The 144,179-nt window shown below is 43.0% G+C and overlaps 1 protein-coding gene across 2 annotated transcripts; it reads left to right on the top strand.

Moving 5' to 3' along the window:
* Nucleotides 1-8,669: 8,669 nt before the first annotated feature.
* Nucleotides 8,670-112,197, top strand: Rerg (RAS like estrogen regulated growth inhibitor). Of its 2 annotated transcripts, XM_085687271.2 has the most exons (6): nucleotides 8,670-8,928; nucleotides 13,959-14,132; nucleotides 78,352-78,453; nucleotides 99,284-99,340; nucleotides 108,991-109,064; nucleotides 110,487-112,197. In XM_085687271.2, the coding sequence occupies exons 2-6, from the start codon at nucleotides 14,072-14,074 to the stop codon at nucleotides 110,892-110,894; spliced, it is 702 nt and encodes a 233-aa protein (XP_085543397.1). In that variant the 5' UTR covers nucleotides 8,670-8,928; nucleotides 13,959-14,071; the 3' UTR covers nucleotides 110,895-112,197. The 2 variants fall into 2 exon arrangements, with proteins under 2 accessions (XP_085543397.1, XP_048288422.1); XM_048432465.3 differs by lacking the exon at nucleotides 78,352-78,453 and having other exon boundaries at nucleotides 8,677-8,928.
* The last annotated feature ends 31,982 nt before the right edge of the window (nucleotides 112,198-144,179 follow it).

A 144,179-nucleotide genomic window follows, 5' to 3' on the forward strand; every position in this document is an offset into this window, starting at 1 on the left:
AAGCTAACTCTTACATTTTCAATTAACGCATATTTCTTTTTTATGCTTCGCCATGTGACTTGGTACCTTTTCTCAGTATTGCATGCCCATCTTGCATCTCTCTGTGTCTATTCATGACTTCTGACTCTGCTCTTTTTCCCAGAATTCTCCTAGTCTGGCTCTTCTGCCCAGTCTTTCCTACCCAGCTATAGACCAGATAGGTTTTCATTAGACAATGAGAGTAATACATATTTACAGTGTACAAAGATTGTTCCACAGCATTTAATAATAAATAAGCTTTATTTATTATTAGAGAAAGAGAGAACATGCCATCTTGGGAATGAGTCAGTTCTCCTATTCCACTGTGGGAAACTAGTAAAGGTCACTGTGATGATGATAATCCTGCCTACAGTGTGATGAGGCCCAGGAAGGATTCAAAGTGAAATTCTAAGTCAGACAGACATAGAATATTGACCACAGGTTTGGTTTCTCTAAACATGCTTGTTCCTGTATTTTTGAGCTTCAGAGAAAGGACAAGGAAGATATCAACCTTGTCAAAGGTGAAAATAATCTTAAGGGAGAGGAACTTAAAAATAAAAGTCATGACTATAATGGTCAAGATCACAAGGTTATGTGTCCAGCCAAAAGTTAGACATATACACCCCCTTCCTGCCAAGGCTAAGGGAACATCTTGCAAGTATGTGGGAAGACTGTTAAAAGCCAGAGGGTGAGGAAGACCAGAGAAAAACATTGTCATCTGAACATGTGAGAATGGCTCCCTTCATAGACTCCCAACAGCTACCTGCCCAACACCCCCACAAGGCCAAGCCAGCCAACATTTTAGAGTAGTGTGTGGAAGTGGATTCCTATGAAGTACCTTCATTTCCTGATGAGCTACTGACAGTTGATGGCTTCTGATGTGGGGAGATACAGGTTTTTTTTTAAGGGTGGGGTGCCTGGTAGTTTAACCATGTTGATAGTCCCACACCTAGGAGTGCATGGTCAACAAAATTTGGACTCAGTGAGTTGTTTTAAAAATATAAGGGAATGGGAAGTTGAGAACTGATGGGGAAAGAGGGGTTGTATCTGGGAGGAATTAGTGGGAGGCATGGGGATGAGTTTGGCCAAAATACATCATGTGAAATTCTTAAGCCATAAAATTATGGCATTTTAAAAAGAACACATTTGTGGAGGTAACATATACAATAATGTAGAATAATTTTTTTAAAAAGTGGTTTTATCCTTGTGCTTAGTTTTTTGTATGGCACAGCCTTTTCTATTATTTTTCACCTTCATTTTGCCTGTGTCTTTATATTCAATGTGTTTCTTATAGAGAGCATATGGTTATATTATCTTAACCCAATCTGAAAAGTTTGATTTCTTAATTGGAGTTTTTAGTACATTTACAATTAATATAATTACTGAGATAATTGAATATAAGCAGATCTTGCTATTTCTGTCAAGTTGCTTCCATTGTTTCTTTACCCCCCATTTATTTACTTATTTGTTTATCTATATAGCTATCTATTTGTTTATGTAATGTGTATGTTTGTGAACACACATGTGTCTTGTCCTTACAGAGGCCAGAAGACGATATTAGATCCCTTAGAACTGGAGTTATAGACTGCCGTGAACTGCCATATGGGTGTTGGGAATAAGTGCTCTTAACCTCTGAATCTTTACTTTCATCCCCATTCCTCATTTTTCCTTTCTTGCTTTGCTTTATATTAATGAAATATTTTATTTTATCTGCCTTATTTGTTTTTGTTTTTCAAGGCTGGGGCTTGAACCATGTCCATAGGCATGACAGGCCAATGCTCTATCATTGAGATACATCCCGTGTCTATTGTTCTACTTAATGCTTGGATTTTCTAGTATTTTCCTAGAAATAATAAAAATGTATTCTTAAATTATTTGTCTATTTACATTAATAATCTTTCCACGTCTCAGAATTTACATCAGTATTACTTTGTGCTTCTTACTAATGTCATAGGTTTTTGCTTACAGGTGTTTTTTCATACCCACAAGACATCTTAGCACTGTGGCTTTAGTTAATTAATATTCATTTATTTTGACCTATGTATTAACAACAATTGAAATTCATGATTATTGCTTAATTCTTTTTCTTCTATATGGAGTCATAAACTTGGGGGAAAATGTTCTGCAAACAATCTGTAAATGTAGACTGCACTTTCATTTCTTGTCCACCCACACCCAAATAATCACACAAAAATTATATTAATTACAACACTGTTTGACCAATGGCTCAGGCATATTCCTCGATAGCTATTACATCTTAAATTAACCCATTTCTGTTAATCTGTGTATTGCCATGATGTTGATGTTGTGGCTTACTAGTAAGGTTCTGGTTTCCTTCTCCTTTTGCAGCTGCATGACATCTTCTCAACTCTGCCTAGTCTCTCTCTATATATCTCTGTTCAGATTTCCCACATGGCTTCACTGTGGTAAGTCATTGACCAAAACAGCTTTATTCACCAACCAATAAAATCAACACATATACAAAAGGACACCCCACATCTCAACGAACTCTCCCAAATTGTGTTTGAGCGAGTGACTTATTTCAGTCAATGTAGAATCCTGGTACGGAACTTTAATGATGTCACTCTGTCCTCTTATATCTTCCATACATTAGGCAGAGACTGTGTCATCCATTCTGATGAGTTTGAGGTGAGTTTTCCCTGGTGGCTTTGAATACTGTCCCCATCTTTATTTCTGCAAGTTGGTCAGCCTGTTCAGTGATGCTCTTCTGTTAGTGGCCTGTTTGGTGCTGATGGGTTTCTTTTTTCGGAGCATTCCCAGTTCTCAGTAGACTTGCAAGCATTTGCAAAAATGCCTTCCAGTCATTATTTCCCAAGCTCCCTCCTTTTCTCTCTTTGTCCCTTCTTTTCTGGGTGGGGTGATGCTTGTGTTAGCCCCTAGCATCGTGGTCCACTTCTCATGACGCTCATGTTTTCCCATTCATCATTTGTCCTTATTGTTCCTTACAGATATTTTTCTAATATTACTTCTTTGAATTTACTAATTCTTTCTTTTCTAAAAATTTTAATTCTTCTGGTAGTTTTATATATGAGTATTGTGTTTATTTTATTTCACTAATGCTTTCTTTTAATCCTGTATTCCATAGTTGAACTCATCAGAGACGCTCTTAATGTACAGTATTATATTTATAAGGTTTGCACTGAGCCAACTGCATTATTTCTATTCTGTATCTGTCACTTTCCTCCTGCTATGATAAAAAAACCCCACGACTAAGGCAGCACACAGGAGGGAGGGTTTATTTGAACATACAGTTCCAAAAGGGTTAGGAGTCCATCACCGTCATGGTGGGGGCGTGGCAGCAAACAGTCATGGTGGCTCGAACAGGGAGCCAAGAGCTCTCGTGGTCAACACAAGCAGGAAGCAGAGAGCCGTCTCAGAGCTCTCGAAAGAGTTTACCCTCTATGACACACTAAGCCTGCCCCAGTGTCATACTTCCTGCAACAAGGTCACATCGAATGAGCTACCCAGTTTCAGCAATTGGGGATTAAGTATTTAAATTCCTGAGACTGTGGGAGAGCATTTCATTCAAAGCAGCACAGTTTCTTTGTTGAGACAGCCACATACATGAAAACGTTTAGTTTTACTGATTTTTGTTCATTATTTCTCCCATTATCTTTAGCATACTGAGACAACCCAGAAACCCTGAAGCCGTAACGAAACTCTAGCTCCAGATAACCTGTCAAGCAGCTTCTGTTGGTGTTAGCTCCTCATTCTTGCTGTTTTGTCTTTTGGATTTGTTATTAGTAAATTTTACTCGATGTCTTAGGGGTGAATATTTGTGTGCCTACAAACATCATAGGTTGATGCCATCTTTCCCAATGTGAGTGTATTTGGAGAAGGACAAACACTCTCTCAACTGGGTCAATATTGTAGTAGGAGTCAATATCGTAGTAGGAGGCCACTTGTTCGTTTTCCAGCTGCCCAGATTCCTGAAATAACCACACAGAAACTGTATTAATTAAACCACTGCTGGCCTATTAGCTCTAACTTCTTATTGGCTAGCTTTAACATCTTTATTTAACCCATTTCCATTATTTTATATTTTACCATGAGGCTCGTTGCCTACAGGCAAGGTTCCTACATGTCTGTCTCCAGCGTGTCGTCTCTGGTGGCTCCATGGCTTCTCCCTGACTCCACCTTCCTTCTTTCAGCATTCAGTTTATTTTTTCCCACCTAGCTCCACTCTACTCTATCACAGGCCTAAGATAGTTTTCTTATTAACCAATGGTATTCACAGCCCATATCACAATATGATATCTGATAAAAAGAAAAAGCCATATAATAAATATGAAATGTACTATTGTTTCAGTCAGGGTTCTATATATGACCAGAATGAATATATGTGTGTGTATACATACACATATGTGTGTATGTGTGTGGGGGGGTGGTATGTGTCTGTGTGTATGTAAGTAGACCTTTACGGATATGCATATAGACTTTTAGAATGACTTACAGGTTGTGGTCCAGCTAGTCCAACAATGGCTGTCCATCAACGGAAGGTCCAAGAATCCAGTAGTTCATTCCATAAGGCTGGATGTCTCAGCTGGTCTTCAGTCTACATCAGAATCCTAACGAAGTAGGCTCTAATGCCCGTGAAGAAATGAACTTGCCAGCAAGAGCAAGCAGGCAAAGAGATCAAGCTTCTCCTTTCCTTGTCCTTTATTTAGGCCACTGATAGAAGGTGTGGCCCTGATTAAGAGATTATCCGACTGTAGGCAGATCTTTTGTGGGGACCATCAGCTCTCCAATAGTGATATGGAGGCTTATTATTAATTATGAAAACTTGACCAATAGTTTAGGCTTGTTTCTTATAGCTCTTATAACTTAAATTAACCCATTTCTATTAATTTGCTTTCTGCCTCATGGCTTTATGGTCTCATCTCCACATTGCCCATCCTGCTTGCTCTGCGCCTCCCGGCATCTCCACCTTTTTCTTCCCAGCATCCTCTCTGCCCCCCACAAATCCTGCCTACTTATTGGCCATTCAGCTTTTTATTAAGTAAATCAGAGTGACGCATCTTCATAGTGCACAAAAGGATTATTCCACAACATCCCACCTTCAAAAGAGTCTTCCTATTTCAAATGATTTTGAAAAGGAAAAAATGTCTTTCACAGCTGCATCCAGTCACGCAGGTTTTAGTTAATTCCAGATGTAGTCACAGTGACGACCAAGAACAGCCATCACAACTGTACAGGAAAGATGATGATGGTAGGATCACTGTCAGCAAGAATAACTAGCAAAATACGGACAAAAGAGAGGCAGCCATTGTCAGATGGCTGTGCGGAGGCTTGTTGTAGGGCCTTCTGGGAAGCACTTATTAATGACTCATCATCGTAAAGAGCCGATAATAGAAAAAATCCAGATAATAGAGTTACTAAATGAATTTGTTCCGTTTAAATATAGAACCACATTTAAATGGCTTTGAACGTGAGAGTTTGTAAGAGAAGTGCAAACGAGCTGCTTCTTGACAATGTGTCAATAACCCCAGCAGCAAGGAGAGGAGGCTGGGAGAGGCCAGGGCGCGGAAGAAGGCTAGTCTCTCCCTTCTTAAACATGACAGAGATCCAAACTGACACCGCCTTAGGCACCATGATGTCAGCCAAGCCACGTAAGAATTGTAAGGATGAGGAAGCTTATAACGGAAATCAGCACCTAACATCCACTTCTCTTTGTGTCCACTTTGATTATCCCCTGCCTAGTTGAGGGTAGGTTTTTTTTTTTTTAATGGAAAATGTCATTTTCAGTGGGAGGCTACTTAACAGATTTTCCAATGAGACTCTGTTTTATGGTACCTGCCCTGATGGTGAGCATCTCTCTTGTGCCAGTGATAACTGGCCATTTCTGGATGCTATCATCTTGGGGCCGCGTTTCTACTTGTTTGTACGTTTCTGTATGCCTTGATTATTTGTAATGAATATATTTCACAGTTTCATGCACAGTATCAGCTGGAATTGTACTCTGTGCTTTTATTTTCTCTTTATCTGCTAATCATCGAGTTAGATGTTTAGCTGAAGTCTGGAAGCCAGGGAGTATGTAGGACAAAGGCTATCCCCCAGGGATTGAATACATAGGAGACAGGTCTCATGAAACCCTATCTGTGCCGGGGACTGATCCATGAGGCAGGTGGCATAAGGGAGAGTGGGCATTTTTGTGACTTTTGATAAAGGATTCATTTCATAAAACAGAGGCCACATGGTCGGCACCGTACAGCAGATGCGATGCTCCAGTGGAGCTAGGTCATCTTTTCCGACCCAGCGTGTCCAGAACTGCAGGCACGACCTTTGTACACCCATGTCCACAGCTGTTCTATTCGCGGTAACAAGGGCAAGGACATGGAGCCTGCCTTCACGCCCGTCAACAGAAGAATGGATCTTGCAAATGTGAGGACACACACAGCGGAACTTTAATCATCTGTCAAGAAAAATGAAATTATGAAACTTGCAGGAAAGTGGGTGGAACTGCAAAGGAAGCTGTTAGGGGAGCTGGCTCAGTCTCAAAAAGATGAAAGCCATGTGCTGTCTCTTCCATGTGGGCCCTAACTCCTCACGTTCACATGGATGTAAATAAGGGGTTGCAAGAGTGGGTATAGAACCATGAAACTAGGTAGGGGGTCATGAAAAGGGAGTAGAGGGGGTTGGAGGTCACAAAGGTCACACGTGACGGGAAAGTGGAAAGGGATTGGAGAGCACAAAGGGGGAGGGAGGTTGAGGAAGGGGGAAGGAGCAACAGAAATTTTGTTTGAAAAAATGCCACCTAATTTCTTGTAGACTGATACAATTTTTTTCTTTTGAGAAGTTGCAGGAGTGTACATTAATGCCTCCTTATTGGGTGATGAGCTCTCTTATAAGGGCTACGCACGAGCACAGAGAGAAACAGCTTCTGGGCCAGGGTGGTAAAGGATCACTCGCATGAAGCCCTGCTTGTGGACTGTGTCCTCTGCAATAGTGTCTCCTGGATAGGAGAGGTAAGCTGGGAACTCAAGCTTAAATCACTGTAAGATACTACACATTTAATCTAAATTATCCATCATGTTTCAAGCATATGTCATATATAAAAGAAAACATTTTTATTAAGTACTGTTCTGCAAAACATGGGAAACGAAGGAAGACTGGAACTTCATCATATTAATGCTACAAAAATGCACACAGTTTGAATTACATCGTATTATGTATAATATACATGATTATCTTCTTACTGTAGGCTTTAAGATACTTTGTATTCTGAGATGCCGAAATCTCTGTGTCTTGAATATGGGACCCATTCCTTCAATCTCACACTAGCCAGCTCTTCCCAAACCAGCACATAAACAATTTATATGTGTCTCGTCTCAAGTTGTCTTCTGGCTGCATTTGTTTGATCATTGTGTGGCAGGCCTTATGATAGAGGAAGACCACACAGACACACACACACACACGCACACACACATACACGCACACACATGCACACACATGCACACACACACGCACACACACACACACACACACACACATACACACACACACACACACACACATCGTATATTCCCCAGTCTTCTGACCTCTGGAATTTCGAGGTTTAGCAGAAGACTGAGAAACCAGAGTGGAAAACGAACATGATGCTAGGAGGGGGATGTGAGATATGGAAGGGAGTGTCAGATCAGGGGTCCAGGGGAAGCTGGGGTGACTGGGAAATTCCTGGTGGGTGAGATGGGCTAACCTTTCTCAGTGAGTTATCAAGACACATCCTCCTGAAGGAGACATAGCCCATGACTGTCACAGGTCTAACGGTTTTACCCAGGCTGCCTAGCAAGTCCTGCCTCCCTAGTGACCTTTCTTTCATCAGGTTTGACCTTCTGATTGTTCCCATCACCCTGCCCCCCCACTCTCCACCCCCCTGCCTGCTCTTGTTGCCTTGCTTTCAGTAAGTTACCAGACACCCTGATAAGAAAGCCCAGAATTTCCTGGAAGGAGGAAAAGAGACTCACATAGTTGTTTTGTTCGTGCACATCGCTGACTGGGAATCCTTTAGCGTCTCTGAAGTTCCCCTTCCCCTCTGAAAGACAGCAATTACAATAGCCATGTCTGCCTCAGGGGAGGTGAAAATCAAAGGAGAGGAGGGATGGATGCAGGCTTTGCATAGCTTAACATAGCATGAATGTTAATTATCTTTGTTGGGGTTTGAAGACGGTGGGGTAGGACGCCAAGGCAAATCTTATAAATGCTGGTATTGCAGAGAGAACCGAGCACACTGGGGATTTTACCATATATACAAACATGAATTGCAGCTGAACTTGGTGTTTATATTTTTCGAAGCATATTTGGTTCTGATCCGGTCCGGATTTCTCCCAGCTATTTACTAGCTTTGAACCAGTTCTCTCTCTCTTTCTCTCTCTCTCTTTCTCTCTCTCTTAATCCTCTGCTTCCTCTTGAATATCATGAGAATAACTGAACACATTCCCAAGGCGTATTGGCAAGATCCTTTGAAACAAGGCATAGAGAACACTGCTTAAGTGATGCTTTTTAGTCAAGACAGGACTTAGCTGGAGTCTGCAGGCCTGGCGCTGAGCAAGGTTGGGGTTGTGGGGCGCTAGGCTGGCAAGCTGGTCCAGCAGGGGGCGCCCGAGCGCCTCACTGCAGCATCCCGGCGGCGGAGCGCAGCGGCGGCCGGCAGGAACCCGCGTCCTGCCGCAGTCTCTCGGCAGCTGGTCTGAGTGAGTGCAAGGGAGCAGACCCCCGCGCGGCCACCACACTTGCAGCCCCGGTGACTCCCACCCGCGATCGCGGCCCCCGGCTCTCAAACGCCTCCCGCAGCCAGGGTGGGTCAGCGTGGGAGGGCTTCCCGGTCTTCGGAGCCGGATTGCGAACTTGGAAAGGACCGCGGCTCCTTTTCCCGGCCTGGAGAGTGAACAGGTGAGTGACACACACGTGTCCAGGTGACTCCCTGCGGGCCGAGTGCAAGTCCCCGAGAGCTCGACCCCTGGGTGCATCCTCCTGGTCGCGGGGTCCTCCGCCAAAGGCGACTTTGTGGTTTTCTGAGAGGGATGTGGACGCCAGCACCAGGCTTGACAGCGCGTCCTGAGCTGACGGCGTCCTTCTGATGAAGGGGACATCTGCTCCCTGCTGTGCAGCCTGTAGTACGCAGGAGCTGAAGTCCACTGCGGGGCTTGCTCCTGGTTGCAGACCTGTTGATTTCAGGGTAAGGAGATAGCCCGGGGGCTTGCACAGTTACAGCCTCTTTGCTCTGGGTGTTGCATTGTGATAAGACAAGGAAAATTCCTAGCGGAGAAACTGAGAAATCTTGATTTCAGGAGAGGTCCGGCCCAGAGGGAAGCGACCTCACTCCCACCATCAGACGGTCTCATTCCTGCCCTGCACAGCTGCACTTTTTTTTGTTTGTTTATTTTGTTTTTTAGGAGATCATAAAAACATTAAAATATAGTTATAAAGATGCACCCAACCCCCTCAGAGGAAGTGGAAGACGCTGACCTTGATAAACACAGGCTGGGAAATGATTTATTGGGAGCAAAACCTTTTGATAAACAAACAAGCGCATGAATGAAGCTTTAAAAATTCAAATGTCATCGGTCTAACAATCCCCACAAGTAGCCTCTTTGGTGTGTATGGACTTGTGTGGAGCGTGGCAACGAATGAATGCTTCAGCAGGACCAAACAAAACAGCTATTTTCTCTCCTTTACCCTAATATTTGCTCTAGCAACTCTATGTACAGGGAAAAAAGAAACTCTGTCTTTTATCTCCTAAATGTTTAGGTGTGACTTTATGATTGGAAATGACAGGAACTTGAAAGTCGTTTGTTTGTTTGTTTGTTGTTTTGCCCCACTAAAGCTCCCTGCTCTTAGAGTGAACTTCTGACCATGGTAGGAACAGTCCCATGTGTTAGAACCAATGAGTTTTCTCAGATCTGAGCGATAGAAGGTCTCCGGTTACTAACTCAACAGAAACTTGCCTGTAGGTTACTATGACAACAGTTTGACACATTGATGGTTTCTGTCAAAATTTCATGTGGAAATAACATGTGAAGGCAACTCTGGGGGTCAGTTTTGCATCTTCCCTTTGATTTTTCTAAACATATCATGAGCTGACAGTAGCCAGCTGGATCTTTATCATGTTACAAAGAGGGAAAAATTAACCCACATAATTTCTCTTTCACATGTAAAATCCATGAGCTTCACAGACCAATAGGAGTTGCTGACTTGGTTTGAACGTTTTTTTTTTTAAAATACATTTGATGGTTACTTTTTTTTTCATTTTTTTCTTTTTTTTTTATTAAATTATAAAAGTTTCCATTTCAGCCCCTCCTCCCAACACCCTCCCACTCCCCCCACTCCCTCTCCTCCTCCCTCTCTATCCCCTAGAGCAGTCAGGGTTTCCTGCCCTGTGGGAAGTTCAAGTTCCTCCCCCCTCCCTCCAGGTCCAGGAAAGGTGAGAGTCCAAACAGACTGGAGCGCCAAAATCCAGCATATGCAGAGGAAGCAAGTCCCAGTGTCATTGTCAATGGCTTTTCAAAAAGGCTCCTTGATGGTTACTTTTATGCAATATTTTATGTAGCATTAACCAAGAATAGAATCACATTTAGATACAAAGGAATGACACATGAAAGAGAAAATTATTATTTATGAACACTCCTGATATAAATATGTTCTATGTTTCAAAGAAATGCAAGTCAGTAGCAATTCATAAGTTAAAATACAGCTAACAAATTTAATATGCAAATCTTAAATATAAGGCCTTTTCTTAGTGGATGCATCTAAAATGAAGGATAAGGAATATTGTTTTGTTTTGGCACACTGTCTGCTTAGTGACCTGGAATAGCCAGCCTGAAAGTCATGACGTAGCTCAAGATGGTCTTGAATTCAAGATCCTCCCACTCCAGTCTCCCGAATGGAATGCTGGGGCCAGCACCTAAGGAAATACATCTTTAGCCAAAAGGATGGGGTCAGATTTGTAAGATCTTTGGGAACCACAGTGATGTTCTTGTTCTCATTTCCTGTTTGGAGCTAGAAGAGCAAACATCCACCCCTTCTTCCCTCGGAAGCACCCACACATAAGAAACTTGGTCATCAAAATGTGTTAGGTCCACATTAATGGCTCAAATACATAAGAGGGAAAATAGGAACTACCTCCTTTTGTAGAATATGTATTCAGGAGAAGAGCTGTTTTCTATTTCCCTTTCTTCGACTGTTTTTGTTTTTTTAAAAAAATCTGTTTATCCAGTGTTTTGGATATACAGGATCAGTTAACATATTTAGGAAACAGATTCTGAGATCGTGGTTGAGAAGGGCTCTTTAGCTCAGGCTGGTCTCAGGTAGACTGTTCAGCTGAGAGTGACCTTGAACTTCTGAACTTCTTCCTCAATTCTGGGATTACAGGTGCGTGCCACCTGCCACCGTGCCTAGCACAGACAGAACTTTACAAACTAGAACTGTGAATGAATTCTGAGCACCAGCGCCTCCACGTTTGACATATATAAAAGTGGGGTTTTTGAGTTGGTGACCCAAGCCTTGATGGAGAAGATCAGATAGGAGTCCTTAGCCCATGGGAAAGATGGAAGGCCTCCTGCAATTGGCCGTGTTGGGGGCAACCACAGCGAATTTATCAGAACTTTTGTTGTGACAGTTGGTCAGGTTATATGTCAGATTGTGAAGAAGGGAGCTCCATGTTTTTAGTGTCATTAACACTGAGAGTGCCTGGGGACAAGTGTGCCTATGGTGAGAGGGGGAGGGGAGAGTCAAGAACGGAAGCAAGTATTGTTCACTTGCCGTGTGTCCCCTGAAGAACGCCTGAACAGCTGGCCCTCACTTTCCTAGAAAATGGAAGCCTAGGATGGAGCCGTGTCCTAAGGGTTGTCGGGCTACATAAGCAGATCTGACTGAAAGAAACGGCTTGTTGTCATAGAGAAGAACCAGGACATCACAGGCAGAGGTGACAAGGGGACACATCCTAGCCCAATAACAGTGGGTAAGGAAGTTCTCCTAATTGGAAAAGGCTGCCTACACACGACACTACTTACAAAGGAAGTAAACTGATCTTGAATCCCTGGAACTGACCAATCGGACACAGAACAGTTAGGTAACGGAGGAAAATCTTTCTGCAATAGCTGGGAGAGTCCCTTGACTGGTCCCCTACGCAAGGCCTTTCCCAAGTTTATGTTTTCGAGATACTAAGAACCCAGATGTTGAGCTGAGAGTCTAAGCTGTGACAGAGATGCTTGCCGGCCAGCATGAGTGAGGCCTTCCATCCAAATCCCAGCACAGCATAAAGTTTGGTCAGTAAGAACCGCAGGTGTCATGACTAAGCAGGGGCCCATATACAATTAGCAGAGGCACACAATGCCGTGGGTGCTGTTAGTGCTGGGGACGCGTTATAAATCGACTTGCCTGCAATCCTCTTTAAAGAGGACTCTGAATGTGGAACATACACCATACCTTTTGTGTACTACAGTATAACACCCAGAAAAGCACAGAAGTATAGTTTGGATATTGTGTATTTGCTGGCTTTTGAACCATATGTATCTGGGACATAATTCACCCTGTGATCTAGTGTGAACCGAGATGAAGTGGCAGTTGAGTTGACTGATGCGAATGTGTTTTTTTCATTAAAGAAATCCCAGAGCGCCTCTCCCCATCCTGTGTGTGCTGGCTGGTTTTGTGTGTCAAGTTGACACAGACTAGGGTCATCAGATAGGAAGGAGCCTCAGTTGAGAAAATGCCTCCCTGAGATCCAGCTGTAAGGCATTTTCTCAATTAGTGATCAATGGGGAAGGGCCCAGCCCATGGTGGGTGGTGCCATCCCTGGGCTAGTGGTCCTGGGTTCTATAACAAAGCAGGCTGAGTAGGCCATGGGAAACAAGCCAGTAAGCAGCGTCCCTCCATGGCCTATGCATCAGCTCCTGCCTCCAGAATCCTGCCCTGCTTGAGCTCCTGTCTTGACTTCCTTCAGTGATCAACAGCAATGCTGAAGTGTAGTCTGAAGAAACCCTTTCCTCCCTGACCAGCTTTATAGTCATGGTGTTTTGTCAAGAAAATAAAAACCCTAACTAACACAGTGTGTGTTTATATGTTGAAGATTTATAAGCAGGTGCTAAATGTGTTTTATTCACATAGCATTTATTAGCACTTGTGCCAAGAAACAATCTAGTCATAGAAAACATAGTAGAGGAAGAATTTTGAAAGGTGATACTATGTGTACACATTTTAAAACCAACAAGCTCTAAATTATTCGTTTAAAGAGTTGTTATGTTTTTAATTATGCATATGTGTGTTTGGAGGTGTGTGCACAAGACTGATGTACTCACGGAGGCCTGAAGAGGACTTTGGATCCCCTGAAGTTACAGACAGTTGTGAGCCACCCAATGTGGGTTTAGGAACCAAACTCAGGTCTCCTGAAAGATCAATATTGGCTCCTAAGCAGTAACCTATCCCTCCAGCCCCAGCTCTAAATTCTTAAGTCCTCACTGTATTGCTAAGCAGTTTAGAGTGAGCTACTGTGGCCCTCTCTCAGGGCAGTGGTGAAAACCGCACTAGGAGATGCACCACTTGTGTGGGTTGATGGTCAGCGGTTAACAGAATTCTGGGAATCACCTGTGAGATGACTACTGGGCGTGTCTATGGGAGGTTATCTTGATAGCATTGGGATGGAAGGTCCCTCCCACTGTGAGGTGAGCAGCAGCCATTCCTTGGTACCCAGTGTCTTCCAGTTGTAGGTGGGTTGTGACCAACCGCTTCACACTCCCACAGTCTGAACTCCCCCCCCCCCGCCATGATGGATACCTTGAACTGTGTGTAACAATAAACCCTTTGTTCCTCAGATTGCCTTTGCCTTGGTATTTTATGACAGCTAAGACAGGGTGACCAGTGTGCACCTGACGTTCTACAGATATGGGTCCATGGCTCACTTAGAATTGCTACTCTCTTCTTTTAAGGATTGTGGATCCTTTCGTGATTGGCGATGACACAGTGAAGCAAAGGCTGTCTGCCACCAAAGCCCTCTGCTCACATCCGGAGTTTGAACAAGAAATCCTGTCCCCCACCAGTCATGGCTAAGAGCGCAGAGGTCAAACTGGCCATATTCGGGAGAGCAGGCGTGGGCAAGTCAGGTGAGGGCCTTCTTGTGATGTTTATAGGATCTGTGAGTTTATCACAGCTTTGGGGATGGGGCAGGTAAGTGGTCCTGTCGTCCTTCCTCAGTCTCGAGGTTTTATTTTTCATAAGCAACTCATGAGTTCTGCTTATTTATGACAAAGTAAATACAAGGAACTGGATGGGTCATAAACAGCCTCCAAAGAAATCGAATTGTGGAAATTTCGTGAAATATCTCTTCTTTCCTCGCTGTGGAAGATCTCAAGGGGTCGGTTATACGTCTCATCTGTTTGTGTAGTCTTAACAAAACGGGCCAAGGTCAAGCAGATGTTGGGGCCCCAGTAAGTGCTTGCTAAATGAATCTATCTCTGTCAGTGACAGAAATGTTTCCTTGCCCAGGGCTTCTCTAGCAGGAGGAGGACACTGGGAAAGCAGGCCTGCAAATTTGCAAGCAAGAGGGTTCTTGCCAGGCCTCTGGAGTGAATTTAAATTCGCAATTCTGATGAGTAGCAATAATTTAGAGCCCTCTTTTCTTTGCTGGTGCTAAGGGGCTGAAAGCCAGGACCCTGCACATGCTGGGCCATCGCTCTATTCCTGAGCCCCAGTCCCTGTCCTGGGGCCCTTGAGACAGAGTTTCACAAACAGGGTCAGAAATCACCTCTTCCTCCCTGTGCTTAGAATTAAGCGTGTGCTAAAGGCAATGTCCCCCACATGGCTTTAGCAGTGACTGTGACAAGGGCTTGCTTGGTGTCTCGTGGGAAGGGACTAAAACCACACAAAGCGTTTGGCTGTCAGCAAGGACACAAATGTCTTGGTGCTTGTGAGTGGGTAGACAGAAACCTGATTGGGGAAAAAAAAAACCGACTAATCCCCACACAGGAAATCTATATGCTCTTAAAAAAAAATGCGGGCTTGCGTGCGAGCGCTGCGTGCGAGCGCCGCCCCTCCCACCACATGCCTTCTAGTTCTGTGGCCAGCCCCTTTCTAACCGTCCTCCTGGCTGTTCCCGCAGTGATCTGCTCTGCTCTAAGTCTTCTCTCTGTTGGGTTTTCTCGGCTTTTTCTGTCACCTTGCTTCTCCTCCTCTGTTCTTGCCTCTGGCAGAATCCAAACAAGGAAAACAGCAAGCCAGGACTCAAGATGCTCAAGCCCCTCCCCTTTAATCTCCTTTGGTTTCCCAATGGCGTGAGAACCTCGGGTCTGTAGCTGGTAGACGGATCTGGAGAATGAGGAAAGTGCCCCAGGGTGTGTCTCGGGTGGAAGGAATGGCATATGTGGGATGGACAGAAAGAGAAAGGTGCGGTGCGCGGGGTGGGGAGGCGGGGAGGGCTTGTGGGAAGACCATGTTGCTGCCAACATCCGCTCTATTTGTGTGACTGAGGGGTTTGGCCGACCTTCATTCTCTCTCCCTCTTTCTCTCTCTCTCCCTCTTTCTCTCTCTCTCTCTCTCTTTCTTTTTTCTTCCTTCCTTCCTTCCTCTTCCTTCTTTCTTCTCTCTCTCTCTCTCTCTCTCTCTCTCCATTCTTCCTTCTCTCCCTCCCTCCTCCCCTCTCTCCCTCCTTTCTTTCTCTTCCTACCTCCAACAAGAGGAATAAGAGGAAGCGCTCCCCTAAGGCTTTCTGCATGGTTTGGAGAGCTGAACACAGGACTGGCAAGGTGGCTGTGAGGGTGGAAGGGCTTGCTGCTCAAGCCTGAGGCATCAGAGCTGACTCTCCTGCCCTGGTGTAAAAAGCTAAGTATGCTAGTACTAGCGCATCCCCAGCCTTCGCTGTAGCTGATGGAGGAGGATTACAGGGCCTTGCTGACAGCGCGCAGATCCAGGTGCCATGAGGCTTTCTCAAGGAAATTCGATAGTAAGAAACAGAAAACCTAGAGCCATGCTGGAGCCCCTGAACATCCCACACACCACACATCCCAACAAATAAATACACATTCTAACTTTAAAAGTAATGTAAGCAGAAGATGTAGCCTCAGGGAAGAAGCGCTCGGTTCGTGAATGGCCATCCAAGCTCCATCTTCAGCACCTCAGAGTGTGTTGGACGCTCCTATTCAGGCTGACCCACCACCTCAGCAGAGCCCTCAGTTTCCTTTGTGAACCTCCATTATTCTAGCACCGGTTCCCATCACTCCCTCCTGAGCGGGCTTTCCCTAAGACACCCACCTGTGTCCAGTCACCTTGGTCTTTTCTCAAGTTTAATGGATATGGGCACCGTGTTTCCCATCTTAACTTTTTTGCTCATTCATTGTTTAAACATTTTGACCTGCCGCTGTAGCCGTTCCCACAGAAACTGCCTCTGCTGAGGTCACTCCCATAATTCCCGAGAAAGCAAGTCAGTAAACCTATCTATCATCCCGAGATCCTCTACTATGGAGTCTTTTAATGACTCCATGCAATCCCTCATCTGCAGGGTTCCTTCCCAGCAGGTTGGGGGCATTACCCACCCTCCTGCCTTTCTGAATTCTTCGATTGACTCTAGCCAGTTGTCCTCAACCTGCCTCTGACCTTGGGTCTTCTGGGGGTCCATGTGATGTTAAGACTCCCAGATTGCTCCCATTTCCCGTGGGTGATTCTCCACATCCAGGGTAAAGATGGTACCTGCTCTAGGGCGACAGACAACTTTGGATGAATGGAACTTTCTTATTTTTCACATTGAAAGCAGAGGTCAAAACTGCTCAGGAAGGTCCCTGCCAACTCTTCACCTTGATTGTGAATAAATAAGTCTTCTTTGGAACCAATTTCTCCATCCTCCCTGCATATGTTCCTCCCACAGTTCACACATGAAATTACAGTGTGTGTGTGTGTGTGTGTGTGTGTGTGTGTGTGAGTGAGCGCATGTGCACATGTGCGTATGTATATGTGAGAGATCCCATTTGTGGATGACAGAGTATTTGTGGGATGTCGTTCTCCCCTAAAGGAGAGGTTGGAGAAGGGAGTTGAACTCAAGATGTCAAGCTTGGTGGCAAACGCTTTTACCCAGCGCGTTGTCTGCTGGCCCAGGTTCGACCGCTTGCCTTTCTTTCCCTGGCAGTGAAATGACAATGACAGATAGTCTGTCCTTAGCATAACTTGTTAGTCTCTATAGGCCTACTGGTTTCCTATTTCAGCATTTGAGTGCTTCTTGAGACCGGAACCACACCCCTCATTGATAAGGTCTCGACACAGGCCTGGGAGACAATTCTGAACTTTTCCACATCTCAGTGGAAATAACCGCAGGCTGATCTATCAGTTTGGAAAACACAGTGGAGCAATGCTGAACTCATGTTTGTTCTAGTTTCTTAAACTGTCCCTACCTTCTTTCTGCCTGGTCAGGATACTTACTACATAACCACCCCTGACCTTAAAGACTGCGTTTGTCTTATAAGTTACCTTTGCTCTTCTGCCTGCCCCCTCCCCCGTGGTGTGTGTGTGTGTGTGTGTGTGTGTGTGTGTGTGTGTGTGCGCGCGCGCGCGCATGTGTCTCTGTGTGTGTCTGTGTGTGTATGCGTGCAACAGTGTGCCCATGCAGGCTCATGCACACATGTGTGCATGCATGTGGAAGTCAGAGGTCAACCTCAGACATCTTCAGTTGGTACCCATCTTGTTTCGTGAGACAGTTTTCTCTTGTTGACCGGGAGTTTGCCATTTGTCTAGGTGGCTAGCCAGTGAGCCCCAGGGATCTGACTTTTTCTACCTGCCCCAATTCTGGGATTACACCACCAAGTCAGAGTTCTGAGTCTGGAATCCAAGGTCTTCTTCCTTTACACACAGTCTTCATCAGCTGAGCCATTTCCCCAGGCCGACTGTTCCTTTCTTAAGTCTGTAGGAAACCCTTCATCCTGGAGTGTACTGCAGTCATGACTTACTCAGGGGCCTCCAGAGCCTAGCTGTGATCCTCCCTTGGGCCCACACAATCCTGCAAGGTCACTGGAGTACCTTGCAGGGAGCCATTGGGGTCTGTAGAGTCTGAGCAGCTCTGACTTGACTTGGTCTGAATTCCTCGAGGGGCTTCAATCTCACTTCAACCCTCTGCTTTCTCACCCACTCACTGATGGATTGGTACCTGGGGTATGTAAACCACATTCTCCGGATACTAATAGGCATTTATATCATTTTGAGTCTTGAACTCTGGGCATGTGTTGTGATGTTCAACTTCCAGGTCCTCCCTGTATTTGCTCTGTGAATTTGGCAGTGTGAGGCAAGTCACTCCTCCATTCTTTAAGTTATGGGAAACACAGTAGTGTCCACCTCGGTTATCAATAGACAGAGTCATTACATGCAAGTCTCTGAGTGCAGATCATGGCACATAGCAGGTGTGCGTGTATTATCAGGATGCTTCATGAATGCTTTTGATTTCTAATTTCCACAATAAATAAATTAAATCAAAAGTGAAAATCTATTCTGCTGGGTATTTTATCCCTGAAAATTGGAAAGCTAAAGTAAGATAAAACTATATCCTTACTCAGCAGTACCAACATATGTATACACACAGAGAAGGTTGAGGGAGAGAGAGAGAGAGAGAGAGAGAGAGAGAGAGAGAGAGAGAGAGAATTCTCTTTTATAAGTCCAAGGTTGGGTTCATGTTAATTACAGCTAGGCCACTGATGGTTTTAATTCTACTAAATGGTTTTATATAAATCATGGCAAAATAATCAGAAATAAGTTAGTTTCACCAATATATTGACACTCTTTCATTTGAAAGCACCTCTGGTATACGGTAGAAGATTTTCCAATCCCAAGTAATAGATTGGTCTTCTGGGTTGAAAAAAAAAAATGAACAGAACTTTCTAGTTGAGGGGTTAGCCATGGAAGTATCAGCAAGGGGACAAGTTAAGACCCTGCTAATTACTAGGGTATACCAATAACATACAGAGGGGCATACGTGCGACACATATGTGACAGCGTGCATGTGGCCTGGGGGTTGACACAGCCTCTTCAGCGGGCCTAGTTTCACCATGCAGGCAGGCTTGTCTTTACATGAGCTTGCTGGCTGAGGGACAGCATGCCAAGCACGTGTGTGTGCGTGCGCGCGTGTGTGTGTGTGTGTGTGTGTGTGTGTGTGTGTGTGTGAGAGAGAGAGAGAGAGAGAGAGAGAGAGAGAGAGAGAGAGAGAGAGAGAGTAGACTATGCTTCCCCAGCTTCCCCAGACTTCTGCCCCAGCAGGGTAAACCTTTTCCTTCCCCAGCCAATGGTAGACCATTAGCAATGTGGCATCGACACTTCCCTTCCAGGTGTCCCAGTCGATATTTTGACAGGCTCCCAGTAATGGAATGAAAAGATCTGCCAAAGCCTGAGAGACACCAGACACACACTTTATTAAATGCTTCCTAGAGTCACACTATTCAGGTTGGAGCAAGTGTGGGAAGGGTTGGTAGAAAAAGAAAAAAAAAAACTGAATATTTAAAGTTGGTTTCACAGTTGACACCATCCTTTTCAGAACTGAAGCACTCTGCGCCACCACAACGTGTATTTCCTGAAAGGGGGCCAGTCTACTTGATTGAGTAATGTCTCCTCTGATTCAAAGCCCAACTGATGCGTTCATCCGTGCAAGCCTAAATTCGTACACTCGGATTTCTGGGCTATGGACTGGCTGCCAAATGGAAACCGCTTGTGATATTTTCATCCCTTGGTACAAGGGCATTTTTCTCCCTCTTGTTCTTGTCTGCCTCTTTTTATTATAATGAAACAGCAGTAATTTTTGTTGTATTTTACTTTTTGGATATGGGGGTCTCATTAGACAGCTAAGGATGACCTTGAACTCCGGATCCTCCTGCCTCTGCCTCGCAAGGACTGGAATAGAAAGTGTGTGCCACGTGCCACCATGCCCAGTTCTATGGGCAGCGCTAGGAACGAAACCCAGTACTTGATGTGCGCTAAGCACGGACTCTGCCAAATGAGTCACATCCCCATCTTAGTGATTCTGATTTCAGATGGGTTTTTTTGCGGTACACACTAAACTATCCTAAAATATGTGTGCCCACCATAACCAGAATTTACTTGAGAGTTCTGCATGCGATCAGGTCAGTCTCAAAAACTGGCTAGAGTGTTGACCAGTGAAGTGCCCTGGATTCCCCTGTTTCTACCTTTGACCCTCAGAGTGGGGATTACAGGGGTCTGCCACCACACTTAATTTTTAATATGAATGCTAAGGATTCTAACTGGTCCTCACGCTTAATGGAGCAAGCATTGTACCCATGGAGCCATCTCCACAACCCTTAGCTCCTCAAATATTCACCAGTTCTTTGTGACGAGAATATGTAAAATTGTCCTTCAGACATTTTGAGTCATACACAATTAGCTTATTAATAAGTTAGTAATAAAGTCACCCTGTTATAAATAAAATATTAAAGTCACCATGGCGGGCAATATGCTACCAGAACACTTGTGTCCTGAATAAATCAAACTTGGTACCTTTTGATCAGCCCCTCCTCTTTCTCTAGCCACACCCCTGACCTGGCCTCTGGTAACTAACAGTTCTTCTGTTTCTGAGGATGGGTTTGACTCTTACGTTTTCCATGAAGATCAGCTGGTGTGGTCTTTGTCCTTCCATGACTGGCTGTTCTTCCTATGTATAAAGTCCTCGGGCCGGCAAGGTTGTCAGGAGGACAGGATTCCCTGATGCTTGTCGGGCTGCAAAGTATTCTGATGTGTAAATAAACCATCTTCTCTTTAATTGGCCATTGGTGGTTAGCCTGTTTGATTATTTAATATCCTAGTTGAATTCGGAAGTGCATGCACAGATTATATAATCTTAGTGAAAATTTTTTTAAAAACATTACTCAGGGTAAAGTAAAGGGTGGGTTATGTTTCCTTTTTCCTCTTTAAAAACTTGCAAGGTGTGTATGTGTGTGTGTGAGTATATGAGTGTATATTTCTTTTTTCTGTTTGCTTTTTGTTTTTTGTTTGTTTGTTTTTGTTTTGAGACCAGATCCCTGTACACAGCCCTGGCTGTCCTGGAACTCACTCTGCAGATCAGGCTGGTCTGAGACTCACAGAGATCCTCCTGCCTCTGCCTCAGGAGTGCTGGGATCTAAGGTGCGCACCTGCACAACTTGCTTCCTTCAGAGTATTGCAAGAAGTGAGGTTCATTGATGGCTCCTGTAGTTAGTGGTCAGAAGAACAGCTTCAAAAGGCTTGGGCCAAAGGGAGGGAAGCCGCCTGCAGACATCTGAGTGGGACTAGGAAAAGCTAACTTCTGAGCTGTCAGAGAAGCTTCTGTCTTCCTGCATCTATACAGACAAAAAAGCAAGAGAATACAAACGGATCTGTGTGTTATCCATCCGAATGGCACAGGAATGATAACCTCCAGCTACAGGACTCACTTATGGATGTACATAAAGCCGGAGTTCTGTATAAGTTAAGGCCTGCGTGGCCGTTCTTGCCTGCCCAAGCAAGGACAGAGTATTAGTTTCTTTTCTCTTTGCTGTGACTGCAAACATCACCAGAAGCAACTTAAGGGAGGAACAACTTATTTTAGCATCCAGCAGCCATTCATTATGGCCCGGAAGCATGGCAGCCGGAACCTGAGTTAGCGGGCCACTGCATCCGCAGAGCTCCGACTGGAATCAGGGCTGGACTGGAAGACCTTGGGTCCTGCCCCCTCTGACCTCACCGGTCCTCCGCTCTCCAGTGTGACTCCCCTAGTGGCTCCACACCTTTCAAATCAGTGCCACGTGCTGGTGACCAACTGTTCCCACACACATGCCTGTGGGGGCAACAGAAAGGTACTCAGCCTGCAACCGGAAGAGGAGGAATTGTGCCTTAAGAGCCCCAGGGAAAGAAAAGCAGCAGGAGTTAAGTGGTGAGCAGCAGCTAGGGCTTCCTCAGCCGCAGGGATCAATTCCTAGCTAAGCATTCCTCTTGGAAGAACTGTTACAGCGTCGAGTGCAAATAGCTTTCTTTCTTTCTTTTTTAAATGGAGTTAAGAACAAGAAAGAGGCAGAAGGATACACTTTGGAAGAAACTATATAGGGAAACAAACCGAATTAAATCATGAACTCCTTTTGAAAGTCAAAGGGACGTCTCTCTGTCTCTATGTATTCTATTGTAATATACATTGCATTCAATCATTCTTTACTTTTAGTTACCTGCTACTTAACTCATTGGATTGCCCTCTCTGTAGCTTTGTGTCAGACTTTCCTTGCTTCCGATTGAACTTGACATTTTTTTCTTTGCCACCGATGAGGACTAACTTTAAGACGAGTGAAGAACATTTTGAATCATCCCTTTTATTCTCTTGTTATTCTTGGTATCTCTCCAACTTATGGGTTTGGGGAAATAAGCCAACTTTTCAAGGTGGTACTGGCCTTGAAGCCAAAATTCCAGTGCAAACGCATCTCTGCAGTTCCAGCTGCCTTTGAAAATTGATGTGGTTTCTGAAAAAAGAGAGAGAGCGCGCCATAATGTCTTCCATCCCATTAAAAATAGGAGCGCAATATTGCAGAAGCCAGGCAATCTGAAGTAGGTAATTGCAGCATACGTAAACAGATATGCAAAGCTGATATACATATACATGAGATGCAAATGGAGAGCCTGGTGGTCACGCAGCTCACTGGTGCCAGAGCTGAGACTAGAACCCCGGTGTAGAACTTTACAAGCTCTTGGGACTGTTTTCATTTTGCCGCATACAACTCTTCTTCGTGTCCGCTCAAACATTTTCTCTTACAAAATGGAATGACCATGGGAATTTCACAATACGACCTTCGCAAAAGCCAACGTTTAGTTTTACGAGAAATTTCCAGTGAACATCGGGTGTGTGGCAACCTTTCCTGGGAATGCCAGGTGTGTTGTCAATCACTTGGAGTACAGCCCTTCCAGTAATTGGAGGAAGACCACCCACACTAGCAAGGTCACCTCCTTTCCTTCAAGGGCCTGAGTGGGTGTCGAGTATCTATCTGTTCGGCTCCCGTGTAGCCTGTCCGGGGTCCACACAGTTTTTTGCTGCAGCGCCTCCCCTGCTGCGTGATGTTTGCCCCTTCGGAATCAGAGATGTTTCAGCCTCTGCTCGAATGCCCTCTTCCCTCAGTCCTTTCTTTCCTGGTCTAGTGACAGTCACTTCGTTCACTCCCCAGAGAGCATGGCTTTGGGTCACAACCTGCTGACCTGCTCAGCCTGGTTACTCTGAAGCCCCCAGGCCTGGGATGGGTTGCAGCCCTTGGAGAAGTGGTTGGCCCGAAACAGACCAAAGAGAGACAGTTTTGGCTTCTAGGTATACACTCTGCTAAGTGTCACCAAAGGTCACCGCTGCTCTCGAGGTGGCAGGAGATGCGATGGTGGCTCATGGGGACTTTGCTGCAAATGAAGGCCTTGGGGTTTGCTGTGTGTGGTTTTGGTTTTTAATGTATACTCTTGCTGAGCTAAATATTCCCTAAGCAGGGTGTGTGCGTTTAACCCAGGAGGAGAAGTTTATTTTCACCCTTCTAAGTACTGTTTTGTCAGATTTAATGGGTTCTTCTGTCTGTTGGGGGCCTTTTTGGTCTGAATATGTACTGTCCTTCCTCGATTTTCCACCATCTTTATGTTTGTTTGGAAAGATTACAGGCGTGTGTGTGTGTGTGTGTGTGTGTGTGTGTGTGTGCGTGTGTGTGTGTGTGTGTGTGTGAAGGCCAGAGGACAATCTCAGGTATCACACCTCTGGTACCACCCACCTTTCTTTTAAAACAGCCCCTAACCGGTCTGCCCACAAAGCAGGGTCCACTAACTGGCCTGGCAGCCCCAGGGTTCTGCCTGCCTCCTCTGTAATCCCAGTGGTGAGGTGGCAAGCTCATACCACCAGGCCTGGGTTCTGGGTGCTGAGCCCCGATCTTTTTTAGTTGACTGAGCTGTCTCCCCAGCAGTTGTAGAATTTCCCACTTTGATATTACTCGACTTAATGAGATGATAAGAATTCCTAGTAATATTAGGGCATTGCACATAGACACAGTTTGTTTATTTATTTATTTATTTGATTGTAAAAAGAAAGTTATACTAAGTTGACTCTTAGTGGGGTGATGTTAGCACCATGTCACATAATTTCCATGTCTTTTAAATAATTTTGGATGGGGATTTAGAGCATGAAAGTGAGCCGGGTGGGGACCTTACATTACTAAGTTCTCATTTATTATGGTCCTCAGCCTCTCTTGTTTCTCAAGCACATGCTTTACTTAGGACTCAAGGTCCACTGCTATATAAAGTGCACACATGATCCAATGTGATTAGTCCCCACAGCTCTTCTAGTTAAAAAGACATTTTCCAGGAAGCCATCCTGAGATATGTATGTGTGGGCCTGCATAAAAACAACCAAACTTGGGTGAGTGAATGAACTTGATACTGTAAGTCAGAGCTGAGTATGGGCTAGAGCATCCTTTTCTAAGTTTACAACCACCATTAGGAAGTCTACCCACAACTCAGACTCACCTGAGGGATTAAAAAGAGCATGTTTCCAGACACCTCTGCCAGAACTTTGATTGACTGCGTGGTGGGCTCAGAGAATTCAAATTACTAGCAGTTTGTTATGAAGGCTGATTTTCTCAGTTCCTCACTTTGGTTTGGGAAACACTGTGCTGCTTGCTCACTGCTTAATCTCTATTTAGAGAAAAAAATACAATTTAAAACTAAAATAGCAAGCATGTTGCATTAGCCAGCTGCACGTGCTGAATCCGACAGTCAGTAGCAGACAGGCAGCCTCATATGACACACGACAGCATTGTAGAGAGGGCAGTCCAAACAAGTCAAAAAGAACCCTGCACATTCGGGTGATGGTGACGCACACCTTTAATCCCAGCACTCGGGATGCAGAGGCAGGTGGAACTCTGTGAGTTCGAGGCTAGCCAGGTCTACAGAGCGAGTTCCAGGACAGGCTCCAAAGCTACAGAGAAACCTTGTCTCAAAAAAAAGGGGGGGGGATATAAATGTAGCACTTTTCTTCTGTTCCCCCAAAGCAGGACTTCCCCTCATATCGTAGGAGGGCAAGGTTGGTTTTCTAAGAAGCACACACCTCAGTAACTCCGAGATAAGGAATTTTGATTTTGAGATAGAGGATTACTGGTCAGGAATGGGGACAGATGACTCTAACCTGAGGTGTGTCTAGAAGTTAACCAGGTAGGCCAACTATGCCGCAGGTTAAACATCCAAAAATCCAAAGCTGGAAGTGCTCTGAAATTTGAAATTTCTGAGAGCCGACATAGGGTTCAAACAGTTCCCAGTGTCGAGGATAAAAGGTTCTCATCTGGTAGTGTAAACTTTCCAATATCAAAAACCCACCACTAAAATCCGAACCACTTCTAGGAGAAGCATTGCAGATAAGGGATGGTCAGCTTGTCCCAGGTTTTCCACATGGAAGTTCATGCAGGAATCGAATCCAGAACCTGGATCTTAACACCACATTGCACAGTCAAGTCTCATAAAGAACCAGACTAGCATATGACAGCTAAATAGGATTATATGGTGATCTTGGATAAATGGCATTTATAATTTTTTTTATTTTTCATTTTAATACAATCTTTTCTCATTCCACACAACCATTCCTGCTCCCACTTCCACCCCCTCACTCCACGCCCCCCCCACATTCATTCCCCAGAAAAGGCAAGGTCCCCAATGGGGAGTCAACAAAACCTGACAAATCACTTTGAGGCAGGACCGAGCCCTCTTCCCCCCAGTCCCCAAATCTAGACTGAGCAAGGTATCCCTCCAAAGAGAATGGGCTCCAAGATGTCAGATCAAGCAGTAGGGATAAATCCTGGTTCCAATGCCAGTGACCCCACAGAACACCCAAGCCTCACAACTGCCCCCCACAATCAGTGGACCTAGCTTGATCCCCCGCTGTCAGTCCGGAGTCAGTGAGTTCTCACTAGGTCAGGTCAGCCATTTCTGTGGGTTTCCCATCATGGTCTTGACCCCCCTGCACATATCACTGCTACTCCTTCTCCTGGACTGGCCCTCCGAAGCTCAGCCCAGTGCGCCACAGTGGATCTCTGCATCTGCTTCCATCAGATGCTGGTTGAAAGTTCTATGATAGCAATTAAGGTAGTCATCAACCTGATTACAGGGGAAGGCCAGTTTAAGCAACCTCTCTGCTGTTGCTTAGAGTCTTAACTGGGCATCTTTATAGATTCCTTGAAATTTTCCTAGGGTCTTGCTAGTTCCTTAACGGCTCCCTCAGTCAAGATATCTCTTTCCTTTTTCTCCTGATTTATTAAAGGTGGTATCGAAGGAACTGCCATGCTGAGAAAGGTTTACACATCTCTCCACTTGAAAAGCATGAGTAACACATTTTCTTCAATGAGGCATGTCCTGTCTCCTTAGAAAATATTTCTGAATGCTTCCTTCTATTTTCTATCATGGGGTTGTAATTTAAGAGGGAGAGACAAAAATAAAAATAGAAAAGGAAAGAATTTTCAAAAACTGTGACTATTTGTCTGAAAAGTAATTGATTTCCTTTTGCATCAAAAACTCCATAAACTCTAACTGAGCCAAATGATGGGCTGGCTCTTTACTCACTTGGCTGCACATAGTGAGATGTCGTGAAGGGTGGGTGGCTCAACTGCACAGGGTGACAGAACACAGATTGTCTGCTACAGCGCCCGGAAATCTTTCCATTAGAATATTTTATGTCGTATCTTTTCTTTAAACTTCGTTTGTTTCGTTTTTGAGACATATCTCACTACACAGACCCAGCCAGCCCGGAACTTGCCATACAGACTAAAATGTGCACCAAACCTCCTGCCTTTGCCACTTGCTGAGATTACGTACAGGTTAAGATATTTTGTAACTTGTCCATATATATATGAGACCAGGTCTCATTTAGTTCAGACTGGCTTTGAACTTGCTCTTCAGTCTAGGCTGACCTTGAACTCTTGTGTCCACCTTCAGAGTTTCTGAATCACTCCTGCAGGGACCATTGTCTCCAGTTATATGCAGTGAACCCACCGACTGAACTACATCTCTAGCCCAATGATAGACTATCTCTTTCTTTTTTTCTTTCATTAACCACAACACATTATTGACGTGGGTCTAGCATCGATTGTATGACATGTTACACAGCAAGGCTAATCTTGAAATGTTTTTTCTTCATGCAGTTCACTCTCAGGTCCTATTTGAAGAGAGAATTTGGGAGGAAAAGAGAGTACCTTCAAATATGGATAGAGCTTGTGAATTTTTGAAACATGAACTCCAACAGATAGGTTGCTAACAACAATAACAATTAAAAAAATGTGCTGGCCAGCAAGATGGCTGAGTGGGTAAGGGTGGCTGCCGCCAAGTCTGATAATCTAAGTTCTGCCCCAGAACTTGTGTGGTAGAAGGAGAAGGCTGACGGCTGCACCTGCACGTTGTTCTCTGACCGTGACGCGGACACGTAACGAGTAGATTAGTCAACTTTCTTTAAGGAATTTGACCTTGAGGAATGGATGTGCACACTCACCATTTGGGCCCTTCAGCTCATGAATGCTAAGGATGAATAGGAGGGGAGAGCCTTGGGAAGTTCTGGTCAAAGGCTGAATCCAAAATCCTCTCATCTCTTCAGCTGAGCTGACTGGGGTTCAGGTGCGTGGGTAAGGCTTCTTCTTACAAAAGCATGTGCTAAAGTACTTGAGTCTGTGAGAACATTTCGCATTCAAACACAGCCCCGAGAAGGCTGATTCAGGCTCAAACAGTGTCTATGAAAATGTGTTTTTACTTTGTTTGAAAATTGCTCGAGGAAATGGGAATCCAGAACAAAGGAAGCTACAATTAAACTGAGAGATCTTAGAGCCTTATTTTTTTAACATTCAGCTCTGTTTTAAACATAGTTTTTTGTGTTTCAAATTCCACCTATGATTTCATGCTAAAACCTCTTATTTGGCTTTGGGGGCTGAACAGTAAGTGAGTGGCTGGGAAGGAAGGTGGAAATTATCAGAAAGATGGAAAAGTGGAACTTCAGTGTGCAAAAAATATGGAGCTTGTTAAATATCTTCACGGGAAAAGTAAGAAAGGGTCTGTGAAAATTTGACTCTAAAGAGCCCACAGAAGCAAAAATCGGGAGCTTTTCAAAAACATCAGAATACATCCTTTCAATATTAAGGAAAATAGGTAGTCAAGTCAAAGATTTTAAAATAGTTGTTCGACACAATAGAAGGGGATTTCATTCCTTCACTGGAGTACAAGTTGGTCTCGGAACCAGAGCTGGCCGAAGCAAGCCTCGCCTGGGGCTAGGGCCCTGGGGCTTCCAACAGCTGAGGATCGGGACTGGTTAGGCTTGGATCCCATCAGATAGTAGAGATCTTTCATCTGCCATGATTAATTCATGATTAATTATTGCTGGAGCTTTCCAGGTCAATATGTACTTTTAAAAATTATGATGCTTCTTATAAATGCCTGGGATCATCGCTTTTATTGTTATTAATATTTTGATTCTATAATATCCAAAGTTATAATATGTGGACATTTAATGAAAATTTGGCATGTGGATCCTTAATGGCGATGTGGAAACTCTTCTAGATGCTTCTTTTGGGACCCTTTCTCCCCACTGCCCGAATAAAATAGGACATTTTCTCCAGTGCAAATCAAGAAATTCTTCAAAGCAACCATCACTGAGACCAGAGAAGCTATTGTGAATGGATTTTTTTTTCTAAAAAAAAAAAAGTTTCAGGTCTCATGAAACAAGAATTTTAAAATTATATCTTTAAAAAGATTTATTTTATTTTTATTTGTGTGTCTATATATATGGCGTGTGCATGTATGTGTGTGTGTGTGTGTATCCTTCCAAGCCAGAACTGTTCATCAGTTCCCCTGGAACGAGAGCTACAGCTGGCTATGAGCTGCCCAATACGAGAGGTGGGTACTGAACTCCAGTCCTCTGCAAGAGACTGAGAAATCTTTTCAACCCTCTAAAAACTATCGTTGTGTAATCTGGTATTCCCTTGCTGTTAGTATGTAAGTAAACAGTTTCTATCTTATTTGATCATCTGTAAGATATTCATCATTTTCGTTGGCAGATCTGTGAACCTTGCTTGAAGTTAAAACATCATTCCTAAAAGTAGTAATTTGAATGGTCCCATTGTGTGTGTGTGTGTGTGTGTGTGTGTGTGTGTGTGTGTGTGTGTGTGTGATAAGATTTTCTTTTTTACTAAAGAAGAGGAATTGTTAAGAAACGGCAAGTTCATTTTCACCCTGGGATGCTTTGCTGCAGAGGTACACTGAGGCAGGCAGCTGGAATTCAAGTACAACTCCTCAGACACCGTTTCAGCTCGCTAAGTTAAATTCCCTATGTGCTTTTCAGCACTCAGGGTTTGGAGGCCGTGGCATGGCCCAGAAATAGGCCATGCACACACTTGATGGTCAACCTGACCAGCTGAATTCAATCCCCAGGACCCACATGGTAGAAGGAGACAACCAGCTTCTGCAAGTTGTACCCTGTCTTACACACACACACACACACACACACACACACACACACACACGAATGCTTTTTTTTTAATTCCCACGGTTTGTGATGAATGAGTATAACTAGTTTGCGTCTCTGAGGTGGTTAAAGCTAAAATTTCAGGTAGTCAGAACCAAGTGATCTGTGAATTATCATGCTTTCTAGTTTGTAAATAAATGGAAGGTTTTGAGATGTAAGGAAAGTCGATGCTTAGTTTCACGTTTAGTTTTGTTTCTCCATGCAGGGCAGATCCTGGTCTAGAATATGAGGATGTGAGAAAAATGTGAAACTGTCCCTATCCTGGACGCTGAGACTGTACTAGATATGAAAGCCTGATACAAGGGAAACCAAGAACAAGAACAAAAATTACTCATGAGCATTCAATAAAAATGCCTGGGAATGTAATTGCACAATAGAAAAATCTCACAAAATGTATGCACTATAGAGGTCAGAGTAACTCAGTTATCTCTGAAGAGCCACACTGGGCAAAGACACATGGTGCTGCCATCCGGGGCCCACACGTGTCTGATTTACATGAGGTAGGTGTTGAGATTCTGGACATTTGAGCTAGCGATGTATTGGCTAGACTTGTGAATATGTCGCCTTCCGTGGCAAAGGGGACTTTACAGATGGGATGGAGGTTATTGATGCCGAGATGGAGTTTTCCTGGACATGTCCAAGGGAACCAAATCTAAAAGCTGAAAAGTGAAGGATCTTTCCAGGCTGGGGTCAGAGACTGGGGTCAGGGCAAGATGGGGCTAAGATGTAACAAAGCTGGAGACATAACAGTTTCAAAAGACTTTTTCGAATCTTGAAAGGGCCTATGACAGTCCAATGTTTTCAGCAACTGCCCCAGCGTACGAATCTAGCAGATGGCAAAGTGGGAACCTGGGTGAGGTAAGGAGCTCACACGTCAGATCTTGGCAGTTTTAGGTCCATCTCCCACTACCTTATGGTAACAAAGCTCAACTCAGACACTCAGCACCGCAAGTCGAAGAGCACAGACATCTCCCAGACATCTCTCCTTAAGCTCCTTATTATTCGCCAGGTTCTACTGTGTTCCCAAAGAGCTGGGTCCTATGATACCTAGTTGTTGTGGTGAGGTTATAGCCCAAGAGCCAGACTCGTGGATGCAAACCCTGGCTTCAGGGCTGCCAGGAGAATGTGAGTGATAGAAGGCAGATGTGTGTGCACGAGCTGACCTGATTTCTGATTGGCTTGTTGGAGGTGCACAATAAATACGTAGGGAAGAAAAGGCAGCATGGATGGATACTGTAGAATGACCTGTAGAATAGCTCGTGGAAGTAGCTTAGAAAAGTGCAGCGTCAGCTGTTCTCATGCATGATAGCGAGTCCTTCGCATCCATGATTGGCGGGACCTGTGGTCCTTGGGCTGCTGGCCATCAGGAGTTATGGTTACTTTATGACTGGAGCCTTCTCTTGTTTCTGGCCTTTCTCATCTCTCATTCCCACCAGGACTGTTTTGTTTCAGTGGCAACATTTAAGTAGGATCAAACAGTGTTTATCAAATAAATACAATATAAGCTCAGCTACAAACGCTTAAGAATAACTTCCCCCTTCCTCTATAATTATGTATAAAAATGAATTGCCAATAGTAACTTAGTAGAATTCATCCCTTTTAAAGATGTTTGCAAATGAATTCTCTGCTCAGGGAGGTGGGTGATGTGGTTTGGTTTTTTTGTATTAACTCCGTGCTTTCTGTGTTGATTGCTCTTCCCTGTCTGCCTGACTAGAAACAGAATCGCAATGCAAAGACAATTCTGGGTGTCAGTAAGGATTTCCCAACATAGTTTAACTAAGGTGGATAGTCCCACCCTAATATGGGTGGCACCGTCCCACGGGTTGGAGTCCTAGACTGAAAGAAGAAAGCAAGCTGAGTGCCATTGTCCACTTCTGCCTGCTCCCTGACTGTGGCTACGGTGTCACCGCTCGCTGTATGCTCCTCCCCGGCTATGATAGACTCTACCCTCAAGCCACGACCCAACATAAACCTGCTCTTCCTCAGGTTGCTTTTGTGAAGTATTTTACCACAACAATGAGAAAAACAGCTAAATACCCACAGGGCAGCAAATGCTTCTCAGTGCTGTAGTGTTTGGGGTGACCCTCAGCACATTTTTGGTGCGAGATCTACAGTTTTTCCAGTGACGACCTAATTGACCACCTAATTGACCGTCCCATCAGCCCTTGGGACTTGAGCGCAGGTGAGGAATGGAGCCCAAGCTTGAGGCTGCATGTTATTTGAGAGGTGCCTTCTTCAGGACAAAGTGTGACTGAGATAGGGTTTTGTTTGTTTGTTTGTTTGTTTGTTTTAGCACGTTTATGCCAACTTTGTAATAGGCTAACAATGTCAATTATATCTTTTCAGGAAGTGAGGGCCCTCTCTTCAGTCAGCAAAGCATTGCCTGAACAGAACAAAATGTTCCTTCTTCCTGTTTTCATGAGTAAAAATGCCATATCTATACTGTTCCACAAGATCGCACACTCTCTTCACCCCTACATGCTTGTTTCTGCTGCATCTTAGGAGCTCAGGACTAACCATGCATTCTAGTAAGAGATCGCTGCTCAGTGAGGCCTCACTCAAGCTGATTCATGTGGCAACACGGTCTTGTTCTCCTGTTACAAATGAATGGGGAAGGAAGGTCATTGGGTCCACAGTCTTCAAGCAACTGAAGAGCACATATTTGGCTTTGGAGTGCTTACAGAATAGGACCCCCCCCCCCCCCCCATGGATTCTCTCTCCTCTTCCACACGCTTCTCCATCTAGGTTGTGTACCACTGAAGGACATAAAACATGAACCATTGATTGAGCTGCTGCTGATTTTCAGTTCGCGCCTCTGAGGCATGAACTGAGAACAGGCTGGATATTGAGGCTGTCTGTTTCCTGGGGAGGACAAAAGGGCTTCAGCAATGTGTTTGCTGCTGCTGTGAGCGATACAACTTCCATGTCGCCTCTGCCTGTGCTGCTTTCCACCCACTTTTCCTGAAGAGGTTTTCATTTGACCTCTGCTCAGTTCTAAACAAATAGATGCTAATGGGTTTGGGTCATTAATGAAACAAACAAGGAGAAACCAAACCAGTTTAGCTTGCTATGCCTCCAGGAGACAAGCGGAAAATTTCCATAGGTTACAGAAGTGGGATATATCATCACTCACAGAGCTGGGTGAAGGCCACCTACTTAGCAGGAAGAAAAATGAGTGGGCAGGAAAGAAAAATTCGTGGTGACCTTTCTCTTCGCTCCCACTCTGCTTCCTAGGCAAGCTGAGAAGTTGCCCTTGAGGGAGAGAGGAGGAAGCCTAAGCCTGTTACAACATTTGAGTGGTGTTGGACTTGACCCAAATCACCACCCCTTAAAGGTGGTTGTGGAAATCTCAACACCCCCTACCCCATCTCTCCAAGGCTAATTAGACTCGTCTCAAGTCAATGGTGATTTATTCATTAGTCATGATGTGAGTGGTACTCACGGAGGATCCTCTTCTCCAGGCTTTGCCAGCGTTAATTTGACAAGCTCTTCAACTGCGGGCATAGCGGGTCAAAGCATTTTAAAGATTTGTCTTATTTTTATTTATAAATATGCATGGAGTATGTCCTTGTGAATGCAGGAGCTGACAAAGAGGAGAAGAGGGTGTCGGATCCCCTGGAGTTGGGGTTACAGATGTGTGCAAACAGCCCTGTGTGTGCTAGGGAAGGGCCTGGGCTCTTCTGATAGAGCAGAACGCGCTCTTAAGCACTGAGCTTTCTCTTCGGCCCTACAGGTTCAGTCTTCCTACAGATTACACACTGGGTAATGATTGATGTAGGTATTAGCAACACGAAATACTCCACTTCTGGGGAACTAATGGTTGAATCCCTAGAGTAAACTACTTTGTGACACCAGGCAAGCTGAAAAATCGGTTTGGCAGACCCTGTAGACACTGGGAAGGTAGTGAGAATGATGCCCATTGGTCAAGAGGCAGGCGCAGCCTGGTCTACTTACAGAGTTCCAAGAGGTCTTTGAGATAGAAAGAGAGAAGGGGACATGTAAAAAGACTTTCTCTGTCCTGCCAGCCAGTTCCACAAAAAATGACATGGAGACTTACTATTAATTATAAAAACTTGGCCTTAGCTTAGGCTTGTTTCTAACTAGCTCCTACGACTTAAATTAACCCATTTCTGTTAATCTACATTCTGTCATGGAATTGCTCCCAAACAGTAAAGCAAAGAGAACCGATTTCTCGGTGGATGTTGAGAATTTGGGGGGAAGATGGGCTCCAGTCTTTTAAACAACACCAAGGCTGTATACACAGTGCATGAATCCGAGATAAGGGCCTGCTGGCAAAATGCATAGCCCTCCTTTGTGACAGAAACGTCCCTGCGTTAGGGAGGCTGTGATCAGTTAAATGAAGCTGATATTTCAAAGCCCATGGTCAGAGGGACGATATACCTATCTTTTAAGTGCAAATGGATTTTTCTTCATATAATATATTCTGATCTCCATCGCCCCCCCAACTCCTCCCCTTCCATCCGAGTCCACAGCCCTTCTCTCCCTCATTAGCAAACAAATATCTAAAGAATAATCAAAGGAAACAAAAGCACACAGATCAGAATAGGACAAAAAAAGCAAACAGAAGAAGAAGCCAAAGAGGACAAGAGACATACACACACAGAGATACACAGAGAGAGAGACACACACACACACACACACACATTGGCACACACAGGAATCTATTTTTAAAACCTCAGAAGCTGCAGGGGAAAGTGAATGAGTGGATAGGAGGAAAGCTGCTGCAGTTAGGCCAGCTTTAGCAACTTTAGCTTGAGCCTACTGAAAGGCCTCCGCCTCCCCTCCCGCTCCCCTCCCGCTCCCCACCCCCAGCAGCCAGGCCTGGAATGTGCTGCAAAAGGAAGTCTGTGTTTGTCAGAGTTCAGCCAGCACCCTGTGAAAGTGTGCCAGGCAAGCCATGACGTCCCCCACAAGCCAGTGGACTCCTCTCTACCCTCCTCTGTGCGATTTTGCATAATCCCCTGCAGGTTCCTCCCTAGGGGGAAATAATCTTGAAGCTGTGACTCACTGTTTTGATTGTGCTAAAGGGAGGGCTTTTTACTTCTTTCCCTCCTCTCCGCAGCCAAGTCTCAGACTCAAACCCTTTGGGGGAGGGGTGGGAAACCAGAGATGAAGGAGAACCCACCCCTCCTTTCCACTGGCCCGATTGCCTCAAGGTGACAATGACCAGAAACATTGCTAGCACCAAGACGTAGGGACGGGAGGAGACTGTCTGTGAAACAGTAGCCGAGGGGTTGGGAAAGTTTCTCCGGTTTACAATTATACCCATGTGTTTTTTTTCTTATTGACAGAATAGTTGTTTAATCAAAACCAGACAGAGTCAAAACACCAAATGATCAGGAATATCTCCTAGCTTAGTGTTCAGCACACACCCGGCTGTATTATGTGGTCGTTGTTTGGTCAGGGACCCATATATGTTTATAAAGCTTGGTTTTCTGGCTTGTTTCTCTTTGCCGGGAGCATAGGAATGAGGACGGAGTTGAGATAAATTCCCACAGTCTTCAGAGGCAGGTATAAATCCTCCTGCAGTCTTCCCAAGGGAAGAGTACAGCAACCGGTTCTCCAATACCAAATGGTCAGCTCTGAAAACATACTTATTTACAGGTAACATTGCACAGACTGAACAATACACACAAATGTATGTGACAATAAGTTATGCAAAAAGAGTCTCTGGATTTGAAAGAGAAAGGAGGGGACTGTGGGAGGTTTGGAGGGAGAAAAGGGAAGGGAGAAATGATGTAATCATACTATAATTGAAAATTTTCTGTACCCCGATAAGCCTCTCCACCAAAGCCACAATCCAAATCAGACCTAGTCAAACCAAATTAGACAAATCCAAGTTTAATGGATACAATGCTCCTGGATGAGTTTCCAGCCCTCCAGACAGGAGACGGGAAAGGGAGTCAGGAAAACCACGCTTCTGTTTTCTGGGGGGCAGTTTAAGTACCTTGTGGGAGTGGTCTTGAGCATCTCTGGAGGAGGGGTCATCATTTGGAGGGCTTTTTGAGATGCAGAGGGGTTTAGAGAGAGATGACAGAAAGGGCTTGGGATGGAGCTTCCACCTGAACAATAATCTCAAAAAATAAAAAGAATAATTAAAAAAAATTTTTAAGTTGAAGAACCAGGGTTCCACGGAGAATTGAATGCTTGCAAGGTTGCTGCATGGAGATGAAAGCTTAATGTGGAACATCATGTGATAACAAGAGGAAGTGCAGGGGAGGCGTTATTACGAAAGAAAGCTGTTGTTTAGTTGACAGTAGACTACCAGTATTAATTTCTTTGTTTTGCTAAAGGATGGTTACCTGACATGTTGACATTCATGAATCCCGCTGAAAGGCAGATGGGACTCTTACACTGTTCCTACAAACCTTTTCTAAGTCTAGAATGGTCCCAAATGAATTACTGTAGGTTGATACTTTGTTACCTTTCAACACTAGGAAATCAGTGACTACACAACACCCAGGTCAGCATTGAGGCAGCTGCAGCCAATGCAACCTGTCGTCCATTGGTCATCAACAGCCACTGGGCAGTCAGTAGATCAATCGCTCTGTCCATCTTCTGGATCGAGTAGGTCACAAGTTAGGCAGACCCTGGCAAAGCTGTAGGGACCACGACAAGGGAGCTGCATGGACCTATGGGAAAACACAGGAGAAGCTAACTAAGGCTCAGAGGACCAGGTACCACATAGCTGCAAGTGGGTATGATTAGCCAAGACGACCCTGACTGAAGACAGGGAGGAGGGGGTGGAAGAATGTGTCTGGTGCAGGAGAAACAGCCCAGCAGCGATGAGACTTAAAGATGTGTGTGGACTTGGGGTAAAGTGGAGCAAAAAACGTCTAGATTGTGGAGTTCAGTGGCAGGACAGATGAAGCCAGAGATAAGCAGAGTCCGGAGAACACCAAGGACTTTAGTGGTTTGCTTGAGTGTGATGGCAATGTAATGAAGAGCTTGAATTAGGACCTGGGGAGATGGCTCTGGAGGAGGGTGCTGCTACACAAGCTGACACTACACTCACAGGCAGAGCTGAGCAAGGCAGGGAACACTTACTCCCAAAGCTGAGCAAGGCAGGGAGCACTCATTTACAAAGCTGAGCAAGGCAGGGAACACTCACATACAGTGCTGAGCAAGGCAGGGAGCACTCACTCAAAAGCTGAGCAAGGCACGGAGCACTCACTCCCAAAGCTAAGCAAAGCAGAGTGCACTCACATACAGTACTGAGCAAGGCAGGGAGCACTCACATACAGTGCTGAGCAAGTCAGGGAGCACTTGTTGTTTTAATGTTCCCTGGCAGGCTCGCAGAGCAGCTGCTAGTCCGACAAGGATGGCTGTGGGTCCCTGCAAGATCTCCAGGGTGGCAGGCTGGTCCCGCCATGCGGTTCAGAGAGCAGGTGGGTGGGTTCGGTGGACGGCGGAGTAAATGGACATAAGGCTATACATAAAGCTAAACATTTATTACTTAAAGAAGAGGCAGAGAGACAGAGAGACAGAGATAGAGAGACATAGAGACATAAAAACATAGAGACAGAGAGAGGAGACACGTGTGCACAGAGACGTGCACAGAGAGACGGGGACAGAAGAGGAAGAGTTAAGATGGTGATGAGGGAGGCCAGAAGTGGCTGGGAGTGGGCGTGGCTTGCCCTTAAAGGGACCAGAGCAGAAGAATAACATTCCTGGATCCTTTTTATAATAAAAAGTAGAAGGTTAGACATTACAGTTTGAAGGAATTGGGGCGGCGAATTCTCAAGACTGCTTTTGTGGGCGTTGTCTTTGGGGGGTGGGGGAGATCTGAGAGAAGACTGGGTGCTGGTCACATTCTGGCATAGTTGGTCTCTGCTCCCGACAGGTGTCTGTAGCATGGAAATGTCTGGTGTTTCTTGTACCTGGTTAGGGTATTAGCAGAACAGAGGACAAAGTTAAATTAAGAAAAAAAAATTTAGTACCAGGGAATTGAGGGGTATGTATCTGACCTGTTTATGGTGGGTTCTTTAATTCGGCTCCCTGGAACTCACAAGAACTCCTTGGGTTTGTAAAAACAGAACTTTTAGACATATGTATTGTATAATGGCTATGACATATTTTTGTACAATGAAAGGTATTTTTTTTTCTTTTGGTGAGGCAACCTGGCAAAACCTCTCAGCTGTCAAACTGTCAGAGATCTTTGAGAAGGATAAGATTTTACTTGAGTTACTAATTAAAAAATGACAGAGAACTTACTTGGTTGGCACCCAGAGCTACTCTTTTGGGTCCTCCCTGGTCGCTGAAGGTTGCAATTGACCTTTGCTGGTTAGCGCAGAGCCTGTCAGGCTTTAGAAGACCCTGTGGACTAAGAAATCTGTAGGAAGACAGGCCTACCTTACCCGGGCAGCTAGGCTGTCGATTCCAGTGATTCTGTCCACGTTTGGAGGTCTTCAGTTTAGGTGAAAGGCAGTTTTTGCCCAATGGTCAGCATTTAGCAGTCGATGCGAACAGCAGATGGACGTTGTTCTGTGACCGTTTGTCTTCTGTTTTCTTGGAGGAAACAGAGTGCTTGCTAGGAGCCAACCGGTCTCTTTTTGTTATGAAAAGTTTTTTAAATAATTAAATACTTAAATATCACATTCCCCAGATCTCTGAGCAGTTGAGGCTGTTTATTAGGTATAGCTGCAGTATAGAATCTGTCTGGAAGGTTGGGTTTGAGTTTGACTGTACTGACTCTTAACCGGTAAGATCCACATTTGTAAAAAGACAGACAGAAAGAAAAAAAACTATTTGTAACATTAAGATTAGTGGCAGAACTGGCAATGGTAGAGAACAGCTTAATATTAAATATAAGAGAGTTAAAAGTACATACCAGTTTAAAAGCACTCACATACAGTGCTGAGCAAGGCAGGGAGCACTCACACTGCTGAAGAGGTGGAAATCTCTAGCAAATTGGTGCACCCCAGGTTCAGTGGGAGACCCTGTCTTAAAATAGTAAGAGAAGCAAGTGAGCATGTTGACCTCTGGCCTGCACACACACACACACACACACACACACACACACACACACACACACACACAAATACGCATGTGCACACACAGAAACATACACATACACAAGAGCTTGAGTCAGAAGTGTAATAAAAAAAATTTCCATTTGGGGCCAAACCAAAAGCTCTTGCGTACCTAGGAGAAAAATCTATTTCTTGGGGAAGAAGAGGAGGAGGCCAGTGAGATAGTCGTTGCAACCGTCTTAGTAAACAATGCCATAGCCTTGGCACCCTGATAAAGGATTGGAACTAATGGGGACAGATTCACGAAGACTCGAGAAAGCGCAGTCAGTGGAGGCCAATGTTTGACAGGATAAGAGCTGAGGAAAGGGAAGTTTACCGTTTAGAAAACTCACCTCCATATCGAGGATCTGTAAGTTATTTACTCTACACATAAATTCAAGTGTTACTTGTGGCAGTGGCCTGTGACTGATATGTGGCTCTCTGGAGATCTATGTGATCTTATGTAGGTATGTCAGACATGCCCCAACATGGCCCCTCATCAGTCATGTCCTCCATCCTTGAGTCCACGCAGAATCTATAATTTCCTTCTAACCAGTAGGTAATAATAACGAGGATGGTAGAATGGCACTTTTGTGATTAAATTGCATCATATAAAACATACTAGTTAATTGCGTAGGAAAGCTCTTTCTGAAGTTTCTGCTGTATGAGAAGGCAACTGCATGGCAAGGGATTATGGATAAAAAGTCTTAGCTCTGCAAGTGACCATGGGTGACTGGCATCACGTAACCTTAAACATACAAAAATCACCTTGAGGCACTGAGTTCTGCCAACCACCTGAAGAAGTTTGGAAGCAGCTCTTTCCCAAGCCAAGTCCCCAGGGTGATAACGCTTCCAACAGATGCTTTGGTTGCCCGGAGCCAAGGACCTCTGACCTAAAGAACCTGCAATGCTGAGCCTGGTGGTGCAGCCCTGTAATCCCAGCATTGGAGAGTTCATAGACAGCCTTGACTGCACAGCGTGCTCGAGAGCAGCCCAGGACAGAAGAAAGAAAACCGTAATACTGAGATAACAAAGTATGCTGTTCTGAGTCACTGAGGCGGTGATGGTTGTTCTGCAACAACATAAGGGAACATTCCGGGCCCCTCTGTTTGTCCCTGCTCTGTTTCCCTCTTCTCTATCTCCATGCACCATCAGAAGCCTAACCGGAGGGCTCTGCCTTTTGGCCTTCACTTACCCTTTATGTTTCCAGAGGCATAGTCTGAATATTCTAAATATGCAATCTCTCATCCAGCTAGCTGCCTTAAGAAATTAAGAGACATCTTTACCACTGCGGGACAAGCCTAGAATGGTCATGTGAATACAGGACATTTATTTGCTCTCATGTATTATAGCACAGCTGTGTCTTCCTGCTGCTTAAACCCTGCGAACTCATCATTGTCCCACGCTGGCCCCCATCTTCTCCTCTGTGCCTTGCTGCGGCCCCTGTGCACCCACGGTGCGTTAAGGCTTTAGATAAACCACCATTGTCCCCTTCGTTTTTGTGCTTCATGAACCCCTCTTTAATCTCCAGCAGACCCTCTGACTGTCCCCTGTTCCCTTGCCACCGAGAAGAGTGATATGCTCTGAGTTAACACTAGGGAATTGATGGGAAATTATGAAAACAGCGTGTTTGGGATGTACAAAGTCTAAGAATTCATACATCTGTCTATCTGTGAACCTCCCTGGTATCCACATCAAGCTTTGGCTGACATTGGTGATAACCAGAAGGCGTTTGGAGTTTTCCATGGACTTACGAGGACAGATTTAACAAGAAACTCCTTGCGGGGGGTAGTAAGGGGGAAGCAAAACAAAACCCAAAGCTATTTTTGGCCCTCACTTTTATTGAAGGCCGTGTGAGTTTATCTCCCAGAAGACCCTTCTCTTAATTCTCTGGTTGTGGAATAATTTTCAGCTAATGTTTATGTGTCGCTTTCGCTAAGCCAGTCTCTGCCTGGGGCTCTGGGGACACAGCAGTGAGCTGGCTGGTTGAACTCAGTGGAATTTGTCTTGTAAAATGGAGATATATATCACAAGAAAGTTAATAGTTGCAGCACATTGTGTTTCAGACGTGATGGCTGCAATAAGAAACATAAAGGGATGGGACTAGAAAAAGAACATGGTCCTTTACAAGTTTGGACAGAGTGGTCAGAAAATATTTCAGTGGTAACAGTGTTCCTAATGAAATATCTGCAGAGAGTGAGGGGGTAGATGGTTGGCAGTTGCCCCATGCAAAGGGAACCCTATTTTGAGGTCCTGTGTCTTCCAAAGGGAAGGCCAGCGGAGGGAACCAGAGTAGAACAGAGAGAAGGGGGAGGTTGGAGAGAGCCTTTGGAGTATCTGGACCATGCAGATGTGTAGATCACAGTGCAGCTCTGCTAGAACGAGATGTAAGACAGTGAAAGACTAAGCAGGACCGTGAGAAAAATGGCTTCCATCTGATAGAGTGCTGTGACTTCTAAATGTTTGACATGTTCACAGGCATGAGAGTGAAGGCAAAGGAAGAAGCAGACACTGTCTAGGAGACTATTGCTGTAATATGCAATAAATTCAGAGTTTCTCCATCACCACAGAAGGTCCTGTTGGACTTCTGGGCAGGAGGGACCACATGGGAGTATTTGTTCCTTTTGAATGATAGCATCTTTCTCCCTACCCTGCGAGGACATGGTGGTCTGGAACAGTCCCTTCTCTTCTACCAACGGAGCAAAGAAAATGATGGGCGCATCAGTCGGTCCCTCCTTTGCTCGGGAAGGATGTCCTAGGGGCTGCAGTTTAGCCGTAAAAACCCTTTAAAGGAAGCAGAGAGTGACTGTTCATTGCCGTATGAAATGACAGCTTTCATAGACTTTTGGTCTCACACATAACATGTCAGTCCATTCAACGTTAAAGATGCTCTCGTTTTTTTCTCCACACCAATTGTGTAAACTCTAGCGCCATCCGTATCGAGCTGCTGCACAAAGATGAAGGAAGGGCACAAGGGCGAAGCCATCGTGCAACAGGGACCATTTTCCCAAAGTCACCCCTGCTTCAAGGATATACTTGATAGTGCCTGTCTCTGGGTATTGCTTCAGGTCTGGTAGATCAGAGGGAAGTCAAGAGTAGGAAGCTGGTGTTTTTGTGTAACCACATGGATAGAACTGGAGAGACCCTGTGACCATCTCCACGTAGCAGTGGTTGTTCTAACTTGGACCTCTGGCCAGGTAAGCTTTCTTCTTTTCCCAAAGCCTAATCCAATAGAGCACAGGTTAGATCTGCAGCGAGAAGGCATAGGATACTGGTAGAAACATGTGAACCTTGGGTAGGGCAGATGTGCGGGGTAGTTAGAGTCTCTGTTTGACCACTTGTGCCCTTAGTGAAGGAAGTGATTTACTGCTCATCCTTCGTTTAGAGACCCAATTCGGTCCGGGTTCTAGTACTGGCTAGCCTAGCATGATGTTTTCTGCCCTATTCTCCAGGCCCTCATCATACTGTTATTTATCCATTTCATGTTAATGCAGAGATCACGATGAAGACTTAGTACCTGAGATGCATTTCCATGGAATTCACCTCCCACAACTCAACAAAAGAGCATCAGTGAGCTTAGTTCTCCTATTGAAAACTGTCAGAGGGTCAAGAAAAGGCAGTGAATATTCGTTTGCTTCGTTGGCATTTGTGCCTGACTCACACTTCAGGGTTAAAGTTCCATGCTGGTCACTGAGGTGCAGGCAGCTTAGCAATAGCATCCAGACCGTGGGCCTGACAAACTTGCTGGCTTCCCATGCAATCCCCCATCTTCTGGACTGGCTACAGCTGCAGGGGTGGAGTGAGCATTTGCTTGTCTTTGGTGCCAGGTGTCCTCCAGGGCTCTCTGTAAGTTTTGCTCTCTTGCAAGAAGGAGAAGAAGAAGTCTCACTTATCACTCGCCCTTGCACCTTGATCCTATTTTTGTCTCGAGAGCTGGCTCCCCCACCTCTCGGAGGTCAATTTTTAACTGTCCGTGTTCTCCCCTTTCGTCTTCAAACAGTGATCTTGGTCCTAACTCCCAAGTTGGCCTCAGATAGTGGAAAAGTTCTCCCGGATTGAGACTGAAGTAGTGAGAGCTGACCCAGACAGTCTAGCTATCTCCGTGGGGATCTTAATTGAAACCAAACTCTCTCTCCACGTTAATGTTTTCCTAATAGGAAGAAAAAGAGGAAGCCAGACCCGGTGCCCAAACCCTCCTCTAGTTTCTGCTCAGCAGTGAAACCAACAAGGAACCTTTCCTGGGCATTATGCATTGGCTGGGAAGCATTGGACTGTCCCCAGGGTCATCCACTCGTCCCAGCCGCTCCATTAATCTCTGGGAAATCCCCAGTGCTGCAACTGTCACTGTGTAATTAAATGCTTTGTTATTTGCTGCGTGGCCCTGTACTTCGGCAGCATATTTTTTATTAAGAGCAGGGCCTGTTGTTTGTCATTTGTTCCATATGGCTATGAGGAGGTCGCTTCCCATACGTCCTTCCTTCACTGCTCCTTCTGAATTAAGCAGTTTTCTCTTCTTACTTTCCTCCTCTTCTTCCCTTTCTACTTCCTCCTATCCATATGTATACACACACACACACACACACATATATACACATATACATATGCATATATAGGGTTCTTTTGTTTTTGAAATGCGGTCTTATTGTGTGTAGCCCCTGGTGACCTGGGGCTCACAATGTAGACCTGGCTAGCTCTGAACTCACAGAGATCTGCCTGCCTCTGCCTCCCAAGTGTTGGGGTCAAGGTGTGTGTGCACTTTTGCTGTACAGTACTGGGCTCCCTAAGGACGTTTTAGTACAGGTCTATGCTGTACTTTGGCCACACCTTCGGTCTCTGTCTCTTCCTCATCCTTCTTCCTCACAGTCAGGTTCTCTCAGGCATTAGGTCGGCATCAACTTTCCTCTTCTAGATTTTCCTTCTAATCTCCTCAGAGAAGGAAATGAAATATGAAACACCAGAATTAAATGTGAGGTCGTGTTACTGCCGCCCATAAGGTTAATCTTTAACTTAAGCACACGACCCTCCCAACATCCAGATACTAAAAACTGTGACAAAACTCCAAATGGGGAAGCAACTGTTTAACTTCCTGACGTTGTCATTCTGCCAGTAATTTCTCAGTTGCCACAACAAAGGCCGTATTCTGATAATACAGAAAGAACTTAAAGTCATTATTTTCACCTGGAATGAAACTTTCTCCTGTGACTTCAATTGCCAAACATGATGAGTCTGTATCCACACAAGTGGAAAGATTCTCATCATAAATGGGCTTCTTAGTTCGGTGGGAGGTGATGGCTCTCAAGAACAAATAGTCCTCCACTCTGAATTAACAAGATTTCTCAAAGAAGTTCCCACCTATATTTAAATCCTTTGTTTATTGATTCTCAGGCATTGAGGGCACATTGCAATTAAGTTGAAACCGCACCCAAGACAGATGTGGAGGTGGGGACTGGGTGAGGGTGCTGTGCTGGGGCAATCCTGAGAGTAAAGGAGATAGTCGTGGTGAGAAAGCTCACACTGCTCTTACAAGCTGTGACACAGCCAGCCTGGGATTTGACATCTCATTTTCTTAAAGGGAGATGGCATAGAGGGGGTTGGATATGCTTGCTCTCTGGGGTCAGGTCTTAGCAAAGTTTGACCCTGCTGGCTCCCAGGTCTCAGTTCTCTCATTTAAAAAAAAAAATCCTTCCACTCATTTACCTGTGTGTCATCAAGTTTAAGAAAACACTCATAAAGTGTGTGGGCAGAGTGAGGCGCTTTCTAATAACTCAGCAAGTGGCAGCTGTGGTTAAGGTGCTGTCTCATATGATGTGGTGGTTTGAAAGAAAATGGAAGGGAGTAGCACTATTAGGGGGTGTGGCCTTGTTAAAGGAAGTGTGTTGCTATAGAGGCAGGCTTTGAGGTCTCTTTTGCTCAAGCTTCCTTCAGTGTGACTGCCAGTTGATTTCCTGTTCTCTGCAAGTCAAGGCCAGCACCACATCTGCCTGTGTGCTACCATGCTCCCCACCATGATGATAATAGACTGAACCTTTAAAACTATGAGCAAGCCACACAAACTAAGTACTTTCTTTATAAGAGCTGCTGTGGTCAAGGTGTCTCTTCACAGCAATGAAAACTCCGACTGGGACACGTGATTGTGAAAGCCTACCCCTCTCTCTGTCCCACCCTTCCTCTCTGCCCACACAGTTGCACCAGTTCTGTCTGTTTTTCTCCTCCTCCACTCCTCCATCCTTTTCCATGTTTTCCACTCTACACACAAGCTTCTCTTCGTTTGATGGATTAGTTGGTGAAAGTGATGTTTATCCAGTGATTTTAGTCTTGCATTCTAAAACAAAAAAAGGGAACCAAATGGGTAGTCACCTCTCCTTCTAGTGAATTAACTACCGAGAGCATCTTGCTCTGACATACACGATGTCTATTTGAAAGGGCATCAGGCATCAGAGGAAGAAGATATTGAAACCAGTCTTGAAAAGACTGAGATCTGGTCATAGAAAAAAGGAGCTGGGGAGAGAAAGAAAGGAAGGAAGGAAGGAAGGAAGGAAGGAAGGAAGGAAGGAAGGAAGGAAGGAGAAAGGGAGTGAGAGAAGGAAGGAAAGAAGGACGGGAGGAAGGAAAAAAAGAAGGAAGAAAGGAAGGAAGGATAGAAGGAAGGAAGGAAGGAAGGAGAAAGGGAGTGAGAGAAGGAAAGAAAGAAGGAAGGGAGGAAGGAAAGAAAGAAGGGAGGAAGGAAGGAAGGAACGAGAAAGGGAGGGAGAGAAGGAAGGGAAAATGATAAAGAAAGAAGAGAAAGATTTCTTAAGTGTCACTAATCTCTGATGGAAAAACCTTTGTGTTCTGAGAGCACAAAGTATTGTTCATTAAGCTGGACTGGATTCCTGCCTTCTCAAGGAGCTTCCCCACCCTCTGACTGCCCGCACACACTGGAATTACTGTAGAGCTGAACCCAGCATCTCACGTCACCGCCTCGGTTCAAGTGTCAGCACTTACTGATAGTCCCCTGGTGACTTCAGCCACGAGCCAGGGTGGGTACGCATTGCCAAGCACAGAGCCCATGTCAGGTTCTTGTCCACAGGAGCTGAGCATCTGCTTCCCTTGCAGAACTAACTGAACCTTTTACTCATTGCCCCACCCCTTTATCACTGCTGAGAATAAGCGCAAATCACAGTGTTTCCCAAATACTGACTTAATCATTCCTACGAGTCTTCAAAACAGACAAGAGAACTAACATGTAGCTTCAAGGGAATGAGTCTTAGTTATTCTTATTTTTGGTGTGAACCAGTCTTCGCTGTCAAACTAATCCATTAAGTTTTTAGAGTTTCTAGAAAACCCCAGTACTATAGGGGGGGGGCAGAAAACGGTGCATAGAGATGAAAACGGAGTGATGAGTTGGCTGTTCATGCCAAGTGACCGTTGGGATATCTTGTTACCCTAGTAGAAGAAAAGAGATGGTCCATGACCCTCCCTACCTGAATCCACAGCTAGAGAGCAGCTATTTGGTCCTCTCCAGACTGTTGCTCTAAAGTTAAGGGTTGGTCTCAGTGTGGAACTATACAGCACTCACACCATAAAAGGAAGAATCTGTGTTATCTATGATATGAAGATCATGAGAGCCTTTTCTCCTAGATATGAAGGTGGAGGAAGGGAGAAACCAGGGCTGGGCTGTCTTTAATCCCATCTCTCCTTCCTATCTGGGAAGCCATGAAACACTGACCGTATCCGCCAGTTCTTCATCTCTGTGCCGGACACTGGACAAAAGGTTTATTTTGACTCAAGGTTTGGAGGAATATAGTCCATGGTATCAGAGAAGATACAGATGTGAATGGTTAAGTGGCAGAAAAGCAATGGACCAGCCAGCAAGTCAGGTTGTACAACTGTTGATCTGAGTCCCTCTTCTTCCAGACGGCTCCAGCTCTCAAACATAGGAAGGAGCCTGTGGGGAGAGTTTTTATAAAAACCACAACATTGACACTCACCCAAGCTTCAGGGCCCATGGATTTAGGCTGAGACAAGAAAGGCCAATACCCTTGCTGTTTGTGGCTAGAACACTGGCACACCATACTGGGAAAGTTTCAGAATTTCATCTTTTAGCAGTGTTCCTCAAGGGGGGAAGACAGAATGCTTCTTATAGATTGGTCTGATGATGATCAAGAGGCAGAAGACTGCTCGTGACTCAGGAGTGACCCCCTCAGAGGAAACAGTCCTCTTCTACCCATTACGGATGTTTAACTTCATGTCTGAGACCCAGGCGTTACAGAACATGGTACCATTTATATAATATTGTATTAATGCGTAAGATGTTACCTCGCATTTAATGAAGTAGTATCTTGAATCACCACGGGCAAGGAGTCTGAACTCAGTTTAGATATACTCTCTGCTAAGGGATTCATCAGGGGTCAGCTTGTGTTTGCTCTTCTCAAGAAACTTGAGTAAGAAAACCTCTGGTGCTCCTTTGGAGCCTAAGATTTATCTTTTGTTTGTGTGTATGTGTGTGGGCACACACACACTGTTAAGTGAGAAAAGACATCAAGAGAAATTCTTCTTGTGACTCAGTGTTTCAGTGTTGGAGTTGTGGTTTGTTTTCCCTGGAGTGTGAACTCCGATAGGCAGGGTCAACCTCCTGCTGAATCTTCCAGGGCTGGATTATGTAGAAGGGGAAAGTAATCAAATAAAGAGTTACCATAGTTACTACAAACCTCACCCTTCGCCAGGAAAAGCATCAAAGAGACATGTATATCAGTGTGGAGAGATGAAGTCTCAGATAATGCTAGTCTTAGACTAGGAAAGAGCACATCATAGCATCTCGTTCCAGTCCACATTGTCCTTCTCTGGTGAATCTAGTTGAGGTTGGGGTATTCACGAGCAATATTTCAGGAATGTAGACCATCTCTCATTTACAAAGAAACTGCATAATTTGCATTCTATATTCCAGTAGTTGAAGCATGGAAGAAATTGGGTCTAACTTGTGTGTATTCTGGAAATAGTGCTGATTCTCATAGGAACTAAGTGTCTTGGACTAATGAACATCATAGGTATTCGGGGGGCGGGCAAAGGGAGGCTTGGGATGCACACACGTTGCTATGACTTTGATGACCGGGAAGGAAATCCAAGCTGGGAGAGTGATGTGGAGGTAATTTATACCATGCTTAGTCTGTGCTTGACAAATTGCTGGGGTGGTTTTCTGTTCATTTCCGTCGGAGAGCTCTATTAGGTTAAGGGAAAATGAAGTTACCGTAAAACGGAATGTCCTTTCCTCTGCCTGCTCCCATTTGGATGATTTGTGACGTTATGCCATCTACAGACCCCCTAAATGCCTCTGACAGGCTCTGAAAGAGCCCCCAAGGGCCAAGTAAGAAGTACGAGAGAAATCACTTTGTCACCCACATACAGACCCTGCCATACTCATCCTTCATAACTCATCCCCAGCTGCCTGGAGGACACACCCTCTGTCAGCAAGATTTGCTGCCATTGGATGCCATTAATCCCATCATTTCAAATACACTGTGTTCCCAAGTTTATAGCTTGTAACAACGACCAAGTTTTCTGCATTCTTGATAAATGAGGCCCATCCTGATCATATAATAGACATTGGAAAGGGTTTCTGGGTTGAAAAAAAATGAGATATTCTTGTTCGGTGCATGATCTCCAATGTTTCTTCACTGGATATAATTTTCCTTTCTCTCTTTAATCAGCTAATTTTAAAAAGCAAGCAGCATCTATTGCAGGAGCAAGACCGCCTTCCACACAGTATTAGTCTCTTACACAAAGAAGCTTCTTCCCCTCTTTTCAGAACTAGGTGCCCTCAGAACCGCACTAACCTATTATGCATGTTATTAAAAACATGAAGGACTAGAGATATAGCAAATTGGTAGAGTCTTGCCTAGCTCGCAGGAATCCTTAAGTTCAATTCCCAGCCCTGCAGCAAACTAAGTACTATGCTTATCTGTGTCCCAGCACTTGGGAAGTAGAGGCAGGAGGATCAGAAGTTCAAGGTCGTATTCAGCTGCATAGCAGGTTCAAGACAGTGTTGGGATACACGAGACCCTGCCTCAATATCCACCCCCCTTTCCCCCCTCCCCCTGAACCCTCCACCCCCACTAATTTCAAAAGGATGTCCTGCAAATCAATGCAAACAAACCCAGACAGTTTCTTCTTGTATCCCTTTGGAGACTGTAGTGGGGTGAGGAAACAGACTTAAGGACATGAAGGGATCCCTTTTTTTCCAACTATGTTCCCTGAGGCTTTCTGATCTGCCAGGTGTGTTGCCGGTTTCGGGAGCAGCCAGGTGGTTTTTTCTAAATTCACACGACTTTTAGAAATGTTACAGAAATGTCAAGTGTTTGCTTACAGGTCCCTCCTACTCTGCATGACCGGAGAAGAGATAGATACACAGCTCTGATAAGGCCGGGCAGTCATCCCAGCTGAGTTCACTGCCAGTCAGGCCCCAAACACTGGGCTCTGGGATGAGTCAGAATGCCCCTCTACTTTCAAGCACCTGGGGCCATCTCTGATCTGAAATACATCAGCATTCCTTCTCTAAAATACCAGGAAAAGGCCTGTTTCTTAAGGAGAAGGAGATATGCTAATAGGTTCTAGTTTCCTGACATCTCAGGAAAACAGAAATAAGCATGTTGTAGGCATAAAGCTTTACAGAGCCTCAGGAGAAATAATTCTCTGACCAGGAAGCCTAGACTGAGTGCCATATTGCGTGTCTCCACAGATTTTTCTTTCGATGAAGATTTGAGATAAATGTCTATATATTTTTTTGGCTGCCCAAACAGGCTTTTCATAGACATATGTGCATGTGTACATATATATGCATGAAGAGATAAAATGCTTGCGCCAGGATGTCTCACTGATACTTTTCAATGTGACAACTGTCAGTTAGTGTTCAGACTGCAGGGGATTCAGTCAGGTTGTTAGAGATGCAGGCCGATGTCACTGTTGTCACTTGGAATCAACATGAATATGGAGAAGGTAGATGCTTTGCAATCTAGAACTTTACAGTTGCAATTGCCTCCTCTTTCCTAGAATTTTTGCTGTGTTTGGTGGTTTTAAATGAAGATAGAAGATATAACACATCTTCTATCATGAGATTTGCCTCATGATGCTGTGAATGATTCTGAATTCAAATATTTGACCTCTGAAACCATTCATTTGCCTACTGTTATTCCTAGATCCCTTTATGATTAAGACTTAAGAAGAAGTTACTTTGTAAGGATAAAGAGTTCTTTTAACAGAAAGCCAAGAGAGCAAAAGATTTACTTTATTTTTAATTATGTGTGTGTAGGGGGGTAAGGGTGTGTGCATGTGCCCTTGGAGGCCTGAGAAGAAGTAGAGGCCCCCAGAGCTGGAATTATGAGTGATTGTGAACTGCACAGTGTGGGCACTGGAAACTGAACTCCAGTCTTGATGTAGGAGAGTTTTCTGTATTTCTGTTGCTTTCATTGGTTAATTAAGAAAGAAACTACTTGGTCTGATAGGTCAGAACATAGGTGGGTGGAGTAGACAGAACAGAATGCGGGGAAGAAGGCAATGAAGCAGTCGCCATGACTCTCCTCTCCGAGACAGACACAGGTTAGGATCTTTCCCAGTAAGCCACCACCTCGTGGTGCTACACAGATTACTAAATATGGGTTAAAGCAAGATATGAGAATTAGCCAATAAGAGGTTGAAGCTGATGGGACAGGCAGTGTTTAAAAGAATACAGTTTCCATGTAATTATTTCGGGTGGCGGGATGTGGCCCACCATTCACTCCTTTCTACACAGTCTTCTGCATGAGCAGCCAGTGCTCCTAACCACTGGTGTATCTCTCTGTCTTCTGTCGCCGTGACAGAACACCACAGACACCGGTAAATTATAACGAAGGCAAGTTACCCGGCTGACGAGTCTGGTTCTGAGAGGGTGGTGGGGCATCTGGCATAGACCATCTTGCTAGGCCATAACCTGGTGGAAGAGCAAGTGAGTTGGAAAGAAACAGAGAGAAAATAATGTGTCTGAACTCTTGGGGTAACTGACCTACTTCTTTAATAACCACATTGCTCTCTCCGTCCCAGGAGAGCCTGGATACGCTAGTGTTCTCTAAAAGACCTCCCATCTTGATACCTTCCCAACTGAATTAAATTCCAACTTGAATTAAATTCCAGTATGAATTTTAGAATTCAAGCCGTATCAAAATTTCATCTGTTGCCAGTTGTCCCCCTCTGAGATAGAATTGTGTCACAGACTGTTATGAGAGTCTTCAAGGTGTGAAGAACAGAAAATGCATTTCCAGATGGCTCCTGATAGTGGTCATCGTGATAGCCTCCAGTTTACTCTTTAAATAGCAAAGCTGTGAGGTCACGTGTGACAGTGACCTCAGAGGACATTTCTCCTGGTTGTAATGTGACTTCACATCTTGCCGTCTCCCCTCCACTCTCTTCTTTCTCCTTGTTGATGCCAACTTTCCCAGCGCCCCAGCTGTCCAGTTACTGCCTTTCATCCTATATGGATGGAGAATAGGTTTGCACTGAAAAAAAAAAAACCCTCACATTTGTTGAATTCTTAGGGTGATCAGGAATAGTTCTGAAGAATTCCCATATATTCTTCAGTACTCATAACAGCCACTGAAAGAGTAATTTGACCCCCCCCCCCACCCACACACACATACAGGTGGAGAAACCGAGGGAGAGAGGTTAGGCATCCTATCCATGGTTGTGAGTGTCAGGGCCGGGACTGCAAACCAGCAGCAGGACGGCCAGCATGCTACACTAACTTCTCAACAGCAGCTCAGTCTTCCTCAAGTTGCAGAGCACAGACATCAGCAACCTTGATGGATGAGACATCTGCCAACACAAACAAAGGAATAAACCCAGGCCTAGTTTTTCCATTAAATACGGAATTTTGTAAAAGTACTCCACACTTAGTACTTTGTCTCTTGTTCAGATTAATAAGATTTTCTTTCTTTTTATCCTTGTATGATAAAACAAGCTTGCCAACTGTCTTGGAGGAAATCCACATGACCTAGTCATCATGAGACTCCCTCGGAGGCCTCTGCTGTCCTGGGTAGACTGAAGGCTTTCAACAGCCTGCCATGTTGTTTGCAAGCTCTGAATGAAATTAGAGTCTAAATGGCAGAAGAGGGAAGCAAAATCTTAAAAGTCTTAAAAGCTATTGATACCTGCTGGGCAGTGGTGGCACACGCCTTCAATTCCAGCACTCGGGAGGCAGAGGCAGGCAGATCTCTGTGAGTTTGGGGTCAGCGTGGTCTACAAGAGCTAGTTTCAAGAAAGGTGCCAAAGCTACAGAGAAACCAGGTCTCAAAAAACAAAAACAAACAAACAAACAAAAAATAAACAAAAGAAAAGGTATCGATGCTGCATTTTGTTCCTTTCTAGCCAAGGAAGTTTCAGCACTAAAGGGGGAGGAAACTGGAAAACAACTGAATATTTGTCTGCAGGAGACTTGCTGCCATTAATCTTCTGTGCCGCAAGAACTGAGATTGAGAGCCTACGAAATAGCTTAACAGCTAGAAGTAACCTGGCTGTGTGGTCTTTCTCCAGTTGGAAAAAGACTTAGAAAAGTCTGCTTTGTGCTCATGAGAACCAGGAGAAACTACATCCCAGGGGAGCCAGGAAAGAGGCCCGCAGAGGAGCCACAGGGTATTGTTTGGATTTGGTTTTGTTTTTTATCAATGTCATGTACGGGCTATGTAAGGGCCCTGCTGGTTCCTAGCGGAGAGGAGGGTTTCCCATTTTCCCTGTTGACTTCAGCCAGTGCAATATCTGTCTCCGGGCCAGGGAATCCAGTCAGAGGGTCTGTCCCAAGGAAGATTTATTTGGCCTGTCTCATGAGTATGGGTGTGGCATTTGAAGATTCTTGGCCCCAGTACTAAAAGCTACTGCTTGCGGAAAGTTGGCGTCCAGCTGTGGAGCCTGTGAAGAGAGGTCAGGCCCTCTGCACACTGCAGCCACTGCCAATTCTGAGCCGTTTCCACTGAGGGTTCCCACTGCCCGCCTCTTAGTCCGGGACAGAAGGCTTTCTGGGGAAGGCTCTTGGGGCAGTAGATGACACAGGGCATCCACTCCCAGTGCCTTTGGTAGATGTGTCTGGTGGGCCCCTTCATGATGGAAACAGGGCGCAACTTTCCTTTTGGTTTTACAATGGCACTTTGTGTTAATTTCACATGTCAGTCTTTATAGTAAAATTCCAAGTCTTCAGTTGCTCGCAGAATCATATTCTGGGGTGGACGGAGCTCTGTGGTGTTGCAGTCTGTGGCTTTTCGTGTTTAGAAAAAGGTAGATTTCTAGGGGTGCACTTATTTTCTTCCATCTTCTATCGTTTACCTAAAATAGACTCAGAGGAGTGAATCTCATGTTTTGGCGTCCTCCTTCTCAAATCTCTAAGTCCAATTTCCCTGCCTTTCAGTTCACCTTTGGCTTGGTCCCTAACCCGGATGGTCTGGCTCCGAGCATGACAAGTCCTGTTTTGTGTTCCCCATAAGAAGTTGGGTGGGCGTTTTGAGTTCCCAGTGCTTGATGGGTAAGCTGCAGTGATGTTTGACTCTCGCTGAAGCAGCCCACTCCATCCTTGCTGTCTTATTTTGCTTCCTCTGTTGATGGGTAACTTTGCCCATGACAAGTGGTGAATCACCCTGCTGTTGTGGCTTTCAGGGATGGCAACTGGAGTAAGAAACCCTGCAGGCATTTTCTCACATGTCTCTTAATGCCTCGGTATTTTGGGATGTTTCATGGCAGCCAACAAATGTTTCCTAACAAATTTTTTAAGAAAAAAAATGCAGTCTACATATGGAAGATAACGTATTCAAGAGAATAAGCCAGAAACCTTAAAAGGTTTTGGTATAAATTCAGAAAAGTCTATGTTTCATTTGGAGCAATTTGGGGTAGGAGATTAATTTGGACCAGTCACAGACCCTTAACCTGAGTGTTAGCAGTGACCCATGACAGGGATTTTAATACATTTCTATACCTAGTTTAGTCAAGAATAGGAGATTTGGACGTCATTGAACTATGACCTTTTTGTCTTTTGAATTACTTTTGAGTCTTTCAAATGTCATGGCTGATTGCATAAGAACTGTCTTTAGAATGCACTGTATTAATTAAAGGACAATCATCAAGTTGAACCTGTCCTTGGATAGCTAAGTAGTACCTTCTCTGACCGTCGATCCTCGAATACCAGCTCTGAGGTTTATTCTGCCTCAGGAACACACATCCTTTCTCCTTCTGCCCCCTTTCCTTTTGTTTCTGCTTCTAGTTTCCAAACAGAACTAATGTGCAACTCTAGTAACAAATCCTTTTTGACTTGGGCAGAGGGAAGCGACCTCAGGTTGTGCAACATAATGGCCAGAAGAAACTGTAATTTATAACATCAACTCACTCTGTCAGAGAGAGGGTCTGAAGTGTCTCTGGAAGGTTTTGTCCCCAGCAAGGCTCCTACCTAAAAGCAATGGATGTAACTCAGGGGTTCTTGACCTTCCTAATGTCGCAAACCATTAATACAGTTTCTCATGTTGTGACCCCCAACCATAAAATTATTTTTGTTGCACTTCATGACTGTGATTTTGCTACTGTTATGAATTATAATATAAATATCTATGTTTTCCAGTGGTCTTAGGTGATCCCTGTGAAAGGGTCAGTCATATGAGCCCCAAAGAGGTCATGACTCACAGGCTTAGAACTGCTGCTCAGGACTGAGAGAGACTACTAACTCACTACATAGCTGAGGATGACCTTGAACTCCTGATCTTTTGGCTCCCAACCCCAGATTGTTGGATTTACAAAAAGCACCATCTTTCCCTGTACTGACTTGACTTTTTAAAAGATGATTTTATTTTTAAACTATATGTGTATGTGAGTCTGCATGGTAATTTGTGTCCTCTAGGATCTGTGAGGTTGCCTGCAGGTGGAGATTTAATCAGTCAGAAACTTAATATTGATTGTAAATGCTCGACCAATAGCTCAGGCCTATTACTAGCTAACTCTTACATTTAAATTAACCCACATTTCTTGTCTGTACTTAGTCATATGGCTTGGTACCTTTTCTCAGTTTGGTATGCCCATCTTGTTTCTCTCTGCATCTCTTCAAGGCTCCTCTGACTCCACCCTTCTTCCTCCCAGCAGTCCCATTTGGCTCTCTTGCCTAACTTTGTCCCATTCAGCTACTGGCCAGTCAGCTTCTTTATCACACCAATCACAGAAACAAATCTTCACATTGTACAAAAGGATTATTCCACAGCAGCTAGCTACCCTTTCTCACACCCACTGTTGTTGTTGGTCTGCTGGCTTTCAGGACTACTGTAGAGTTGGGGAAGCTTTGATAACAGTAGAAGAAATTAAAGTGCTGTAAACAGCCAGAGATTTGTTTGTTTTAATGAACAAACACTTTTAAGATAGTTACAGAACTTTAGTTAATTCTAGAGATGTACAACACCATCACTAAAGCCTGTTTTATAGTCTCAAGTAAGACCGTTGAAAGGGCATTGTGGGATATGAATCGTAACCTCAGGAGAAGCCTTACCCATAGGGTACTCATGAGAAGCAATTAGTAGTAATTGTTCAACACTGCAGACAGACAAGACAGTGACTGAGCATGTGGAAGGTTTTCAGAAAGCTCTGACATATTCCTGGGCATGAGGTGGGGTACAATCATGTTGAAGACTGTATACATGCTCAACAAGAACACAGGGAAACTCCAATCTTAACAACTGTCTGATCTTGAAGCCATGCATGAGTAAGACACAAAGTCCAGTTGGCTACCTGAGCACTAAAGGAATGGCCCAGTGCATACACATAGAAGTAGACAGCTGGCCTTGGGGCCGAGAAGTGAACTTGGGTCCTCTGCCATGGAAAGTCTGAGCCATCTCCTTAGCCCCAACCCCCAACACTTTTCAAAATCCACAAGAGAGCCCTAAATTTTATTTAAAAATCAATGGTCCCAGGATGTGTAAATGATATTAAAAGGAATAAATAAAATTGGAGATGCATACACCCCAATTCCTAAACTTTCTGCAAAGACATAGTAATCAAACTGGCCTGGGAACTGACACACAGCTCCATGGAACAGAATGGTCCAGAAACAGCCCTCTGTATTAAGACAGTTAGCTCTTGAGATACTGAGTACGTTAGTAGAGAAAGTATACTTTCTCCAAGTGGTTCCCTAACCCCCGACTGTTCACATGCAAATAAAAGTAGTAGTCCTGCCTCATATTGTATACAGAATTTGACTCAGAATGGCCCATAGAAAAATCTATGAGTTATGTCTCTTTCTTCCTTTCTTTCTCTCTCTCTCTCTCTCTCTCTCTCTCTCTCTCTCTCTCTCTCTCTCTTTCAAGACAGGGTTCTGTGTAGTTTTGGAGTCTGTACTAGAACTAGCTCTTGTAGACCAGTCTGGCCTCAAACTCACAGAGATCTTCCTGCCTCTACCTCCCAAGTGCTGGGATGCTGGGATTAAAGGCGTGCATCACCACCGCTTGACTATGTTTCTTGTATATGAGCTGAAGTACAAGTAACCAAAGAGATAGTTCACCTTGTAAAAATTAAGACTTAATGCATCAAAGGACATTATTTTAAAAATAAAAAAAGAACTGGTGTACATACCCCTCAACCCAACCCATAGGGGCTGGGAGCAGGATTAGGGGTTGAAGGTCATCCTTGACTATATAGAAAGTTTGAGATCAGCCTGGGTGTGGCTATGTGAAGTCTTGTGTGAAGAGAACAGAAAGAAAGGAAGGGGAAATGGTGAGGGGGGAGGAAAGAAAAGGGGAAGAAAGAAGGAAGTACAACTCACAATAGGAGAAAATACATTTGAATGAAATATTAATTAAGGATGTAGATCCAGAACTTAAGAAAGTAATTTTATGCTCGGTAATAAAAAGATGAGCAACTCAGCTAAAACCATACAAAGGATTTAAATTGATCTTTTTCCATTGAAGACACTCAAGGAGCAGTAAGTGCATAAAAGAACACATCATTACCCACTGGAAACAAAGCGAAGAGAAACATTGTAACTCATTCACTTAAGAAAACACGATGAAAATATCCAGAGATAATGCAGAGAAGGGGCTAAAAAAAACAGGTCTCTGGATGCTGAAAGGCTGTAAAATAGTGGAGTTACTTTGGGAGACAATTTTAGAGTTCCTAAAAAATATTGCATGTAACCAAAGTGCTGCTCGCTCTCTCTCTCTCTCTCTCTCTCTCTTTCTCTTCCTCCCACCCTCCCCCCTTTTCCCCTCTGTCTTTGCCTCTCTGCCTCTCTCATCTCCTACCCCTTTCTGTCTCTCTCTACACACATACCTAAACACAACCACAGCATAAAGAAAAGTCGTATCTACACAATATACTCTATACATATGTTTATAGAAGCAGTATTTAAAATCATCTGAAAGTTGAAAATAGCCAAAATGCACATGACTCGGTGGAGCAGCAAAGCTGTGCCCCTACAGAATAGAATGTTATCCAGCATATAAAGTAATAAACAGTGGCACATGCTGTAACATGGATGAATCTCGAAAACATAATGCTAAGTGAGGCAAAGCAGTCCCAAAGGCTGCGTGTTGTATGATAGCACGTGGGTGGAATGTTTAGAAAAGGTGAAACAGAGGCAAAGGGTTAGCAGCAGCCTGGGGCGAGGGGGAACGAAGGGAGAATCAAGACCGGCAGGTAATTGGGGTGATGTTTCCTTGGCGATGATGGTTATGAAATTAGATTGTGTGGATATTGCACAATAACTGTGGATACATTAAAAACATTGACTTGTACACTTGAGTAGAACTTTGTGCTCTCGTAAGGAAATCCATTTTATTTTATTGTTGAGAGAGCGTTTGACTATGTAGTCTTAGCAGGCCTTTTGTTATTATTATTATTATTGCTGTTCAAACTGGTCTGGCCTCAAACTCTCAGGGATCTTCCTGATTCTGCCTCACGATGCTGGGATTAGAGGTATGTGCTACCTTGATAGGCTTACCATATCTACTTCATAAAGCCATTTAGAAAAACTATATGTGACTCCAGAAAGAATAAGAAGTAGTAGTGGTTTTGGTGTAATTATTAAGGCATATTAATTGTGTATATCAATATTAGTTTTATATATTAGAATACTAGTTATACATATATGGTGGGTTGAATGGCAATGGCCCCCGTAGGCTCATAGGGAGTGGCACTGTTAGAAGGTGTGATCTTGTTGGAAGAAGTATATCGCTGGGGCCGAGGGTGGTGATGCTTTGGATTTTGGAAACTCAAGCCAGGCCTAGTGTCACTCTGCCTTCCAGCTGTCTGCCAATCTGGATGGAATACCCTCAGCTCCTCTCCAGCACGGTGTCTGCCTGTGTGCTGCCATGCTTCCTCCATGACAATGGGCTAATCCACTGAACTACAGGCAGCCCCAGTTAAAGGCTTTCTTCATAAGAGGGCACTGTGGTCATGGTGTCTCTTCACAGCAATAAAACCCTAACCAAGACAACATATAACCTGTAATTTCTGCATAGTCACTGTGCATACTAATGAATCAATTGTGCATATTTATGGCATTTCTGGGACAGTTTCAGACGTGAACAGATCATGCTTCAGTCATGGTGTTTTCCTGGCTCCCTTCTCCCATCCTCCCATTCCATGTCACCTTAGGTCCCCTTCTCAGTCCCTGGTACTCACACACACCTGTGTTATGTGAAGCGCTTGCCCTTCTGTATCATGTGTTTTCTTTTGGCTGTGGAAGAATGATGGGTCTCATAAAAAGGCTTGTTCTGTGTCTACTGAGATGACTGTTTGGTTTCCACCCTTGGTTCTGTGCCTGAACCACGTAACATTTATCGGTCTGTATACGGGGGCCCTAGCCTTCTACCCCCAGATTGAAGCCAACTCACTCATGGGATATGATCCTTTTCATTTGTTTTTGGTTCAATCTGCAAGTATTTTAATATAATTTTCGGTGTCTATTTATCATGGATACTAATCTGTTGTTTTCCTCCATTTCTTTTTTTTATTGCTATATCCTTATTGGCTTTAGACATTAGGTAATATGAACTTTGTAAGCTGAGTTTGGAAGTATTGATCCCCTTTCTACTTCATGGGATGGTTTGGGAAATACTGTTGTAAGTTTGTCTTTAAAAGCCTAGAACAATGTATCTGTGAAATCACCAATTCAGGAGGTGTCCCTTGATGGAAGTTTTTATTACACCTGTAATCTCATTATTCATTATTGTCCTATTCAGATTTCATATATTGTTGGTTCAATGTTTGTGGATCATCTTGGTCTAGAAATTTCTCTATTTCTTGATTTTCCAACTTGCTGGCATAACATTTTTTAAAACATTTGCTAACGATCATCTGAGCTTCAGTGGTATCTTTAGTGATAGTCCCTTTTTAGTCTCTAATTTTATTTATTTCTGTCTTTTCTCATTTTTTTTGAGATGTGTCTGGCTGAAAGTTGGGTGGTTTTGACTACTCTTTTCACATCTAGTATTTGCTCAATGCTTTGCTTCACTGAGCTTTGGTATTTTTTTTTTCATTTTGATTTTTGTTTATTTCTTCTCTAACTTTTTCCTTCTACTAATTCTGACCTCATTTGTTCTCATTTTTCTAAGACCTTGAACTATACTGCTAGATGATTTATTTGAGATCATTCTGGTTTAACTAGGCACTATTGCTATAAAATTCTTCCTTTGAATAACTTTTGTTAATTTTAATGAATTTCTCAATTTCCTCCACCAGTACAAGTTGATAAGTTTCATCTTATAAAAACTAGAGAAGTGAATATGATTATCTATTTATTGACATGCTTTATTTGGAGGATGTTTAATCAATAACCTCTATTATTCTGGCAGGTTATACTTTGATTGTGTGTCAATATTATTTTCCTAGGAAATACAACACTTGCAAAATTTTCTTGTGTGTGTTCAAGGAAACTGAATAAATTTATTGAACACATGACTAGGTAAAGAAAATGGGATACATATAACCATTGGGATGTTGGCATTCTGGGACAATAGATGAATTAGAGATCAGTATGTTAAGTGAAACAAGCCAGCCTCAGGAGCAGAAATTTCACACATTTCCTCTTAAATGTGAAATCTAGTTTTAGATGTATAGATGTGAGAGTGGAAACTTGACTAAGAGAGAAGATGGGAAAGTCCAGATGGAGGAGGACAGGGAGAATGGGAAGGAGTAATAATATTACATGACACAGAAGGCTGAGGAGGAGGAAGGGGATCAGTGCAGGAGGTGCGCAGATGACCAGAAGGGGGAAAGGAGGGGCAGGGTAAATAAGAAAAACATGTAAGAATATGTGCATGTGTGAAATGTAATGGAATCTAGTACTTGCACACTCAGGTTTACTCGGCTGTGGTGAACACTGCCACCGGAAACATGACGAGCTACTGTGTCTGTGTGTGCTGACTTCAAGAATTTTCTTCTTCTTCTTCTTCTTCTTCTTCTTCTTCTTCTTCTTCTTCTTCTTCTTCTTCTTCTTCTTCTTCTTCTTCTTCTTCTTCTTCTTCTCCTTCTCCTTCTCCTCCTCCTCCTCCTCCTCCTCCTCCTCCTCCTTCTCCTTCTCCTTCTCCTTCTCCTTCTCCTTCTTCTTCTTCTTTTTAAATCTATTCCCGAGAATGGCATAGTGGGATCATACAGTGGTTCCAATTTTAGTTGCTTTTATTTGTTTGTTTGTTTGTTTTTTGAGGAACCTCTATAGTAATTTCCAAAGGGCTGCCTTAGTTTACATTACCACTTATACCATTTAGTATAAATTCCTTTTAAGATAAAGAAAGATAGATAGGAAGGAAGGAAGGAAGGAAGGAAGGGGGAGAGAGAGAGAGAAAGAGAGAGAGAGAGGAAGAGAGAAAGAAAGAAAAAAGAAAAGGAAGGAAGAAAGAAGAAAGAAGGAAGGAAGGAAGGGGGAGAGAGAGAGAAAGAAAGAAAGAAAGAAAGAAAGAAAGAAAGAAAGAAAGAAAGAAAGAAAGAAAAAAGAAAGAAGGAAGGAAGGAAGCAAGCAAGCCAGGCTTTGTGATACTCAATTGTAATCTCCAAGTTGGGGAGCTAGAGAGAGGCAGGCAGATTTCTGAGGCTCAGTCGCCAGGCAGCCTAGCCTAGTTAGTTGCCTAGTTGGCAAGACAATAACAGACTCTGATGAAATAACAGAAACAGCACCTAAGGTGTGCTCTGGCCTCCACAAGCTAGCATGCAAATGTATATACACTCCTACACACGTGCACCTATACACGCGCACGCGCGCGCACACACACACACACACACACCCCTAAGGTGTGATCCCCTCCACAAGCTAGCACACAAATGTATATACACTCCCACACAGTGCACCTATGCACACACACACACATCTATGGTGTACTCTGGCCTCCACAAGCAAGCACACAAGTGTATATGTACTCCAACACATGTGGACCTATACACACAGATGCGCACACATTGACTCACATACAGACATAACACACACATGCAAACACAAAATACATTACAAGCCTGGCCTTACATCTGATTGCTTTGAGCTCTTGTGTTGCAGATCTCTGATTTGACACACACGTTCCCACAGAATCTTTAGTTAGCGATATGTACCTTCTCCATGTGGGTGCGTGTCTGTAGATGGCTTCTTTTGATATCCTAAACTCATGGTCCCTGTAAGGACTATGAGTTAATCATTTAGACGGGACGTCTGGCAATGACCAGGAATTGATGTTACAGAATTGCCCAGCTAGGAGCTCATAAAAATAAAAATTCTGTATACATAGGGATTTGCCGTGTTAGCATTCTCTGGAGCAGTAGAACCAATAAGATATACATTTTAAGTGAGATTAATTACATGGAATGGCTTACACAATTAATTCCATGGTCAGCTATCTGCAGTTGGAGGCCCACCCAGGAGACGGTTCTGCTTGCAGCCCAAGTGTGAAGGCAGGTGAACCAGAAGCCCCAAGGACAGGAGCTGGCTGTCAAGCCCAGAGACAGACCGAAGAGAAAACTCTCCTTTCTTCTCTTAGATGGTGCTCACCTAGATAGGTGAGGGTCGTCTTTGTATATGTGTATATATTTGTGCATTTGCACGAGTGTGTGCATGTGTATGCATGTGTTTGTACCTGTGTCTGAAACCCAGCAGTCAACCTCTAGTTGATTAAGGGCCCACAGTAATGGCTCCAGTTTTCTTAGGGGGCTCTTGGGGGACCGAACTCTGGTCCTCATACTTACACTGCAGGCACGTTCCCACCTGAGCCATCTCTCCAGCCCAGGGAGGGCTTGTCTTTGCTCAGGCTCTCAATTCAAACCCCAAGTCTTTCTGAAAACGTCATGGGCACGCCTCAATAGACAGCATTTAGCCAACTGTATGGAGACTCTTTAACCAAGTCAAGTTAATGAATGAAGTCAAGTGCCACGCCCTCACATAGCCAGAAGGAACGCCGCAGACTTGCCTTTACAGGGAGGCTTCTCAGAACTGCCAGTTTCCACTTCAAGAAGCACAGCGCTCTCTTATTTGATTTTATTTTTCGCCTTGCTGTCTCCTTGACTTAAAAGCTTTCCTCAGAAGTCATTTAAATAACGCCATTTTTAATAACGAATGGAGTGTGTGTTAAAATAATGGGCCCTGGGGTTGTGGGTGTAGCTCCGTTTGAGGAGTGCTTGCCTGGCGATATGCAAAGCTCTGGGTTCGGTCTGAAGAATCAGAAAGGAACAAGAAGGAATGAAGCCTTTAGGTAGTTACTGTCATAGTTACTTTCCTATTGCTATGAAGAGGCACTGTGACCAAGAAAACTTATAAATGAAGCATTTGATTAGGGCCTTGCCTCCAGTTTCAGAGAGTTCATCCATGACCACCGTGGTAGGGAGTATGGCAGCAGATGGGCAGCCATGGCCCTAGAGTAGTAGCTGAGAGCTTCCTTCTGATCCACAGGCATGGAGCAGCAGAGGAATAGGCTTGGCTTGGTGAGATCTTTTGAAATCTTAAATCCCATTCCCCAGTGACACACCTCCTCTCAACAAAGCCAAATCTCCTAATTCTTCACACCCCCCCAAACTCCCCCAACTAGAAACAAAGCATCTAAATATGATGTTATGGGGACCAATCTCATTAATACCACTGCAGTTAACTGTCTACCCACCTATCCACTTCTTTGTTTGTTTGAATATGATTTCCTACCTGAGAATGATATCAACACATACCTATAGGTCTAGCTCTTAGGAGGTAAAGGTATGGTGACCAGATGTTGGTTTCCTAGCCTGGATTAGACGAACGTTGTCTCATACATACATATACATATACATACATATATATTCACAGTAACATTTTTAAAAGGAAAGAAAGCACTATGAATCTGTGTCCGCATCTCTCCATCTGAAAACTAGGGGAAACCCTAGCTGTACAGGTTACCTATCCATTGACAGCGTGCATCTGGAAATGGCGTTATAGGATCAGAGCACTGTGAGGAATATTGTGATGGTTAGCGTGGGACTGTCAGCATTTCTCATTGTTCTCCAAGTCTAAACAGAGAAGCACGTACTTGAGAAAATGCTCCGTGAGAGCAGGGCAGTCTGTGTGCACCAGTACAAAGTAACCATCCGTCAAAGGGAATACGCCGTACCCATAACAGGACAGCCAGAAGGCAACACTGACTCTGATAGATCCACAGTCAAGTGTGCTTGCTCGTGTTATCTCATCTCGTTCCGGTCAACAAAGCAGCCACCCCCTCCCCCACAGTGATCCACGTGGCATGAAGGGGAAACTGAGGACAACGTGGATGTGGAGCTCACCTTTTCCCAGGGTCATATTTCCTGGTTATTATCCAACTTTCAAAAGACAGTTTGTAAATCTGAGATACCAATCTGAAGGTCTTTGACATGGTTTGGACAAAGAACCAATTAAACCTTTATTAGCCCAAGGGAGAGTGAAGATAGGGGAGAGACTGAAGCAGTGTGACTTTGTCTCCTGTGACGATGCCTGTATACACAAAATGCCGTGTTTAGGTATGGTTTGCATAACTAGCTTATTTCCTGGGTTAAAACCCATTCCCACTACCTTTTAAATGTCATCTAGTCTAGGTTCCATGAGACCCGGATCGTGGGACTGCCTGTTTCTGTGGCGTGTTTATGGGTCATTTTAGATGGCCGAACTTAGAGGCACTCCTACGTAGACTGCTCACTGCAGAGTGATCCTGAGCGTAGCCTGATGACCTATCAGTGGTGTGATCAGTCCATGGACCCCCAAAAGACTTTCTAAATGAGAAGCTCAGAGGGTGGGGCTTGAGGTATCTGAGTGTTGTAGGTTGCCAGAGGTCTCTGATGCAGCTACACTTTGAGAACACTGTGCCTGGAAAGGAAGGGCTATACGACAGTTGGGTCAAGTGTTTCAGTTGGAGAAATCTCTGGTCCCTCTGTAGAGTAAATAGGGGGTACCAATCCAGAGGTTGAATCCTTCCCAGAGATGCGCTCAACATAGGGGGAGTTCAGTCTCTGGAAGGCTGTCCAGCTGGACTCACCTGGGACGGAGAGAAAACCCCCAGACATAGTTATACACATATATGCTAAGCAAGAAAATCTGCTTTCTGTACCAAGGCTTGCCTCTCGTTGTCTCCTTAATAAGCCATGCCTTGCTTGCGTGACATTATTTTGTCATTGATGTTTTGAAGTTAGAAATGAAGGAGCTCATGAACACACAGCATATGCTGAAAAGCCATTTCACCGGCACTTTGTCAGGAGTATAGTGGTTGAATGTAGCGTTCATAATAATGATGGCAGTAATAAATACTCTCTACATACTGTATCTTTATGAGACTATTTATGCATGTTAGTGTGATCTTCAAATAGCACATGTATTAGGGAAAGTGTATGGCAGAGACCCTGTCTTCACCATCGTCATGATTGTCTCCATCAGGAGACCGGTCCAGAGCCTGTAGGAAGCAGAAGATAGGACTAACTGTGTTTTCTCATCCCTTTCATATGGCACCTTCACAGGATCGTGGGATGAACCGGATTGTGGAGGTTTTACGTCTCCGTGCAAGCCCATAAAAGCATTTATCACTTTTGTCATCTTTGAAGCTGCCAGGAACCCTGGACTATGGATACCCTGTCCATCCTAGTCACCCCTGTATCAATTCTACTATACCTGATTGCCCAAGCAGCCAGCAGGGCCATGCCATGCCGATAGCAATGCAAGTCCCTTTAAAATTCCTTCACAAAGAAGAAGTTATTGTTTCCCATAGATTTATATTCGTCTTTGCTCTGTGACTTACAGAAATATTAGTCCTTCAGCTTGTTAGAAATAATTTATTTGGTGTGTAAAATAAAGGGCTTCCTGTGACATTGTCATCCACAGGCACCATTGTGACATCCTCACCTTCATCCACTCCACCTTCAAGTCCCCATCCTCCACTTCATGGGCCCCCCCTTCTGTTCTCATGTCAGACATATTTGTATGATTAAATCCAAAGCTGCTGATAAGAGAAAAATGAGGCATTTTCCCACCACCCTGCTTATAAATGCATTCTCTCTGCCACCCATCCCCATTCTTTTTCTATCTTAAACCAGGTTCTCATGAAGCCCAGGCTAGCCTTCATCTTGCTTAGTAGCCGAGGATGACTCTCAGTTTCTACTCTTACTGCCTGCGCCTCCCTTGTGCTGGGATAACAGGCAGGCACCATGAGCTGGGTTTTATGCAACAGAGAGGGGTCAAACCCAGGGCAGCAAGTGTGCTAAGCAAACACTCTATCAGCTTACCCCCAGCTTTCCTGTTGGTCACTTCACATGTGAGGTCTCCTCCTGATCAACAACACGGTGATGAGCAATCCATTTTAATTAGGGTGTGGAGGGCAGACTGCAGCTTCAGACAACCCGGGGATTACAGCAACTCTGCTGGACAGATTGGCTTCTTATTGGCACTTCCTGTTCATGACTGTGATCAAAGCCTCTGTCTCATCATTGCTACTCCCGGGGGCCCAGTGCCAAAGAGAACAGAGCAGAGGGCCCTGCAAAACCTGGTGGTAGTGATTCAGTGCTTGACCAAGGACAGGCCACTTCCGCTCCCATCTCACCGAACCAAAAACAATTCTTCCCTGTTTGCTGTAGTAATCATAGCGTACCACATGCACACACCCTGTAGTCTCCTGTAAGGAGTGACTTCCACCCACTGCGTGTTCGTGGGGCTCCTGACAGTCACAGCCAACTGGGGTTCAAGCACTGCCAAGCTTTGTCCATCTCTTGACTCCACAGCCTTGGTGGCTGCAGCAGCGGGTATGTGCGTGTTAGAGAAAATAAAGACCAACCGTCCATCCACAGGCTCATATTGGGAGTTAGAGGGGTGCGCCGTCCCTAGGATTACAGTTAAATTCCAGAGAGTCTGAAAAGATGCTGCATTGGGATTGTGACAGTCATTACTTCACGGACTCTTTGAATCCTACTGGTACATACTTCAGGCCACAGTGACCCCAGTTTAAAGACGCATCCTGCCAGGGAAAGCTTGCCAGACACGTCTTGGTAGGGCTGTTATTTGAAGCTACTTCAGCCGCTGCCTGCTGCAGATGAATGTAACTCCGATGTGGCATGTCTTACCACCTTCCATATCAGCTAAATAATCTGCCCGAAGGCGGTTGGTCTATGAAATGACAGAACCCTGGATTACTCCTTATCCATTCTGTGAGTTCCCCAAGGGAAGTACAGAGTGTATATTTTCTGGAAGTAAAGTTTATTATGTTGTTTGAAAATGTTACTCGGAGCAACAGATGTTATTTTTGGAGCCTGTGCAACTTTATTTCAGAAAAAAAAAGTCTTGGCCGGAGTTAAAAGCCCTCTGACTGCAAGTGATTGGTGTACAGGCTTCCAGCCTGGCTTCTTCGCTTGTGCCATGGCTGCTTGCAGGCAGAGGCAGCAAGTAAGTAGTCTGCCGGTTTTCACGGGTTTCCAGACTTGGAGTGGTCACCACCCTGCTGTGACAAATGCATTCCTGCTTGGAGGCGGCTTGAAGGCGCTGCTTGCCCTAACCTTCACTTTGAAGAACCGCAGGGAAAGTGATGGAGAATCTGCCTGTGTCCTCAGAATCAATTTGGACTTGGTACAGTTTGTTCCTCTTCATCTGGCTGTGAAGAACAGCAGTTTGGAGCCTCAAAGGCAGAGTGTGTTGTCCTCTGTGCCAGGGGGATTAGTCACAATTTCCTCTTCTGTGAGAAGTCTCGGAGTGGCACCGTGGCTTGGCAAAGCCAGCACTCTCCTGGAAAACTTCAGTAAGACATCTCAGGATGGTCTCCAGGGGACAAAGGTCAAGCTTCCAATGGAAATCTGACTTCATTTTGGCTTCATTCGCCTGTCCTTTTGACTCTTTGGGGTCATTCATTCCTCTCTCATGGGTAGCTCATTACTGTGAGAATGAAAAAAAGTAAGCAGGAGTAGTTGGACATCAAGTGAGGTCCATGATCCTAGGCCATTGCTAGTTCTAGAGTCCGGGGCAGGGTGGTGCAGTGGTGTCTGCTGCTAAGATCCAGCCTGTTGAGTAGACACACTGTCTAGGGACCCTTGCCACTATGGACTGGGCTTCTGTTAAGTGGCTGCTCTGAGGACCAATGGTCTCTCCTGGATCCCTATTTTGTCTCCAAGGAGGAGGTCAGTTCTTGCAGCTTGGGAAGGGCAGTCAGTGAGCTTCGTAGACTGTTGTGGGCTCTAGAAAGCAGTTCTTTCTGAATGAGTCCCCATAGTGAGTCCATGGGAATCTCAACACCTGGGCTGTTGTGGCAGAGACTCAAACCAGATTGTGAGTTTTGAACTTGCTTTTGGATGCAGGAGAGAGGAACATGGACAAATCCAGGTTGGAGGAACAGTATGGAGTCATCACATGATACTTGCTGGAATTAGATTCGGATCAGAGCTCTACAGGTCCATGAGGGTTGGACGTGATAAATTGTGCCATGTGGCAAACATCTGGGCCGTCTCTGGTTGGTCTTCAGTCTTGAAGCTTCATTCCCAGGGCCCTTCTTCCAAGTATGTGTGCTAGGTAAGAGTCAGCCGGCAAAAGGTTGAAGGACGATGGGGAAGAGAGAACCATGGTGTTTCTTTCTCTCAATGCTTCCGATGGTGTTTCCTGCAGTATCTGCATCTTGGCTAATTACCTTAAAAAATAAAAACTCTCACTCGTGTGTGAATTCCTGACTCCAGGTTTTTTGGGGGGAAAGCTCCAAACATTGTGCTCTGGTCACCCACCTCCTCGTTCAGCCTTCACTCTGGTTGCCCACCTCCTCACACTGCCTTCGCTCTGGTCGCCCACCTCCTCATTCAGCCTTCGCTCTGGTCGCCCACCTCCTCGTGTGGTATTCCCACTTCTCATGCATCAGTTCCCTTCTGCTCTTGACTTTCCGCGATGGTTAATTATCACTGTCAACTTTATTGGGTTTAAAACCGCCTAGGACCATTAGTAAGGTGCTCCTGTAGATGATTTTGTGCTAAGACGTTTCCCCAAAGGGTTAACTGAGAGGCAACACTCGTGCTGAAGGTGGGTAGCACCCTCCAATGGCCATGGGGCTTGTCATCATCATTCCCCCCACTCCACTTCCTGTCGTCAGAATGTGAGCAGCCATCTCTGCTGAATCCCCACTGTTAGGATGTTCTACCCAGGTGGATGAGACCCGATCATGACTGACTGAACCCTGAACCCTGAGACATCATGGGACAAAGCAAAATTTCTTTCTTTATGAATTGCTTTCGGTTAAGTATTTTGTCATAACACTGAGGAAAGGGAGCCAGCTTGAGCTGGGCCCTCAGGTCTTTACTTTAGATAATAATGTTCCTGTATTAAATGGCCTCTATTTAGAACCCAGAGCCATTTCCCTTAACGGGAAGATCTCAACCTGCAGAAAATGACGTCCACAAAATTACTTAGTTTCCTCTAATACATATTTGTGCCTGTCCCTTTCTCCAAACGTTCCTCCTCTAACACACTTATTTTCTTCACATTCCTGCTGAACTTCAGTTCTTTCAGGGCATTTTTGCCTTTACAATCAAATCTGCATTTTCATCTGAAGATTAGCAGGCACCATTTGATGTATATAGTTCAGAATGCATGATTCAGAGTCACGGAATGAAATTAAAAGTCTTAATTGACATTCTCTTCTCTCTTCTGCTGTCCGAGTCATCTACTTTTCCTAGCATGGAGTTTTTTTTTTTTTCCTCTCTCGCTCTCTCTTTGAATATCAGTTCACCTGGCAGGGGTGATCTGCCTGGCTTTTATGCCGTGCTTCTGATACTGTTGGCTCACAGCAAGGGAGACCACTCATGATCCCTGCCTCATTCTGAGTCATTTCAACAAAAGGCAGAAATGGGGGGCTCATTAGCAAGAGTAAGCAATGCATCCATCCTGTCAACCACATTTCTCAATTCTCAGCACTGTTGTCTTTCCAGGGCTTTAAAGCTGTTACTAACAGGGGACCCAAAACTGTTCAGGTGAGATGTCAGGGTCTGATGCACCGCTGTCGGGAGGTCCATGCTCAGGTCTTCACTGTGATGCTCATCAATTGTGTGTTGAGAGGCAGGGGGTCATTTTCAAAATAAGAGCTGGGTATGTAATCTCTAAGAGTCCATGAACAGAAAATTGTAACTGTGAAGTAAATCTGGTTGTGGCTTTTAAAGAACAATTTCTTTGTGACTTATTTTTTTTGTCCTTGAGGACAAAAGAGACCTTCGGGTGAACCGGAAAGCACATGTTCTCTGCTCTTCCTCTCACCCTAGTGTTCCCATCTATGTTACACTTTGTGTTCTCACCCGTGGAGCGGTGAAGTAGCTGACGCTGGTTCTCTCTCATCATAGGTAAGGAGCTTGAGATGGAAGGACTAGCATAGCTAAGATCATTCAAACCTTCTATTATATTATTTCTTTTGGTTTCTGTTATGGATGGAGCCCTACAGAGGTTCCCAAAGAATGGACTTGAAAAAGTCATGTTTCCATGGAGTCTGCACCAGCCTTACATCTTCAAGCCCTGTGCACTTTATCCCCTGATGTCAGCTGGTTTGCACGTAGGCAGGTAGCTACAGAGACTGAGAAAGCTTTGGCCAGGGAAGGGCACGGTCTAACGCTACCTCTATGTTTGTTTAATATGTTAGTTTAATCAAGAAAAGGGTTTAAAACAAATGATCGAACTATGATTTAAAGAGAGTGACGGTGGGAGGGGATACTGTCTAGTTACACAGAGCTGTATAAATCACCACCCTGAAATACACCTGCAGTTTTGTACAAAAAGAAATTTGCCATAGATGGCATGGACTTGTGTTGATCTTTTTCCTCTTCTGCTTTCCAACATTTATGATGATTGCCGAGGCTCTCTCTCTTTCTTCACACGTAGACAATGGGATGCCAAATTCTCTTATCATGTAAGGGCTAGATGCATTCAGTTGCCGCTTTCTCTACTGTCAAGAAGATAAATTAGTTTGATTCTTTTATTTCTTTTTGTTTTCTTTGGGGGTCTGATTTATTATTCTCCCAGAAAGAATAAGGAAGTATCAAAAAATCAAGAGCCGGTAAAGAACTAAAAATCTCAAAATACAGAATGCAAGTGAATATTAAAATCAACAACTCAACTGCCTATTAAATTAAAATGAACCATCTTTATGTAAGAACTAAAGATTTATTTCTATATTATCAATGTTTAAGGTTATGCAGACATAGTGAAATGCTGAGGGTCAGGCTAAACAGTTGAGGACCTGGCCAAAGACACAGAAGGCCAGCTTCAAAGAGCGCTCACTGCCAGTCCCTGCACAAAGTCAATCATGGTAGCAATGTCTTGCACTTAATGAATCAAATGAGAATACAAATGCGTGTGTGGTTGTCATAGGTTTCAACCTACCAGTTCGCCCAAGAATGCCTATGTCCCCACTGAGATGAGGAATAAACGGACAAATAAGGCAATGGAGAAAAGGATAAGCTCTCCCTTGCTCTACGGTGTAACCAGCAGCTGTGGTAGGAATGACAGAAGGCCTTCATTAGGATGCCATCAGCTGTGGGGGGCGGGGTTGATGAGGATCAGGAAGTTTACCTCGCATCCGAGCATCTCCCACAGATCCCATGTTACTTAGGGGCAAGTTGTGGAATTAAGGGGTCAAAATATTTCCAATACACCTTCCAATGGCACAGAAAGGAAGTGTAAATAGCATAGAAAATTTCACGTGTGCAAATGCATGCATTTCCTACCATTTGTCTATATTTATGTATAGGTATTGGTGATCTGTGTGGCCAATATACAGTCATATGACTAGAAGAAAGATAGTAGGTAGATGTTGAAAAAAATGGGAAAAAATGTAACCCTTAGACAAACAAATAATGAGACTCATCAGTTAGACAAACAGAATATGAGAATCATCAGTTCTCTTCTCATAGATTTGTTTGAAAGTGCATCAGAAAAAGAAACAGAAAATGCTGGAAATCAAAATTTCCCCACAGTGGAGGCCACGTGGTCCATCTCAGTGCAAAGAGAAAGAAACGTGCAACTCCCTAAACTGAGCAGCTGAAGTTCCCACTTTCTGGTCCTTAATAACCTTAGTGCATTTTTGGAGCTAAAATTCTGTTTCACGGTTTTCCTTTTTTTCATGTTTAAATAATGAGATGGAAACCCAAAAGGGAAATGTCAGGGCTCCCTGGCAAAGTTAGTGTTGCTTCAAGGACAGGAAGATGCTCACCAAGTTTCAGCAGCACATCCTCATGAACAGGGGATATGGTTGCTTCCAAAAATGGCCATGAATTCCACCCTTCAAGTTGGTCTCACATAGTGGGAATTTGTTTGAAAAATGACTTGCTTCCCAAACTTCTTGCATGTCCCACGTCACATTTTGGCATAGAAATACTCAGGGTGTGTGGATTTTCAAATATTTCCCCAAAGTACAAAATATTTGAAAGCTGATACCAGACTCACACTCTTATCTGCTGGTTGTAGACAGTCTTAAGCTATTTTGGTACGCCTGGGTATCTGCCTGCGGGTATAATCTTATTGGGGTCGATTTTCCCTGCCTTCTTAAACAGAAGAATTCTAGAACTCAGAGCGAGGAACACGGTCAATGCTGGAGCAGAGATCGTCTAGTAGACGTCCAAGAAGAGGAACTAGTAAAGAAGACAGGCCAGAGAGACTTGGCAGATCTGTAGCTACCCCCCCCCCCACCACTATAATGGGCAGTGGATATTTTACAGCGCTTTGCAAAGTCTAACACTTCTTCAAGTGTTATCTCACTTAATCCCCTTAAAAGTTCCATGAGATAAACACTATTTTTATGCACATTTTGCGGTTCAGATACCTGAAGCTTAGAGAAGCAACCTATCGTGTGTGTGTGTGTGTGTGCGCGTGTGCACGTGCGTGTGTGTGGTATGTGCGTGTGTGTGTGTGTATGTGTGTGTGTGTATGTGTGTGTGTGTGTGTGTATGTGTGTGTGTGTGATAGTTACCGTGCTTGCGCTGCCCTTTTCCTTACGATGAGTTCATGAGTTCTTCACTAGACTCCATTTCTGTCTCCTGGAGACTCACAAGGCAACAATTGCAACACGCCTTTGTAGCCCGGTTTGTTATATCTATGTATCTATACCCCAGTGTAGATAGAAATAATAAACCAATAGCTCAAGTTTTTCTGAACCCACTGATGTCATTACCAGGCATGTAGGACTACCATGGTTTTTGTTGTTGTTGTTTTGTTTTTGTTTGTTTGTTTATTTGCTTTGTTTCAAGTCAGGGGTTCTCTGTAGCTTTGAAGCCTGTCGTAGAACTCACTCTGTAGACCAGGCTGGCCTCGAACACACAGGCTGCCTCTGCCTCCCAAGTGCTGGGATTAAAGGCGTGTGCCACTACCCCCTGGTTCGGCCACCATATTTAATGCTCATAGTCTCTCCTCTTCTGAAGCTGCTGAGATGTCCAGTGAACACTGACTGCAAAGTTGGTAGTCAGTGATGCAGCTGCCAGAGCTGATGTGGGATCTGTGTGAGGCTAGATGAGTAGTGTGGTGGTTTGAACGCAATTGGCCCCTGTAAGCTCATAGGGAGTGGCGCTATCAGGAGGCATGGCCTGTTGAAGGAAGTGTGTCACTGTGGGGGTAGACTTTGAGGTCTCGTTTGCTCAAGCTTCACTCAGTGTGACACAGTCCACTTCCTGTTGCCTTCTGATCAAAGTATAGCCAACACCATGTCTGCCTGCATGCCACCAGGCTCCCTGCTGTGATGACAGTGGACTACACATCTGAATGTAAGCCGCCACCACAGTTAAATGTTCTTCTTTATAAGAGTTGCCATGGTCATGGTGCCTCTTCACAGCTGTAGAAACAAAGACAAGGGGGAAAGACAAACCTCTTCAGCGGGATTCTGTATCTGAAGTCCTGATTTGCATGGACAGTTCCTATGGGAACATGTTCTGTCTCTGCTGACCTTTCATGACATGTAGCATGCTCTGCACTGTGGATGCTGAATATCATTCCAGTGTTGTTAGCAAACCCGTGTCTTTGTCACCAAGAAAAATCTATTACTTTTAGTCACAGTAATGGTTGCTATCTTAAAATGTCACTTAAACTTCCCATGAATGTAAAATTATGACAGCTATTAAATTTAAAACTAGATCCTATTTAAGAAGCTAATAAAGACACAATTGCTATGTTGCATCTTAAAATTATTTTTACCATTATGTCAGTATTTTAAACAATGTAATAGTGGTATTTCAACATACTAGTGTTATCTATAATTATACATAATATATCCTGTAAAATATTATTATTATGTTATAAAATAACATCATAAAATATTATTATGGTATTTCAACATAGCTAATTTATTTGTAATTATGCATATCTTATATGTTATAAAGTATCACTGTGAGACATGAATCACAGCTTATGTAAGAAAGACCCACAGCATAAAAGTGCTTAAGGACTCTATATTAAAGACTACATTGGAGTTTGGGAGTGGGGGATACTCTGGCTTAACACACGTTGCTTCAGAACCCCGCCCCCCAAGAGCTCTATAGTACAAACCATTATCCCAGAAGAAGGTAGTACTTAGATATGACCACACAACTGAGTATTTCCCCGCCACAAGAAGGAAGACACTGTCACCACACCCACCTCCTTCTGGGTCCCAGTTTCTGCTCACCCCCAATTCCTGCTCTTCTGCCTACCCAGTTTTAATGAGGGCATGTCTTCTGGAGCTCAATGAAACCCAATGCTCTGGAAGCTGGGCCTGTATTAGTAGGCCCAGAGGGTGGATGAAAGCCAAGACTTTTGTGATTCTCTCCACCCTCATTTTCCTGTGGAAACACAGCTCAGGAGGCCAGTGCTGGAGGGTCGATTCACCAAGTTTACCTCTTCGCTTTACTGGAAACTCATGTTGTTCCTTTGTGTGACATTTTCTCTAATTTCACTGGTTTTAATCCTTTCTTTTCCAGCAGGCAGAGTCTGGTCTCTATGCAGGTGGCCCCCGCGAGTGCATGTTTTTCTGATGGTTGTAACGCATCCTAAGTACTTACTGGGAGCGGAAAGACCAAAAGCCGCACAGACGATGTTTATAAACACAACTTCCAAGGATCACCGGGGTTACTGCTAACTGTTGTTTACACTGTCTGACAGGGGACCGATGAACTGCCCTATGTTCAAAGTAGCAGAAGCCTCTCTGTACTCGGGAACCATCAACAGATGACCGTGACAGCTGTTTGCAATTCCCGTGGGTTTTTTTTTTCCTTTTGAACAAATTATTAATCAGACTTCAAGGCTATTTGGCCAAAAGACATAACTGAACTCTGGACATTTTCTAATTATCAGGTTCCCCTTCATTCTACTTTGAATCATATTTGAGGCAAAAATTTGTATTTGGCTTCATAAAAGATGGTGTGAGCATTTACAACAGACATAAAGGATGGTGTGTGCATTTGTAGTAGACTCTCCTTCCTGGTTGCTTTGTTCTACCCAAGTTTGGAACCGGCCTCCCATAGATGGCAATGTGAAGTGGACCAGGTGGTTGGACCCAAAGGCAATCTGGGCAAAGCCGCTGTTCTCTGTAGAGTGCCAAGGAGACTCAGGGGCAAAATGGCAACCTCAAAGACACGTGCTAAGGAGGTGATCTAAAGTAATCTGCATCTAGTCCTAGCACAGCCATCACACAGTGCCATTTTGTATGTACATACATACAAACATACATAAACAGACAAACAGACAAAGAAATGCATAGCTTAAAATCAGAAACGTATCCCCTTGTAGTGATGGAGGCGAGACTTGTTTTCTTCTGAGGACTAGGGGAGACTGCCCCATCTTTCTTGGCTAGCTTCTGGTAACCTTGAGTGTACCTTGGCTTGGGCTTGTAGATGGTATTCTATCCATGTCTTTCTTGCTTCTTTTTAGTTGTTCATTTTTACATCTGTGCACACAAGCACATGTACACCTGTGTATGAACCAGGAGGCCAGAAGAGGGCACTGGGTACCTTTTCTATCACCCTTTTTCTATTCTTTTGAGAACTTGGGGTGCACATTTGTTTCCTTCTCAGCTCTCCTCTCTCCACTTCTCTTGAAATAGGTGTTATAAGCGTGCGCAGGGCACCCAATGTTACCAAGATGCTGTATTTAAAGTCTGATTATCACAGGAAGTGCCCTTAAGTCCTGAGCTATCACCTTAGTCCCCCTAACATCCTCTCGTTCTGACTGCTTCTGTCCCTACCACCAAATCTCCCCTTACACAGTTGTAATTGATAGCAGCCTATGAAGCCATCTTGACTTGATCAAGTCTGCAAAGGGTCTGTTTCTTGATAAGGTTACATTTATGGGTGAAGACTTTCCACTGGGGAGGACACAATACAACCTGTAACATTACCCATTTTGAAAAGTTCCCAGAGAAGATAATCTGTAGCCATGGAGTGTGTAGACTCCAATAATTTGCCTTTAATGAATGTATTTATTCTAGATGCCTTATCAAGGCGAGGGAATGCCAAAAGTATCAAATTATGGACCTTTTTCCCCCTATAAATTACAAATGTTCTTTAATTCCACATTTCCCAGGAACCGGCTCTTGCTGTTTCTTCCTAGAACTTGTTGGCATTTTTCTGAGTGATACTGTTTCCCCTTCCTTTGTAAGCTTTAGAATCTCATGCTCTTTAAACACACGTCTAAAGATCAGGATAAAGAGTCTTTTAGGGACCAAGTTGTAAGGAAAATTAGATGGAAGAGCGTTCGTTTGGAAGAAGCAAAACTCACACTCCGTGGGCAACAAGCTCACACTCCAGGTTCCTACTTGATCCTTTCCGAGGCAGCGGCCTTCACAGTGGTTGTTTGTGTTGCCTAGAAACAGGAGATAATTTTAAAATTCATGATGAACACCTATCGTAGTGTCCCCCTTCCTTCAAGGAAACCCTGGGTGACCCCAAGATTTCAGAGTGACTGGAAAAACACTGACCCAGAAAATAAAAATGTAACAAGTCACATTTCCCCCATTACTTAAGGGAAATTGTGGTGTTATTTTTTGTTCTTAATCTATCTGCTAAGTGTAAGTCTATGAGTCACTGAACTGCCTCTCTCCTCTTCCATAAATATTAGGACTTACAAAGAGGTTGAGTCCACATACGATGAGCAAATACTTTCCTATTTTTCCTAAGGAACAGCAGAAACTTTAATGTCATTTTTAAAAAATGTTATTTTCAAAGAAAATTTATACTAATAAAAGAATCTTTTTTTTCAGATAATAATATAATTGCATTAGGCTTTAATACCTAAAAGCATGCAAGTTAAATCTGGTTCTAATCAAAACCAGGTCTGTTAAATTTCAAATAAATACTTTGTGAAGTCAATTAAAGAAAGTTTGATTCTGTCAGATGTCTATCCCTAGTTGCAGGGCACCAAGATGCAGACATTCCACCTGAACTGGCTTCCCCAGGTCAAGCTATCACACTCTTTCTAAGGCACACTGATACGGAAACTTGGGACTAGTGTCACAGAAAGGGATGGCACGCATGTCCTCTGTCCTTCCCGCAGCCTCTCCTGTGTCTGACCTAGATCAAGAAGCGTGAAGCAGCAATCTGCCATCTCCCTGAGGTGCCTACGCTGTCCAAAGCCAGGGCCCTCTGTTCGGTCTTTCTCTGGGCTTTTGAAGTTGGAGAGGAGTGAGTACGGTGTACAATAACTTCAGAAGACAGACCATGTGCTGTAAAAAGAACTGCGGGCCGCTTCCCGCCACTCGCCCGGCTAGCTTTACCCGAAATAATTACACGGAAACTGTATTCATTCAAACACTGCTTGGCCCATTATCTGTAGCCTCTTATTGGCTAACTCTTACATATTGACCTAACCCATTTCCAATAATCTGTTTAGCACCGTGGTGGCTTACCGGGAGGATTCTAACCCACGTCTATCTTGGGCAGGAGAAACATGGTGACTGCCTCACTTCCCTTCTTCCCAGCATTCTGTTCTGTCTACTCCGCCTACCTATGTTCTGACCTATCAGGCCAAGCAGTTTCTTTTTTAATTAGCCAATGAAAGCAACAGAAATACAGAAGCCTCTCCCACATCAATGTGCCTTGATAGAGGCGGCAGAAATGCCAGCCAGCGTCAAAGTAGGTGCACCGATATGCCTAAACGCATCCGAGTCATCCTTGGGAAAGAGGCCCTGAAGGAAAGGCTTCTTAATGATGCGATTTCAACTTCATTGCATCTTCCTTGTGAAACTTGGTGGCCTTTTGGAATCGTTCTGTCTCCTTTTGTGTCTAGAGATTAGGTTGTCTCCCCCTCTTCGGCACGGCTGTGGTAGTTAAAGCACAAGACAGTCCTTGCCTTCTGTGTTTTATAATCCCAGAGTCACTGCCTGCGCATTGTAATTATCTCCGTAGACCTTTATCCATCTCCAGAGTGCAGGCAGGAAGATGCTCTTACAGTTCATTGAAACCACTATGGGTCAAGTCAGAACTCTGTAGAAAGGACACTCAGCATTTTCTGTGAAAGCACAGATTTTACAAACAAATGATTTCAACAATTGAAGGGGGCTCTAGCAATAAGGGTAACACGCACAATCACCAATCTCCTGCAAGTGGGAAAAAAGACTCTAACCTGACTTATACCGGAAAGACAAGTGCAGATAAGGGGGCATTCTGAAGGCTCCTTAGATGCTTCCTTTGCACAGAATGGAGGAAGTGGGGAGGGCTTTCGACACATCTTCAGAAAGCGTCGTGCATTCAGGTGGCGCCCTCTGGTGGAAGGATGGAAGGCTCAGCTGACACCCCTTAATTTGGGGGCTCTTGTTTCATCTACAGTATTAGCACTCGCCCCTGCGCCTTGTCCCCATCCCAGGAGCTTTCTGTGACAAGATGGACTACAGCCCAAGTCCCTGGTTCATGGTCCATGAGGAGCATCTATGGTAAATTCAACCGGAGAGGAGATCGGGCTTTACCGTTGCCTCAAAGTGGCCTGGTAGTGTGGGTGCAATTTGACTGTTGCGTGCAAGCACTGGCCTCCGTTGTGTTTATGTAAATGGCTCAAAGCTGTAGACTGTGTCTCTGGCAAACTTACTTACGAGGAACAAAGGAGACATAAGAATGGTTTTCATTTAAAAGGCATGTGGTTCTTATTGCCTTCCTGAGATTAGGTTTTGTTTCTCTTCCTTTTATTTTTAAAGTTAGTTTTCCACTGTGAGACGAAGGGATTTTCATAGGAAATGTTGGCAGTATAGCGGGAGGGGATCAACTGTAGCGGTTCCGAAGCGAGGGCTGATTTGGAACGTAGCCAGTGGCGCAGGCTACTTCTTGGAATGTACCCCGAAGAATTTAAGGGACTGATCTCATTTACCTATGTGCGCAGCTGCTTTGCCTGATTTAAAGATCCACTGATAGCATTGCATTCATGCATTTTCTGTCTCGAATTAGGAACAGTATCATCAGCATACTTACTCCGGGAGCCGATTATTCATGTCAAAGCCTTTCCTCAGCCGGGCCCCTTGTCTCCTGAGGAGCATCCCTCCGACAATGGTCAGTCATTCCCCACAATCCCTGCCTGTTCAACTTCTTTGGTCCTTATCACACCAGGATTTGTTTGTGTAACAGTAGTAAGTATCCCATAAAATCAAACATAGCCAGAATTTCAATCTGGCCTTTCCACCCAGCACCTGTGACTTCTTGCTTGAACAATGTACAGACTAGGTTTCAGATTCCTCAAAAAGAGATCCTGAGGTCACAGGAAATCATAGAGGAAAGTATTCCATAATCAACTAATAATGCCTGGTACAGGCACCTGATGGGGATAGTAGAGGTCCTCGGGATTTTGTCAGACATCATTAATATACATTTGCATGCACACTTTCTTTTAAGTATCTTTGTCTCGAAACCCAGTCTTTGAGTGTTGACATATTAGAAGCAGAAGCAGGAGGATAGTGAGTTTGGGGCTAACCTGGGCTACATAGCAAGACTGTCTGAAATAAGTAAACGAATAAAGAAACAAACTCCTCTGCTAGTAAAAGACTTTAAAAATGGCCTGGGGTTGTAACCCAGGTGTAGTGTAACTGCTTTGCATGGAAAGGGGTCTGAGTCAGTACTCAGTGTGAAAACATACCAACGCTAATAGCTGAAAGTTCTCATGGCTGTTAAGAGACATCCAGGAGTCAGTGAGATTTCCCAGGAGGTAGAGATACTTGTCACAGGCCTGACCATATGAGTTTGATCCCAAGGACCCACATACAAGAGAGCTGAGCCAGTTCCAGCCAGTACTCTGACTGCCACAAAAATGCTGTGGTGAATGTGCAAGCGTGCGTGCATTCATATGTGTGCGTGTGCACACACACACAATAGTAAAACATTTAAAACACCTAATAAGCAAACAAAAATAGCCCTTTTTTCACAGTCATTCTTAGAAACTAACATTATCAAGTAAAATTAAAAACTGTTAAAATGGGCATTGTGGTACACATAACATACCAGCAGTTGGGGATTAGGAACAAGAGGATCGGGAGTTCAAGGACAGCCTTGACTATATAGTAAAATGAACGGATAGCCTGGGTTTCAGAATGAGAGTCTGTGTTGAGAGAGAGAGAGAGAGAGAGAGAGAGAGAGAGAGAGAGAGAGAGAGAGAGAGGAGATAGTTAATTATAAACAGCACCAAAGTATTGATGTTCAAAATCTCAGTCCTCCACAGTCATAGGAGCTGCAGTTCACAGCTCACACAAGCTGGCTGCTAGTATCATCAGGTCTCATGGTACACTGTCCAAGTCTTCATTCTGAGACTTGCTTTTGACCCGACAGAAATGATAAAAAGCATTAGCTTCAGTTTAAACTCAATATTCATTTCTCCCAACTAGAAGGTATTTTGGTGGTCTCGCTTACATGAACAGCATATTAAGACATGAATTTGTTTAGCTGACCTCAAATGCATTCAGATCTCAGCTATCATTCATCTGCCTGGAGTAATACTCTCTTGCTTGGGGTTGGGTGCCACTGAATCGTTCCTTTTGCTTCCTTCCTGTCTTCTTTCCTTCCTTCCTTTCTTTTTCCTTCTTTTCTTCCTTTCTTTCCTTTCTTTTTTCCTTCCTTTCTTCCTCCTTCCTTTCTTCTTTTCTTTCCTTTCCTTTCTTCTTTCCTTCCTTTCATTCATTGTGGGTTCAGATGTAAATCTAGAAGACAGACGTTCTGAGTTCTAGTGTCTCTTTTCAACAAATCATGCACAGTCGTGTGGATAATTGTGGGGAAGGTTAGAGCTTATTAAGCGGGGGACGCAGAGGGAGATGGAGATGTGCCAAGTGTACTCAGCTGCAACCTGGCTCCAGGAGAGCAAGAAGAGAGAAAGGATGAAGTGAGGTCCTCAGTTACTTTGGGCTGCCAAGCCTTCCCCTGCTGCCACCATTTGTGCCTTCTTCTCGAGTTTTACTGTTTACTGCCTCAGTCTGGACCACTGGGCACAGCTAGTTGTCTGTGTGGATGTGCTATTTTATTTCATACTTAATATGTTTTGCATGTTTGTGTGTGTGTGTGCTCACAGCATTGCACATGTGATATCCACCCATAGACATTGTTCTCTCCTTCCAATATGTGGAGCTGATGTGGGATTCCCCTCTGTATGATTTGGTTAATAAGAAACTGTCTTACGCCTGTGATAGGGCAGAGTAGAACTAGGTTGGGAAAACTAAACTGAATACTGGAAGAAAGTAAGCAGAGTCAGGGAGAAGCCATGTAGCCCACCAGAGACAGATGCTGACCCTTGCCGGTAAGCCACAGCCACGTGGCGATACACAGATTCATATAAATGGGCTAAATTAAGATATAAGAGTTAGCCAATAAGAAGCTAGAGCTAATGGGCCAAGTAGTAATTTAATTAATACAGTTTCTGTGTGGTTATTTTGGACCTGAGCAGCCGGAAACAAACAAGTGGTTTTTACTACATAGAGCCTGTGACTAAACTTGGGGCCGTTGGCCTTAGGAGCAAGTTCCTTTACCCAGTGACCTATTGGCATCCACAAAGTATGTGGATGACAAATTTCAGTTTTTCTTGTCATTTATTAGTATAAAGGGGAGTTAATTTGTGTCATCACTCTTCTTAAAAATAAACCCGCAAAATCACCGTGGTTAAAAATAACCCCATGCTTCCTCTCTTTATTTAAATTGTTCTAGCCCATACTGACTGAAGGTCGTTCCCGAGTTTCCATCCCATTTGGCTCGGAAAGGCACAGTTTTAGTGAGGGAACACTATAAAATGCTTTTCCCCCTAAAAGCAAGTTTTACAATAGGAACCATGTTCACTGTACACATAGATTTTAATCACTTGGATTTACGATGCGAGAGTGCAGATCCCATCAGTCTATGAACCAAAGCCAAGCAACCTCTCTGGCCACCAGTATAAGTTTCATTAGAAATTTACAGAGAGACAATGAAGTCTTTCTTTTTTTTTTTCTAAATAATATCCAGCGTTAAATGTCAGTGGGTCTAAAATAGCTATAACCTTAAAACAGAGAAAGAGATAAGGGGAGGGAAAGGGTGGGGGAGGAGAAGGAAGGATAGGAGCGGGGAGAAGACAGAGCTGTCTTAAGTTCCAATAACTTTGTTTTGGACACGAGATCTTCAGAATGCTATGTAAAGGGCAGATTTAAGGGAGATACAGATTTTTCTATTTAAAAATATTTGAAGAAAACCCAAATAAAAATTAAACTCAAGCAAAGGGTCATTTGTGTAGTATTCCTAAGTTATTTCCCGGCATGTCCATCTGCCTGTCTTTGGACCGCTTGTCAAGGCTTAGGCCAGATCCTTAAAGTAAACAGGGCCGGGAAGCTGCCTGCTGAGGAATTCAACACCCGGCCTTCACCCTGCGCTTAGCCTGTGAGGCCCAAGCAGATTCGGTCCTTGCTCTGCACCTCAGAGAAAGAGACTCATTTCATACCACAGGGTTCGGGTGCCAATGGGAAGAGCCATCCTGGAGCTCGAACATGGTTTCATAGGAGAACAGCCTGGCCTTGCACACAGGAGACCAGACTTCCTTGTTCATGGGGCAGTATGAGCAGCTGGGGGCTCATTGTTCAGTCTGGCTGAGCATTAGTGACTCCCACTTTTGAGAAGGGAACAGAAACACTTGCATTACCTAGAAAGACTATAGGATAGGGCAAGACTATCATACCATTTATTACCTGGAGCAACATGTCTACAAATAGCATGGGAATTAGTCAAACTATTCCAGTAAAATATCAGTCAAACTTCTCCACTTCAGGCAAGCCAAGAATCAAATAAAATGGCATAATAATATACAGGGTGCTCAGCTCAGGGTGCCTGTCATGGCAAAGACCAATGACCAAAGACAGGAGCTGAGTTTTGTAGTCGTACTTTATTCAGAAGACAGCAAGTCGGCATCCTTAGAAAGCAGAATATCTGCCTTGCATCTCCTCTCCAGCCCTCGGGTCCTGTCGAGGATGAGCGACTTGGTCAAGCAAGGCAGTCAGTCATTCCAGGCCATCTCCCCTGGTCAAGGGCCCAGTCATGGGTCTGACTCGTGGTGTCTTTGGCTCTCTTGTTTTCACCCCATTCTCTCCTCCTTGTTCTCTGGTGCCTGCACTCCAGTCCTCTTGACACACTCAGGCTCCTGAGCATCTGCTGGCATCAACCTTGTGCTCCTCCGGGGCATCTGGCTGAGGGCGGGGCAGAGTAATGCCAAGCAACCTAGCAACACAGCGCACACTCTTAGCCATCAGTGTGCTAATGATGTGTACCTGCCAATCCCTTTCTAGAATATGGAGTAATGACACACATTTCTTTCTAATATAGCCTAGGAAAATGCCCATCCCTGTCTTTTCTGTCCCTGGTCATATATATCTGTCCTAGTCAGGGTTTCTATTACTGTGATAAAGCACCATGGCCAAAAGCAACTTACATTTCCACACCACAGTCCACCACTGAGCAAAGCCAGGCCAGGAACTCAAGGCAGGAACCTGAAGCCAGGGGTAAGAGACACAGAGGCCCTTGTGCTCACAGAGAAGCACTAAGGAATCTAGAATGTTGTAGTAGTTTCTTAAGAGAAAGAATGCATGACCTGTTATCTGCCCAGAAGGCTGGGAGTGGGTGTGGTTAATAGCCTGGTGGCCTTTATGCTGTGTGGACCACACTGGACCTTCTCCCAAACCATTATCATCAACTTGTTTTTCTCAGTCGATCTAGAGGACCCATCTTTATGGAAGGTGTCACGTGTGGCCAACCCATAGAACCTCTTTATGGGAGGCATCACTCGTGCTTTACAAGTAGTTTGGATGTAGTTACATCCAATCTTTATTCATCTTTCTTTGTTCCTCAAAGAGATTTTTGTACTTTTTATTGTGCACACAGGATTGAGTTAATTATCTAGAAAAGTTCTCACCAAATTGCGCTGTGCTTAAAAAGGCCTACAATGAGCAACTCAGGGTCAGACTCCTGACGTTTGAGCCATCACCGGCTCCTTAGTTGTGCTGAATTTAACTGCCTTCTTTTCTCCCGAAGATTGTCGCTCTGCCGACTGTGGTGGCCACAGCGACCACTACGGCAGGAACTCAAGCAAACGCCAGGAAGAACTGCTGTTTCCTAGTGACTCCCAGCTTGCTTTCTTACAGCATCCAGGACCACCATCCCAGAGGCGGCCCCCACCCCCAATGGGCTGCAAATAGCGGCGCCAACCTTCCTTCTGTTTAGTGCATTCTTCCTCTGGCTGGAGTGGATGGGATTTTAGCTTGCATCCTCTGACGACTAAGGATCTAACCCCAGACTCTGAATTCTTCTGCCTCTGCATTTCTATTGCTCATCTAAAATCTATTGCCATCTTGAGAAGATTTTCCCTACTCTGTCTTCTTATCTCTTCTCCACCCTCAGCTTTTCTCCATCCCAGGGTCTGGCATTTCCTCCTCTTACTTGCTATGCATCCAAGGCAAGAGGATTTATGCTGGTTACCAGTGCCCAGCACGTGTGAACACCTCAAAGACCCCCCAGCACAGCCTGAGCCGGTGCTTACATGACGAAAAGAGTTCCATGGTACTCTTATGTGTGCAAGCATTCTCCTTCAGAGCAATTTGTTTTCCTACCTCATATCATGAAAAGAGTGTTCAGAACAGTCTAAAGAAAATCTGAGTAAACACACACACACATACATACATACATACATGTATACACACACACACACACACATGTATGTATATTTTCCAATGGATTGCTAAGGTGGCTTAAATACCTTTAAAACATCTAATGAGAGAGATTAGTGTTACATATTTCTTTTACCTCTCATTTTTCTTTCCCTTGAACTCCTTAATAGTCTTATTACTCAGGGAAATGCTAGGGAAAACAGAAACAAAATAACTCAGAGACTAATTGACAAATCATCACCAAATAATTAAATTGCTATTTGCATCACACCACATGAGTCTCAGCAGCATATCTATGTTAGGATCCCATAAATGAGCATGACAGTGGCTTGGTTCATTTTTAACATTCAGTTATAGAGAAATGGATGGAGGGGAACAAATGGGGCACGAAGTGAAATTTTACAAAATACTCCAGAGAACCACACGGAAACACCCCCTTTGCTGGTGGGGTTCTAGCCGTTCCATGCTGGAGATTTACCCTTGCATAAATTTGCTCTCTGCATTGCTAGAAAGAGAATCTTTTGTGTTATTTGTGTTGAAAAAAGTAAGACTAGCGACGTGACTCTGATGTGAAGCTTCCAGTTTGAACAAAGCAACAGCTCTGGTTGTGCTGGCTAAAAGGCAACACAGGGTTTATGAACCATAAAATATAATACACAGTCATGATGGAACATAGTCATTGGTTTTATAGAAATAGAAAGACAGACAAACAGACTGATGACAGATAGATAGATAGATAGATAGATAGATAGATAGATAGATAGATAGATAGATACAGAGATATTGACCAACTGTGTGTTCAGACACAATCTTTAAAGTTAAGCATAATGTGAAAAGGTAGGCATAAACCAAACAAAATAATAGTTGTCCTAGTTGGCTCCTGTGTTGTGACTAAGCTTGGGAAGGAGCAGGTGTATTGTGTCTTTCATGTATTGTGGGTTATGGTCCTTTGTAGACGGAAGCCAGGGAAGAGCTCAGGTCAGAAACTTGGAGGTTGGAACTGAGGAGAAACCACGGAGAAACGCTGCTTACTCTTTTGCTTTTATCGGGTCTGCTTTTTTTTTTCTACCCACAGTGAGCTGGGCCCTCCCACATCAGTCATCAATCAAGATATTGCCCTTTACAGATTGGTTCCCACTGGGTCACCTCCTCCTGTAACTCCAGGTCCTGGGGATCTGATATCTTCTTCCAGTCTTCATGGGTACCCACGCACACCTCGCACACACACACATGCAAACACTTGCACGCGCACATACAAACGCGCTTGTAAAAATGCCTTCACACACTTATATACACACATTAATAAAATAAAATATTTTTTTAAAAAGGAAATGTGTTTATCATGAAACTTGAGAGAAGATGCAGAAGAAATCATGAAACCTTTTGTATTTTTATTTTTTATTTTTTAAATGATTTAATAGATAACCGTTGTTCAAACAATGATAGTAACAATGCGTATAATTTAAATAAGTCACAGTAATGACACAGGGCAAGGGTAGATGACAGTCTACACTTGAGGAAGAGCTTTTTGTTCAGAAACTGACCTGGGTGTGCTGTGTATTACATACTCTAAGATTAGCACTCCTTTTTTAAAAGTGTGGTTGGTGTGCTAAGAGAGATTCAAAAAGTTATTTGAATATAACTTCATTTTATGCATATTAGTGTGAAGGTATCAGATCTCCTAGAACTAGATTTACAGTCAGTTGTGGGTGCTAGGAATTGAACCTGGGTCATCTGGAAGAGTAGACGGTACTTTTAACCACCGAGCCATCTCTCCAGCCCCGAAACTCAAAATCAGAATGGTGCAAGGTGCTCAATTAAACCAGAGACTCTAGGAAAAGAGGGAAGGAAGAATGTGTGGAAGAAAGAAATGCGTAGACTATACACAGACACTGCAGGGGTGAACGAGTGGGACAAGGCATCCAGGGAGATTCATCCCTGGTAGCAGAATACTCTCTGGTGTGAGCTTGGACTGGTCTTAAACTAACAACATTCCTCCTGCATCAGATTCCCAAGTGCTTGGGATATAGATGTTAGCCATCTTGCCCTACTTAGAAACTATGATCTCCTAATCCTGAAAAGACTATAAACCTGATGATGGTGCCAGTCACAATATTAAAAATGTAAAATGGTGCAGATACTTTGAGGACACTTGGGTAATTTCTTCTCAGACTAAATGTCCAGCCTTACCCTAACCCAGCAACTGTGCTCTTTGACCTTTACCCAAACATTGTGATGGTGTCTCTCTACATCATACTTGTATGTGAGTTCCCTTTAATGAACCATATCTGCCCCCAAAATGCAATCAATTAAGAGATTCTTCAAATAGTGACTGGTTGGAAGGCCTATGCATTCATAGACTGGAGTATTCAGCAATAGAAGATATAAGCTATCGAGCCACACAGGGCCACAGATGAACCCTAGTGTTGCTGCAGGATCAAGGAGTTGATCTGATGAAAACACACATGGCTATTTCTATGTCTGATTCTGCACAGTCACTGATGATGAAGGGAAATGGGCACTGCTCTGTCTTTCTTTGCTGTCCTGATGTCGTGCTGGGAACATTCCAGTCTCATCTGCCCCACTCTGGTCACCTTGCTGGTGAAGCAGCAGTCACGTGGATTAAATAAAAATATGACCATTTGACCATTCATATGTTTATGATGCTTTTGTTTACTTTTATAAATATTCTATGTACATGGAACAGACGTTTTCAACATCTTTGTCCGAGTACGTGATGTATTTTGAGCACATTGTGGTTTGTCTTACAAGCTTTTCATGGGTGGTTCTCCAGCCCAGTGGCCCACAGTTTCTCTCGCCTACACTCTTAGATTTGTGAACCCTAGCTCCCTTCGCCATGGACATTTTGGATCCAGTTTTTTGGTTTTTTGTTATTTTGTTTTTTGGGTTTTGTTTTGTTTTGTTTTGTTTTTTCGAGACAGGGTTTCTCTGTGTAGCTTTGGAGCCTATCCTGGCACTAGCTTTTGTAGACCAGGCTAGTCTCGAACTCACAGAGATCTGCCTGCCTCTGACTCCCAAGTGCTGAGATTAAAGGCATGCACCACCACTGCCCGGCTTTTAGTCCAGTTTTTATGGAGTTCTGAGGGCAACTTCAGGATCACGTTGAGACCCACAGAGACTCCCCACTGTCTATGGTTATACCTAATCACTAGCCACAGCCAGTTAAAGCCACTAAGTGTCACATGGACAAAAAACAAGACCAGGGTGGAGCAAAGGACTTCTATGGACAGAGTCCTGAGAGGTCCATGAGCCTGTCCGTGACTGATGTCCCCATAAACATTGTGCCAGAGTCTCCTCAGCTTCCTTGGGACACTTAGTCATTCAGAATCTCTTTTATGCCCACAGTAAAATCTGAATATTTCTAGCCATCAACTTCTACTGCTCTATAACTGTAGACACAAGGAGAGAAAGAAATAGACATTAATATCACATGTATTTCCTCCTCCGGCACAAAGTAAAAATTAAAAACCCAATTTTTATTCAAATCCTTTGATAACATAAGCAATATTTAATTCCTTGTGGACAATTTTGGTGAAACTCATCGTCTTGGAATGAAATGTTGCTTTTAATAAACACACAACAAACTAGAAAAATTGTGACTACAAATCCCATATTGGAAAGTTGTCATTTATTTCTTAATTGTCATTCTCATAACTAAAACAAATGATAATTCTCAACTTGTATGAATCTAGTTGGAAAGTTTGGACCAAGAAAGTGTAGAGTGTGATTGAAATTTGGTGTATTAATCTTCAGATTCGAAGACAAAACCTAGTGACCTCATTACAATATTCCAAACTGGTCTCCATTTGTTTGATCTTTCAGCTTCGAATGAGCAGTAATATATTGGCAGGCAATCATACACATTGGCTTTTCTCTTGAAAAACTTACTGTTTTCATTTTATAATCATCATAAACATTCCCAGTCTTCTTATCAGATACACTGAGATTTTGAAGTCATGCTCCCCCGGCCTTTCCTACTCCCGTTTGCCCCCCTAAGACAGTTACCATAATCAAATTAATCCTTACCTCGACACTTCCACAGCGGTGAGCCGTCATCATTCACGATTGGAATGTCCTGAAGTGAGACTCTATAGCTCAGGTTCCGTAAACAAAATGTTTCCCGACAGCTCTTGGAAATTGTATTAAGAAAAACCTTTCACCAAAAATTCACATTTCCGTGATAAGTCTTTTCCTTCAGGGTGATAGTCTTCCCAGAATGTAGAACAAGTCCACGTTTTCAGGCTTCCACAAGCAGTCATTTCCAAGCTGTGCTGCAACCCCGTCTAGATCTAGTTCACCTCACATTTTCCCGCCACCTTATAAAGCGTGTGTCTTTGTACTGTGCTCATTTTACGCACCCATTAAGTTGTTCCATTTCTACTTTTTATGAGGCTTAAGGATTTTTGCGTCAATTTGTTTTGACCTTCCTAGGAAAGACAGCAAGGGGCCAAAATGATAAGGGGTGGGGGTGGGGTCTCTTCAGAGAGTACAGCTATTGAAAGGGATTGTTTAATGCCTGCCTTGTTCTGGATCCATTCACTCTCTGGTGCAGCCAGAAATCTGAGATTAGGTAGAGAACATGGGAAGCAAGAGAGGATGCCGTGGTTATGAAAAGGCAGCACTCTGGACAAAGTCTCCATTTTCTTTAAGCCGTCTACCCCATCTTAGCCACATCAACTACGTTTACAGCCCAGCAGAGCAGCACCATGAGAGGGATCACTCCCTCCAGCTGCAGGGCAAGCCAGCAGCTACAGAACAATGTCTGACAGTAACCATGACAGGAAAGACAGCCAAGAGACACATGTTGACTATGTGGCAGACAAGGGATGAATGGAAGAATAAAGGATGACTCATGCGTAAGTGTGTGCATGAAACGCTGGCTAGATGGTAACTCTGTTGGATGTTTTCATTAACATCACATGCTCACCGTCTTCAAGCTTGATGTCGCTCTTTAAAACACTCACTGATCTCCCAGAATGATGTCATTCTTTATCAAACCAGTGTCCTCATTCCTCTCCCATACTCTCAACTCCTAATCAGTGATCGTTTCCGGGCCGGTCATCTTCATCCCCAGGAACGTGTGTGTTCTCCCGAACTGCAGGGTAGAACCAAGCTTCTCAGTGTGACACACGAGTTTCTTCATCTTCTGGGCGAAAAGAATCTCACAGCCCACCCCAACACACATACACAGCTCCACCCACACAGCACTCGACCCATCCCTGCACGCGTGATTCCTAGCTGAATGTGGCTCTTCTGCATCGTCACCATTAGATGTGACAAGTCTCTACCTGACTTTCTCTCTAGAAGTCAGCAAGCTTCGACTCATCCAAGCCTCAACTCACAATTTAGTTCTAATATGATGTGGAATCTTCTGTCTTGCTTTCTTTTGGTACTTTGCATGAGAGCCAATAAATGTGTATTGATTAAATGTAAAAATTGCATATGAAAAGAAGAAAGTTTTACTTAAAAGGAATGTGTGTACACACATATGCATGTGCACTCACTTGCATATGTGGGGAGTATGAGTATACTTCTGTGTGCATGCACATGTGTGTTCACTATAGAGGTCAATGCCAAATATCTTTCTCAATTGCTCTTCACCTTATTTTTTATTTTAATTTTTTTGTTTTGTTTAATTTTGTTTTTTGTTTTTTTTTTTTTTTTTTTTTGAGACAGGGTTTCTCCGTGTAACAGTCCTAGCTATCCTGGAACTAGCTTTTGTAGAATAGGCTGGCCTCAAACTCACAGAGATCCTCCTGCCTCTGCCTTCCTAGTGCTGGGATTAAAGGTATGCGCTACCACCACCCAACTTCTTATTTTAGTTTTTATATGTGTGGGTATCTTGCTGGCAAGCATGTCTGGGCACCAGATCCGCTGGAACTGTAGCTGCAGCTGGCTGTGAGCTGACTTGTGATGGAGGTATAGACACACGCCATCATGCATGCCAGCCCTTCATGTGGGAGCTGGGGATCCGAACTCAGGTCTTCATCCTCACGTGGCGGGTGCTTTACTCAACTATCTTCCCACACCTAAAGAACTCTCAAAGGACTGAAGCTGGTTATCAATAAACACATCTGGAATTTGATTTCCATGCCTATATCTTTCGATAAGCCTTGCTCCTTAAGTCCTGGCATTTCAGATCAGGCGGTTGTTACCGGTCCACCTCCAGTCCAGCAAATGTTTCCTTCCAACATGGTTCATCAGTTCAGAAGTTACTTTGTTTTCCTTTGATAAGTCTATGAGATTTCAAACTGGCATATCATTGGTCTCAACCATTGCCAAAGTCTGATAACCCAAAGCTTCAAAAAGCTGCCCTCGCTCAATGTGGCAGACCACACCAGGCTCTGGGCTGGGACATCAATGCTTCTGTCCTTCCCTTGAGGCGCAATGGCTGTCGTGTCTTGTAGAAGGAAAGAACAGTCACCCAACACAAAGGAAGAGTAGGCACATAGAAGGTGGGGTCGAAGAAAGACCCAGGTCTGGAAGAGAAGAACTGTGGGTGGCCCAGAACATGAGGAAGCAGGGACATTCTAGGTGAAACTTTGCTTTGGCCTGGACTGACAAAGGCAGAGGTGAAAGGGGAGGAGGTGCATAGTTTAGATATTTATCTGAAGTTTATGGGTATGCAGGGGTCCTGGGTAAGAGGGGGCTGGATTTGAGCTGCTCCAGAGACGAGCACTAATTTGATATGGAAAGTGAAGGAAAGAGATGAGTGGGTGTGTTGTCCACAGAATGAAAGCCTGAGACAGTACGTGCTTGTGATCCAAGTACACAGGAGGCTGGGGCAGGAGGATTGCCATCTGGGGGTTTCAAGCATGACCCTGCCATAGAAGAGAAGAGAGCAGAGGAAAAAAAAAAGACAGGAAAGGGGAGGGGAGAGGAGTGAGAAGGGAGAGAAATAACTTTGGAGATATTTCATTGTTATTTGAGGAGGAGTATAGTAAGGAAATTCCTTAAGTCTCTGTGATGCTGAACTTGAACACGTGACACTACCAAACGCTGTAGGTAGAGAATTCCCAATCACCCACCTCTACCTCTATGCCAGAGCAGAGGCATCAGTTAGCCCTTCATAAAGTGTGACTCCAGGTTCATGTCTCGTGTGTCGCACTCTGGAGATCACAAACTTTATTCCTCTGCGGCACCAAAGGGAGTCGAGTTCCCCACCATCTGCCCTTGCTTCTTTTCTCCAATGAGAACACCGTGACAGCAGGACCTGGGTTATGGGTTAGTTTGGACCTGAGGCATAGTCTAGATCAATCACCCCACCACCATCACCCCTGTCTTAGCTTTTCCCAGGGCATATGAGAGAGCGAATTCTCAAGTCTATAAGAATAAAAACCATATGTTATTTTCTTTGCTGAGACAGTTGCCTAAATTGGTTTCTGACATTTTATTTATTTATTTATTTTTTCTGAAAGAACCTGGCCAGGAGACCACAGTTCAGCTCGCACTGCCTGATATCTGCTCCATTACGTACTTCCTGTCTTCTTTGTTCTGTTGCATGAATATAAAAAAACATTTGAAGAGAGAAACAAAAATCTTACTTATCTTAAAGTTTCCTTTTTGCTTCTCAAAATTTATAATCTCTCACTGTGTTGCCATGGTTTTGGGTCATGGTGATTTTCTCCAGTAAAGAAGAAATCCAGTCATGAACCAAAAATGCAGTTCCCAAAGCCTCCTTCTCGATAGGGTGTACACTCATATCGAAAAAAATCTCAACCATGTAGAATTAAGTCATGTGTGGAAATATTAAAATTTAGTAGTAACTATTGCATATTGCTAAAAGTATGTGCTTTGAGATTTAAAAAGTTACTGAACTCTGTCTTGGCTCCTCCATTTAGCTTCTTTGCAAACAGAAAAAGTTAATCTTGTTTCTTTTCATGTTCTTTCTGTATGAAATAGAAGCATTAATTTTCACTTTCAAGAGCTTGTATGATAAATAAATACATTTGTGATTAATATCCATTATGTACTTGGCTCCCCTTGAATGTTCAGAAAGTGCCTTTGGTGTTGAATTTAAAACATTCCTAGAGCCTCTCTAACGTCATGGTCAAGGAGTGTATACACTTCAACACAACAGCTAATTTGATTAATGAATGGCAATTAAGTTTCATATAATTGAGTCATGATAATCCACAGTCATCATATCCTGGATCCTCAGTGGGCCTTCTTTTGTGAAGAATGCCCATCTCAGTTTTTCCTGAAAACCTTTGGCTAGTGTAAGGCTAACAGCTGTAGGTGGCAATGACGGTGGTTCCTTGCTGACCTACGGGAAGAGATACAGTGAGTCCTGCAATTCTGACCAATCAGATTTGCAAAGTAAAGTGGATCAGATGGGCACCGGAACTGGTGGCCATACCCAAGAAGGGGTTGATGGTAGGTAGATCAGATGGGCATCAGAACCGGTGGCCAGACCTGAGAAGGGATTGACGGTAGGTAGGCCAGATGGGCATCAGAACCAGTGGCCAGACCTGAGAAGGAGTTTATGGTAGGTAGATCAGATGGGCATCAGAACCAGTGGCCAGACCCGAGAAGGAGTTGATGTATCTTCAGGAAATTGAAAGTCCTCCTTAATGACTATGCCATTCCATTGATATAAACACACCAGAAGACAGACCAATTTCAATGGCAGTATCCAAACTAATGATTTGTTTAGATTTTAACTGTATCCTTGTCCATTTCTTAAATAGATAATGGCCGTCTGTCATGTCAGACATTTATGGCAACCAGTGGAGATGAGCGTGCCAAAGGGTTCATCTCTGACTTAATGAGACCATGAGACCACGCACACTTGATAGGACTTAAGAACAATGCATATTTACAAAGTCATTGGGTATATTCTGTGATAGAGAAGACCACAAATGGCAATGTCATGAACACAGTAGAGGAAGTGATGTCCTTGCAAGGTCAGGGAAATTTTAAATGGGAGGTGACTGCTGTGGTTGTATAGTAGCATCATGCGTCTGCTGTGCCGTGTATGTCCTTTGTCCTCCCTCACTTGACGATGGTCCAGTCTTTACTGCCTACTTACTATGCTGATCAGTTATTAGCTTGTCGGAATTTTAAGGAAGCCAAGTTAAAGTAAAATTGGCACGAGAGGACTGATTTTGGGAGCACCCCCCCCCCAGCCTCCCACCAATGCCCTGGTACTCTTGCACAATATTTAAAATATTCAACCCCAAAGAAAATAATTAAGTCAACTAAATGAAGATGGTGAGGCAAAGCAGTGTGGAAGGATTGCCACATCACGCGTGTGTATTCGTGTGCTGTGGGTTATAGAAGTAAAAGCATGTGTTTGCATCACACTGAGAAAAACAGGAGGATAGCAAACACTCAACCTTATTTCTAGAAAACTGATTTCTCTCAGAGATATTTCAGGCTCTATTTTCATCATGGGTTTGATTCTAGAAGCAAAAGCAATGTTGAACAAAACCATACAACGTCTTGATTGCCCACCGCCAGCCAAGATGGAACAATGTATCCAGGTAGCACGCGTGTAAGAACACTTGTACATATAACTTACATATGGCATCGTCGGGAAAGTTTTCATCCAGGGAGCACTGTGACAGCAGAGGGTGCAGCAATCTCTGGCAGCACCCTCTTTATCTGAACCCCAGTGGCCGAAACCTTGAGGACCTTGAAGTCGGGGGTCCTCAGATGAGAAATGTGGGCCTAGTGAAATGACTTATGTGGGTAAAGGTGCTTGCTGCTCAGGCTGAAAATCTTAGAAGAACAGAACTGACTCTTAAAGTTCTCTGGCTTCCCTAGATGCACACACGCAGATGTGCACACGCACGTGTGCATACACACACACACACACACACACACACAATAGAAATCAATAAACAAACAAATGGCCAGGCAATGGTGGCGCACGCCTTTAATCCCAGCAGGAGGCAGAAGCAGGTGTATCTCTGTGAGTTTGAGACCAGCCTAGTCTACAAGAGATCGTTCCAGGACAGGGTCCAAAGCTACAGAGAAACCCTGCCTTGAAAAACCAATAAATAAATAAATGTAATCAAAAGCTGTAAATAGGCACGTGAAAATGATCTGAGCTTTAATTTCTTCATGCTGCACCGCCATGTATGCTAGCCAAGGCCTAGCACGGTGTCTGAGCTCACAGTGCGTGCTCAGTAGAGTAGGTGATATTAACACGACTGCATTCTTAAGCCTTTCCCATTATACTTTTTATGACACTGTTTCCATCAAGGCTGTGCTTGGCGGAACGAGCCAACAACTGAGGGGGAGATGAAAACTCTCTCATCCTTCTCTTGCATTAGCTTTAGTGCCTGCTTTATTATGACACGGGAACTACAGACCATAAATTCAAAGTGAAACTTGTACACAGAGCAATTTTACATTGATCTTGTAAACCATGTAGGGTTAGCAATTGGTACCATGGCCTGGGGTGTTTGCTGGTATTAAAGACAAATAATCACGCAGTAGGTGCTGAGGAGGAGGGGATCTGGGAAGAGAGATCCCTTGTGGGTACAGTCTCATTTCAAGAAACTCCATGCTTGGGATACTGGGTCAACTCATTGTAATGCCCTCCTCCAGCTTTCAGCTTACAACTTTTGTTGAATGCTAACAAGCTTGGTTGTTAGTGAAATTGGGAAAATTGATTGAAAAAAATGGTCAAGAGTTCTTACCTTAAAACTAATGGTCCACAAAAGTGCAATGCAATAGAAGGTTCCCCTTCTATTTTGTGTAATAAAATTGTGTTTGTTTCTCGCAGAGCCTTTGACGGTTTTTACGGCAGTAGTTAGTAAAATGTGTAAAAGCCATTACAAAGTGATGTGATATTATGTGTTTCTAGAATGCTGAATACTTCTCGAAGGTCTTGCAGGTTATAAAATGAATACAAGAATTTATTTATGTGTAACCGACCCTTTCACTACTGCATGAGCCTAAATTAAATTAAGGACTTCCACTGGGGTGTGACCAGGATGGTGGGCAGGATGGTGGGCAGGATGGTGGGCAGGATGGTGGGCAGGATGGTGGGCAGGATGGTAGGCAGGATGGTAGGCAGGATGGTGAACAGGTGGGAAACGGGAAGCAGCAACCAAAAGCTTTGACCTGGGGGCTGACAGGATGGCTCAGAGGATAAGGTGCGTTCTGCCAAACCATAGGAACCGAGTTCAATATCCAGGGTCTGCATGAATGGAAGCTGAGAACTGACTACTGCAGGCTGTACTCTGAACTTCACATGTGCTGTGTGGCACACACACACACACACACACACACACACACACACACACACACTCACAAAACATAAATAAATATGAAATATTCAAAATTTGGCCTGGGTGTTTTTAACAATTCCACATAGGTTTTTCAGCCCCATGCAAGTGTGTTATTTTTCTCTGCTGCTCTATAGTAAATGCTTATTCTCCCATGCTGCTGAGGTTAGAGTCAATCGGTTGCACAGCCATATCTGCATGCCCGAGACCCTGCAGCAATGAGCAAACACATCTTTGTAGGCGATTACCTGCACTCGTGCATCTTAACAGACAGCACAGACACTGGAGATCAGGGCCACTCTATGAACTAACTGTTCAGAGGGAGCCTACACTGTGCCATCTGGAGGGTCTGCCTGTGTTGTTGTGGGATCAGGCTCTTGTTAGTATCGGTGTGAGCTTGCATTTGACCGGATCTGTTTACTTCTGGCTAAAAAGATTTATCATATCAAACACAGAATGACAAGAGAAAAAGTCTGTCAGTTCTGTGGGAAGCGAAGATTGCAGTCTTGCACTGGGTTTCAGAAAACCAAGTAAACCAACTCACACTCTGCCCGAGATATAGGGAGAGAGAAAGGGAGAAAATTAAACTGACCTTTGTAATTAACAGCAGTTTTCCTGGGAGTAGGCAGTGCTGGGAACTATGTCCTGGGCTTTGCACATTCCACGCAAACAGTCTACCACTGACTCACACCCCCAACTCTTACACAAACATTTAAAAGATATTTTTGACACTATTTATTGTTAGCGTGTGTGCACCTGTATTGGCACACACTGTCATGGCACACCTGTCATGGCACACATGCGGAGATCAGAGGACAACTTAATGGAATTGTTTCCCTCCTTCCACTTTTATGGGTGGGTTCCAGGGCCCTAGCACAGGTCATTGGGCTTGAATAGCAGTCACCTTCTTCCTCTGGCTGCCCTTCCAGCCCCGGACAGTACACATTAATAAGCTATAGAATAACAAATATTATTGTGATCATGAAAAAGACCTTATATGCCTCTGCTATGCTGCTAGAGCCCCTAACGTCAGATACCCACGTCACCTCTTAAGGGGAGATTTATACAAAGGTGCCATGGTACCATTGGGATTCCTCCGCGACCGGTTTCTCTGCTGTGTCTTTCAGTGATGGCTTGTTACTTCCCTGTTAAGAACAAGTCATCATTGTTACCATAACCAATCCTTGTTTATCATGTACCTAGTAAGGATCTTTTTGTCTACCAGGAACCACTCTAGACACCGGAAAACTGATGAGCAGAATGAATCCCATGCTCTTGCAGAATATGCATTTCTAAAGAAATGGCCAAGCAACATAACAGCAACAGTAACAGTAATAATAATAATAATAATAAATAGCTCTGTGCAATCATAGTTGCTCGTTCCTCTTAATATCAGTAGGTGGTTGTGGTAGTTTATAGCAGCTATGGCTCTGTCGTGAGCAGCAGTGCATCATGGGGCAATGGTGCAAAACTGCCTTCCCTCCATCTGTGCTCACTATTGCTCCGTCTGCACGAGCCACACTGCCCAGGCCATGCTCCAGGATCATGCCACTCACATTTCCCTGTCTTTGCTGGAATAAAAGTGACAGCATGAAATAGCAATGTGTCATTAAGCATAATCCCAGTGACCGTAACTGAAGGACAAAGTTACATTATGTAAAATCCATCTATACATATTCAAAACCTTCAAACATTCAACAGTCACAGCATTTTGGAAGTTTTTTGCCTATCTTCCTTATAGCTTCAAGCTGTATTGCCAGCCCGAATGTCGTCAAATGATGCAATTATTCTCAGCATATTTGATTTTGAAAGGCAGTGAAGTGTCTAATGTAGTTCAGAAATACTTTGAGAAATGATTAAATTTTAAGTGGTTTTGAAATTGAGAAATGCCAGTTATATTTTTTTAAGTAGTTCGTTTAAATAAGTCATTTCTTATAGATACAAAACACTTTTTATAGATTGGCCTTTAAAGCGGCTATTGGCTGACGGAGCGGAAGGCGCTCCCTGCCGCACTGTGGGCTCGTGCTTCAGCGACTATTGGCTGAGGCAGCAGAAGATACTCCCACAACAGTCTAACTAAAGTTAGGGTCCTTTAAATACCTTGGCCAACTCTGTTTGCTAACATTGTTCTGTTTCTGAGACAGAGTCTCACTATGTGGACTTGGTTGGCCCAGGACTCAGAGAGATCCACCTGCCTCTGTCTCCCAAGTGCTGAGATTAAAGAAGTGTGCCACTACACCTGGCTAACATTGTTCATTTTTAAAGAAGAAAAGTATCTGTCTGTACTTATTGTTTTACACATGCGAAAAAACCAACTTAAAAATAAAAGCCTTCTTCTCGAGAGAATTTGCAGTGACAGACGGAGGGCGCAGCTGAAACCACAAGTCCACTTCCCGTGGGAAGGATGACAGAGTCAATGGCCATGCCACTTCAGGCTCTGCACGTATACTGGCTCGAATCAAGTCTCACACTCTGCAATTAAGAAAGAATATTGCTGTTTCCCCCATTAGTCAGCAGCAGCGAATTCACACATGAGAGTGGTCTATTTGACAGCGTCCATGCCGCACTGTGGCAGCTCACGGGACACACAAACGGGAAAGAGGAATGCTTCTCTGCTGACCCTAGAGGTGATAACAGACACCATGGACATAGCCTTCCCCCAGTTAGCTTTGTCCCATCAAGGAATACCTGTGAGCAGTTCATTCAAGGAATTTCTATAAAAGTAAAGATAAATTTGATAGTTTAAACTAGTAGCCATGATTTTTGAGTTAAGTTCAGTGGCTTCTCAGAGAGACCATCAAGGGCCTTCAGAGAGATTGGGTGCTGGTGCAATTCTATGTCAAACAGTATGAATGTGCTTTCCCCCCACCCAAACCAGGGAAAGGACCCAGTATTCTTTGTCTATTTTACTGTCTGTCACGGCCTCTTTCTCAAACCTTCTCAAGTTTGACAAGCACTCTTGTGAACTGCAATGGGACGTAATTCTCTGACATGAGTCCTGTCAACTTTCAGGACAACAATGTTCACACAGTTAAGCATATTTTGCTTTTTTTCCACTTATTTTAAGACAGGGACCATTTATTTAGCTCAGGCTAACCTGGAAGTTGCTATATAGGCCAAGACATCCTCAAACACACTATCCTTCTGCCTCACTCTCCCCATCCTGGGATTGCAGGGATGTGATATCATAACTGACCGCTGTATCATATTGATTCTCTTTATCCATGCCCATACTTAAATTCAAAGAGCATCCAAATTGCCTATGACTTAAAATAAGTGCAGGACAATGGACAGACTATAGACACTTCTTTGAGACAGGTTCTATACCACACAACCTGAAACAAAGCAGCCAGCAAAGCCCTGTGATCTTCCTGTCATTGGTCTCCCTCTCCTCCCTGCATGTCTGGGGGATACAGTCATGCATGGCCACACCCAGCTTTTTCTACATGGGTGCTGGGATCTGAACTTAGGCCCTCATTCTCTTACAGCACTCTTTGGCACTGTCTGATGAGCTAACATGAATTCCTAAGTCTCACTTCTGGAGAGCTAGATGTCTTTAACATTGTACCTTTTCATCCTAGTTATGGTGAACCCCCTTATTTTAGCTTACCTTTGTCAATCTCTGTTAATACTCGAACTCTAGAGACTTGGAATGGGGCACTCTGCATTTGAATTAAAGGCTTTGTTGACATTTGTGTGTGTGTGCATTTTCACACTGTGCTGGTTGGTTGGCTTGACGCCTATGACTGGAAGAATAAACCTAAGCTGTAGATTTGTGAATGGCAAGCATGTTAAAACACCACCCAAGTCTGAGGCCACCATATGAATTGGAAGTACATTGCAGTAGTCACAGGTGAAGGAAACATCAAATGGGTATGGTGTTGTATGACTCTCTCCTCCTTCTACAGATGGACAAGAACTCCAGCAGGAGCTCACGGTTGACACATTGTTCTTTTTTTTCCACAGCTATTGTGGTGAGATTTCTGACCAAACGATTCATCTGGGAATATGATCCGACCCTCGGTATGTCAAGCATCTTATCTTCATCTCCTCCTCCAACATGTTTCTGGCCCTGAAAAGAGGACAGTGTGTCTGTGGTACCCTCGTTAATCCCCCTTTGGCTGTTTTGAAAGCATAATGTTTAATTTGTCATGCATGGAACCCTCCTAGAGGCCTGCAGTGTTCATCACATTCTATGTGTCAAGCCCTGAAGGACTTAGGGCATAAATAAAGAAGTTAAATCCATCCTCGGTGAAGAAGCAAATGGGTTCAACAGGATGCTCGCTCTCCCATCCAATATGCCACCTTGTCCTACTGGGAGAAAGGGTGACTCTGGCAGCATTTGGAGGGGGAATAACCCCTATGGATCTATCTCTGAGAATGCCTTGGGTTTTTTTCAGAATAATCATCTCCACTTGCATCCATTTTCCTGAGAATGACATCTCTCTGTTCCTCTGGGTAATTCAAAAACATCCACTTGTGTGTGTGCAGACAGTTCCTTTGTCTATGCTCCCATAACAAAGTCATTGTGAATAGCAACGAGCCCCTCCAGCAGCTCCACGCTGTAATTTGATGAGAGTGTGCATCTTTCTCCTCCACTCTCTGATGTTATCTTGGCTGTTCTCGGCAGTGGATTTTTCTAGATCAGCTTCAGAGAGGTGATAGCATGACATGACTGATTGGAACTGATCGAAATTCTAAGTCATTACTGAAACCTCATATTTTATGATAGTCAATCTTTTAAACAGGAGTTTGACTTACATCCATTTTAAGGATCCTCCTCTGCCTTTGCTCTTTAAGAAACGATTGCAAGTTACTCTGTTAGTAAATACATCGTCATAATTTTCCAGATTTGTGTCTGGATAAAAATACCTCCAGGTAGCTCTGTGAAGATTCAAAAAAGATTGAAAAGTTGTATGCTAAGACAATAACATTAGCTATTGAATGAGATGAGAAAGCAAGGTAATAGTTTCTCATTTTTGTTTATCTAAATATATCTTTCTAACACAAACAGGAAAAGAAACTGAAAAAAAAAAGATTCACATTTGAAATGCAATATGTCTTAATTAGGGTTTCTCTCGCTATGAAAAGACACCATGAACACAGCAACTCTTGCAAAGGAGAACTTTTAATTGGGCTGGCTTATAGTTTCAGAGGTTCAGTCCATCGTCATGGTGGGAATCAGGGTGGCATGGAGACAGACATGAAGCTGGAGAAGGAACGAGAATTCTTACATCTTGACCCACAGGCAGCAGGGAGTCTTCTGTCTTAAGGGTGTGACTTGAGCAAATCAGAGACCTCAAAGCCCACCTCCACAGTGACACACTTCCCCCAACAAGGCCACACCTCTTAACAGTGCCATGCCCTCAGGGGCCATTTCCTTTCAAACCATCACACAGTGCTTCCCTGGCTTAGGTATAAAAAGAACTAAATTTAACATTTTAAATTTCTGAAATTATTTTATAGGCATGTATTACGGAATATATCTGTTGGTAGGAAAGTACAAAAAGCACACTTTGATTTGTCACTTTCTTCCCAATACATTTTTTATATTACCATATGGTTAAGGAGAGGAATAATTATTTCTTGAGAAAATATGTTTTTAAAGATTTTTGTTTATCAATTTTTCAAGCATACTTACGAGTATAAACATACTGTGAGGTTGAGGTAGTCTATTGAATGTAAAGATGAACCTGACTTTCAGAAAGGGCCATTATCTATTGTCTTTCCCCACTATGTAAATACTCTCTCTTGTATTTCTTCCATTTCCTTAAGTTTTACAGTGATTATTTGGTACTTTCCACTGTCATAGGAGTTCAGTTGAAAGCTAGTTACTCTCCACTCTATCCACATATCACAATGAAAGATGAAACTTACAAAAAAATTAGATTTTTTTTTTTAGCTCTCTCTGGGTGTGTTTTAGTAACTAACGTAAGTAAGTATTTCTAATTAGCCTTCGGTGAAGCCTTTCCCTTTTCTTCTATTCATTCAGAACCACAGCAGCTATAAATAGGAACGAACCTACACTGTTATCTGCAGGCATCCTTCGCTGGGAAGCATCACATCGCAGGATAATCTTGCACTGTGCTGCTCAGCAAGGACCCTGGCTGCTAAGCAACCAGAGCCTTCCTCCACCTTCACGAGAAACAGGTGCATGACTCACTGGAAGGTGATGCTGTCATTAGCTCGCACACTGCAGAGATCTGTGTGGGCGTCTACATTGGAAGTCCCTTAATTCTCTAGCATACAGGAAACCTCAATCCAGTGGATTCAAGAGAAATTAGCATTTCTTGGGCTTAATGTCTTACTCTCATAAGAAAGACTGGATCTTTGTGGCGTTCATGGTTAATTTGCAAATTTCAAAACAACAGGCAACCATGATTGGTTACATTACAAAACAGAGCGGCATATTTGTGAAGGAGGAAGAGGAAGGAGGATGGGAGTTGTCCTCTTGAATTCTGAATTCAGTCTCTTCCTCAGAACTTGAGGACATGGGTTTTTTTGGTTTGGTCTTTCGTTGTTGTTTTATGAGTAGCTGGAAACTGGGAACACCATCCCACATATTAACAAAACGGAATAGCCGCCGCTCTCTGAAGCAATCCTCTAAAGAAAATGCTTTGCACTTTGTCCCAGATAGGTTTTCTATTGCTGTGATAAACACCATAACCAAAAGCAACTTGGCAAGGAAAGAGTTTATTTGGCTGCTGTGTTCCAATCACAGCTTCACCCTGAGGGAAACCAGACAGGAAATCAAGGCAGAAACTTGAAGCATAAACGTTCCCCATGGCTTGCTATCTCTCCAATACAGCTCAGGACCATCTACCTAGGGGTGGTACCACCCACAGTGGGCTGGGCCCCATCAATAGCACCAACTAGCGATCCGAAAGTGCCTCACTGACATGTCCGTAAGCCAATCTGATGGAAGCAGCTCCTCATCTGGGGTTTCTTCCTGAGAACAGCTAGGTTTGTGCCTAGTTTACAGTATCTAATCAGCAGAGGATTGTGCTGGCCAGTAACTCCAGGCTGCTAGACTTCAGACCCAGTGATTTTCATATTTGTTTTTGGTTGAATTTGTTTATTAAAGGGTCTATCTTGCTGATTCAAATTAGAGGTACAAGGAAAGGGTAGAACGTGGGTGGAGGGAACTTGTACCCACACCAACTTAAGCTCCCATTTTACAAAGAGGCATTCTTTTTTTCTTTTTTAATGCAAATATTTTGAAGGCTGGAGTCTCAGAAAATCCCACAATCCTTTATATGGAACAGTTTTCATTTCCCATTGCTTTTTCTCCTCTCATCAGTGGCTTCTTGGCCAGATTCATCCCTGGTTTGTTAATAACACCGAAAACTACCCCTGAAGATCATCAGAATTTGGATGTGGCCCATTTAATCAGGAAACAACCCTGATGGTGAGAGGTGGCTTCGGACTAAACAGAATCCGTAAATGTCTAGTCCCAATCAAGAATTGAATCCTTGCCTTTTAGGATCATGTTACCCTCAAAGAATGTTGTGAGGTGCAAGAGTGCAGAGAAAGGCTCGTAACCACATATAATTGTGTGCATGCCTGTGTGTGTGTCCCTGCTCATGGGTGCATGTTGGAGGCCTGCAGAGAGGAGGTGTTTCTTAGTATATAGTATCACTGCCCTGGGACAAAGAAGATGATGCACATTGTGTTTGAAGTCAGGGTCAATGCCCTAATGCACAGTAAAAGTTCAGCCAGGATTGGGAAGGACTCAGAGGACATAATAAGCCCACGGGCTCATTGAGTCTGTGCTTGGTTCATCTTGCCTACCTCATAGCTTCCTCTGCTTGGAAAGGCTCAGACAGAGAGACAAGTTCTCTCAACTGGGCACCGAAATAGACGTGCTCAGGCATGCCATAGAACTATTTAATAACCATACTGCAGGAAAATGGGAGATAGGCATTTGATGAACAGGGCCAGAGAAGCAAGACTTCATCCGAGGTGACATGATGGGTTTGTAGTCCAGCCAAAACCCATCTCAGAACAATTTCCACTCTAGCATAAAGTCACGTTGCTAACTGCTGCTGTTACAGCACCAGCCAAGAAGCCATATGAATATGGTGAAATGTGCAAAACCAACTTAGTCCAAGGATTAACCATATACAAATAGCTGAGCGCCGAACCTTGCTAGTGTGCAAAACACACTATTTACAGAAGTGTCTTGGGATGCATGTTTTTCAAAGATTTATTTTTATTATTTTTAGTTATATGTTGGGGAAGGTGAAATGTGCACATGAGTGCAGGTGCCCATTGAGGCTAGAGACATCTGGTCGACCTAGAGAGGAGGTTGTCAGCTGTCCAAAATAAGGGTTTGGTACCAAGCAGAGGTGCTTTGGAAGACCAACATACACTCTTAAGCACTGTGCCACCTCTCCAGATCCCTGAAGGCATGCTTTCCTCCATACATGGAAATCTGAAAGATACTTTTAATATACTTAATTCAATTATGAGACTGATGTCTGTTTTAAAGTATATATTTTTGAGTGCCTTTGGCCATAGATCAATCAAACATACCCAAAGTCCTCCAAAGAAAGAATTCATATTACTGGTCTTGTTAGTATAAAGACAATAAAACATATGTAAGCAGTCCAAACATTTGTGTATCCTTTGATTGGTTTTTTTATTTTGTTTTAGTTTTTGAGGTAAAGTTTTTCTAAATATCCCTGGCTGTCCCGGTATTCACTGGCCCTGTCACACCAAGCTTTCCTTTGAATTTTAAAATGAAGAGCAGAAATTATGTGTTTGTTATTATCTCAGACAAGCTCACAAATTCCTATCTAATATTTTCCTTGTTAGGTAATATTTTCAATGTCTTGTATATAGGGAAATGAGTTCATAATGAGAGAACAAAACATGAAGAAGAAATGCTCAAAAGAGTGTGAAGACAGTATTCATCTTGGATAAAACTGGTCACCACCACCCGCTGCTGTGTCTGCAGCAGACATTCCCTTGCTTCCTGTATGTCTTTCCTTTCACTCAGTTAACAAACAGCCAAAGAACCTCACAACTTCATGCATGGATCAGTTTATTCTCTTCCTCACTGTGGTGGCCTTCTGCGGTCGAGACCAAGAGACCATTTGTCACGGGAGCCACAAAGAACAGCGTCCTTTCCTCTGAGACAGATTTTGGTGGAAAGAGATGGGTAGGAGCCTGGGTTTCCATTTTCCAGGCTGCAGGGCTGATGCCAGCCATGAAAAGGGGGAGAGTCAGTACAAAAGGCCCAGAACAGCCACAGCCTGGGGGAAGGACCAGAAGGGCATGGATGCCTAGCATGTATGTGGCCAGCTGGACTTCTCCTCAGGCCCAAAGACTAGAGAAGAAAGGAAACTGTTGGGGAAGCACTTGCAGAGCAGTTGCTGCTATAAGTGGCATTTTAGAGCATTCAGTCCCCAGACTAGAACCTCTCATCTAACATAAAAGAGTGCAGGCCCAGGATGCCCTTCAGATGAGAATCCACATGCTCTCAATGTGTGGATCATGAGTTCCAGGAGAGGGCGGAGGTGCAAAATACATTTCTTCAAGTATATTGAATGTAACCTTATTTCAAATGACAACTTTTCTAAAAAGGCTGGCGTTATGGAGGTTCCGGTGGTGATCATTCACAATTTTGTTGCTAGATGGCTAAATCCTGCTCGTAGAAAGCTTTCTTTCTGCATTTTATGCCTTGGATAGGCTATCGTTTCCTGAAAGGAAACAGGAAAGTGGTCCCCAAAAACTGCAAGAAAATATTTGATAGGAAAAGAAGGAAGGGCAGGCCATGGTGGCACACACCTTAATCCCAGCACTCAGGAGGTAGAGGGAGATGGATCTCTGAGTTTGAGGCCAACATGGTCTACAGAGTGATTTCTAGGATAGCAAGGACTAAACAGAGAAACCTTGTCTTGAAAAACCAAGGGAAAAAAAGAGAAAAAAGCAAAGAAGGAAGGGAGGGAAGGAGGGAAGAAAAGGAAGAAAGAAAGAAAGGAAGGAAGGAAGGAAGGAGAGAGGGAGGGAGGGAGGGAAAGAAGAAAGGAAGGAGAGAGGGAGGGAGGGAAAGAAAGAAAGAAAGAAAGAAAGAAAGAAAGAAAGAAAGAAAGAAAGAAAGAAAGTCTGGAAGGTGGTGAGGTGTGCTGAAAAAATGATCAAACAAAAGCACTGATTTCTAGTCTCATCTCCGAGAGAGGCAAATGCCAGGCTCATATACTTGATTGCTTAGATAGTACACCAATACCCAGTTAGTAATTGTGTTAGATGTCATGTCGTCTCTCCAGCACCCTCAGTGGAGATTTTTTAAGTTTGAATTCTTGATTTTATGATCAAATATAGAATGAGCCTACAATTGTCTTCAAATTTTGTTTTCTTATTACTGCTTTTGTGTAAGAGGAGGGCCATTCAGCAGCTCAGACCCAAAATAATCACACAGAAACCACATTATTTAAAACACTTGGCCCATTAGCTTTAACTTCTTATTGGCTCTTACATATTAGTTTAACCCATCTCCATTAATCTATGTATCACCATGTGGCAGTGGCTTACTGGCAAAGTTTCAGCATGTCTGTCTCTAGTGGAGGCTCTATGGCTTCTCTCTGACTCCTCCTCCTTTCTCCCAGCATTCTGTTTAGTTTTCCCCACCTTCCTCTGTTCCCCTATACCTCTGCTATAGGTCCAAAGCAGTTCCTTTATTGTTAATGGTAATCACAGCATATAGAGGGGAATCCTACATCACTTTTGTACCACCAGCTAGTGGAGTTGGCACCGGCATCATGCTGTCTTTGAGTTCCCTCTTTGCATCACTTTTGAATTATTCTGATCTCCCTCTTCTACTGATATGTGATTCATCTCTGTATGCTGTGAATGTATTTTGTTACTATTGGTTAATAAAGAAACTGCTTTGGACCTATGACAGTGCAGACTAGAGCAAAGTGGGAATTCCAAGTAGAGATAGAGGAAAAACATATGTGGAGTCAAGGAAATGCCATGTAGCTACTGAAGGAGAAAGACACTTGCCCTAGGACCTCACCAGTAAACCACGGGCCTTGTGGTAAAATATAAAATAATAGGACTGGGTTAATTTAAGATGTAAATGTTAATTAATAAGAAGCCTAAGCTATTGGTCAAGCAGTGTTGTGATTAATATAGTTTCTGTGTGATTTTTTTTTCGGGTCTGGGCAGCTGGGAACAAACGCGCAGCCTCCACCACTACACTTAGCTCACTTTTTCTAGGCCTCCTATCCCACCTTTTTTTCTGAAATTATTGTTAGTTAAACTTACCCTTGGTCTTTGACCCAGTTTCATCCTGAAATGACACATGAGAATCATCTGGAATGAATTACAATTCTGGATGCTTCTGATGTAGTTTCACTGATTTGCTGTGCCACCAATGTCCTGAATTCAGCTTCACTGATAAGAAGCTCAACTGAGCCATACCCTTTCATGGAAAGGGTACTATTTTTCTCCTAATCTGCCTCCCCCTTTTGCAATCCTTAAATTTCACTGTTATGGGTATATTCTATTGGAAACTTTTTTCTTAAGACTTTCAGTGGCCCCTGTTCTCAGAATCTGTTAGTCATTACAACCTCAGCTGTTTCCACAATGATGTGGTATAAATGGAGGTTTCTGTCCTGCCTGGTCCTACAGCCACTCAGTCCCAAAGAAACCATATTAATTACAGCACTGTTTGGCCAATGGCTCAGGTGTATTCCTAGCTAGTTCTTATATCTTAAATTAACCCATTTCTATTAATCTGTATATTGGCACAAGGCGGTGGCTTACCAGTAAGGTTCTGACATCTTTCTCCTTCAGCAGTTACATGGTATCTGCCTGACTCTGCCTTCTTTCTCCCTGCATTTGGTTTAGTTTTCCGGTCTACCTATATTCTGCCCTGCCATAGGCCAAATCAGCTTTTTTATTAATAAATGGTAATAAATTATATTCATAACATACAGAGGGAAATCCCACGTCAATGTGGATTTTAGTTTCTCCACCGAGGCTTATTTTGTAAAGAATAAGATTCATAAATGTGTTATACTTATTTCTTATTAAAATTTCAAAGCATGCTTTCCTTCTTACCAGCTAGTGATGCCTTCTGAGGAAGGCCCTCAGTGTGGCCTTCAGCAGCTCAGTCAGTCACACTAGTCTCCGTTGTATGCCTTCCAGTTTTCATACAAGGCAGTACAGCTGAGGCTGCCTTGCTTTGTGATTCCACTTACATGATGAGGGATGTACTCATGACTGCCCAGGCTTCCTCTACCTGCCACCTTCTCGTCCCTCAGGGTTTTGGGACCACTAAGGACCCAATAACTACAGCTGGATTATCACACACACACACACACACACACACACACACACACACACCATCTGCTCAGGGTACTGCTCTGCTCTTCACCAACCACCAAAAACAAGCTCAGCTGCCTCTTACTCTCTTAAGGTCCCTGCTCAGCCTGTTACAGCCTAGCCCAGGGGTCTTGATCAGGTTTGGTTTGGTTTGTTTGTTTGTTTTATCTGTAAGCTAAGGAAATAAAAGGCCCAGAAGCTCCAGTGTGACCAGAAGCAGTGGGGAAACTCTCAACCACAGCAGGCAGACTCAGCCAGTAAAGGAGGCTTTGTTAGAGGTGAGAAAACAAGCAGAACGCAGCAGACATGGAGCTGTCATCTGCAGAGCAGGGCAGGAACTTTAAATAGCCTTTGAAGGGGTTCCCTCCCAAATTTGTGGTTGGTTCATTTGAACAAAGGCAAGATGACTGATTAACCCACAACTGTTATGTAAACACATCCTGATCAGTCTTGCCTTGTCAGGTCCGTCAGCCAGCAGGGACTTGCTATCAGTGGGAAAAGAGAGAGAGAGAGAGAGAGAGAGAGAGAGAGAGAGAGAGAGAGGGAGGGAGGGAGGGAGGGAGGGAGGGAGGGAGGGAGGGAGGGAGGGAGGGAGGGAGGGAGGGAGGAGGAGGAGGAGGAGGAGGAGGAGGAGGAGGAGGAAGAAGAAGAAGAAGAAGAAGAAGAAGAAGAAGAAGAAGAAGAAGAAGAAGAAGCAGAGAAAGAAGGAAGGAAGGAAGGAAGGAAGGAAGGAAGAAAGAAAGAAAGAAAGAAAGAAAGAAAGAAAGAAAGAAAGAAAGAAAGAACCTTTGTTTTAAGCTGCTAGGCTTTTGTCTCAGATCAGGAAGGTGAGGAAGTTCTCCATCTTTATCTGTCTGCCTATCAAGTCCTGATCTCTCAGTCCTACACAACTCCCTCTAAAGTCTTTGATCTTTACAGGGTTGAAGTTAGAAAAAGACACACTGAGGTTTTCTTGAAGGAAAAAAAAAACCCTGCATTTTAGGAATAGCAAGGCAGAATGTATTTTTGTATGGAAAGTTCCTTTTTTGTTTTAGAATGTAGCTATCTCATCCAATTTAAATGGAAGAGACCACTAGAGGGGCTGGCCTCATAGTAGAACAAGGTACAGCCTCGAGGAAAGGATGGACGGGCAAGAAGGCAGATGGCTGGGGTTTGGGTCCTTGTGAAACTCTGTAGAATATAGAGCTGTTTCTTTGTCCTTCCTCTCTTCCCTGGGCAGTGCTCCCACCCCTACTGCTACCAAAGCAGAAATACTTCTCCCAAGCCTAATTTCTGGCTTCAAGGATCAAATTAGATTTCACATGTGCCTTTGTGCCATCTTCATTTTCTCATTCTTTTAGAGTCAACCTACCGACACCAGGCAACCATCGATGATGAAGTTGTTTCTATGGAGATCCTAGACACCGCTGGCCAGGTGAATAGAAATTCAGCTAAGTATTTTCTGCAGTAAATAAAAAGAAGATATGTAAGTTATGCATAATGTAAAAAAAATAAAGCTCAAGAATTTTTCCGTAGGTTACTTTTATATGACTAAAAGCTCATAGCTCCCATTGTCTCTCCACTTTATACACTGGTGCATATGTGATCTGATTCTGTGTAAATGACCTTCAAGAATACCTTCAAGAAGGTATTAGAAATATTACAATGCTCACAGACCATTTAGGGTGACTTTCCTTCTACATCTGGGGGATGCCAATGTATTCATGTGGTTTTATAGCCAAACATGCTTTTGAAATACTTAGATGAATTTAAATAAGCATCGCTATTGAAAAGAATTATTAAAGGCCTCATGTGCAAGGTGAGTCTTTGAGAGAAAGCTCTAGTCTATCCTACATTCCAAGTCTCTGTGACCACATGCAGGTTTGTCTGTGTGTTTCTCACTGCATTATGTGGAGATACCTGCCTACAATTCTTGCTGGCAAATTTCCTTTGACATTAATCAGATCAAGTCTTACAAAAGGTTCATAGTCTCAGTCCCTAAATATAGAAATGGCTACAGGGGATAGTTTGGTGATCAGGCATTTCCATAGTGCTGTAACAATGATGATGACCTCCAAGAAGACTTGAGTGTTTAATCTAAGAAATACTTCTGAAATTGATTATACCCCTATCCTTCTCATCACTCTGTCTTTGTGTATGGATCTTCATACAGTACTGAACACACCAAGAGAGGCAGAAGCCTCTAGAAGACATCTGAACCTATAAAAACAATGCTTTTTTCTCTCCTTCCCTCTCATCTTTTCTTCTTTCTCCTCTTCCTCCTCCTCCTCTTCTTCATCTTCTTCCTGTCTCTCTTCCCACACATAATGTCTCGCCATCTCACCACATAGCCCAGACTGCCCTTGAACACAACATCCTCTGCCTCCCAAGTACTAGGACCACAGGTACATCCTCCAGACCCAGCCACTAACATCTTTCAAACTGTGCCAGTTTTCTCTTAATGAAGTAGTAGTCACCTCCCTGATTTCACTGCAGGAGAAATTTCATCATGACTACTACTGTATAACACAGATTAGGGCATTGGGATGTGTGGATGGGCATCCTAATCCTTAAGTTTAAGCAGTGTGCTTTATACAGCATGTCATTGCTTATGTCTGTCTCTAGGGTTACCAGTTGTCTGTAATCAGAATAGAGAGGACATTAAAACAAATGGGGGTGGGTTGTACTTACCTCTTCCAAACTAATTAAGAAAATAAGTTCGACCAGGAAAACAGCCACAACATTTAACGATAAACAGATATGAGGAGGTATAATTAAGGGATTATTATGGCAATGGCAGTGTACACACTGGGATTAGGTCCAGGTCTCCTGATTGCGGTTCTTTCTTTGTCTACAGGAAGACACCATCCAAAGGGAAGGGCATATGCGCTGGGGAGAAGGCTTCGTGCTGGTCTATGATATCACCGATCGAGGGAGCTTCGAAGAAGTGCTGCCGCTGAAGAACGTCTTAGATGAAGTCAAAAAGCCCAAAAATGTAACTCTCATCTTGGTCGGAAACAAAGCCGACTTGGACCACTCCAGACAAGTGAGTACGGAAGAAGGGGAGAAGCTGGCTACAGAATTGGCTTGTGCCTTTTACGAATGTTCCGCCTGCACCGGAGAAGGGAACATCACCGAGGTCTTCTATGAGCTCTGTCGAGAGGTGCGTCGCAGGAGGATGGTGCAAGGCAAGACACGGCGACGCAGCTCCACCACACACGTCAAGCAAGCGATTAACAAGATGCTTACCAAAATCAGTAGTTAGAGGTCCTGCCAAGATTTGCTGAAAATGGAAGTCCTTCCTGGCTCTTCTTTTGCCCTTCCAAACACGAGCAATTCTAACTACTCCTTATTCTGACTTTGGGAAATGTCAGGGTCTCTCGTGGTTCCTGGTCTGCTATATGCTGGGCAGTTCTCTGGTGTCCTATAGGTCCTGATGCTGTGACAGTCAGTCTCTCCCTTTCCTGCTTGTAGGATCCGTGTTAAAGTAGTTTGAAGATGTAACCACCAAAGATGCTGAAGTGGCTGGGTTTGTGGAAGCTAATTTTAGGCATCCCTGCCTTGCTTAAATAAGTTGAAGTCTTTTCAAAGGCATTTTAAGATTCTGTTTCTTGTGGAATACTGCAAAAGTCGCCATAACGTTTTGTGATGTCTGGCGAGAACTTGAGAAGGTTTGCTGAGCGATTGGGATGGAAATAGAGCTCTAGTTCCCATTTGAAGTAAGGATTTTTTTTAACAATTATTATCTTACTTAAATTGTACAGTTTTTCTTTAACCCTTTATTTCATTTTTAGGTTGAAATGTTGTGATTGATTTTTGTTTTGTAATGTAATTGCCCATTTCAATTCAATTTGGTTCTCTCAATGATCAGTCCTTACTATATCAGTCCTTCTATTATAATCTCCTTAATAACAAAAGAAACAAGACCCACAAGTCACAATCCTGCCGTGTCTTTGCTCCCCGAAGCCTGGGTGATGGAAAACACCAGGACCCCTTGTACCAACGCTTGGCTTCACTGCATGTTAATAGAGGAATTAGAATTAGAGATGCCTGGTTTGTATAGTACTACTCCATTAGCTCTGTAGCAGGAAGATAATCCTCTAAATACAAAAATTATAATGCCTAGTTATTCCCCGTTGGAAACCAAGGCTGAATCCCGTGCAGTCATTTGAGTCAACCTCTGGTTCAGTAAGTTTGCCACAGGCTTTCTTAACCTTTTAACCTTTGGGTAAGACTGATTCCCTTGGAAGAACTGGAGGAAAGGATGGGTGATTATAATTCATTATACCTGAATGGGCATAGATAACGTGGAGGCTCAGCTGGTGAAAGGAACTGTAACAGCCAAGAGTTGATGGCCCTTTTCTCCATTTCCTGCCCCATATACTAAGATTTGGGCACTTTATTTTAGAAGAAAATATATATCTTTTACATATGTATGTATTTATATGTATACATATAAGTGTGTATAAAATTTGTAAGCATTGGAGGCTTTAATTCACAATGTATTTGAACAGTCTGGTGTAACTGACTTCGTTTTATGTGACTATAATAAAAAGTATAATTTTCAAGTTCTGTCAAGATTTTTTTGTGACTAGCTTTTAAGTTCAGGGGAGACCTGGGAGGCAACTAAATTGCAGACGGAATTGAAGAGAAATTAGCTCCTGCTAATGATACCAGCTGCTCCTTTCAGACGATTCAGGGGCTATTGTGGGCACTCTATTCATGGTCTGCCCCAATGGTCACCGTTATCCTAATACAGTAAGTAGTGCTGTGATAACCACGGTAGACGTACAGACACTGAGTCAGGAGGAGAGTGAGGTCACCAAGCCTACACTGGTATTTGGAGGGTAGAAACAGAGCATGAACTGAGAGAGACTCCAACTGTGTGGTCCACACTACTAGCCCACTGGACTGCACTGTTAGCCACTAGACTGCACTATTAACCCACTGGACTGCACTGTTAGCCCACTGAACTGCACTGTTAGCCCACTGGACTGCACTGTTAGCCCACTAGACTGCACTGTTAGCCCACTGGATTGCATTGTTAGCCCACTAGACTGCAAGTGTGAAGACAAAATAAAGTGATGAAGGGAAACCGTGCGTTCTCTATTCTCGTTCATCCATTTACTGCAAACATGTTTATATATGCCAATTATGTAATTTTATATAGCCCACTGGATGGTATATGACCCCAAGTTCAGGAATACATTAGAAAAATCTAAGAAAGATCTTGAAAACCTTCTAAGTATTAGGAACAGCATGGAATGAAAATATGGAAACGAGAATATTATGATGAATACAGAGTCCAAAAGGAATTCGAATGATCACATATTATCATTCTTAGAGAAAGAAGGGATAGGAAAGTTCAAGGAATGAATTAAAAGTGTGCAAAGAGTAGGGAGCAAAAAGACGTCAAAAACTCTTATTCCAATGAGAATAACTGTTGAGAATTAGGTGAGGAAATGCCATGGGGGTCATTTACCATTTGGGCAATTCAAAGGGAGAGGAAGCAGGGGAAGTTATTGTTTGGAATTTCTAGATACGGTTTCTTTCATCCTCACATATCTTTACTAGGACATGTAGCTCAGCCAATCCCTGCTGAGAACAACTCTAAGGCAGAGAAAACATGAATGTCATCCTTGAGTCAAAAATGAAGAAATTGGACCTTGGGATTAAGAGTACTTGCTGCTCTTGCAAAGGACCTGGGTTTAGTTCCCAGCACCCACAGGAAGGTTCACAACTGCCTGTAATTCCAGTTCCAGAGGATCCAAATCCCTCTTCTGCCCTCCAAGGGCACTACACATATGCTGCATACATACATGCAGCCAGGCAAACACGCAACACATAAAATGCAAAAGTAAGGAAGTCAAGCACACAATTAGACATGGGCATGTAAATCTAGGCAAACATAAAACCTCCATCTTTTAATTAAAGAGCATGTGAATTCACTGCTATAACATAGTAACTTCGCTCATATCCTAGGCTTCACCACAAAGAAATATTATTAACTAAAGCTGTAGGTTTTTTGAAAAGTTACCTTCATATTTTCTTTTTTGTTGTCTTTATTGAGCTATATATTTTTATCTGCTCCGCTCTCTTCCTCCCCTCTCCCCTTCTCCTCTCTCCCATCACCCCCACACTCCCAATTTACTCAGGAAACCTTTTTGTTTTCTTTTTCTTAATTTAGATCCATGTATGTGTCTCTCAGGGTTCTTTTTGTTGTCTAGGTTCTCTGGGGTTGTGGACTGTAGACAAATGTTTCTTTGCTTTATGTCTAAAACTCACTTATGAGTGAGTACATATAATATTTTTCTTTTGGGGACTGGGTTACCTCAATCAATATTTTTTTCTAGATCCATCCATTTGCCTGCAAATTTCAAGATGTCATTATATTTTACTACTGAGTAGTACTCCATTGTGTAAATATGCCACATTTTCTTTATCCATTCTTTGGTTGAAGGGCATCTAGGTGGTTTCCAGGTTCTGACTATTACAAATAATGCTGCTATGAACATAGTTGAGCAAATGTTCTTGTGGTATGAATGAGCTTTCTCTGGGTATATACCCAAAAGTGATATTGTACTGGGCCTTGAGGTAGATTGCTTCCTAATTTTCTGAGAAATCACCACACTGATCTCCAAATGCAAATAAAAACAACTCTGAGATTCCAATTTACACCTGTCAGAATGGCCAAGATCAAAACCACTGATGACAACTTATGCTGAAGAGGATGTGGACAAAGGGAACACTACTTCATTGCTGGTGGGAGTGCAAACTGGTACAGCTGCTTTGCTTACTAGAGTAAGAATGATTTTCCACACCAAACGCAGGCCATTCATGTAGCCACAGTGGAATGACAAGAGCCCTATTGATTTTTGCATCTCACACTACTAGAAAGAGCCAGAGAAGGTATATGTAATAACAACTATACTAACATTGAATATTGACCAATAAGGCACTAGGGCTCCTGAATGAAGGGAGAGCATCAAGATGAACGGCTGTGACTGTACCAACTTAATGTTAAGTAAAAAACAAGCAAAAAACACCAGAGTATGGTTTCCAAAGGTAGACTAGATCCTGAGAGCTCATCGAAATAAAAATCAGAATTTGAGGAGGCCAAATTCATCGGATTCTATGGCCCAAGAGATCTGCTAAAGACTGACAGGCAGATTCAAGCTGAAATAAAAGATGAAGGAAGGTGTCCATGGTTACTCCTCACCACTGAAACCAAGAGAAGGTATTTCTGGGTCCTAACGTTAATCTTCCTCAGGGAAGGGGGTGAAAAGACATGACGTCAACAGACACAGGTGCCAGGAATAGGTAGAAGGCTTACTGCAGACTTATTTAACAATGAGGGAGACTTATTTAACAATTACGGAGAGGGGGTATGACTTATTTACCCTCTCAGCACCCAGGCTGGGTGACAGTTGACAATTGACATCTCATATTCGTCTCTCATTGACTGGACTTGATCAGGACCTCTGACAGTGCCTGTTGCTAGGCACTCAGGAAACACTGCTTGGTAGCTCCCTTTTGGCTAGGCACAGACAGGACCTTTGACAGCTCCAGGTAGACTCCAGGTTGGCTCCTCTTAGTCTAGTAGGCCTTAACTTCCTACAATAAGGGAAGGAGCAATGCAAGGGAGGGGGCTTATCCTTGACTCACAGTTGAAGTGAAGACAGTCCATAACAGTAGGGCATGTGACTGAAATCTGTTCACAACTGAACCTCAGCCCTTGGGATGATACCACCTACTTTCAGTGTGGGTCTTTCTCAGTTAATCCTTTCTTAATCTCTGGGGACTCAGGAATTGCTCTCAGGAACTCACCCAAAGGCATGCCTTTGATGTTCCTTAATCCAATCAGGTGATGGTGCAAATTAACCAGAACAAGAGAAGTTGTTCTCCCAACCAATGCTGGGAGAAGCACACACAGGACTGGGAACAATTCTTGCTCACATCAGCCACAATGAAAGGACCAGGCATTACACAAGCAATACACAGGAGCTTAGAAAATCATTGTCTCAATGCACGAGAATTAGTTATATTGGCTATGAGTCTAATTCCTTACCAGTCACTAATAGAGCTTTAAAAAGTTTGAAGCTGGTCAGACTAAATCCAGGGAACAGTTTTTATTATTGCTGTTCCAGAAAAGTATTCAAAATCCTATCACAAAAGTACTCTAGGATATTCTGTATTCAACAAGATTGAAAATCAAGATGCCTCATATCTGGTTTAAAATTCTTTATGCAAAGAGGCAAGAAACTGTCCCCTAGAAATAAAATGAAAAATCAGTCGATAGAAATGACCAAGGTGAGAGACACTGTCGCTAGTAAACAGGATAATCAAGACAGCTTTACAGATGTGCTCTGTGTATGCACAAAGGTAAAGAAAGGTCTGAGCTTAACAGGTACAAATGAGAAGGATCAGCACGAGATGAGCGTGACTTCCATCTGAAAAGATAAAGTCCTGAGTTCTACTGTCATCAGACTGGATGCTAGGAAATGCCGATCAGGGAGATGACAGAGTGGTTGAAACAACCAGAATGAGACAGTAAGGAAGAAAGGTAATCTCAACGCAGACTCTCCTAGATAAAATTTAAGCAGAGAAACACACGATGATTGAACTCCCAGAAGTAGAGGTTACTGATGGTGAGGCAAAAACCAGTAGCAGACTGGAGAGATGGCTCGGTGATTAAGAGCACTGGATGCTCTTCCAGAGGATCCAGGTTTGATTCCCAGCACCCACATGGTATCGCACAACTGCCTATAACTCTAGTACCATGCAATCTCACATCTTCTTTCAGCTTCTGTGGGCACTAGGCACACAAGTGGCACATGGACATAAATGCAGGCAAAGCACTCATGCACATAAAACAATATAACAAAAATTTGACTAGTAATAACTGAAAAAAAACCACTGAAAAAATTCAAAGTATAAACTTTCAGATCTAAAAACTCCAAAGACTGTAGGAGGAAGATACTCAAAGATACTAATAACATAATTGATTGTTGATTCAAGTTGATGAGAGACAAGGATAAGTAGAAAATTTTTGAAGAAGCTGAGGGGGCAGAGATTCACATTTCCTACAGAGAAGCAAGAACAGGAATGACTACCATTCTGCACAGCTGGGTAGACTGGGGGACATTAACGTGGTATATTTACTTGAAACTAATAGAACAAAATTAGTTTAAAATGCCATTACAAACTAAAGTATTTTTCACCAACAAGGGGGAGAAAAGGTTGTCACTCATGAAAGCAAGATCAAAGAGAATTGACCGTCAACAGGTTTATTCCATCAAGAAGGTTAAAGGGTGTGTCTAGGCAGGAAGGAAATACACTGCCGGCAACGTGAACCTGCAGAGAAAGTGAACTGCACAGGGGATGTAGGTGCTGTCTGGCACAGTTTCTTCTCTGTTGCTTCAATATAATATTTGGCAAAACACAACTTAAGGGAGATTTCAAGCTACAGGCTATAATTGTGGGGAAGCCAAGGCAGCAAGAGCCTGTAGCGACTGGTCACATGACATCCACCAACAGGAGCAGAGAGAAATGAATGCATGCATTGGAGGTGTCAGTTAAGCTTGCTTCCTCTGCTCATAGAGTCCAGGGCCTCAACCCAGGGAATAATGCTGTCCACGTACAGACTGGGACCTCCCGTATCAGCTGAGGAGATCCCCATAGACATGCCCACAGGTCAACTTGATCTAGTCAGTGCTTTACTGAGAGTCTGTTAGCAGGTGGTGATTCTAGGTTGATCCAAATTGAAAATTAAAACAAGCCCTTATGCTGGCCATGACTAGAGCTGAGTGGCCAGTGACAGCTTGTGTTCACAGAGGCTCCAGACAGTACATTTGCTGTAAGGCCAGCTGGATGGGCCTACTTCCTGACACCTGCTTGGAACAAAGACTCCATGTAGGTTGTCATCTTACATCATTTTTAATTTTAAGAAACCATCAATATTTTATACTAAAATAATAATTTTACTTAAATCCACTTTGCTGAAAATAGTTTTTCTTATTCTATAAAGGAGGGGTATGTGTGTGCACGTATGTGCATGTGTGTGTGTGCGTGTATGTGTATGCATGTGTTGTATTCATGTGTACACTCACTGGTGTATGCTGGTTTGGAGGTCAAAGGTTAATTATAGATGTCTTCTATTATTTTGTATCCACTTATTTTTTTGAAACAGTATTTTCCACTAAATCTGGAGCTCACCGCTTTAGTTGCAATGGTTGGCCAGGGTACCCCTGAGGTCCCTTTGTCTCCATTCCTCATTTCTGGGGTTCCTGATGTTGGGGTGATTTGAATGAGGATGGCCCCCCACAGGTTGATATGTTTGAATTCTTGGTCCTCAGGTATTGGAATTGTTTGGGAAGGATTGGAAGGTATGGCTTTGTTTGGGAAGATGCATCACTGGGTGGGCTTGGGGTTTCAAAAATTCAACACCTCTCTCTGACTCTCCCCCCCCCCCCCGCCTCTCTCTCTCTCTCTCTCTCTCTCTCTCTCTCTCTCTCTGCCTACAATTTATAGATTAGATGTGAGTTCTCAGTTAATTCTGCAACACCATGCCTGCCTACCTTCTGCCACTCCTCCCACTGTAATGATGATGAACTAAGCCTCTGAAACTGCAAGCAAGCCCTCAATTAAATGCCTCCTTTGAAAAGTCGCTTTGGTCTTAGTGTCTCTTCATAGCAATGGAACAGTGACTAAGACAAAGTTGCATACCCCTGTGCCCATATTTTGTTTTATGTGAGTGTTAGAGCTCATGCTGGAAAAGAAATCACTTTATGCACTGAGCCATCTCCCCACTCACTGTAACCTAGTTAGATTCTTGATGAAGGCTATATGATGTTCCTCCATGAGAGCTCGTAACACAGTCATGAAAACTTTCATCTTATCATTATCCACATCTTCTCAGAGTTTGGGGAACCAAGGGATTATTGAAAAAAGCCATACGTGGAAACAAATATAGAATTCTAACTTAACTGAACCTTTGAAGATTGAGCTTCAAAGTCAATCTATGTGCCAGTGACAGCCAACCTACAATTTATGCTCCTAACATTTGCTGGCAAATTAGTTTTCTGGAATGCTGGGTGCAATTACCCTGGAAAACAATACTGTAAATCTCATATAAGTTCCCCCAGAGAGTCCACAGCAGTATACTTAAGCCATATAAAGCATATCTCTTTTCCTCAGGGTATACATCAACTGCAGTATCTTCAAGAGAATAAAAATAGCTTTCATCATGCCCTCACCTACCCTTCAGCTTTATGCTGACATAATCAGGCTGCCCTTCCTTGAACTCTTGACTAACCACCTTCATTTGGGAGAAGTTTCAGGTTAGAAATGTCTAAAGATCATAGTTGATAAGACAAACAGAGCTAACTGATTCTATTTCAATTACCATGGATAAGAATATGTTGTGGGAGACTGCTAGTTTGCTCCTGGCTGTTCAGTCCCAAAATAACCACACATAAAACTGTATTATTTGCATTACTGTTTGGCCAATGTGACCAGATGCTTGAAAGAAATCCCACAGTAGCTCAGAATTGAGAAATAGATATTTATTTCTTTATCGGTAAACTCACAAATAAGAATCTTCCGCTTGACTGGCTGAATCACGCGATCCAAAAGAGCAGCCAGCAGAAAAGAGCAAGGGGAAAGAGAAAAAGAGATGGACACAGATTTTTCATCTTCATATATAGTATAAGAGGCCACACCCCAGTAGGCAGGTACAAATATCCTATTCTAACTAGCTTAAGTCTTGCATACTAAATAACTTGGTCACGTCATGAGAGGAAAGTAGCTACAATTATCTAGTCTTCAACCTCTTTGAAGTTCCGAGAAGGGAAATAATATTACTTGTGTAAGTAGGAAGTGCAATCAAGCAACTTCCACAATGTGCAACAAATGACAGAGACAACTGCTACCTGGGCAATCACCCAAAGTCTTATTTGTATCATTGAAGCAACCAACTAGAATAACTAACAGACCATTTTCAAAGGCAAGAAAAAATTCAAAATCATCTTATTCTGGCTTGGCAAGATTTGACAGTTCTGTTTAACCATTTCCAGATACTACATATCTTGTTAGTGGTTGAGGCATGGGCATTTCTTTGCCCAAAGGCCAGTTTTTGCCAAGAAGGAAACAAGCTCCAAGTAGAGAGTCTTCAGTGCTCAATGTTCTCTTGGGAATAGATCGGTGTTGCCAGGAGCAATTGTGTCTCACTTCAACAGAACTCTAAGTTATTTAAATGTCATTTTCTACAGCTCTTTGAAGTGATTGAAGATTATCTGTCTATGTAGAATATAATCTCTATGTATCTAAAGAACCTGATTAGTATAACTATAAGTATGACAAACATAGATGACTATTGATCTATAATTCTTAATACGTATATAACTTAAAGACTAAGACAATAAACAACTGTACAATAAATGAGTACAATGACTTCCAAATGTAAACAATGTATAAGTATCTTGATCAGAGGTAGAAATGTACACTGCAATATGGTAAATATATATCAATATATAAAAATGTTTTAAACAGAGGTGGAAGCATGCATGCATACAATATTCAATATAATTTAACTTTGTATCAATATACAAGAATCTATACCAATGTAATTGTCTATAAATAATAATTCACAAATATTCACTCTATTACTCACGATTATTATTAGTGTGAGTGAACTCATACCAATCTATTATCCCATCTGATTTAAAAAAAAAGATCCCTGAGCTTATAAAATTCTCCTCCAACCCCCAACCCTATACCAATCATAATCAAACCCTAAATGATATCCCTAACCCTGAAGACAAACTTTGTTAGGAGGGGAAATGTTATCTTCTAGAATTACTTCTCGCTCATTGTGTAAGCACTGAAAATTCTGTTGTGATGGGGATTTTACAAACAAACAAACAAACAAAAAAAAGCCTGGTCAGACAAGAGCAAGCCAGGTGGGCAGAGACTGTCCAGATCCATTGAATGGCTCAGTAGTTTACCTAGGAGGCATAGAGTTTAAATCCACGTGGGCTCCAAGTGTGACCAGACACTTAAATAAATCCCACACTTGCTCAGAATTGAGAAATGAATAGTTATTTATTTAGGTGTAAACTCATAAATCAGAATCTTCCGCTTGACCAGTTGAATCACACAATCCAAAAGAGCAGCCTGCAGAAAGGAGCAAGGGGAAGGAGAAAAGGAACGGTCCCAGATTTTTCATCTACGTATATAGTATAAGAGGCCACGCCCCAGTAGGCAGTTACTTACAAGCTGCAGGTCTTCCTACAGCAGGCCAATAGCTTAACTGGCCAACTCTTATATCCTAAACTAACCCATCTCTATTAATCTGTGTATGGCCATGTGACTGTGGCTTACTGGCAAAGTTTTGTCTCTGGAGGGGTTACATGCCTTTTCCTTGACTCTGCCTTCTTCCTCTCAGCATTTAGTTTAGTTTATCCCACCTAGCTCTGTTCTCTCCTGCAATAGGTTCAAGCCAGCTTTCTTTATTCATTAATAGTAATCACAGTATACAGAAGGGAAATCCCACGTCACCTCCCTTTTTCTGTCTAAATGAAAAAGAAGGTTTTAATTTTAACATAGTAAAATTATAAATAACAAAACAGGTATCAAGCAAGAATTAAGTCATAATATTTATATCTACTTCATCTTTTATCATAACTAAGGAAAACTATAATTATAACTATCTACTCCTCAACTCCATTAAAGATCCCAGAAGGATATATTACCTAAGTTGACAGGAAGTGCATTATAAGCAACTTCCAAAACTCTAGAATTGGCAGAGACAATATAATTGGGAATAGTGATATTAACTAAATTAAGACAGTCTCAGAAAGACTGCCTGGACAGTCACCCAGTGTTCTTCTGTAATGTTGGGGGCATCCATCATCAATCTATAGAACCGTAGTATCCAGCAGACTTTTCCATGAAACAGGAAATTTCAAAGACAGTTATGCCTATATTGGCAGTTTGTCAGTCACTTTCTTCTGGTCCTGCAGAAAGTCTGGCAGACACTTTCGTTAAACAGGAACCCTGAAGGATCGTTTCACTTTTAGGCAAGTTCGGCAGTCATTTTCTTTTTGGTGAGTCCTCCATATCCAGTTCATACAGCATAACATCAAGCAGTCCAGGCAAGAGCATTTTCTTGCCCAAATGGCTAACAAACTCTATATGGAGTTTCTTTAGTGCCCTTCTTCCTCCTGAAGCTACTGGTGCTGCCAAGAGCAGATGTGTATCATTGTCATGAAAAGTCTTAAGTTTTTAAACATTTTAAATGTCATATTCTGAAGGTCTCTGAAAGATTTGAAGAATACCTAAGTGAAATATATTTCTATATATCTAGAAAACCTAACTAACATGACTACAAACTTGACTATTATAGATGATTATCTATTAACCTATATTTCTTAATTACCTATCACATTTTTAAGTGAGTTGCACAAACACAATACCTTAATCAATATATATACAGTTGGCGTGTGAGCTTTCAGGAATCTCCAGTCTCCATATCGCATCATCACCATAAGAGAGATGAAATGTAAAAAGGGCATTACCTCGCTAATCTTACGTTACTAAATGTGTTTATCAGCTGTAGGAGTTCCCTGGTAGAGTTTTTGGGGTCACTTATGTATACTATCATATCATCTGCAAATAGCAAAAGTTTGACTTCTTTCTTTCTAATTTGTATTCTCTTGATCTCCTTTTGTTGTCTTATTGCTCTAGCTAAAACTTTAGGAGCTATGTTCAATAGATATGGAAAGAGTGGGCAGCCTTGTCTTGTTCCTGACTTTAGTTGAATCCTTTTGAATTTCTGTACATTTAATTTGATGTTCACTGTCGGCTTCCTGTTTACTGCTTTTATTATGTTTAGATACTTTCGTGGTATCCCTGATCTCTCTAAGACCTTTACCATGAAGGGGTGTTTGATTTTGTTGAATGTTCTTTTAGCATCTAATGAGATAATCTTTTTGTTTATATGGTGGATTACATTTGTTTACATTGATAGATTTTTGTATGTTAAACCATCCCTGTATGTCTGGGATGAAGCCAACTTGATCATGGTATATAATTTTTTTTTGATGTGTTCTTAGGTTTGGTTTGTCAGTATTTTATTGAGTATTTTTGCATCACTGTTCATGAAAGAGATTGGTCTGTAATTCTCTTTCTTGGTTGAGTCATTTTTTGGTTTCAGTATCAAGGTAACTGCAGTCTCATAAAAGGAGTTTGGCAGTGTTCTTTCTGTTTCTACTATGTGGAACAATTTGAGGAGTATAGGTATTAGCTCTTCTTTGAAGTTCTGGTAGAATTCTGCACTGAAACAATCCAGCCCTGGACTATTTTTGGTTGGGAGGCTTTTGATGACTGCTTCTATTTATTTCCTTGAAGATTATAGATCTATTTAAATTGTTCACCTGGTCTTGATTTAATTTTGATAAGCTGTACCTATTCAGAAAATTATCTTTTTTTATGTTTTCCAATTTTGCGAAATTCATTATTTGAAAATGACCTAATAGGTTTTTTATGATTTACTTGGTGTTTGTTGTTGTGCCCCCACTCTCGTTTCTGATTTTGTTAATTTGGATATTCTCTCTCTGCCTTTTAGCTAATATGGATAGGGTTTGCCTGTCTTGTTGATTTTTTCAAGGAACCAGCTCTTTGTTTCATTGATTCTTTGTTTTGTTTTCTTTGTTTCTATTTTATTGATTTTAGCCATCAATTTGTTTATTTCTTGTCATCTATTCCTCCCGGGTGAGTCTGCTTCTTTGTGTTCTAGAACTTTCTATGCTGCTAAGTCACTAGTGTAAGATTTCTCCACTTTCTTTATGTAGGCACTTAGTGCTATGAACTTTCCTTTTAGCACTGTTTTCATAGTATTCCATAGGCTTTGGTATGTTGTGCCTTCATTTTCATTGATTTCTAGGAAGTCCTTAATTTCTTTCTTTAGTTCTTCCTTGACCCAGGGTGATTCACTTGAGCAGTGTTCCATTCCCATGAGTTTGTAGGCTTTCTACAGTGAGTGTTGTTGAATTGTAACTTTAATTCATGGTGATCCAATAGGATACAGGGGGTTATTTCATTTTTTTTTTATCTGCTGAGGTTTGCTTTGTTACTGAATATGTGGTCAATTTTAGAGAAGGTTCCATGAGGTGCTAAGAAGAAGGTATATTCTTTTGTGCCTGAGTGAAATGTTCTGTAGATGTTTGTTAAGTCCATTTGAGTCATGATATCTGTTGGTTCTTTTATTTCTGTTAAGTTTCTGTCTGGTTGACCTGTCCATTGGTGAGAGTAGGGTATTGAAGTCTCCTATTATTAGTGTGTGGAGTTTGATGTGCAATTTAAGCTTTAGTAATGTTTCTTTTACATATGTGGGTGCTATTGTATTTGGGGCATAGATTTCAGGATTGAGGCTTCATCCTGAAGCATTTTTCCTGTTATGAATATATAGTGTCCTTTTCCATCTCTTCTGGTTCATTTTAGTTTGAAATCTATTTTGTTAGATATTAGGATAGCTACACCCATGTGTTTCTTAGGTCTATTAGATGGAATGTCTGTCTTTGAGGTTGAGGTGTGTTTCTTGTATAAAGGAGAAGGATGGATCCTACTTTCATATCCATTATCTTAGCATGTGTCTTAGCCTGTGTCTTTCTAGAGGTAAACTGAGTCTATTGATATTAAGAGATACTAATGACCAGTGATTGTTAATTCCTGTTATTTTTTCAGTAGTAGTGGGTGTGTGTTTCCCTTCCTTGGGGAGGTTATCTGTTGTCTGTGTTTTTATGGGTGTGGATTGAAGCTTTTCTTCTAGTACTTTCTGTAGGACTGAATTTGTGGATGTGTATTGTTTAAATCTGGTTTTGTCATACAATATTTTGTTTTCTCCATTGATTGTAATTGAAAGTTTTGCTTAGTATCATAGTCTGGGTTTGCATCCATGATCTCTTAGTGTCTGTAGCACATCTGTCCAGGACCTACTGGCTTTCATAGTTTCCATTGAGAAGTCGGGTATAATTCTGATAGATTTACCTTTATATGTTACTTGACCTTTTTCCTTTTCAACTCTTAATTTTCTTTCTTTATTCTGGATGTTTTGCACTTTGATTAAAATAGGACAAGAGAGCTTTTTGTTTGGTCCAATCTATTTCGTGTTCTGTAAGTTTCTTGTACCTTCGTAGGTATATCCTTCTTTAGGTTGGGAAAGTTTTCTTCTATGATTTTTTTGAATGTATTTTCTGTACTATTTATCTGGAGTTTTTTTTCTTCTTCTATCCCTATTATTCTTAAGTTTGGTCTTTTTATGGCGTCCCAGATATCCTGTTTTGTGTTAAGAATTTGTTGGATTTAATGTTTTCTTTGACCAATGATTCTATTTTCTCTATAGTATCTTCAACACCTGAGACTTTTCTCTTCCATCTCTTGTATTCTATTGGTTATGCTTGCCTCTGTAGTTCCCACTCACTTATCCAGACTTTCCATTTTCAGCATTCCCTCAGTTTGTGTTTTCTTTATTGCCTCTATTTCAGTTTTCAAGCCTTGAACTATTTGAAATGTTTGTTTCACCTGTTTGTTTTTTCTTGGGTTCCTTTAAGAGATTTATTGATTCCTTCCAATTTTTTTTGTATTTCCTCCATTATTTAAGGAAATTTTTTAATTTCCTCTTTAAAGGTCTCCATCATTCTCATAAAGTTACATTTAGAATGGTTTTCTTCTGCTTCTTCTGAGTTAGGATGTTCAAATCTTCCTGCTATATGACCACTGGGTTCTGGTATTATCATGTTGCTTTTTCGGTTGTTGAATGAATTCTCAAATTGGCGCCTACCCATCTTTTCCTCCAATTGGTGCTGTTAGTGTCTTTGCCTCTTGTTCCAATCCTTACAGTTGCTATCTTTGTCTTTGGGAGCTGTTCTTGGTCTGCTCTGTACTGTCCCTGACTGTGTCTAAGAGAGCTACTGAGGTTTCTCTTGGCCCGCTCTCTTGGTCCACTCTCTTAATCTGCTCTCTTTGTCCTGTCTGGTCAGTCACAGCCTGTGCTTCAGAATTCCTCTCTTGCTCCTTTTTGGGCAGTCACACCCTGTTCCTCAGAGTTCCTCTGAGGTTGTGGAGGATAGGAGAGTTTAGGGGCAGAGTGGGACTTGTAACTAGCCTATAGAATCCGGTCCACACCACCGGTGGTGGTGGTGTTGGAGCAGCTTACCAGCAGGAAGCTTAACTGCTGCCTGGATAGAGAAGCTGAGTCAATATATTCATAGAAGAAAATTTCCCTAACCTAAAGAAAGAGATACCTATAAACATAAAAGTAGCTTACATGACACCAAATAGATTGGACCAGAAAATGAATTCCCCCTGCCTCATAATAATCTAAACACTAAATGTACAGAATAAAAAAAGATTATTAAAAGTTACAATGGGAAAGTTCAAGTAGCATAAAAAGGCAGACTTATTAGAATTATACCTGACTTCTCAACAGGCTTTCTAAAAGCCAGAAAGGCCTAGACATATGTCATGCAGACTCTAAGAGACCACAGAAGCCAGCCAAGACTACTAAACCCAGCAAAACTTTCAATCACCATAGATGGAGAAAATAAAATATGTCTCGACAAAGCCAAATTTGAACATTATCTATCCATAAATCCAGTCCTACAAAAAGAAGATACTAAAAGGAAAACACCAGCCCAAGGAAGTTAACTACACCCAAGAAAACACAGGAAATAATTTTACACCAGCAAAACTAAAAGAAGGGAAGCACACTTACACACACACACACACAAACCCATTACTACCACCACCACCATCAAAATAATGGGAATTAATTAACAATCATTGGTCATTAATTCCTCCCAATATCAATGAAATCAATTCTCCAATAAAAAGGCAAGGAATGAAAGAATGGAAATTCAAACAGGATCCATCATTCTGCTGTATACAAGAACCACCCCTCAACACCAAAGACAGATACTACCTCAGAGTAAATGGTTAAAAAATCTTTTTTCCAAGTAAATGACCTCAAGAAAAAAGCCAGCTCAGCCATTCTAACATGTAACAAAGCAGACTTCCAATCAAAATTAATCAAAAGAAATGGGGAAGGGAACCTCACACTCATCAAAGGAAAAATTCACCAAGATGACAACTCAATTCTGACCATCTGTGCTCCAAATGCAAGGACACCCACATTTGTAGAAGAAACATTATTAAAGCTCAAATCACACATCAAACCCCACATATTAATAGTGGAAAGCTTAAACACTTCATTCTCACCAATGGACAAGTCACCTAGACAGAATCTAAACAGAGAAATAACGGAACTAACAGATGTTATGACCCACATGGACCTGATATGTATCCCTAGAACATTTCACCCAAACACAAAAAGTATACATTTTTCTCGGCACCTCACGGAACTTTCTTCAAAACTGACCACAGACTCGATCACAAAGCAAGTCTGAACAGATAAAAAAAATAGAATAACCCATGTATCTTATTAGACCACCATGGATTAAAGCTGGATTTCAACAACAGAAGCTACAGAAAGTCTACAAACTGAACAACATTATGGAATCACTACTGGGTCAAGGAAGAAAGAAAGAAGTTAAAGATTTCCTAGAAATCAATGGAAATGATTGCACGGCACACCCAAACTTACAGAACACAATGAAAGTGGTGCTCAGAGGAAAGTTCATAGCACTAAGTGCCTTCATAAAGAAATTAAAGAGCTCATACAGCAACTTAACAGCATACCTGAAAGTTCTAGAACAACAAAATAAAAGTAAACACACCCAAGAGAAGTAGATGGCAGGAAATAATCAAATTGAGGGCTGAAAGCAATAAAATAGTAAAAAAGAAAGCAATACAAAGAATCAATGGAACAAAGAGTTGATTCTTAAAGAAAATCCACAAGATAGACAAATCCTTATCTAAATTAAGTAAAAGACAGAGAGAGAATATCCAAATTAACAAAATCAGAAATGAAACAATAGACATCAAGAAAATCCCTCCCCACAAAAAAACAACAAAAACAAAACCATTAGGTCATATTTCAAATACTGTAATCCACAAAATTGAAAAATCTAAAATAAATAGGCAAATTTCTTGATAGATACCACTTATCAAATTTAAATCAAGATCAGATAAACAATTTAAATAAATCTATATCCCAAGGAAGCAGAAGCAGTCATTTCATTAAAAATCTCCCAAGCAGAGCTGTCCCCCTCCAACCACACACCCCATCCCAGTACTCCCACCCCTGTTGTCAGGAGAGATGCCCTGCCCCCTCACCACAAGAGAGCTGGCCCCAATAACATGGGCCTAAGGAGAGCTGACTCTGCCCCTTGGCTAAGGGAGTGGTCCCAATGGTGCAGACAGACCAGCTGAGCTACCACCCAGACCCACATCCTGGGCCCTGGGCTGGCCCACCCTAACATCCATCCAGTCTATGATCTGCTGGAATGTGTGCAGGGACTGGTCCTTCAGAAAAAGAACTGCAAGAGTCATTGGCATTGGTCTGGTTCAAGGCCTCTGGGACACCACCCCCACTGGATCCCCACCAGAACTCCCCTCAGATATCCTGCTGTTGCTCTGAGCCATGGAGATCTTGCAGTCAGTGGGGCTGATTCACTAGGGTGAATGGGTGGTATTAAAAACATGAACAACATAGCAGCACTATTTGTAATAGCCAGAACCTGGAAACAACCTAGGTGCCCCTCAATAGAAGAATGGTTAAAGAAGGTGTGGAACATATACACATTAGAGTTTTACTCAGTGGTAAAAAACAATGACATCTTGAATTTTGCATGCAAATGGATGGAAATAGAAAACGCTTTACTGAGTGAGGTAACCCAGACCCAAAAAGAGGAATATAGTATGTACTCACTCATAAGTGGATTCTAGCCATAATTAAAGGTCTTTGAGCCTATAATTCGTGATCCTAGAGAGGCTAAATAAGAAGGTCAACCTGAAGAAAATCATATAGTTATCCTCCTGGATATTGGAAGTAGACAAGATTGCCAGGCAAACTTGGGTGCACGGGGTGGGGGTGGGGGTGGATACAAGGGGATATGGGTAGAGAGAAGGGAGAAGGGGAGGATTCAGGATAGCTTGGGGGAATGGGATGGGGTGGGATGGAGGAAGGATGGATATGGGAACATAGAAGTAAATATCTCAACTAAGAGAGCCATTTTAGGGTTTGCAAGAGACTTGTCTCTAGAGGGGTTCCCAAGTCCAAGGAGAAGTCCCCAGATTGTTCCCTGGGCAGCAGAGGAGAGGGTGCCTGAACTGGCCCTGTCCCATAGCCATACTGATGAATATTTTGCATATCACCATAGAACCTTCATCTGGCGGTGGATGGAGATAGAGACAAAGACCCACATTGGAGCACTGAACTTAAGTCCAGATGAGAAGCAGAAGGAGGGAGAACATGATCAAGGAAGTCAGGATCACGAGGAGTGCGTCCACCCACTGAGACGGTGGGACTGGTCTTGGTGGTAGCTCACCAAGGCCAGCTGGACTGGGAGTGATGGAGCATGTGATCAAAATGGACACTCTCGGCGTAGTTGGCAATGAAGGCTGACTGAGAAGCCAAGGACAGTGGCACTGGGTTTTTATTTTACTGCATGGACTGACTTTGTGGGAGCCTGGTTTGTTTGGATGCTCACCTTTATAGACCTGGATGGAGGGGGGAAGACCTTGGACTTCCCACGGAGCAGGAAACCCTGACTGCTCTTAAGACTAGAGAGGAAGGGGGAGGTGGGGAGGGGGAGGGAAAAGGGAGGCGGGGAAGAGGTGGAAATTTTTAATAAATAAATAAATTATAAAAAAATAAATAAAAACACGAACAAGTAAGGTGTTGTTTGTTTTGGGTTTTTTTTTGCTTTGTTTAGTTTCTAGTTAATTTTGGGGGAGGGTTCTTTTGGGGGGCATGCTGCAGGGGTGAGAAGGGGGTATGGAGGGACTGAGAGGTGTGCAGGATTAGGGAACATGCTGTGAAATACCCAAAAAGTCAATAAAGAATTATGTTTTAAAAAAAGGCTCCCAACCAAACAAAGCTCAGAACCAAATGATCAAATGGTTTTGGTGCAAACTTTTACCAGACTTTCAAAGAAGAGAAAATACCAATACTCCTCATATTATTCCACAAAATAGAAACAGAAGGAAAATTACCAAATTCATTTTGTGAGGCCACATTCACCCTAATACCCAAACTACACAAAAACTCACCAAAGAAAGAGAATTACAAACCAATTTCTCTCATGAGCATTGATATAAAAATACTCAATAAAATACAGGGAAATCAAATCCAAGAACACATCAAAAAGATCATCCACCATGATCAAGTCAGCTTCACCCCAGAGATGCAGGGATGGTTCAACATATAAAAATCTGTCAATGTAATCCACCATATAAACAAACTGAAAAAGAAAAGCCCACATGACCGTCTCATTAGTTGCCGAAAAAGCCTTTGTCAAAACCCAACACCCCTTCATGATAAAGGTCTTGGAAAGAACAGGGACTTAAAAGACATACCCAAACATAACAAAGGCAATATTCAGCAAACATCAAATTAAATGGAGAGAAATTCAAAGCAATTTTACTAAAATCAGGGATAAGACAAAGTTGTCTGCTTTCTCCATATATATTCAATATTGTACTTCAAGTTGTAGCTAGAGCAATAGAACAATTAAAGAGATCAAGGTAATTCAAATTGGAAAGAAAGAAGTCAGAATATCCATATTTGCAGATGATATAGTAGTACACATAAATGACCCCAAAAATTCTACGAGGGAACTTCTGTAGCTGATAAACTCCTTCAGTGAACTGCCTGAATACAAAATTAACTAAAAAAACTCAGCGCCCTCCTATATATAAATGATAAATGTGCTGAGAAAGAAATCAGAAAAATAATACCCTTTACAATAGCCACAAATAATATAAAATATTTTGGCGTAACACTAACCAATCAAGTAAAAGACTTATATGCCAAGAATTTAACGTCTTTGACAAAAGAAAACAAAGAAGATATAAGAAGGTGGAAAGATCTCCCATGCCAATGGATCAGTAGGATTGACATAGTAAAAATGTCCATACTACCAAAAACAATCTACATATTCAATGTAATCCCCTCAAAATTCCAACACAATTCTTTACAGACCTTGAAAGAATAATACTCAACTTCAAAACAAACAAATAAAACAGCAACAACAAAAAAACAGGTATGGGCCACTTGTTCATTCCCTCGGACTCAAAATAACCACACAGAAACTGTATTTATTAAATCACTGCTGGGCCTATTGCTTAAGTGTCTTTCTAGCTAGCTCTTATATCTTAAATTAACCCATTTCTATTCATCTGTGTATCACCACATGGCTGTGGCTTACTGGCAAAGTTCTAGTGCGTCTGTCTCCTCTGGTGGCTACATGACGTCCCACTGACTCTGCCTTCTTTCTCCCAGCATTCAGTTTAGTTTTCCCACCTAGCTCTGCTCTGCCCTATCATAGGCCAAAGCAACTTCTCTATTCATTAACCAATAAAAACAGCACATATACAGAAGAATATTCCACATCAACCAGGATAGCTAAAACAGTCTTGTACAATAAAAGAACTTCAGGAGGTTGCACCATTCCTGATTTCAAGCTCTATTATAGAGCAATAGTAATGAGAACCTGCATGGTACTGGCACTAAAACAGACAGGTGGATCAATGGAATTGAATAGAAGGTCCAGATGTAATTCCACATCTATGGACAAAGAAGCTAAAATTATACATTAAAAAAAAAAGAAAGCATCTTCAGCAAATGGTGCTGGTCTAACTGGATGTCAGCACATAGAAGAATGCAAACAGATTCACATCTATCATCCTGCATAAATGTCAAGTCCAAATGGATCAAAGACCTCAGTATAAAATCAGATACAATGAACCTGGCAAAAGAGACATTAGCGAAGAACCTTGAACCCATTGGCAAAGGATACAACTTCCTGAACAGAATACCAATAGCTCAGCCACTAAGACTAACAATTAATAAATGGGATCTCATGAAACTGAAAAGCATCTGTAAGGCAAAGGACACTATCAAAAGGACCAAAAGGCCTACAGAATGGGAAAATATGTTCACCAACACCACATCTGACAAAGAGATGATATCCAAAATATATAAAGAACTCAAAAACTAGACATTAACAAACCAAATAATCCAATCAAAATATGGGATACAGATCTAAACAGAGAGTTCTCAAGAGAAGAATCTCAAATGGCCAAGAAGCATTTAAAGAAATGTTCAACATCCTTAGTCATCAGGGAAATGTAAATCAAAATGGCTCTGAGACTCCATCTTACACCTGTCAGAATGGCTAAGATAAAAATCACAAGTGACAGCTCATGCTAGAGAGGATGTAGAGCAAGCCAAGCACTCCTCTACTCCTGGTGGGAATGCAAATTTGTACAGACACTTTGGAAATCAATATGGTAATTTCTCAGAAAATTGGGAATCTATCTGCCTCAAGACCCAGCTGTACCATATACCCAAAGGATGTTCCACCATACCACAAGGATACTGGCTCAACTACGTTCCTAGCAGTTTTCTCTGTAATAGTCAGAAACTGGAAACAACTTAGATAATGAACAGATAAAGAAAATGTGATACACAATGGAATACTGCTCAGCTGTGAAAAACAATGACATTATGAAATTCTCAGGCAAATAGATAGATAGATAGATAGATAGATAGATAGATAGATAGATAGATAGAGTGAAGTAATCCAGACCCAGAAAGACAAATATGGTATGTACTAACTTATAAGTGGACATTAGCCATAAAGCAAAGGATAATTATGCTTCAATCCACCAACCCAGTGAAGCTAAGTAACAAGGAGGGCTGGGCAGGGGGAGGGGAGCACCTGAATCTCACTGTGAAGGGGAAATAGAATAGATAACATTAATAGATGGGGGAGTCTGGATGGGGTGTTAGGGATGGGAACAGGTGGGATAATGTGGAGGGAGGGGAAGGAGAGAGTACTAAGAAAGACAATTGGAACTGGAATGTGGGGCATCTCTGGGATGAGCAAGAATCCAAGTACAATGGATACTCCCAGGGATCTATGAGCGTGACCCTAGGTAGGAGTATTAGCAGCGGAGGATATATAATCTTAACCAATCATCTCCTGTGACCAGGCAAAACTTTCAGTGGAGGATGGGACATAAACCCAGCCACAAAACCTTTGACCCTATCGTCTGTCCTCAGTATGGGATGCGCAGGGATAAAGGTGGTACAGAAATTGTGGAAGTGGTCACCCAATGACTTCAGTTTGAGACCCATCCCATGTGAGGAAGCTCACCCTGTGGGATAGCCCAGAGACCTAGAATAGAACCAAACACAACTGGCAAAAAAAAGTCAATAGAATTATTTCTAATGATATTCTGCTATACTCCAAGATTGGTGCCTAGGTCAACTGTCATCAGAGAGGCTTCACCTAGCAACTGAGGGAAACAGATGCAGAGACTCACAGTCAAACAATAGGTGGAGTTGGGGAATTCTGCAGAAGAGAAGGGAAGGATTGAAGGAGCCAGAGTGGTCAAGTACACCACAAGAAAATCCACAGAATCAACTAACCTGGGTTAATAGGGTCTCTCACAGAGACTGAACCAGCAATCAGGGAACCTGCACAGAACTGCCCTAGGCCCTCTACACTTGTGTTAAGTCATGTAGCAGTCTGTCTCCAAGGGACTCAACATCTTCTCTTCAGAGACTCTCTGGCATGATTTGGATATGATTTGAGCAGAGCTTAGGTACCACTGCAGCAATGTTGAGAGGTGGTAGCCCTTTAAGGGGTGGAAAGTCTTTAGCTCCCCAGGTTAGTACCCCTGGGGATTCGGTGCATCTGGGAGAATCTTAATTTTTACAGAAGTTAGCTGTTGGTTGGAAAATTCTTTGCCTCTGAATCTTTCTTCCTGTCTTACTGGGAGATCTCTCTTGCATGCACTCTTTCCACAATGTTGGCCCTGAGCAGATAGGACCACATGAGCAAAGATTTACAGTCTCCAAAACTTTTTGCCAGACAAGTCTTGTTTATTTATATTGCATTTAGCGTCAGGTACCCTGGTGTCTAGAACTCCTTTTTCACCATCCCTCTCCCCAAGTGTCTCGAACTTGCAACAATCTTCCTACCTCTGCCAGCCTCCCAGGCACTGGGCTTATAGGTGGGAGCCACTACTTTTGCCTTCTGAATATAGGTCTCCTGGTGACTCTTTAAGAACTGGCATACCCAACTGCTTTCACATATTTCATTTAAGACGTGAGGTCAGGACAAAATCACGGAAGAGGGGGCAGAAATATTTAAGATTCAGGGCACCAGGGCGCGTACAAGAGGTGTCATCCAGTCGTGAGGGTGAAGCTGCACCCATGACATCTCATCCATACTGTTTTCTAAACAAGACTTGCATAATGACAACACCAGCGACTTTCCCACATGGATGAGTTACAACCTGGATGACATCCTGAAGGCAACCAATGGCTGCTGAGAGAGGGAAAATCAGTGTCTCCAGGGATGAACCTCCTCATTAGTTATCCAACCCCAAGTGGTCAGCACTAAATATATATACACAGAAGCAACACTAAACGGACTCACTAGACTCTGTGTGTGTGTGTGTGTGTGTGTGTGTGTGTGTGTGTGTGTGTGTGTAAAACAATAATAATTAACAAGAAGAGGTCATAAATTTGAGATGAAGTAGGTGGGGCATAGGAAAAATTAGTGGAAGAAGAAGGGGTGAAAATTATGTGAATACTCCTCTGTGAGATAATGCTTTTGTACATTGTAAAGATCTGTCACTCTTATTGGTTTAATAAAACACTGATTGGCCAGGAGCCAGACAGGAAGTATAGGTGGGGCAACCAGAGTAGGAAAATTCTGGGAAGAGGGAAGGCAGAGACACAGTCACCAGCCAGATGTAGAGGAATCAAGATGAGAATGCCTTATTGAGTAAAATATCAAGTCATATGGATAAATATAGATAAGAATTATGGGTTAGTTTAAGTTGTAAGGACTAGCAATAATAAGCCTGAGCCAAACAGTTTATAATTAATATAAGCCTCTGTGTGTTTCCTGTGGGACCAGGTGGGACAGAAACTTCTGTCCATAGTACTCATGCATGAAAGTCTCAAAAAGTAAAAAAAAAAAAAAAAAAAAAAAAAAAAAAAAAAAAAAAAAAAAGAAAGAAATGAGATTGTTCTACATCCACAAAAGATTGGAGTTTGTCAGAGCAATCTCTAGCTTATAAAGGTCGGTATAAAATTTCTCTTAAACACCAAAAACACACCAGAAAATACATCATCTAAGACTTTTACAAAAATTCAGTTTGCAGACACATTTTCCAGACTGTCTCCAGTACACAGAGTGATGTTGTCATTAGTGCCAGGCTTCAAACAGAGTGGGTTTTGTGGCTTAAAGCCCAACGTTTGTTCCATGTGTGTCTTCGTTTTCATTAAATGTTAACATGATAAATTCGGATGCTATGAGAAACCCCGCCACATAGGAGCCTCCTGCTTCACGAGAGAAGGATACTGAGCTTCAATCCATCTGCTTAAGTCATTCACAAGCCAACAATACCACTTACGGCTCAGATTTTTAAGTTCACTTTTCCCCTTAATCTGTTTTACTTGAGCTCAGTAAAAGCTGAACTATGAAAGATTTGAGATGCCCGTAGAGTCAATTAAGACATGACTAGCCACAGTAGCTGTATCCAGCCACTTTCCTGCTCATGATTTCCTTTCACATCTATGCTGATGTTCTGCAAAAAGTGAACTGGTAGTGTGTTAGCGTGCCATATTACCCAAAGTTCAAACAGTAGCAAACATGCACCTGAGTCAGCCAGGGCACAGAATCAGCGTGTTTGTTGTTGCCGAAAAACTCATTTAGAGACTGGAGGTACAACTCAGTGGTTCAGAGTGACTACTGCTCTTGCAGAGGACCTGAGCTTGTTTCCCAACATCCATGCTGCTCTCAGCCATGGGTAACTCAAGTCCAGGGAACCTGATATCTGATGCCCTCTTCTGACCTTCCTGGAAACCTGCATGCATGCACCACACACACACACACACACACACACACACACACACACACACACAGTACTTTAAAATAAAAAAAACCCATACAAAGGGCAGGTGGAAACAGAGCATGGAGACACCGTGCAGGCTCTCAGGACACCACCAAATATCAAAGCAAAGACGGAATGCTTTAGTGATCTTCCCAGATGAAATAAATTAACAGTGAGTCAACATCCTGCCTCTATCTGCCGTCCTGACAGTAAACAATCCGCTAAACCCACAGCCGCAGTGGGGAACAGACATTATGCTGGTCTGCCTCTTGCCCATGGGCGACTGGATTGTGACCAGAAAACCCGGAACAATTGAAACAGCGTGGAGAGCTCCTCCCTCGCAGTAACTACAGGGAAACGGCCCACATACATATTGCTGTGCCTGAATTCTGCTTCCTAAAATCAGGCTGCGCACCAGCCCGCCGGCCTGGCAGATGTTTCCTCCACACAGGAAACCATGTCCTTGCTAAAAGGTCAAGGGTAAAATATGGAGAAAAGCCATAAATCCGTCAGTAAGTAGTTCTTTGTCTTGTAACTGTCTTGGTCAAATCTTCCTGGCAACACACTAGTCCTAAAATGTCGAAATGTCATGCCCCATTTCTACCCTGCTTAGGGGTGGGGAGGGGGACTTTAAGTCTCTGTCATGGCATAACTGACGCCTCTATTCCCCCACGGCATTGTTTCCCCATATTGGGGCCTTGGGCCACTGTCAAAGCGTTATCTGGGAAGCTTGCTTAAGATTTAAGCCCTGGACCCATTCCAGAACTACTGAACCAGAAGATGTGGGCTTAATGCCCAGAAATCAGCACGATAACAAGCTCGCCTTGAGATGATCATGAACACGAAATGATGGCCGCTGGGCTGCAGCGCCAGAGAGAAAGAACACGGCACACATATCAAATGTCTATTTTCTGGAGAGTTTGTGAACCACGAGGGAGTAGAGTGATCTCTAAATTGTGCTGGCTCGCCCCACACACCAGTACACTGAAAAGCAGCTATTCTCAACCTGTGGGTCGCGAACCCTTTGAGTGTCGATTGAACTTTTTCACAGAGGAGCCCAAGAGCATTGGGAAACACAGGTATTTACACTACGATTCATTACAGTAGCAAAATTACAGTTATGAAGTACAACAAAAAAAAATTTACGGTTGGGGGTCACCATAAAATGAGGAATTATATTAAAGGGTCACAGCATTAGAGAAGTTGAAAATCACTTCATTAGACTATAGTGGGTTTTCCGGTGTGAGTGTGTGTGTGTGTGTATGTGTGTGTGTGTGTGTGTGTGTGTGTGTGTGTGTGTGTGTGTGTGTGTGAGAGAGAGAGAGAGAGAGAGAGAGAGAGAGAGAGAGAGAGAGAATACGTGTACGAGTGGGTGGTTAGGCATTCACGTACACATGACCCAACTATGTTACTCCCGGGCACATGTAAGCTTTCAGGCCAGGGAGCACATCTCTGCCTCCTCAGTGCTGGGACAACAAGCTTACAACATCCCTGGCTGTAGGATCAAAACTCAGGCCCTTGTGCTTGCTAGGCAAGCATTTCCCAACAGAGCTGTCCCTTCAATTCCACTTCTAGTAAAGTATTTTAAGAAAAGTACTTAAGTATTTTAAAAGTATTTCTAGAAAAATGGAGTAAATTATAAATATTAAAGATATTAATTCTCATAGTATCAAAAAACAAGTAAAATTCTGTGTTTAAAAACAGTGGTTTGTTTAAATGTATATAAGTCTAAGTAAGTAAAGTTAATACGGATACTGCAATATGATTGGGAAACCTTTGCAAACATAGAAAAGTGTGCAGTTCACAAACATGAAGGATGCAGAAAGGTTGGCATGGCCCGTGTGTAAAGTAACATGGGAATGTATGAAGGCGCCCAGGAAAACATTGAGGAGGTGTGTTTAGAGGGTGAGAAGGATGCAAATGAGAGCGGCAAATCTCAAGTAAAAACTATCATAGCAGAAAAGACTAACGAAAGAAATGGAGCAGTGTGGTGATCTTTTACCGCACAGCACATGACTAGTTATGGTGTGTACACGGAGAACTTAGGGGTGATAAAATGGCTGTAGACAACATTCAAAGTGTGTGTTCCCTGATGTTAAAGATTCAAGATGTCAACTTTTCAGTCTCCTTTGCCTCGACTTCCACTCATTCCCTTGTTTATACTCCCAGATTTCTCAGTTGAAACGTGTAATCTCTGTCTTTCTAGGTGTCCATCTGTGCTTCTATGGGTGTTGGGAACCCAAGAATGGGCTACTTCATTACAAGTCCTGTTTGATTTTCTCAGCGATGGTCCAGAGCCCTCACACTCAACTACACTGTTTTAATATGAATATGCCCCAGAGTTCTGGAGACTGGAGAGACGGCTCAGTGGTTAAGAGCACTTTGCTGCTCTTTCAGAGGACCTCAGTTCAGTTACCAGCACTTTCATGGGAGTTGCTAACTATATGTAGCCAGGGGATCTATACCCTCTTCTGGTCTCCTCAGGCACTAATCAGTATGTGGTGCACAGAGAGATACCTGCAGACAAAACACTCATAAACACAATATTTTAAAATGAAATAAAGCCTTTGAAAACCCAGAGTTACAGCTGTAGGATTTTGTAACTAGCCCCCATACCTGTAGTATAAATATGCTCCAAGGATGATTCACAACTTAGGACAAACTAGTGGAAAAATGGGACAGTGCATTAAAACTAGAGCTACTACCTATGGCAGTGCCAGATTCGAGGACTAGATTGTACAAACTGTGACCTCTGCCCAGGATGACAATGTCACCCGTTGCTCGGCATCTCTCTGCTGACTCAGTTCCAAGCAGGGTTTGGTTTAGGTCCCTGAGCCTGGGTTTGACCACACAGAGCCAAAATCACAGCTTAAAAAGATCTTCAGTTAGAGCTCTGTGGTGATGGTACAACCCTTTAATCCCAGAGCTTGGGAAGCAGAAATAGGTGGATCTCTGTGAGTTCGAGGCCAGCCTGGTCTACAGAGTGAGTTCTAGGACAGGTTCCAAAAAAAAAATATCTTTAGTTAGTAAAGCCAACGATTTATATCTATAGGACCCAAAAGAAAACCATTTTTAAGACTTTTAAAATCTGACATTAACCAGTTGATCTGTGGTCCTCCCTTGCCAAAAGTGACTTTAATGTAGTTGAGTTTGGACACAATAACTCATACTGCAGGGCTCTGCAGCATTCACAACTTTGAAATAAGTATTTCTCTTGTGTATAGCCTCTTGCTTGCCTTAATATAAAATTTCATATTAAAATGAAATGCCTGAGGTGAAGTAATTTATCAGGACAAAAGAATCATTTAATCCACAGTTCTGGAGATTAAGAACAAGGCACCTACTGTATGGACTGCATCAGGCTGGATGGTATCATAGTGGGACTATTCGGAAGAGGGTAAGATGGGCATGGTTTGCTCTTTTTATAGTATTTGTGTGTGTGTGTGTGTGTGTGTGTGTGTGTGTGTGTGTGAGAGAGAGAGAGAGAGAGAGAGAGAGAGAGAGAGAGAGACAGAGAGAGAGTTAATTCACTCCATGGGACCAGTTTTAATGTCTTCCATGGGTGGTGTCTAAGACTCGAATTAGACCACTCCTGTTGGTACAACAACTACCATAGTGAGGACCAAGTGTGAGGATTATGAATCTTTGCAGAATACACTCAGGTCAGGTCTAAATCACAGCAGCGCTGTTCTGTAGCCCAGCCTACCACATGTGTGCTCTTGGTATAACCCTACGGAGCCTATGACTCACGTGATCCCATTTCAGTGCTGTGGAGCAAACACCCTGGCTCCATAACAAACACCTTTGTCCAAGATTGTGGCCTCTGTAGTGCACTTTATTTCATCTTACAGTGAATGCATAGTCCACAACAAGGATCTCTAAAATCCTTTTATACACCTATTACAGTGTTTGTGCTTGTGTCTATCCTAGGGTCCACCAGACCAGACCAAAGTAAGATGGATCCATTCATGTTAAGTGCCATGCCAGCAAACTGAAATACCAAGGCAGGTTTTCCTAAAGACAGGAGACTCAGATGAACAGGTGTGAAGTTTCAAAATCTACCTGAGTTCGCATTACAAGAACATGGCTTAAACTTGTATCAGAAAAGCCACCGTAACAAGCTGATGTTTGCCAACACATGTTTCCTTGTTCTGTTTCCTTGTCCCCGCCTTACTAAACTCAGCTCTTCTGCCTTTCTCAATGCACTCTAAAACTGTTTTCTCCTAGAATAACGAAGGAACCAATCAGGCCTTTATACTAAGTGTGTTGTCATTTGTCCCCAGAAAGGTCCTGTAGATCCACAGAAAGGTTTCCACTCAAAACTCTAGAAAAACATGTCCTTCCTTCCCAATCTACTGATATTTTTCCAGATTCTGCATTGTTAAAGCACAAAGGACAAATTCAAATACAGCATATCTGTCTTCCTGTGGACAATAAGGATGAAGAACTAGTAGAAAAGAAGAAAAGCCGAGATTTGTTTGGTGGAGGAAAATGTACTTGACTGGAAGACGTTTACATTTTTAATGAGCCCACTATGTTTACCTCCTCAAAGTGTATTTGGATCTTCATATAAAAAAGGAAAACTCTGGAGATGGAGAGGTGACTCAGTGGCCAAGAACACTGTCTGCTCTTCTAGAGAACCCAGGATTGATTCTCAACTCCTACATGGCAGCTCATAACCATCTGTAACTCCAGTTCCAGGACCTGGAGCCCTCTTCAGGCCACCACAGGCACTGCAAGCACATGATACACAAAACACATGCAGGCAAAAGACCCATACATACACAGTAAAACAAAAAGTAAGAAAGAAAAAAACTAATTATTATAAACCTAAATTATGTTCCTTTCCCTTTTCCTTCACATCAGACACTCAGGAAATTGAAGATGGGAACATAATTATGGAAGTTAATAAATACTGGATGCTACATGTGTGTTAAATGTACTTCTTACATCAATTTATTTAATTCACAAATCAGGTCTGTAAGTTTGATATTATGTGATAACAAACAAAGCAGAGGACAAGGTTCAAGTGAAATAAAATTCTCCCACAGCCACCTAGCTTGTAAAACAACAAACTATCTGGTAAACCTCAGGAGTCACCGAGCTGGTAACACAGCAGACCAACTGATAAACCTGGGGATTGTGGTTGTCAAGCACAGATTCCGAAACCCTGGTGTTATGTTGTATAACATGCACTCTTAGACTGTAAACCACACACAGATTTATCATCGGTTCATCTTAGAACTAGTCAGATACAGTGAGGGTTTCAGAAACCTCAGAATATAGCAGCAACCTCAGTGTAGAGTTTATTATTTAATAGATACAGACTGTCCAGGTTTGGGGGTTTTGTTTGTAGGACAGCTCAAAAAAAAGTGAAGTGTTTTGGTTTGTTGGATGGTATAGTCATAAGAATACATGGACAAAATAAGAATCTAGACTTGAACTTAGAAGGTAAGGGAGAATTCTCAGAGATGTCAAAGGAAGAGCAGAGCTAAAGTCAGATACAAGAGGACAAATAAAGGACATTTGCCATCAATATAATGTCTATTAATGTCTCAGGTGATTGGATTTAATCTCTCGTTTAGGTATAGAGTAATGATAAGAGATTCCAATTCATCACAACACTGCTAGTCTCAACTAGGGAATAATCAGTTCAGTTTTCCCAGCAAACCTCTGTCAGGGAGGACAGGGATGGCAACACAGTTATCGTTACAGAGCTGGTTCAGAGAACACGTGTCCAAGAACACTGCAGCAGACAGAATAATGACCCCGCTGCCGTGAGCCTGTTTCACCTCCACAGAATGGGGGTGTTGCAGATATAATCAAATTGAAGATCTCAAGAGGGAAAAATTGTCAAGCACTGCCTAAGTTAGTCAAGTCACATATATCCTTAAAAAGACAGAAACACTGTCACATGGTCAGAGATGTTACAAGGACCAAGAAGAGTTGGAGCAACAAGAATTCGAACAAAACTATTGGCTACAAGGATAAACCAAGGGAGCTATGAGCTAGGTAATAGGACTGGACTCCTAAAGTGACAAAGGACAAGGAAATATATTGCTTCCCAGATCTTCTTGAAAGGAACACAGGCAGGACAACACTTATGCTAGCCCACTGGGACATGTATCAGACTCTCCACCTTCCAGAACAATCTGGAATCCTGTTAATATTACCTGAATGCTGCTATCAATCACTGTATTAGTCTGTTCCAATGTGATTGCAGTGATCTATAAAACAACACATGAAATATTATCCCTAGTGCTCAGATAAGAAAAATCAGGCTTGACTTGAGCTAGGGAGATGGCTCAGTAGTTCAGAGAATTTTGTGCTTTTCAATTCCTCCCATTGTCCAAACTGCCTGTAACTCATAACTGTCTGTAACTCTGGCTCCAAGAGATCTAGCACTACCTGCTGGCCTCCATGGGTACTGCACTCACACATAGTCAGACACATATACACAAACTTAAAAGAAAAATAACTCTTTTAAAAAAAACATAAGAAGAAGACTTGGAATTGTTCACTTACTTAGGTAAATTCACATAGCTATCAACTAAAAGCACCACTTTGGCCGTTAACAAACTCTGAATATTTCCAACATCCTATACTCCGTACAACAAGTCAGGGCTCTAGATTTCTAGTAGAGACTACAGTCGAGACATAATCTGTTATCAGAAAAATTATCATAGTTATCATGATATGCAACAGGTATGCAATACCTTATAGTGGCCCAAAAATCTTCTGAAGCAATATTTCTAAACAGCGTATAATGTTTTGCTTCTGTTTTCCCTAAATCACATAGTGAAATCCTAATCTTAAGTACTTTGAAATGTTTATTTTAAAGCATAATCATCAGTTGTTAGAATATAATTTTTAATGCTAAACATGTTTATTGATAGTGTGAGGTGGTGTGTATAACTTAGCAAAAGCTGGTCATGATCAGCAGAGAGAACGCTCTACCCCAGCACACTTTCTATCCTCTCTCACACCATGGAACATTCTAGTACTAAATGTCACTGGTTATCATTGTCTCTGTCTTCCTGACCAATAGTTGCTGGCTCCATTGACACTACAGAGCCAATCACAATGCTTTAAAACTCCACCTGGCACGATGGCAACCCTTGTCTCTGAGACATAAATATATAGTAACAAAATGAGTGCTTATTAATTTCTTACCACCACCAGGAAAGCCACAGTGTCACCCAGAAGCTTCACCATCAGAGTGTCCATTAAAGTCCCTCTTTGAATGAGAGACCATCTGATGAAATAAATGCCTATTCGTTGACCCAATATGTCAGAAGTTAACTACATTTCAGAAATCAGAAAATGCTTAGTTGGCTTCTTTAATAGGTGCACAGAAGATGTCATTATAATCAAATCATTGATTTTCATGATCAAATTACTAAACTTATTAACTCTAACTATGTGAATAGAATTATCATTGCTTTTTCAATTGAATTATTAAGCTGTAGTTTGCACTTGCTAATATATAAGGGGATCACATTTACCATCCAAACTTCAAGCACTTGGTTATAAAAGAGAGCATTATCAGTAAATTTCCTTTAGTAGGAAAATAAGTATAAATTACATCTACCTGAGGCAGCATGCCATCTGTGGCAATGACACTAACAAATACACCTTTCTGCTGTAATAGCAAGGAAAAAGCAAATGACGTCTATTTGTCTATTTTTGCTCTAATGGTACTACTATCAATTTAAGGGCTGGGAAGATGGCTCAGCTGTTAAGATTCCTGCCTTACTAGCATGAAGATCTTAGCTTGGGACCCATCAGTCACACAAAAGTCAGGCCTTGAATGCTTCTGTAACCCTTCCAGTAAATGGGAAAGGGAGTGGGTGGAGACAAATGGATCCTTGGAGTTCATTGGCCAGCTAACATAATGTATGAGCTTCTGTAAGAGACGCTGTCATGAAAACAATACAGTGGGAAAAGATGAAGGAAGGCACATCAACATATAGTATTCACACATGTCTATACATACACCTATCTGCCCGTGCGCACACAGGAGCACACACCCACAATAACACACACACGCATGCGTGCGAACATAAACGCCATGATTTTCATGAAAAAAATCTATTGTCATCTATGCCATTTTCTCTTTCCAGAAAGACTCCCAACATTGATTCAACGCAAAGCACATATTATAACAGGGCACAGAGCAGGACGCTAACATCAGCCCTCTTCAGCAGCGGAACATGACTCCCTGGTGCTACACAAATCTTTTCTTGGAACCCAACTCATTTCAAAGCTCTGTCTATTCCCCGTTACATGGAAGAATGGAAGGATAGAATCAATTATTGTGTCTAGACTCTGTCAATCAATGTCACCCACCAAATTAAAGCCAAGCCTCGAGCACAATGACAAACGAGAGAACGGAAGTGGTCGCAATTACTGGAGACCTGTCCCCATCTGGAACTCACAAATAAAGCCTGGCCTT

The sequence above is a fragment of the Myodes glareolus genome, chromosome 3 (genome assembly GCF_982192425.1).
Source record: "Myodes glareolus chromosome 3, mMyoGla1.1, whole genome shotgun sequence".
NCBI lineage: Eukaryota > Metazoa > Chordata > Mammalia > Rodentia > Cricetidae > Myodes > Myodes glareolus.

Excerpts from the sequence above, each read along its gene's own strand:
- Rerg (XM_085687271.2), top strand. The coding sequence starts at position 14,072 with ATGGCTAAGAGCGCAGAGGTCAAACTGGCCATATTCGGGAGAGCAGGC. Across the intron at positions 14,133-78,351 it reads AGCAGGCGTGGGCAAGTCAG|GAACAGTATCATCAGCATAC; the intron begins GTGAGGGCCTTC and ends GTCTCGAATTAG. Across the intron at positions 99,341-108,990 it reads GGAATATGATCCGACCCTCG|AGTCAACCTACCGACACCAG; the intron begins GTATGTCAAGCA and ends TCATTCTTTTAG.